We start from the raw sequence: 114,317 nt of genomic DNA, 5'->3' as shown, positions 1-114,317 counted from the left end.
TCGGGGCTGGGGCCCAGGACCGGGCCTCAGCCCCGGCCCCGGCCCCGGTCCCGGTCCCGGTCCCCGCAGCGTGAGGCGGCAGTGAAGCGCCGTGCAGGCAGTGAGCACCCGCTTTCCAGCGCTTCGTCCCCGCGCAGGGTGGCGGCGGCAGGTGAGGGGCGGTGGGGATGAAGCCGCATCCGTGGTTTTCTCCCGCGGGTGTCCCCACCCATTTGAATGCTGCCGGCTGTGCCTGTCGGTTTGTCCTGCACAGGCCCTTCCTTTGCCCTGTGATGAACGGCACGAGCCAGCTGGGTTCCCACTGAATTTTTTTCATTTCAGGGTAACAGGTCTTTCTTGCATCACTGTGAAGCCTGCCTGCTCTCGTCTGTTCCTTGGTCGAGTTGTCCCTTTAAGTTATCATCCCGCAGTTTCTTACTCAGCTGCAAAATGCCCGTGTTGTATCCATGCATGCTCGTAAGGAAATTCAATGTTAAGCAAAATCTAAACAAAGCATCGAGATGCCAAGGTTTACTTGTGGCAGGAGAGGTGCAAGGAAAATGGCATAAAATGTGCTCCCCATGAAATAATCCTCTAAAACCTGACCTGGAGAAGTTGTCCTCTGCCCAAGGTCTGTTAAAGCGTTACAGCCATGGCCTCCCTGGAACGTCATCTTTGGACACGGTATAATTAGAGCTGTAAATGAACACCAGGTTTACCAGGTATCTAGGTTACTTTTAGAAGCTTCACTTTTATGTGAATACAGAACAATGCAAATATTGTGAACTGCCTGTGGCAGTGCAGCAGGACTACCCGGCAATTTAAATGACAAATGGTAACCCAGGCGACAATTTGCATACAGAGCAGACTTTATGAATCACAAAAATAAAACACATTTTACAAAATTCATTAGACCATAGGATGTGAAAATCAATAGCTCCTTCAAATATTAATGATAAGTACTTTTCGTATTGCTCCCCCTCTTTTTTCTTGTAATATTTTATTTACCTTGCTCCAAACCCAGACCTAGGAAAGTTGAAGAGGTATGTGGAATCATAAGAGAACATTTATAAAAATAAAGTGGAGTAACTGTTTTAATTCAGAAATAAATTAATTTCCCTAGTTTCAGTCTCAAACTCAAGGTATGCAAAGTCTTTTGGATTGACTCGCCTTCTGCCTAAAAGAACCCAGAAAACTCAGAGATTAAGTCTCATTAGTAGTTTCATAACAAAGGCTATTCTGGTGTGGGATCCCACACAGACGATCTCTCACGTTTCTCTCCACATCGCATCTGACCTCAGATGCGTAGGTCAAAAGTACAGCCCATGAGATTACATTTGTGTCAATCTAGGGTGACGGTTGGACTTGATGACCTTACAGGTCTTTTCCAACCTTAATGGTTCTATGATCCTGTGAAAATTGGGACAGCACCTCCATGATCTTCAGTGTATTAAAATACACAAAGAAAGAGAATATTGCCATAAAACAAAATAATCTTTCAAAGCATCTGGATTTACAGTGGCAATAGCAAGATTACCTCCAAGCGCGCCCTGTAGTTTACAGCAGACTAGGGGAAAAGGCAGCTGCTTACTGGCACAGCATGTATCAGAGAGGAAGGGATGTTTTGACATGAGGCCAGAGTCTTAACTCCAATGGGAAGTGCAAAAGGAGCTTTAATTCCCACAAAGCACATGGGAATTCATTCTTCAACATCTCATCAAAAAACCCCCTACATCCAAGAACTTGGAATGTAACTGCCGTTCTGCATCAGCAAAATATCCACATAGTCCCATGTCTTGTCCTTGGTAATGAAGAGGGAGTGCTCCTTCCTGGGGTTTCCTCCCCAGGCTGCCAAATGTGCTGGGCTGAACCTATGGTGGAAAGGACTTGAAGCTTTTTTCCTAGAATTTGAGGGCCGGATTCAGATACCCACTTCATCATTCGTTTTCTGGAATGGAAGAAACAAAGGTACCACACATGCAAGTTAACTTACCTCAGAAAAGCACATTTGCAGCTGAAAAGGCAGCTGCAACCCAGACACTGTACCCCAACAGATTACAGAGCACCGAGGGCTTTGGTGATCTTCCCTTTCCCCAGAGAAAGAACTGTGTGCAGTCTTCTCCCTTTCTTTTCTAAAATCTGGAGTGCCTGTGACGGGTATTCACAAAAGCCAACTTCAGCCCAGCTACCTAATCTCCATAGATTCCCTGTGCAGACAGTGGAGGCAAATAAGCTCCTTCTAAAGGTAATGGGGGGTACCTAGACAAACTCCTTGTTCAGAAACAGCCTCAAGAGACTGTCTGGTGCTCAGGACACCTCAGGAAATCAGTCTGGCCAGGCTGAAGTTGGCTTTCCTGAGTGTTCCCCTTCCCCACCTCATCTCTACATTCCCTCTGTAGTCATCTTCTGCCTCTCATTTCTGTATTTATGTATTAAATGTTCTGTTCTTTTCATGTGCTCCCTCCCTCCAGCATTTTTACTCTGTAGTGTTCTGCATCACCCCCTTCCCATGAGGAAGTAAGACAGTTCAGTGTTGTATCGTTTGGGATTGTTCTCATCACTAACAAAAAGTTTTTAAAAAATCTTTCTGCAGCAAATTGAAGTTCCTGGGATGGTGCATTAACAGGAGCTGTCCCCCCATGTTACTTCTAAATGGGAAGTCTTGTCCATGCTGCCAATAACTTTCTGTACATTAAAAAAAAAAGTGAGCTTATAAAGTCATGTCATTTAATTTTGTTCAATTTTAGATGTAAGTCAATGACAGTCAAGCAAATGTAGAAGAGTAAAACTTTTTAAAAACCAAGTTCCAGTTTGTCTGTGGTGGGTGAAGAACATGCAGTGTTTCACTGCCCCCATTTTATCTTTGCATTCTTTCTGAAAATACAATCACAGCATTCACCTTTAGAGCTGTCTGCAGGAGGGAAACTCCCAGACCATCTCTTCCCATGAACAGAGATTGCTTTGTTTAAAAAACTTACATGCCATTAATTTGAGTAGTTATTTGGACTGAATTCTCAGCTGTGCCCAGGCTGATGGAAGGGAGCCACAAACGAGCTGCTTGCAGCTTTCCTATCAGTTTTCTTTCAGGGATCCTCTTAACTACAACCAATTGTATCTCATATTTTCCTCTGTGACAGTCCTCCTCGTCAGGATTGCCTTGGCTCTGGGAACTGAGTAGCCTGGATAAAGCATTATCCTAGGCAATATATGGAGCGCAGTTGGCAAAGATCATTGAACACAGCTTTGTACGACGTTTCAGCTTTTCTGAGTCTGGGGCTTTGTAAATCTCAGTGCCTTGGGGAGTCCCAACGGTGCTCGGATGGGCAGGGGTTGAAGGCCGCTCTGTGTTGTGGGCACTTTGCTGTAGGTTGGGCAGGTGTAACAAATTAAGTGTTAAAAACCATTCCAGAACGTTGAGCAAACTTGCATGACTACACCTGAATTTCTACACCCTGTTTCCTCTTTTTGAAGAAAATAAAGGGAGTCTTTGCCCTGCTGTAGACCGCTAAAGGCACAGACGTGTGCAGAGCTTCCATTCCAGGGTGGTAAATCACTGGCAGGGCTCTGCGGCTTTGCTCCCTCTTTGACCTCTCATTATGGCTGGACCCGGGTTTGGAGACTGCTTTTAGTAGATGCACTTCCAATGGTGACACAGGTAAAGATTTTGAAGTAGCAGTCGGAAAGAGAATCCCATAAAGTTACAATTTGTCAAGGTGTCCTGATCCTCCTCTTTTATCCAGCAAAGCTACCTGGGCAGAATTCGAAGATTTTTCTTTTTTTACACTTGACTGGGCATTACCAGAACAATTGTCCTCAAGTGTAGAAATCTGGGTATTTCTGTAATACATGCATAACTAGTCTGACTCCACAGCATCACAGATGGCCTTGCATGCTCAGAAGGTAGGAGTTGTCCCAAAAGTGTTGGATTTATCCCAAGTATGCAGAGATCAGCCACACATGCTGGGCCTAATACTCCCTATTTCTATTGTTTGATTAAATAACTCACTTTAGAGCTTAGTATATTAAGCAGCATAAGACAACATTAAAGTAGCTGAAATGAGCATGCAAGAAATGTAGAAGACTTAAGACAAAGCTGGAAGTCAGATTACTGGAAACTATCAAAGAAAAAATGGGAAATGAAGAATGTATTGTGATGTCCTTTGCAGAAAGGTCAACGATATAAAAGGTCTGCCTATAAACAGCCAGAAGCTATCTCCGCGTTACATAGGTTAAGATAATTTCCTACTAGAAGTCACGCATGTTAGCTTTATGCAAATTGAGACAATTCTATTAAAAAAAAAAAAAAAAAAAAAAAAAGAAGACTATGAAAGAAAGGCTGTACTCTTAAGATGATGCTTTTAGCACTGGATTCACATTGACATTTTCATCTGCCAATACCTTCAGGTGCCCTTTGGGAGTTAGCTTCCAAACTTGATTCAGATTTTATCCTTTACAGTCTGGCACCTTCATAGTGAACTCCAGGACAATATTTAAAGCTGTGAAATATAACCATTTGTCTTCATTCTCATTTACTGAGTATATGGTCAGAGATTGTCTAATGCTGTCCTATATGAATTCTCTATCTTTTATCTTTGTTGCAGTGTTCTTTCTTTACTGACTGTATTGTGTGTTTCAATTTTTTATGCAGTTTTCTATTTGCTGTTGTGAGAACCTAATTTCTTTGGGGACGTGTTGTGTGGATCTCCCCCAGTAAAAGGAAAGCAGCTCTACACCAGCTTTCCTCAGCTGAAACCTCTGGCTCTGACTCCTGGACTATCCCATGTCTTAGTCCTGAGACATGATGTGCCCAGTTCCTCTCTGAAGGTGGCCAAAGAGGTGCATTTTATTTCTTAAGTAAAGCCGTCTGGGAGGTCCCACGTGGCCAGTTTGTGACTCAGGTTCCTTCAGCAGTAGCCATACAGACCATTGCAATTTTGTGTCCATCTCCTAATTACTGAATTGTTTTGTTCTACAAAGGTATTCCAGAGCTAATGAGCAAACTGAAATTTCAAGTCTTGGTCAAGTGATAATCTAGATAGTAAAAGGCTGTGGAGAGGGGCCGTGGGGACATCCCACCACTTACCAGGAAGGTTCATTTGCCGTTTGGGGCATATAGTGCCAAAATATGAATGCAGAAGAGTGCAAGACTAAATTAGCAAGTATGTAATGAAGAGGAGGACAGAGGCATTAATTTCTGAGAACACACCCAGGACCAGAGTGTTTACTTTAGTCATAGAGACGCAGCTGGGAATTACATGTTTTAAACTTGAGGATGGAAAACAAAGTATTGCTGTAAGAGCTGCGAAAACTGAGGGAACAAAGCATCTCACATCTAACAGCAAAACCACCTGCTTTTCTTAGCTACAAGTGGGAGAAGAGGAAGTGAGTGACTAATAACTCTACTCATCCAAGGAAGCATGGGTATCAGAAACAAGAACATAGGATCTAGGGAAGTTCCCCACCTTTTTTTAACTCTCTTGAAAGCAAACAAACAATTACTTATTCATGGGCACAGACAGACTTCTTTGTTGTGTGGTGAACCTCTTCCTTTTATTCTCCAAAAGGCTATGAATCCAAATTACTTCAGGCTGGACATTTCTTCTCCTTAACAGTACCCAAAGGGTAAGCCAAAGCCCATTCATATCAAGAGAAGGCCTACAGCATGGCTGGTTGTGAGGCAAAGTTAAACAAGGGCTCACCTCTCATCCTCAGTTCTTCTCAACCTGCAGTCCAAAGAGAGGTGCTAAGGATCATGAGCTCTTAGAAAACAAGAATGACAAACAGCTATATTGTCCTCCCTGTATCAAAGAACTTGAATTGACTCTTCTGTCTTGGAGTGAACCCCAGGAAAGAAAAGAGCAACATTCAGCTCCCAGTTTGGATGCCAGTCCCTTAGCTGGGTGGTGGAAAAAGCTGCCCAAGCATCCTCGTTGGAGTCACTGGATGGTCCAAATTCTTTCTGCCAAAGTAACTTGTCCATCACAATGTGGATGGGAAGACCTTGGGGAAGATTTCCAGCTATCCACCACCAGCTGGAAATCTGGTCCATCTCTTTAAATAGCAATTTCTTGCAGGACTCTGCCTGCTGGACATGAGGACTCCTGCTCTGGGAGAAAAGAAGCTAGTGAGAACCATACAGCATCCGAGTCACAGGGTACAGCACAGGCAGGTTCCAGCGCATCCATAGGGAGAAATATTCAGTATTAGGCCCATACAGTAGCCTCTTCTCTTTGTAAAGTACACATAGAGACTTGAAGCTTTTGCCAAAAGCATCCTGTATCTTCTTTCTTTCCTTTAGCACTGAAAATTGTATCTAGCACATGACTGCAGTAAAACATGTGCTTGTTTTACTTTGCCTACCAGGCCCTTGACATACCCGTGGCTTTGATTTCGTAATGAAAAATTCATGCTTGAGTCACTAATCATGGATGTCGGGTATTGATAGAAGCCATCCAGCTAAACGCTCGTGCTGTTGTCTCCAGCTCCCATACAGCTGCTGTAACTAAAAATTCCAGCCTGGATAATTTAAGAAACAGGCACAAACCTACCCCTTAAGGAAACCCAAATGCTCTTTAGCAGAAACAAATGGTAAAACACAAACAGGAGTTTAGAGGCTGGCTTTAGCAACCCATTTTTGTCCCTGACTCCAAAAAGGCCTTTGTCTAAGCAAGACAAACCTTTATTTGGCTAAGACAAACCAACCTTTGAAGCAGCAAACTTTGTAGAAACAGCAAATCTTGTAAAAGAAATATCATAAACCCATATATTCTTCCCTTTTAGCAACAGTCTTTGATTTGCTAGAACATTTTTCTCCAGAATTGCTGTGGTTTTCAGCTTCAGGCCTTTGTAAAGTTTCTTGACCAAACTTTCTAGAATTGAAACATGTTCATGCTGATGCGGTGCTTCACCAAGCTGGGTGGTACAGTCGATATGCCAGAGGGTCAGGATGCCGTCCAGACGGACCTGGACAGGCTGCAGAGGTGGGCCCAAGTGAACCTCATGAGGTACAACAAGGCCAAGTGCAAGGTCCTGCATGTGGGTTGGAGCAACTGCCGGTATCAGTACAGGCTGGGAGAAGACAGGCTGGAGAGCAGCCCTGTGGAAAAAGTCTTGGGGGTACTGGTGGATGAGAAGCTGAGCATGAGCCAGCAGTGTGCGATTGCAGCCCAGAAGGCCAGTCGCATCCTGGGCTGCATCAGGAGAAGCGTGGCCAGCAGGTCGAGGGAGGTGATTCTGCCCCTCTGCTCTGCCCTGGTGAGACCCCACCTGCAGTGCTGCATCCCGCTCTGGAGCCCCCAGCACAAGAAGGATGTGGACCTGTTGGAGCAGGTCCAGAGGAGGGCCACGAAGATGATCAGGGGTCTGGAGCACCTCTCCTGTGAAGACGGGCTGAGAGGGTTGGGGTTGTTCAGCCTGGAGAAGAGAAGAGAAGGCTCCAGGGGGACCTTATAGCAGCCTTCCAATACCTGAAGGGGGCCTGTAAGAAGGCAGGGGAAGAACTATTCACAGGGGTTTGTAGTGATTGGACGAGGGGTAATGGTTTTAAGCTAGAAAAGGGTAGATTTAGGTTGGACATTAGTAAGAAGTCCTTTAATGTGAAGGTAGTGGATCACTGGAACAGGTTGCTCAGAGAGGTAGTGGAAGCCCCAGGAGACATTCAAGGTCAGGCTTGATGGGGCTCTGAGCAACCTGACCTAGTTAGAGACGTCCCTGCTCGTTGTAGGGAGGTTGGACTAGATGGCCTTTAGAGGCCCTTTCCAACCCAGTACATTCTGTGATTCTATGGTTCTCTGTCTGCACGGGGATTCGGAACACCTAAATGTCAGATGGGTATTTGGAAACATTTGTCTAGGGGACTCCAGAACTCACCTGCACTTCCAGAACTCCGTAAGGTTTTTCCTAGGAAATAAGTTATTTTAAATTTATTCTTTTCTGATGTATAGGTGATTTTTGTAGTGACACTGTTCCTTAGGGAGAGTATATAAACCAGCAGAGGGTCGTTTTGTGTGTGGACTTTGTTCCAAGCCCTTGGCTTTCAGGTCTGTTTTCTCTTACTCTGCTTCACTGCTCCTTGGGAAACACACCAGCACAGGCTACTCCTGTAATAGGAACTCTGAACTGGTCACACAGCTTGTAAATTGGCACATCTTATGCCTTTGGATATGCTGGAGAACATGTTGGGAACATCGGTTAAAGCATCCAGAATCTTGGTTTATGATTTACCACTGCCATATAAGGAATGCTTATCCTGAATCTATTGCCCTAAAATCACCCCTGGCAGCACCTGCAAGAAGTTTCTTATGGCATGGATGCAGGAAAGCAAAAACGCACTCTATCTCCTCACACAAGAATTGCATCTGAAATGTCTCTCTCCTCCCATTTCCAGTGATTTGCCAGATGTGTCTTCTGGCACACATTTTCTCAAGTCTTCCTTTATAAACTCATACTCAGGTCACCTTCCTCAGCAGGAATCCTTACCTGGGAGAACTTGTTATAATGCCTTTCTTCTTTGCAGCTCCCCAGTGACCCTGGAATCGAATCTGTTCTCCCTGCTCCTATGCCTACTCTGAAATGTTTAATTTCTTTACACCCAAAAGCATCTACTTTTAATTTATTCATGAGGCAGTCCTGATTGTATTTCTAACCACTTCTCTCTTCTTATGCACTAGTAGAGATTTTATATCATATTTTGCTGCCATGGCAACTTTGTTGCATTTTACTTATTTATTTATTTGAAAATTCTTTTAAAATGCATTCCTTGGATGGAGTAGCTGAAACATCACAGTTTTTGCTTTGTGCTTGGCACAGCATGGTGAAAATTAACTCGGCCTTTCCAAATGGAAGTTGCTGTTAATGATACAGCGCTCTCTGCTGCTGTGAGCACACAGAACCATTTCAAATATTAGCTCAGCTGAGCCCGTTGATTTGCTGCATAAAACTGCATTTTTTTTATTTTTTTTTTTGGCTGTGCAGCATTCATTGGGATTTCCAAGTGTTTGGTGAAGTGTGCTCACACACTCCCCAACATTTTCCTCTTCATTCACACATAAGGGAGCAAGGCATGGACACTAAAGCTACAGTTTTGTCTGTGAAGTAGGATAGATGCATGAAAGGTCAGTCCCATCTTTCTTTTCACCTTTCCTCCCAGCTCAAGTGCAGTGACATTTCATATAACATTTGTTAACACCTGGCCTAAACCACTTCAGTCTCAGCCTCCTCCATCACCTGGCACTTCCTTTTTCTTCTGTCTTTTGTGGAGTAATACGATTGCTGCATGGCCAGCAAATCGTGTACTGGACTAGGTCTTCTCTCTGCACAAAAGAGCCTTTCTTTTCATTTTCCCCACACTATTTTTGTAGTTTGTAGTTAACTGTTTTGCTACTTGATGTAACATTTCTTTAATTTTTTTAAATTTAGTTTTGATTTGTATCTCTCCAAGAACCTTCCTCACTTTATTTCTTCAGTTGGACTCATTTAATCAGTTCTGCTCTTCTTTCTGATACCATTTTTCCCTTTTTTTCTCTCTTCTCAAAGCTATAGTTTGTTCAAAGGCTACTTCTTTTCATTGGAAAAATGCAGCTATTGAGGTGATGGACCATCAAAGGGAAAAAAGGCTGGGAAGAGCAGACATTTTCCTGCTTAAAATGTGTGTGCCCTTGGTTGTGTAAAAGACTACCAAAACGATAATGAACATGAAACAGGATACATTATCATAGAATCATATCATAGACTCATAGAATGGTTTGGCTTGGAGAGAACCTCAAAGATCATTCAGTTCCAACCCACCTCCCATGGCAGGGACACCTCCCATAGACTAGGTTGCTCAAGGCTCCATCCAACTTCGTCTTGAACAGTTCCAGGGATGGAGCATCCACAACTCCCTTGGGCAACCTGATCCAGTGTCTCACCACCCTCAGGGTGAAGAACTTCTTCCTTGTATCTAGTCTGAGGAAATACATCTTGTGTTCTATCAGAAACAATACATTCGGGAATGAAAATGTGTTTGGTGGCATTATTGATGCTTGTGGCCATAGAAAGCTGGTTGCTCCATATGAGAAATAAGGGGAAAGTCACATACACATTGTCCTGTTCAATATATTTACCAATGATCTGGATGCATGAGTTGAATGCACCGTTAGCAAGTTTGCTGATGATACCAAACTGGGAGGTGCTGTTGACTCTCTTGAGAGACAAGAGGCCTTGCAGAAGGATCTGGGTAGACTGGAGCACTGGGCAATGATTAATGGGATGACATTTAACAAGAACTAATGCCAGATTCTGCACCTGGGACAGGATAATGTCAGGCACAAGTATAGACTGGGAGAGGAGTGGCTGGAGAGCAGCCCTGCAGAAAGGGCTCTGGGGGTGCTGGCCGACAGCAGGCTCCGTGTGAGTCAGCAGGTGCCCTGGCAGCCCAGAGGGCAAACCGCATCCCGGGGTGCATCACCCACGGCACGGCCAGCCGGCCTAAAGAGCTGGTTGTCCCGCTGTACTCAGCGCTGGTGCGGCCTCCCCTTGAGCACCGTGTGCAGTTCTGGGCCCCACCATTTCAGAAGGACGTGAAGGTCCTTGAACGCCTCCAGAGGAGGGCAGCAAAGCTGGTGAAAGGGCTGGGAGGCAGGTCCTGGGAGGAGCGGCTGAGGAGTCTGGGCTTCTCTGGTTTGGAGCCAAGGAGGCTGAGGGGCGACCTCATCGCTCTCTGCAGCTTCCCGAGGAGGGGACGTGGAGAGGGAGGTGCTGATCTCTTCCTCCTGGGATCCAGTGACAGGACGCATGGGAATGGCTCAAAGCTGCGCCAGGGGAGGTTTAGGCTGGACATGAGGAAGCGTTTCTTTACCGAGAGTGTGGTCAAACACTGGAACAGGCTCCCTAGAGAGGTGGTCGATGCCCCAAGCCTGTCAGTGTTTCAGAGGCCCCTGGCCAATGCCCTCAGTAACATGCCTTAGGCTTTGGTCAGCCCTGAAGTGGTCAGGCAGCTGGACTAGGTGATCGGTGTAGGTCCCTTCCAACTGAAATAGTCCATTTCATTCCCTTTCCACTAACACACTAAAAAAAAATATTGATGTTACTGGGAGAAATGGGGATGGTATTTAATTATCATAGGCACTTCACTGTGAGAAGCACACTCAGTGGCTGATACCACATTTTCCTTCATGATTATCCACCTTCTTGAAGTTGCAGTTTCACATTGACTACGTTGGTAACACTCCATCACACTGGCTCCAATTTTTAAAAGTACTTGCACTTCTCTCTCACATATGTAAATACATGGTAGTTACCCAAACCATGCAATTCTAGACATCCTAAGGCATACTAAGGTATCCATATGGGGTGGGCAGCTATGGGCCTGGACCTCTGAGAAACCCAGCTGATTTGGTAAGACTACCTTAACTTGTGAAACCAGCATGTATGCCAGAAGTTAAGTCTGGGATAAGGCTGTCTTACATATTCTGGACAGAAGCTCCTCATCATATATGCATACAATTAATACAAACACAATGCAGCATGCAGAACAGGAAAGAAAAAAGCTTACATAAGGAGCAACATTTGTGATTCTCATGTAGAAACAAGAGAGATTAAAATTCCCTTTTAATGTTAAAGTAACCTTTTACTGTAGAAAAAACAATTTTTCTCTTGGTCAGCTATTCCATTCTGTAATCTTAGATTTTTAAATATAGGAAACTTAAAAAATCCAGAGGTTTCTTGATGCCATTCTATGTTTCTTTTGATTTACAATATCAACCTGAAATAGGATTGATGTAGAATACATGTGAAAGGATTTAAGCTATGCCGAGCCTCTAAAAGCTGCCAGGCTTTAAACTACCCTGCAATAAATGAATCACTGGCTTCAGAATAAGTATTAATGGTGATGGCTTTGCAAAACAGTTTAAGAAAACACATGTATTAAAGAAGATGACTCTTAATGATGAACCTTGCTAACACAGACATGTTAATGCTACGTTAAATGGGAAACTGTGCCTGTGCAAGATAAAAATACCCAGAAAGAGCTGCCAATCATGTACCCATGAAAGGCGATGACTTTTACCCTGTTAGGAACTTTACACTTGCCAAACATTATTAGGGCAGCATTTCTTAAAATGCAAACTGTAAAACATCAGAAAGCAGTTCAATAAACAACAGCAAACTTTTCTTAGTACTAGGAATATATATATGCACATTTTCATAATCCAAATGAGAAAGCAGAACAAAATGGGAGAATATAAAGTAACAGATATTTACAGAATGAAGCCTGATTTTTATTTGGATGTAAATGAAAACCATTGTGATAATGCTGTAGATGACATTCCTCGGATTTTTTTCCTTCCCCAAAAGACCGGGTATCTACTTCATTTCAAAAGGCTGAAAAACACCATGCTGAAGGAAAAAAGAACTCTTGAGTAGATTTATAGAAGAATCTCTCAGGAGAAATTTAATTTGTTAGACTTCTTGGCTAGAAAGCTCTTTGGCTTACAGCTGTCAGAGGGAAAAAACAACAAACAGAAGGAAAACAGATGTTTTTGTTGAATCTATCACTGTACTTTGTAAAGCTACAATTTAAGTGGAAAAAACCAGACTGCAAATTGTGTCTACTGCTCCCTCCCACCTCCTTTATTATTAACGCTATGCTACTAAAATCCACCTGGGTTGTCCAAATGAGTCTTAATTGTTTAATACAGAAATGAATTTGGCATTGTGTGAATACTTAGCAGACTAATGATCAGCAGATATTCAACCAGCAACAAGAATGTTAAATATGCATACAAATTGTTGCAGGAATATTTAAAGTTGAATCCAACTGTCAGAGACTTGTTAGGTACAATAATTTTAAGTATTATCAAAGCATTTCTGAGTAGTGAAATAGCTCTAAAAATAGAAGCAACAAATGAACCCATCACATTCAATAGCTTATGAGATTAATAGTTCATCTAGAATGTCATACAAAGGCAAGAAGTTGATGGACTATGTCCAAGACACTTTAATTTCTAGCAATGCCTCTATACAGGAATCCATGTGAAACCACACTGCTCACAGACAGGACACACTTACAAACTAGGCAGACAAGTCAAAGTTTGCAAAAGCTTCAAAACAGAACAGCTCACATTTTAACAAACTGCTCCTCTAAGGTGAGCACTGAGACGAAAATTCTTGCCATGTACATTTCTCTTTTGTGTGTGATGGCTATGGTGTCCGGGATTTTGAGATTTAGCACACAGCATTGCTGAGTAAGAAAGGCAAACACTACTTATTAGTAAACTACTAGCATTACCAAAACATGGGATATTAAAATGATTATATTTTCATAAATTGATGACTTGGTCTTGGTTTTGTCTTCCTAAGCACACAGCGTAATATTTAAAGTCAAAGCTAGCGCTGTACTTTTTAAAACTTTGTTTTTCCATTCTTGTTAGATGAAAAAGAGTCAGAAGCTACCTAAAATAGCCCATTAAAAATGAGCAGGAAAATCAGAAGCAAACTGCAAGTACACTCTTCACCACACAGCACAAAAATCACGGTCACAGCTTCATATTTAATGTGGAAACACCTTAAGAATACAGTATTTTAAAAGATCCAGAAACTGGTTAAGAGTTAAAAGCCAGAACAAAAATACAGGAAATCGAAAATACATCTTTGACCTTTTTAAGCCTATATTTTAGGGTCCCACACCTGAATACACAAATTTGCTTTGTGAGGAAAGAAACTTTGGTATGGAGTTGAACTAGCCACATGAATAGCACCTGTAGCTTTCAAAATAAATAGTAATGGCTAACTAGATACCATGGCAGCAAGATAACCTCTTAAAAAAAGACTAAGAACAAGCATATGCTTGGAGTTACGCAGGAAGGCTGGACAACAGAAACTAGTGTAACTTTTTTTTAAAGTAACTTCAAAGCATTTCTGCTTTCTATATTTCTGATGCTGAAATTAGTAAGAAATCTTTCCTACAATGAGAGAGCTTCCTTTTATTTGCTAACCACTAATAATCACTCCCTTAAAAATTGCACTCTGATGCTTGAAGTACAGTATTAAATTTTTTTCTTTATGTCTGTAGACTTTTTTTTTCTCAAGTATTGTATTTTTATTCCATAGGCCCATGCTGTTAGCACTAGGTGTTACAAACAGAAACATCCCCCTACTCCAAGAGTTTCTTATTAAAAAGGTCAAAGAGAAATTTGACCTCAAAATGGAATAAGAGTGGGTTTTTTTTTTAATAAATGATACCAGAAATAACAAATGACCTTTGTAACGCGTGATACTCTCCTACAGCCATCAATAGAGTAGTTACCGGAATGTTAGTTTATGTTAACCTGTGTTTTATGGGTTTGCAACAAAGCACAATACACATTGAAAAGAATGAGTGAAACTTCAGTTTCCAGTGTATAATGAATTTTAGTAATTTAATAAATTTAAGTTTTTATTTGTGTATTCCACTGTAGTGCTGTGACAACAAATCACACCTGTGTACCAGAGCATACACCAACAGTATGATGTAACTTTACTTACACCACTGCTATATTTAGCTTTTTGAAAGAGACATAAGCATACACTATGGCCACATCAAATAATTTTCTGGGTTTTTTCTTTGATAACCTTCACTTCTTCAGTAATACTTCACTTTCAAAATTTGAGTTATTGAAAAAAAAAATCACAGAAAGTTTATACAGGAATAGCTATAAGGAATAACCTCACAGGCACTGATATGACAAACATTTATTTTAAGGGCTGAGAGGCATTAATGTTATTATCAACAAAGTTGACTGAAAAGAGTGACTAACTGTCTAAATGGGAAATGCCCACTTTTTCTTGTATGTTGAGAAAAGAAATTCAGAAAGTTATTTTTTGGCCTTGCTATGTCACAAAGTCAATCATACAAAGACCTACGCATTTAACCTAAAATCATAGTTTTGAAAGCCCTTCTATTAGAAACAAAAACATCATGCAAAACTTTGATCAATTATGCAGCTGCTTTAAAACTGTTGCAAGACCATACTGTATATATTAGCTTTTATACTGCTAATTGCACAACTAACAGCAAACTTGATTAGATTAACACAAATTTGTCTTAATTACACTGTTATATCACACTAAGGAGACAAATGCCACAAGATTGGCAAAAACATTTAATTCTGAGCACTCAAGTGGCAGGATAATTATGTGTTGTAACCCCTTCACATTTAGAAAAAAACATAATCCTGCAGTCTCACTTTACAAAAAAAAGTTCCGTAAAATATTAATTAGGAGGGGACAGCTTATACTATCTAACACAAAGTAACTTATACAACTAGTGTCAAAGGCAAACAAAAAAACTTCTAAATAAAAAGTCAAAATACACAAAGCAACAGAAGCACAAATACTGTATTAAATTCAGTAAAGATAAGAAGACAACGCACTTGTTAATAAAAAAGAAAAAAAAAAAGAAGAAAAGTTACTAAAGTTAGCAACACATTTAAAGAAAATGCAGTGAGGAAAGCTTTTTTCCTGTGACAACAGAATTTCCATTTGCAGCCTTTCCATCCATAATTTGTCTGGTACAGTACATCCATTAAAATATTCAGAATCCCACAGAACAGCTAGGCTGTTCTCTTTCAAATATAATTCTCAAGTTGGTTTTGGATGTTTTAAACAGACATTATTATGAATGAAGTAGAAGCAAGGCAACAAATGGACTTTTTATCACCTTTGAAGTTAGCACTGATGACCAATATTTTTTAAAAGTTATCATAATCTTTTTTGTCTTTTTTCCCCTCTGCTTCAAATCCATCAACCCCATCACTGTCCCTTCTCCTTTTACGATTATTATGGATATTGAAACGTTGATTCATCTGTGGTAATGGATCCATTCCTAAAACTTTGTGTATTTGCCGGAATGCAAGGAGTCTCAGTGCAAACTAGAAAAAGGGTAGAAAGAAGATGTTTCTGTTAGAAACAAATGGCAATTTTGAGTACTCTGTCAAACAATTAATGAAGAACATTAGTGTTGCATAATATCCTCCTTAACTCTCATTATCCGCTCTTCCTTCCTCCAACAAAGTCAACACAAAAAATGTGTCACATTTCCTGTTTCTGTACAAAGTACATCATCTTAGCTTAAAAATAATGTACATGTGGACTTGCTGCTGGGCTTTGCACTGAAGCAGCCAAGGCTTGCCACATGTCCCATTATATGTCAGTCATCTTTAGCAAAAGGATCAAATGAATAGGTAGGGGCAGTAACCTCTTAAGCTGCAAGCGCGAATGGTCAATACTGTAAGGGGATACAATAAATATTAAAAATTAAACTAACAGAGATTTACTTATAAAATACTAAATGTCAATGTAATTTTACATCTAATAACGTACTGTTGTAGAGTGTACATCTTTATGGATACATATATGTCTATTTAGATGGGACTGCTTCAAACTTTTCAGGAAAATATGTTAATTTTAGTGCAAAAATGAACACTATACTATTATATATCCTCTGTTGTGACATGTCCACTAGCTTAAGACTGCTAAGACTGGACTGTATTCTAAGAAAGGAAAAGTCATGTCCACTATATAGCTCAATTTTGAAAAAACAAAGCCAAAACAAAACAAAAACCACCCCAAAACCCAGCCATCAAATTTAGTTACTTCACACAAACGTTTCCTTACCTGTGCACTTGAAGTAATATCCTCTCGTTGCTGATCTGTCATTACAGCAAGCGTATCAAAAGGATCTTTTTCACAAGGGTCCAGAAGGCCAGGACCACCTACAATGGTTAAGCCAATTAGCAGATCTCTACCTTATATCAACCAGGATGACAGATTTACATTAGTTAAGTATACAGACGTGGATTAAATGCAACTTGCCTTTAAGGATGATTCCTGAAGATATACACTCAAAAACTCTTCTCAGTGCATCCCCAGGACTCTGCGGCCCAGTAGCACTGCTAATTGCTTTTTCCACAAGCAACTCCATAGCCTAGACCAACAAAAGAAAATCCAGACAATTTAGAAGATCGATTAAACTAGAAAAAAAGCTGCTATTGTTCTTCAATACAGAACTTTTGAATCCAGAACTTTGAAGAACGTTACACATCGTAGCGCACTTTCAGTTAAAATGGAAAAAAAATCAGATATTTTATAAAGATAAAAAGAAAGCTGGTGCAAGAATTACACTGAGTACTGATACTGATATGCTTCTTCTCACAACAAGTCGTTCAAAAAGTTTTGTAGAAATGTATACAGTAGTAGCTTGCTTATGCAGGTAGACAACGCATCCAGCCATTTTTTGAGAGCATGTGAAACACGGTGGGTCATCTGAATCTGTCAGCCACATGAATAAATAGCACAGAGTATATCTAATGAAATTAACAGTCTGCTACAGAAAAACAAATTTTTTCCAGAAGAGTACAGAAACTTAAAGCATTAAGAATTTAATGATCTTTTAAGGTTTAAGTGGCTACTAGTTCTTCAGTTTCGCAAAACTGAAGTTCACAGCAAGTTTTCTCCTGAATATAGGCTAACACTAACTTAGATGTCAAACAAGTGTAAAAAATCCCTTGTTGACAAACAGGTTTTCTAAAATTTATACATTATTTAATATTAGTTAAAATGGTTTAAATGATTGGCTGCATTTTAAGTAGTTTTTTCTGTGACTACTTCCATTGTTTACTTTTATTAGACACTATTTTTTTCCAGAAAAATCTATAAAAGATATTAGCAAAAGTAAAGAATAGCTCTCCTTAGTTTTCTTCCTTATTAATTGGATGTTCCAATAGTACTTTTTCGGCTAGTTTTAAGTCTCAAACAACGTGTCTCTGTTGTTTTTTGGTGTTTTTTTTTTTGGGGGGGGGTGTGATTTTGGTCCTCCCCACCGAGTTTACAGTTGTTAAAACATTGCCTTTTATTTCTGCTTTCCAGGAGTAAATGCCTATTCGGATGCATGCAAGTAACTATAGGCAGTGTTGACTGCAATCCTCCACCAAGAGTGCCCATTCTTTTCTATTTTAGCTCCATTTAACTGACAAATTTCAGTTCTGGAGTATGGTATTTCCATACTCCCACTGTATCATTCAGTATTTAGCAACATTAGTTGTTTCCAAGTACGAAGCAAAATACAGCAACAAAGAAAAAAAAAAAAAAAGGCAGATCACTTTTGCATTTATTGAAGTCTAGTTCTTTGGGGTCCTCATACAATACACTGCAGCCTACAGCTTAATCCTAGGAAAATGTGAATTATGATGCCCTGGTGTCTATGTGCATGAAAGGCTGGATTTCAAGTTCAAAAAAATCAACCTTGAATAAGAGTTCCTTCTAACTTCTAGGAACTTGAGAAAATTCTTCTAATTGTGTTTTTGGTTTTAGGTACATAAAAAAGGGTACTTCTAATGCCCATATTTATATAGGCTTCCTAATATCTTCCATTTTTATAACTACTTAGGCTCTTTTTGAAAAGCTCTATCATTTCTTTAGTTTGTAACAGCCTTCTAGCACACAGGTTAGGAGGAGTTCTTATCCAGAAAAATGTATTTCTTCAATCTATAAAATTCCACCTGTGACTGGCAGAAATTATATATATTTAAAATCACCATTTTCATTCTGCCATTGTTTTTACCAGTACGACTCTGCCAACAGGCCGAAAGAACTGCTGACTACAGAGACTTCAATGTTGATCCATGTCGCTGACAATGCATTAGGTACCAGTGGCAAATCAGGAATCACTTTTGGAGAGACTGAGACACAGTCAGGCCTGACACACTGCTTCATATCTCTCTTTCCTTCTGGATGTGCCTTAGAACAGATAATGTGAGAAATAAGAAACATTCCTTGTTCTTCATCTATGTGCCTGCTGTGTGTTGCAATAGCTTTAAAGGATGCTTTCCTAAAAGTATGCCAGGCTTTATGTTTTGGCCACTCAATATCATAGTGACATTAAGAGGGCACTTCTAGGTGCCCCACACCTACTTCTTGGGTTCTTTTAATCTATATTTGTACAGTGTATCTTTCATGAAACATAACATAGAAACTAGCACTATTTTTTTTACTTTAAATATTTAAAAACCAGAAATAACTGTTCCATGTTTTTTCCAGAAGCAATAAATACTATTAGAAGTAATTTAATAAAATTGTCTGAAAACGTAGTACAGTTGTAAAACGTTTCTCATTGAAATAAGGCCAACTGATCAAACTGTTTTGACAACGTTAGCGCTCTTCCTGCCAAAACTGAAAAGGAAGCAGCACAGTGCAACAGGATTTGGTCTGTGAAACAAAACAGTCAGAGCTAAGTTTACTTCCACATGATACATGTTTCAGAGATTTTATTTCAGACTAACTTTGTCCAGTTCAGAGACTGAACATCTGTTAATATTTGGAGCACAATTTGCACGTCTGGAGAACATCATTTAACATAGTCAGTGTAAAAGGAATGCTCCAAGAACACTTGGCTGCAAGAATTAAGAGAGGTAACCCGGTACAACCTAGAGATTTAAGTGGCACTGATTAAAACGCTAATGGCAACACATCCACAGACTGTACTGAAGTACTGTGGTGTTTCATCTTGTGGAAGGGACATATTAACGATCACAGGAATTACTGTGATTTATTGTTTCAAGTAGCCTTTCTGATATCACAGAACTATCTGGGCAGAGCTGACATTATTTTAAATAAGTTTCAGCAAACTCCAATTTAGAGTATGTGGTTAGTAAAATTAGATCCTTTGCACACAGTAAAGGAAAAAAATGCTAAAAATCTAGAATAAGAATGCTACCCACAAAGAATATAAAAGAACAAGAAAACTCCTTTTGGAAAAAAAAAAAAGAAAACTCCAGCTCCAAAGGACAAGCCCTCAGAAAATCAAATTTTTGGATGGAATCGGGATTATTTGTTAGCAAAAAAAACAACCAAACGGAACCAAAAAAACCAACCAAACGCCTACATTACTTCTTGCAAAAGTTTACGTTTACAAACTGTAGTAACGCTTCCCTATGCTTTACTTGCAGTACCATGTGTATTAAAGAGACTCGCTGAAATGAACATTACTCACCCAGCTTGGAAAATCAGACCAAGTTGGAACCCGCTGACAGAGGTCACGAAGAATACGTATGATAATCACACAGGACTGCAGACCATTAGCTCTAGCCTTGAGAGCAATACAAAATCAAATTAATTAATCCCAGCACCTATAGCAAACAGGACTCGCTGAAAGACTAAAACACCACTGTTCAATGGAAGCTCAGATACAAGATTGAAACAAATCATTCTACAACTTTATTCCATGAGCTGCCATTTACAGCAGTATTTTATACAGGGTTAGTAATTTAAGGTGGTTGAGATCAAAGTGCACAGGTTATACAAGAACAACATTTCTTGATCCCCTGTACACTTTGACCTAGGTTCACTTGTAACAATAAATACAGTATCTTTCTATATTAGAAATAAAAAGCATAAAGTAAAGATCTAAGAAATAGGTATAGAGACTGAAAGGTCAAGGGAATCTGTTTGGTTTCTTTATTGTGCCTTTGCCAGAATGCAAAGTCACTAAACCAAACAGTTGCTTCTCACCTTTCATTCCCTACACTTAATGCACTTAAAGAAATAGGAAAAAAAGTCTTAAATCTAAACATAAAGCTTTAAACACATATTCCATTATTTAAAGCAAAGTTACTCTGCAGCCTTATGGAATATATAACAAATATACAACATATGATCACCCCAAGCGAGTCAAGCTTTCAACATCGCCTTCGCAATGACCAGAAAAAAAAATCATGTCAAATGAGCAATAACTGCATAAAGCAGTTCCTCCATACTCAACCTTCTACATTTAAATTTAGAGACCAGAAAAATAGTAAATGTTATTAGCATGAACAACGCTGAGTGTTTTCACACAATTAAACATTTATATTGCAACTGAACTAATCTCTCATAAGGCTACAAGAAGAAAGTAAAATGATGTTCCGAACCTGGAACCACTTAGCGTGGCGTAGAGCAGCCAGAGCGTCAAGGCATTTTTGCCTGTCCAAGACGTCCGGTGGGTCTTTCACCATACCCGAGGTTACATCTAAAATGGATTGAATTGGCAAAATGCAGTGAGGAATGGGTGTTTGACCAGGTGAGCAAGACACTTCCTTAAAGTAGCTTCAATGTCACACATGCCATTTAAAGTTTAAACCCTTGAACGACAAATGTGTATGTTCAACAAAAGCCATTCAATTAGGATTAGGGCATCAACCCAGTATGAAGATCAAGAGCACATTATACTTTAGCTCTGAGGTTATTTTCAAATGCATTGCGGACTATGCAATGCATAGTACTTCTTTATTTAAACTAACACTGGAAAAACACATATGCCCTAAAATTAAATACTGAAGGAAGGATGGTTGGACACAGTGCACCAGCACAGAGAACACAAGACAGAAGGAACACAAAAATCCACTTGAACCAAGTAGAATTATCCAAACTTATTTTCTTATAAATTTTAATGGTCACGTGTTATTTGGGACCTATTCTTAAAAGAAAAACTAAAGGCACTACATGTTTAGTAATGATGTCATTTTTATCACGTTAAAGTTGATTTTATTTTCTTTAAAAACCTGACTAAAGGAATGTGAAATGTTCTTCAATATCACAGAGTTCCATTACTTTCTAGCACCCTCTCTCTTACTCATATGCACTCCAATATTGTTTAGGATGCAAGGAAGAATCTGAAAAGGGACTGCTTTACTTAAGATTCAGCAGGAAAGAGAAAAGCAAGCAATAGTTAAAAAAAACAAAGCAGAATGTCTGAAAGATAAAGGAAATATAGTAGATGTTGTATATTTAAATGTTCAGAAAAGGATTTAATTACCAAGCTGATTGCTTTTTTACCAAAAACAAAGAGACCAGAGGCTGTTTTGTCAGTGGTTTAATCAAGGAAAGTAGAACCACTGAAAAATGTGAAATGGTATCTTGGAGTTACTTAAAAATCGCACAGATATACTGCAGATCAGCTTTAGAAGTTCTTTGTTTCACTGATTATGATAATGGCTATTGTGACTAGTAACAAAGTATATTGGTAGCATAACTGATGGTACATAGATAAAATGAAAAAAAAAAAGCTCTCACTCGATGGCACTCATTTCACAGGAGCTGGCTGTATGCAACAATATAGTTTCCTCCAGCAAGGCATAAATTTAGGTAAGTCATAGAATAAAATTTTCTAAAAAAAATAATTGAGATTCCTGAAACACGCCTACAACAAGAAGCTTTTAGGGATGCTGCAGAAAGACAGCGCTGGAACCATCTATTTTACATAAATGTAAAATAAATAGTAGGATACTATACAGAGAGCTAAAAAGCCATGAACATGGTGGTACAACTTTCCAATCTAATAATTAAATTTAATCTGAAGTACTGCATTCAGATTTGAGCATTTTTTTACAGGATAGTCCTGTTGCTCCACACAGGGCTAAAAGCGGGAGGATTTCATAACAATAATGAAGCGGAGAAGAACATAGATATCTTCTCACACAGATATTCAAACTTATGGACTATATGTTAAAAAGCGAGGATGAAAATCTGCACTAACAAGGCAACTGAAGACATTTAAAGCAGTATTTCCTTTAAAACAAAACAAAACGAACAAAAAAACCCCCCACCAAACCCAAACCTACACAAGAGAGGTGCCAGGTAAGATAACTGATGACACAAGAACAACCTGGATATAAGAGACAAAGAGTACATTTAGAGAAAACCCACAGCAGGAAAAAAGTGGCAAAGTAAGGTTGAGAAATTAGAAATAAAAATATGGGTTGCTGGGCCTAGTAGCCTAACCAGTCAGTTATTTACATTCTAAAACTAGTATGCTAATAGGTGATACTGTGCAAATATATATATATACTGGCACAATAATTCATCCCATAATTTAAAACTCCAATTACTTCTAGCTCTGAAAATTTGGAAAATAATTTTACTAAAAAGAATTACAGTTGAAATGCACAGAAAAGAATTTTAGTGCTGGAAAAGTCAATCTAAAACATAGTACTGATAGATATCGTATGAATACCCTTGAAACTTAAAGACTCTGAAGTTGCCAAGGCACCTATTGCACTGAAAATACATTGACTAAAAAAATGTATAAGGAAGCTCTTGTAATATTTAATCTGTGGATTTTTGCATCAGTTTCACATTTCAGGATTAACCCCTTAGAGACTATTTAACTAAATTCAGATGCCTAACTTACCACCCTGCTAAGCTAAGACAAGAAACTGAATTAATTTACAAAACACAAGCACGAATTCTTACCCTATATAACTTAATACTAGCCTAAATATAAGGGGTTAATCTTAATTTAGACATGCTGTGTCCACACTACCTCTTAATTAAAAGTTAACAGGTATACCAATTTTGTTAAGTTTTATTATGTGAAATACATTTTACCCAGTCAACTATTTCAAGATGAGTGTGAACACTGCTTAGTTCTAGGAGAGCGACAAAGACAAAAAGAAAAGAAAAAAAAAACCAAAACAAAAAAACCACAAAGTAACAGTAGATGCTAGGACTATGCATCCAAACCCCCTCCTTTGTAAAGCATGGCAGGTGTGACACTGAGCTTTAGAAAACCTTGGTCAAAAATCCTTCCGATGTCTTGGCAGCAACCCCTGACAGGAATCAAGTCCCTCTGCTAGAAGGCTTTGGACCGGGGCTGTTAGCTAAGGATAAAAAAAGACACACGCGCACACATATATGCGTTTATAAGCATATACACTTCGTTTGCTGAAGGAAAGATTCCACAGCAGGGGTTAGAGCACTTTGAATATATCAGATTCGATAAACTGTCAAACGCACAATACTGTAAGGAACAGTAGCTATGCGGTTAACAATTTTATTTCACTGTATTTTTTTTTTAGCCTTTTATCATTTCATGGGATTATTAGACATCAAAGATGATTCTAGTCCACGTCAGTCTTGGTCTCATCTTTACTCGAACTGGTTCTTCCGGTAAAGCCTTCCTTACCACCTGAACTAGCTCCCCAAGCAGGCTAAAAAAATTGAAAACTCTAAACCGTTATAAGACACAGAGCATGAGAAGCTGCAGTAAGAAAAAACAAACACATACTGTTACTCTGCAGCAAGTAAGCGGCAGTCTTCATAATAAGGCCTCTGCTGCAATAATTTGCAATTCAGTCTTCTATTTGCTCTAGTATCAAACGTGAACTTTTCTGCTCATCCATTTTATACTGCTCAGTGTCTTGAAGAGAGATCTAACTTGATTTTGGTTGCCTAGAGGCAGTACTGCATTCAGCAGTGAATAAACTCACAATGATCATTTTAATTCAAGTGTGGGTCAGACAAAAATACAGATTTGTTTCCTTTAGGTAGTATAAATGAAGGGATTGATGGTAGTAATTTGAAATTTATTTTATTTTTAGTCCACATCACAGAATTTTAGGCCAGAAACCACTTAATTGAAATTCAGTATTGGGGCAGGAATCAATATTGCACTTTTGTGCAGTACATTAAGAAATAAACATGGTATTTAAGGTTAACTTAATGGTTAATCTAATTTAATAATAAAATCTTTTAAGTTAGAGTATTCTTAAATAAATATACTTTAAGTAAGTTTACTTGTAAGTAAACTTAAATAATATGTGAAGTTATATTCACCACAGACAAACCAAGAGTCATGTTACACTTAGATTGTCAAAAAAGAAGTAAAATTGGTTGGGTGTGACAGTACATGTACAAAGCCTTTATAGCTAGGAATAATATGCACAGGTTAAAAATCACGTACAAAGCAATCTTAAAGACTCTTCAGAAGTCATCCAAACCAGAGAATGCATCTTGAAATTTTTCCTTCTGATTATGTAGGACGACTTTGTTAACACAGTTTGCTTACAATGCACTAGTCACAGCTACAGGACATTTACTAATTCAATATAAAAACCTCAAGTATTTTAGAGGACATGTAATGATGAGATGAAATAAAAAAACCTCCATGGCTTATATAAATACGTATATACACAAGCACATGTATACATACAGACATAAAAATTTTTTCAACCTGCATATGGGAAGTGTTAATATAGCCTCAGATTTCCTATTTGTAGGTTTCACTGTCAAACACCAGAACCCTGTTTCCTATGATCCTGTTCAAGTATGAAAATACAGGATTAAAAGGAAACAAAAGTTAATTTTATCTGACCCGTAAACAAAAAGAACCAATGTACTGCAGACATTAATCATGCTTGTTGGCTTAAAAGCTTTTGGAGCTTTGAAAGTGTTACAGAACAGACCCTAAAGCAACACTGCTGGCACCAGAAAACTGTCGACTTCAGAAATGTAAATTGATTTACAAGCTCCACCTTCTGCTTCAGCTCAACGACAAAGCCATTTCTTACTGTAGTAGTCTGGGTTTGCCAGTTGGATAGAAGACTGATTGTAATACCAGGAGCCTAAATATACTCAAAAAGCACTCCCAAACCAAAAAGCAACCTCAGAGAGCTGGAAAAAATCGCATTGTCTTACAGTCAGAAGCACTGTTACCGTCAAAAGTATTTTAAAAGTGCATTTTAAGTGGTGCTGCTATTTGGAATGTGTAAGTGATGGTAATACTGATCCAGTTTAAAAGCAAGAACCTGTGATTTGATTTTCTAAAATCGTACAATATTTCTCTCAGGGCAAGACTGCTCTAAAAAGTCAGTTTATAGCCACTTGCTATAAAATACTTAGTTTTCCGCATAATTTTAAGAGAGGGGAAAAAAATAGTCAAGTTTGTACCTTTTCCAGAAAGCTGAGGTTGGACATAAAGTTAGAAAATTTAAAAATTAAATAAATGCATCACACAAGCATTTATTTTAACCAACTGTTCTCTAGCGAGACTGGTTGTTGAAAAACAAGGTTTTGATCAATTACATGTGCCAGCATGTTGCCTTCCAGGACCTCAATGCCATCTTAAGCAGAATAGATAAACATAAAAAACACAGGTGATAAAGATGAAACATCTTTAACAACTTCCCAACCTCCATCCCTCATGTTCTCCTCCCGAATGACTGGAGATGTCAGTGTGATAGTAACTTGCATTTTGGGTTCCACACATGAATTTAAAATTATTGCTGCTTCTGGGACTGCACACTTGATATCGTATTTCTCAGGACTTATTACCTACACATTGAGAAACAGAAATTTCTATTAGTATGTGGCCAATAAATGTATGGGAAAGAAAACGGAATTCAACATAGTCTTTTTAACAGAAAGACAGAAATGCAATGTAATTATATGAAGCAGATGCCTCTGTATTCAAAGAAACCACAGTATACACAATTAAGATAGATATATATATATACGGACTTGCATACTGTTTCCAAATCATTAACAAAAATACAGTCATCAAGCATGCAAAAGAAAAAAAAAACACCCAGAAAGGAAATTCATATACAAGTAAGTTACATAACAAGAACCTTGACTGTTTGAGAAATAGAAAAGCCTCAGTGCCAGTACAAATGACAGCTGGGTATGTTTCTCATTGGAGCACGGGAACCTTTAAAAAACACGAAGATCATAGAATCACAGAATGGTTTGGGCTGGAAGGGACCTTTAAAGGTCATCTCGTTCAACACCCCCTGCAGTGAGCAGGGACATCTTTAGCTGGATCAGGTTGCTCAGAGCCCCGTCAAGCCTGACCTTGAATGTTTCCAGGGATGGGGCTTCTGCCATCTCTCTGGACAAACTGTTCCAGTGTTTCACCACCCTCATTGTAAAAATTTCTTCCTTATGTCTAGTCTAAATCTACCACAGTGGTTGTTCTTCAAGTTCGCAGTTACAGGCTGTGTACTGCTAGGTTCATTCTATCCTTGGCTGTCACAACATGCTAAGGACAAAGGGCAAGATAAACACCAGGGAGAAAAACATGTGAGTAACTAACAAGGTGGTTATTCTGAATTGCTTCTTGCAACTAGATCTAATAATTCTAAATACCCCCAAAAGGAAGCTGTAAGCACCTCTGTCACTTCTTCCACAAACTAGAGGAACAAGTGACTTCTCCACAAAGCCAAACTAAGGTGTGCAGTTTTAACATTTTCTTCTGTTCTGTTATTTCAAACAAAAGCAAACTCAAGATTATTTTCCAATTAATCTGATCCTGCTAAAGCTTCTACCATGCCACTGATTCTGCCAAACATTTTACCAGACAGTATTGAAACTCTAATGCTGTGACAAGCATTCTATAATGATGGTGAACAGGCTTTGTTCAGCAGAGAATAGAGACTTTATTCTATACTTTCATTTCTTGTGGAAATACAGCAAATGGTTTATATGAATTCCACTGAATGGTCTAAGACTGCATGTACTTTTTTTTTTTTTAAAAAAAAGGGCCAAATTAAAAAAACCCACAATGCCACAAGACTTTGTTAACTGACTGTGGAACTACAAAGCACTGATACATACAAATTGGAAACAAGATACAAGTACTAACAGATAGGCATTAATGGAGAACTTTGACCTTCAGGCAGCACAAGCTTCCTGTAACACAGAATGAATCACCTCTATCACTGCTGGAAACTGGATAATAGTCTTTCTTCTGTTCATTTTTATCTCCCAATTAAACTAAATCTATTAAATGATGATCGACACTACACTGCTAGCACACCTAAATATTTGTATGGACACAATACACAGAAAGCAAAACATGCAGCATAGTCCCTGAATTCAGATTGAAACACTCAGAAAATGGAAAGAAACTGAACCCTGAGCTATGAAAGAAAGCACAGGGAGCCCTGCAGACATTTGACTTGAGGACACATTTTTACAGCATTTCTACAAAAATTAAAAGCCAAAAATCTGAGATCTACTTACTGCAAGTTGTTTGGGAAGACTTTCAGCAATACGACTAAGTAACGTCTTTGAAGGCTTCTCAGCACATAACAAAACAAGATTGACGTTTCTGTCTCCACGGAGTAGCAAACCTTTAGCCAAAACGCCTACCCGTAAAACTCCTTTCAAAGCTCTGTGAATTATAGTTAAAAGTTCTATTTAAAATAATATAAAAACCTTAAAACTAATCCTGAGGACAGAAAAGTGAAATAAAATAGTATTCCACATACTTTTGAGGCCATAGTGACATACACTGTATCAAAACCCAAACAGAAGAGAATCCCTGGAAGCACTGTTAACAGTGTAAGGAAAAACTTCAGAAACAAACGATGAAATTCTTAAAAAGTAATTTAAGAATACCTGTCTTTACTGCCATCTTTTTTGTCATCTCCTTCTTTGTTCTTGCTTTTTTCATGATCAGTCATGTTGTCAGAAACAAGTTTCAAAGCACGCTCAGTAATAGAAACAATTTTTTGGACTGCTTGCAGTTCCTCTTCTGTTGGATATATAGCAGCATGTTTGGTCATCACATAGCGGTCATCAGAGGAGTCAGGGCGGCGTAGAGGCTAAACAGACCAAAAAGTGTATTTCTGAAATTTGGGTACACTTCGAAGTTCACAAATGATAAGTGACCAAAAACTAAACATACAGCTAAACAACAAGAATATTCAAACCTCAAATTGCTGAAATACAACAAAACATGAACAGAAGTGTCCTTAACAATTTAGGCTGGTCACAATCAATCACGTCTGAAAAAACATTGAATGTATCAAAATTAAGCAAACTACGAAATCCCACGATCAAAAGCACGTCCTCAATGTAACTATCTATTGCCTTTCTATCAACTGGGAAATACTTGCATATTTGCTTTCATAGAATCACAGAATTCAAATAGGAAGGGACTTCAGGAGGTCATCTAGTCCAGCCTCCCATTCAAACCACGGTCAGCTTATAAGACCACATCATGTTCCTCAGGGCTTTATGCAGTTGGTTCTTAAAAACCACTGAAGATGGAGGCTGCACAACATCTGTGTGAAAAGAACTATTTTCTGTATTCCATCTGAACCTCTTTTGTCTCAGCTTAAGCTGGTTGTATCTCGCCCTCTCACGACTGTGTGATCTACTCTAGGTGGTCCTGCTTCGGCAGGGGGGTTGGACTAGACGATCTTTTCGAGGTGCCATCCAACCCCTACCATGCTGTGATTCTGTGACTGTAAAAAGCCTGGCTCCACTGTCTTTATAATGACAGGTATTAGAAGGCTCTCCCTTCTTCAGGCTCAACAAGCCCAGATCCCTCAGTTTCTCCTCACAGAGCATGTGTTCAGACCCCTGACCATCCTGGTAGCCCCACACTGAACCTGCTTGTACTGGAAAGCCCCAAACAGAATGTAGTATTGCAGTTCGGGTCTAATGAAAGCTGATCACTTCCCTTCATCTACTGATTATGCTCCTGTTAATAAAACCCAGGGTGCTGTCTGACTCCACAGCTGCCAGGGCACACTGTTGACTCATGTTAAGCTTGCTGTCTACCAAGATCCCCAGATCCCTTTCAGCATGGCTCCTAACCAGCCTGTCAGTGCAAGGGGTTATTCCCTCCCAAGTGCTGCATTAGGCATTTGTCCTTGCAGAACTCCATAAAGTTCCTGTTGGTCCATTCCTCCAGCCTGCCTAGGTCCCTTCAACGCCAGCGGCAAACCTTACCAGATTCAGATCATTGATAAGGTGCTAACGAGACAAATCCCAGGATAAACGCATGTGGTACTGCACTTGTTACTGAGCTCCAGGTAGAGTATGACTCACAGCTAACCATTATCCTCTGAGACTGATGATCCAGCCACTTTTTATCCATTCATTTATCCATAATTAGATAAACAACGTTGTATAATGCAATTAAATAAAATAAAAAGTAGTACACAAATCCAGAGTGACTTGTATTTCAGAAGAAACAATATTTGTCTTTAAGGCATCCTTTAGTCATTTCAGGGGACTTATAGTTATAGTTTCATTAGCGTATAATTTCTTCACTTTTCCAAATTCTTTATTAAGAAACACTGGACACCACTGAAGTAGCACTGAATAATTAATAGTTTTTAACTGTGCCTCCTGGTAAGCATGATCCAGTTGTTTGGTTTTTTTTCCTCAAGTTAAGAAACTCACAGCTGGTCCTTGGGGCTGAGGAGGCATTCCTGGTCTAACTCCCAGCAGGCCCAGAGGTCCTGGAGGACCATGAGGATATCCTCCATCTGGTATTCTGCGGCGGTCATCCCAGTGATGCTGTTCCTCCTCCATTCGCCTCCAGTACATGTCCTCTTCATATCGCCTGAAGTGCATCAATCAAAGTGTTCTCTTTATACAGCAGTTAACACTTGCAACCATTCTAATAAAATTCTTGTATGTCCTCACTAACTGATTTCTACTAGTCATAAGCAAATACCAGTGAACTCCAGAGGGTAACTAAAATGAACATTTATTTTGAAAGTGTGTCTGAATTTATAGCAAAATAATTCTAGTAAGGCTGCATTCCACAAAGGGGTTGAACACTAAAAATCAAAAACCCCAGAGGGATAATGACAACTTAAATTTAAAACAAGACAGTACAGTGTTCCCAAAACAAGTATTCAAAATAAGTAACTACAGAAGCAGAGTTAGTTTTAAATAATCTGACTGCAGCTTTGTCTCATTCATTGATAAAACAGAATAATTACCTCATTTCCATCCTCCAGCGTTCTTCCTCTTCTCGCCTTCTCCAGTATTCTTCTTTCTGCATCTGTTTCCTCATCTTCTCTTCTTGAATTTTCCTTGCTCGAATACTGGGCTTTACTTCTACTTGTAAGTCTGGGTTTACTTTTTTCTGGTTCAGAAAAACAATGAATTAAATGTTGTTTCTCCTCTTCCCACCTCAAGGTTACAGAGTTTTTCTGACATATTTAACACACATTACTGTTCTAAAATAAAATCAAGAGGAGTAAAATGCAGTTTTAGAACTGCATTGAATGAGCAGTTGAAGAAAAATCTGTGTCCAGTGTCCAGTATTTTAAAGGAAAGAAACAGTAACATATTACAAATAGCATGAATTCCCTCTTCACTTACATGAGAACAAAGCAATTTAAGATTAAAACATTACATGAAATACTAAGTAATTTGCTGTTCATTCTAGTAGCAGGATGACTACTCTACAGCCTGAAAAAAACATTTCATCTTAACTACAGTATGCTCCCTGATGCCCTGCTCCTGAAGGGTTCCTCATACAGGGGCATAATCATGAGTTACTGAATAAAATTTTCTTGCAATTTTTTATCTTCTTTCATCATTTTCACAATTACGCATATCCACTGTATCTTCTGTTACCACAGTAGATTCTTCCAATATAACCTTCTAATAATCAAAATGCACACTATATGTCAGTACAGATGCCTCTCCATTCATGACTAAAAAATCTGCAACGCTTCCTTCTCAAAGGTATCCACAAAGGGTTTATGTGGCTTATCCTGCCAAACACATTGAGCTCTACTATTTTGCACTATTTGAAATTCATTGTTAACAACATGAAGAACCTACTGTTGCTTGCACACATTGTACCATATTTTAATGTTGCAAGTTTGCCTGAAAACAGTGTTCAAAATGTTTAAAAATAACCAAACCAAAATACAATCGCAGTCTGCATTACTTCTTCAAAGACTATAGTCCCCAAGAAATATATTTCTCTACATTTTTTTATATGCTATTTACTCAGAGTACCTACTTTTGTCTAGTCTTTAAATGTAAGAACGTGTAACCAGTCAGCTGACATCTAGTGGATTTTCAGATAGAAGCATTAGCATTTCTACCAACCTTATACTGAAGTCTGTGACGCCTCCCTTTTAAGTGCATCTCCTTGGCATTAGGATCATTAAAACTGCATTCACAAAGTTTACAGTGAAAGCGGATCACCTTCCCTTCATCATTTCTTACCTGGAAAATAAAGTTATAACATACTGTTGGGTTTTTTTAAAAAACAAAACAAAACAACAGCTAACGTACAAATTAATCTAATTCAGTGACAATGATAACGTCTACCTGTCTCAAAACACGCTAAAAAGTTCACACAATAACTGAAAGAAGGCAAAGTAGTGACTTTCATATAGAACTTGCCAATTTTAGTATTTTTTCTGTTTAACGTCATCAGTACTGATCTGGATGATGGGCCAGAGTGCACCCTCAGCAAGTTTGCTCATGGCACAGAACTGGGAGGAGTGGCTGATACACCAGAGGGTTGTGCGGCCATCCACAGGGGCCTCAACAGGCTGGAGAACTGCGCTGACAGGAATCTCATGAAGTTCGTTAAGGCGAAGTGCAAAGTTCCATACCCAGGGAGGACCAACCCCGTGCACCCATGTGTGCTGGGGGCCACGCAGCTGGAAAGCAGCTTGGCGGACAAGGACCTGGGCGTCCTGGTGGACACCCAAGTTGAACGTGAGCCAGCACTGTGCTCTTGCAGCAAAGATAGTGACTGGCATCTGGGCTGCATTTGGCAAAGTATCGCCCGCAGGTCGAGGGAGGTGATCCTTTCCCTCTAACTGGTGAGGCCACACCTGGAGTCCTGTGTCCAGTTCTGGGCTCCCCAATACAAAAGAGACATCGACATACTGGACAGAGTCCAACAAATGGCCTGCAAAGATGATGGAGGGACTGCAACATCTCTCCTATTGACAAATGGTCCAATTGTATAGGCCCAGTTACTTTTCATAAACAATACATGCCTCAGTAACAACTGCATCCTTGAGGAAAAACTGAAAGACTGATAAGAAGGGAACATCCTGCCTCAGAAGGCCTGAAAGAGGGATGATTACCAAAGAAGTGCAAAGTCAGCAAAATCTGCGGTAACTGGGGGAAAAAGTAAATTTTCTCCCAGCAGTGGGAGATCATGACTGCCAACTCAATTGAAACCCCGTACTCACTATTTCCCACCCCTCTCTGAGCATGTGCTGTAAATTACAAGAGTGCTGTGACATTAAACAGAGACAGGCAAAGCAAGAACCAATCAAACTCAGAGCGTAAACTCCGGCAGGTTTTTCTAAGCATGTATGAAGTTAAATAGGCTGTGGCTCCTGCACCGAGTTAAGCCAGCTTTATGGAATACCACCTAGCTTCCAGCTTCGTGCAAACCTATAAATAAAGAAATACCTTGACACTATGTGCTTATTGGTTTTGCAAACGGGATGAAAGATCCCACTCTTCAGGACAACACTATGAGGACAGACTGAGAGAGCTGGGACTGTCTACCCTAGAGAAGAGAAGGCTCAGGGGTGATCTACCTGAAGGAAGGGTACAAACAGGACAGAGCCAGGCTCTTTTCAGTGCTGTCCAGTGACAGCACCAGAGGCAGTGGGCACAAACTGAAACACAGGAGGTTCCCTCTGAAACACTTTTTTACTGTGAGGTTGCCCGGGGAAGTTGTGGAGTTTTCCATCCTTGGAGATACTGTCTGGACACAGTCCTGGGCAATGGCTCTAGGTGGCCCTGCTTGAGCAGGGGGTTGGACCAAATGATGTCCGAAGGTCCCTTGCAATCTCAACTACTCTGTGATTCTGTTTCATGTTGAACAAACTTTCACTAAAACAGTGAAAAAAATAATATGTATTTTCATATCAATACCTCCTCCACATAGTCATGGCCCACTGGCTGGACATCACTCTGCAAGGCAGCAAGAGTTGTAGGAGTCACTGGTTCAGCTGCTGTGTCTGGTTTTGCTTCCTGTGTTTGTACTGTAGCAGCAGGAGTTGTTTTAACACTTTCAGCTGATTTCATTTCTTCCAGCTTACTTCCTGTTGTCTGAAGCTTATTGCCACCTACAAATCAAAAAAGTTAAATCATTAACTTTAATAAAATGAGAACATAATTACATATGATGTGCAAACTGAAGACTATTTGCAAATATCAATGTTCTGGCCAAAGCATTATCAGCCTTTTAAAATTCATTAAAACTTAAAACATATTTTACATACAATTAAAGATTTTTAAAAATAAGTTTAACAACATTCAAGTCAAAGACTTAGTTTTTAATTTTAGCAAGAAAAGCTTTTGCTTTACATAATCGAAATTTTCATTATTAATTTTCATGCTTTTTCAAAAGAGGTAGGGCTGAATGGGAACAATTTGCAAATATATTTTAATAATCTCTTTTTTGTCATCAGGATGTTTTATTTTTCTAATAGATCCAAAAAAGTACTTCAGAAAGGTATAATGTTTGTACTAACAAAGGTAGTATATATCAGTGTGGCAACTGCATCGGTCTGTCCTTCAAGAGCAGAACAGGTTATTGTGGAACAGCTGCTTCCCATCTCTAAATGTCTGTAGTGTTCATTTCAAAAGCTTCCACTGTTAGATTTCCATTGTTAGAGGGATGTTTCAGTTGCCCAGTTATCATCTGTTAACCTACTGCAAGTTGCCTTCACAGCCCAGTTTGTAAACAGAAAATAGGACCAACTGGACTATAAACTACTATACACCAGCAGCTACTACATAAGAAACCAGAGGCAGGAGGCTTTTTATGAAGATGGGAGAAGCCTCCAAGAGAGGTCACATGGAGACAACTGGGCATAAAACACCACAAATTTTGAAGCAAAACTTTTATATGCATTCTTATTTTCACCTATCAGTAATTCTCTTAAACACACCAGAGCTACTCATGCATAAAGTTAACTAAATATATTTGTATTTGCTGCACTAAGTCTTAAAAGAATTATAAAATAAGTTAGGTTTCAAAATAAAGACTGACTTCTGTACTTGCCAACAAAGTTTATTTTCGGTGTAGATATTTTCTTTACAGCTATATTAGCAGCGGTTGAAGATGTTTTGTTGTTGGACGCAGTGTTAAGTGGTGTGTTTGCTGTGGGAGTAAGAATTTTCACTGCAGAAGATGCAACAGAGGAGTTCACTGTACTGCTGCTTGTTGCTATATTTGAAGCAGAGGCAGTTGGTTTGGAAGCAGAAGTGGATGTTGAGGAAGAGGCTTGGGTAACCACATTTGGTTCAGTTGAAGGAATGGGTTTGCCAAGTTTTGTGTGCAACTTTACTACCTGTAAGAATGAAGAGAAATTCATAATATCATCTCCTTGGGATAACGATAAAAAATGATGTAACACAAACATCAACATAACTAAAAAGTTAGCTATGCTTCTTTACAAAAAGTGATCTTGGCAAAAAAAAAACAAAACAGCAAAACAACAACCAAAAGAAAAGATGGACATGTATATTCTAAGAAGCAACTGCTCACAACTCGCTGACCAATGCCCAAGCAGCGATGGGCCCCCCCAGCCAGCTCCCCCAGTTTATATACTGGGCACGATGTTCTATGGTACAGTACATCCCTTTGGCTCGTTCGGGTCGGCTGTCCTGGCCACGCTCCCTCCCAGCTTCTCGTGCACCTCCTCGCTGGCAGAGCACGGGAAACTGAAAAGTCCTCGCCTTAGGATAAGCCCTGCTTAGCAACAACTGAAACACCAGTGTGCTGTCGGCGTTGTTCTCACACTAAATCCAAAACACAGCGCTGTACCAGGTAAAAGGAAGAAACGTAACACTATCCCAGCCAAAACCAGGACACTTGTATAGTAAGAACAAGAGAAAACCTCTTACTTTCTGATGCTTGGCTCCACGGATATGAGCAGCATAAGCATCTGCTCCTGTACAAGACACATCACAAAGCTCACAGCGCAACTGATTCTGAGTTCCACGGGCAGAAGTGCTGCTGTTATTGGTGTTCTGGGAAGCTTTTAATGCTGCTTCTTTCTTTTTGTGTTTCTGGCCTTCTAAGTGTTCTTTATAAGTCTGTTTAAATTAACAATACACAATACCCACACAATAAGCTGTCTTTGTACTGCTCATTCATCATTCATGTGAATACATGTAATATAGAACATAGCATAAAGAACATGCTTTGTATAAGAATACATCCTACACTGAACATTTCTTCCTTATTACATGCTCTAAGGCAATGGCAGGCCACATCTAAGACCGAGAAATTTTCATCTCCACCAGTAGGATTCCACTTTTAGATAATACAGTATTTTCTCCTCTGACTTCTCACTTCCTCAACCAAGTATTGGTCAACAGATATTACCATTGAAAACTTGGTATGATCAGAAAACTGCAGTTTCCTGCATTCAATTACTCTTGATTCTGAATTCTCCTCAAACTACAAGACCACAGCGATCAAGTGTATCCAGAGAACTAAAAAAAAAAAATCAATTCAAAAGAAGATCGTGCATAAACAAAGCTGTGCTGAAAATGAACTGCTGAAGTTGGTATTTGTTCCTGTATCAACACTGGCGATCTAGAGAGCAGACAGGGTGGAAAATAATGACAAGTTTACCTAAATAGTAAGAACTGTTTAGCCAGACACATATACAAACACTCTGCATTAATTGGTATCTACTTTCTATGCACTTGTACCCACTTTGAAACTAACCTGGGATGCTGGAATACAACAAAGAACAAACTTTCAGGCTTACCATTCACAAAATTTATGTAATTCCATAGTTTTGAAAAAAGTATTTTCTAAGAAGTTTGCTACGTTAAAGAAGCAAATCAGATTCAAAGTTTAGAATATTTTTGAAGTCGAAAGCACAGCTGAAGATTCTCTGTACAAGCTCAGGGGACGTATCTTTTTGTCTTTCATAGGAACTCTTTCTATAATAGCACACATCTTCATTTAATTATTCCTTCAGTAGAAGTACAGAATCAGGTCTTTAAAATTTAACAAATATTCTTAAAGGGGTCAGGTTTTTAGATGAAGAAATTATGACTGAAGTGTATAGCAGAATATTACATAATACAGGTACCTGTGGTCCAGCACAGCTGATCTTACAAACATCACAGTAGTGGATCTGGGGTGGTTTGGGAGGTTGTTTTGGTTTCAGTTGCTTATTTTGGAATGGTGCCTTTTTAGTAAAGGTGGTCCCTGTCCAAGCAGCTGTCGCAGCAGCAGCAGCAGCTGCTGCCGCTGCCTGTTTCTGTTGCTGCTGCTGCTGCTGGTAATAGGACGATGCAGCTGAATACACTGCGGCTTCATAGCCAGAATAAGAGGTACCTCAAAGATCAAAATAAAACAAATGTTACATCACTGTACATCATGTATCAATTACATAATACACTAATTCAAAACATGTTGCATAATAGAGCTGGGGGGGCAAGACCAGGATATAAATTATTAATTGAGACCTTGTCAGGCAATCTAACTTTTGCTTGGTATTTCACAGTACACAAATACATAGCTACCAATTGTATCAGGAGTGTATTTGATTTTTAGACACAACTTTGCAGACATGCTGTTACGTTAGAGATATCAAAGCATCCCTAAAGAACCAGATGTACCAGGAAATATCACATGTAAGACCAAGTATGATGTAACCAGAACTTTAATAAAAGATTTATCAAAGGCCACCGAAAGTAAGCAGTCTTCCAGAACCAGATTTGCTGTTCCAAGTTTCCAAATGGCAAGGAAGACAGACATTACGTAAAGGAAGGGGAACAAAATTAAGATAAAAGACAGAATGGCTAGTGCTACTACATTCCATTTCACTAATTTAAGTTTGTTTAGCACAGAGAAGCTGCTTACCCACTAAAACCTGGCTATGCAGACATTGATTTCTAGTATCAAAGCTGATAAATCAAGGAAACTGGGCTTTCATACATTTGAGCCACTTTTCCCATAAACTTTCTACCGGTTAAACTATTTTAATCCTCTGATCAGGCTCTGCCTCAAGGAAGTCTTAAAATCCCTTTTTAAACAGAGAAAAGAATGAAATAAAAAGTTCAAGGTAGCTATAATATGCCAGTTGATTACCATCTGACTATAAAGTTAACATCTTTTCATCTTTAACTACTTTTCGGATTTCTAATGTTCGAAGGAAAGTCTTTTTTTGTGCACCCATTCTCCTCCCATTCTGGGTCACGACACCTCAAAACTTACAAGAGTTATACTGGACTGCTCCTCCTTATCTCTGTAACTGCTGTTTGATGGCAGTGGGCTCCCTTCCAATTTCTCTGGGTAATATTTGTGTGGATGTGTTTCCTTATTTTTCCTATCCCCCATCTTTTCTTTCCAAACCTTACAGTAAGTCAAAAAACACCATGCATGTAGCAATGCCAATGCTTTGTATATTCTCAGATGTAACAAAATAGGCACATACAAACATCAAAGCTCTTTTAAAGGTACAGCAAAATATCTTGCCATTATAATGATTGAACTGGTTGATACTTCTCAGTAGACTATGATGTAACTGAACATGAATTGCTAAAATTCTGAGTATTTAAAGCCTCTCCTGTAGCAACTGTAAAGACTCCAGCAACATAATATGCAAAATTCTTACCAGAGTAAGTAACCGCTGTTGTACTGTACGTTGCACTTTGAGTATAGGATGGAACAACAGTAGCTGCAGCTGCTACTGGCTGCACAGTAGAGGACACTGGATATATAGAAAATGTAGTTGTTGCTGGACTTGGGGTGGCAGGTTTTATTGCTGTCACTTGTCGTGTTTGCTGGGCTTGGGTATACTGAGTTGCTCCTTGGCTATATCCTGCTTTCGGAGCTAATTAGGATAGAAAATAAAAGTGTATAAACATTGATATGTTTCAGTTGAACGAAATGCAAACCGTATTATAGAATCATTCAGGTTGAATAATATACACACTTATAATTAAATAATAATATAATTATAGTTGAATAATAATATAATACATTGAGTGATACTTAAGAATAAGCTCGGGAATAAACAGGTAACAAATGGGTTGGTTTGTGGGGTTTTTTTTTGTTTGATTGGTTTTGGGCTTTTGTGTTGTGGTTTGTTTTGTTTTTACAGTCACGGTTATGCATTGTGTACCATGCATCACACAACTGTTTAATCATGTCACAGCTCACACTATTAAACCTCAGATTCATTTATTTAACTGTTCTGCCATGTTTTTAAATAACCTTCTCATTCAGTCGTTTCACTAAAGTACACTAAACCAAAGTACACCTAAACTTTCCTATTATTTCCAATAAAAGTAAAAAAAAATAAATAGGATTTAAGCTCTGTAGCAATCATGATACCAATAATTAAAGAACTACATACACTAAGTAACTAAAGAATTAAAAAAGTCTTTCTAATCAAGTCATCATCTGAACCCACTATTGACTATTTGAATGTACTTCAGCAAGGTTTCTAGACAAATCAACAAGAAGTACGCCTAGAAGTATGTTTTGAGTGTATTTAATAACAATCCAAACCTCAGAGATAGCTACTTATGGCAATGTCACAATAACGTTCAAGTCCTAGGTGCAGCAAATTTTTTTCTACACATTGACAGAGATTACCTGACAGAACTAAAGAAAAATCTGGGCAATGTGAAATATTCAAAAAACTATTTTCAAGGTATTAAAGAGGTGCACAGACTGTATAATGACAGTGGTTTGAATCATGCTACCCACCTGTCTGGTAGTACGATTCAGCTACTGAAGGTTGAGGCTGGGCAGCAGCAGCCACAGCCGCCGCAGTTGCTGTCGGTTGTTGATAGTACTGTTTGCTGTCATAAGCTACAGCTGGGGCAGTGGATCGAACATAAGAATAGGAATCCTAAAAATTAAAAAAAGAAAAATGAACAAATTTCTCCTTTAAGTATGTATCTGGAGTAATAAAAGTCATTAGCAAAGTCAAAGAAACAATGTATTTTCTTCTGGTCTATCGAAGTAGATTTAAAAAAAACATTTACAGATACAGTATATACAAATAAATGCCTTAAAGAAATTTAATTTATGTTTACAGATATTTCAGGACTGAAAACAACCCTGATGGTCTTTTTCAGATTTAATACAGGAATTAACCTCATGCTATTAAATCACTTTCCCTACGGAATTATTTTTGTTACTGAAAAGCAACTACTCTCACTAGTTTTTCATAATGACTGTATCAGATTACATTTCTGTAAAATATGAAGCAAAAAACTACCACAGATCTCCACAAAATGTGAATTTCTACAAACCACAATAAATTCACAAGTTTACAAACACGACTATATTGACTTTAAAAATCCCATCATTATATTTTTTAGAGCATGAAAGTGATACTTGTAAAGCTGCCTTTACGTTTTGGTGTACCAACTAGTTCATTAGGGAACGAGATCTAGTCTATAGTGGCAAGGCAAGTAGCCCATTTGACACCTCTAGAACTCAGGAGATGGCTAGTAAGCCTAGAAGGGGAGGGCCTGTAAGACACTACATGTGCATATATTCCTTCATCCTCACCATATTTATGGTAAAGTGTAAAGAGTCGATCAACTGAGGGGTAGCAAAGCATGAAATGTACTAATAGCTGAAATGTACTAATGTATAAAAATTCTTCTTATTTCCAAGAAACATAAAAATAAAATCTCTTTTCCATCCAACCTGTGTAAACTGCAATTATTATTTAGTTTAGAGGACTCTCTTTTCTGTCCAAATGCATCTAATAACTGACCTCATAATTACGAGTACAAGTGCTACTGCAAAGCCTCCTACTTTCATTAGCACATGTAACAAATTATGAAAGCTGTACAAAAGAATTGAGAGCATGTAGAAATAGTATAGTGCTTTGAAACAAATTAAAAATACTGATTAGAATCTAGATAACGCCTTGGTAAGATTAGGACTAAAAGGAAAATGCTCATTAGGATCTAGATAATGCCTTGGTAAGTTTAGGACTAAAAAGTTAAAAAATTATTACAAGAGACATACTCTTCAAACATCCAAGATGAAAACAGACAAACAGTTCCCTTTTGTAGAAGCCTGTAGCCACACGAGGTTAGGCAATGATCTCACTTGGAGATAAACACCAGTTCATTGCTTATCATAGAACCATAAAAATGGTTTGGATTGGAAGGGACCTTAAAGACCATCCAGTTCCGACCCCCCTGCCATGGCAGGGACACCTCCCACCAGACCAGGTTGCTCAAAGCCCCATCCAGCCTGGCCTTGAACACTGCCAGGGAGGGGCAGCCACAGCTTCTCTGGGCAACCTCTTCCAGTGTCTCACCACCCTCACAGGAAAGAACTTCTTCCCTACATCTAATCTAAATCCACCCTCTTTTAGTTTAAAGCCATTGCCCCTTGTCCTATCGCTACTGTAGACTTTTTAGTCCCTCTCCAGTTTATTGTGTGAACATCTAAATCTTAGCTCCTGCAGTACTTGTGCTGATATTCCTCTATATGGGCCAGGAGATTTTAGTCACTTCATATTCTATCAGGTTTTGCTACTAAGTAATTTGATTTGTAGTCAGACTGGGATTCACAGAAGAAAAAAATTATAAGTATAATCACATTTTCTTCTCCAAAGAGGCCTCCTCCTTCTAACCTATAATTTAAAAAACATACAACAGATATAAATTTTTTTTAACCCACCTGGTAATTCTGTGTAGTGACAGGAGGTGGTGGTGGTGGAGCTTCTTGTTGCCTCTGCGTGTAACCATAATCTGTAGCTGTGTGCGCTGTAGGATAGCCTCCATATGCAGCAGCTGTTGCGGCAGCTGCAACAGCTACTGGAGCAGGCCTGGCTACTGCAACCGTAGCTGCTGCTGGAGCATAGGCTGCAGTAACAGTGTGCGCAGCAACTGGTGCCTGGTGGACGGTGTAGCTAGCAACTGTAGTTGGATGGGAATAGGCTACACCCGAAGCTGGCTGCTGGCTGTATTGGAAAAAGACAGTAAGTAAGTAATTAGATTAATCCAACATACTAAGCTAATGCCTACTACACATTTCAAAATCCCAGATTTGATTAATACTTGTCTGTTCTACAAACAGACCTGAAGCAGCTCTACCTATGCATATACTTGAACGGCTTTTATCACCTCTCTTCCACTCCCATTAAAATGACTGTATCACTTTGAAATTTGAAGGTGCACGCACACCTATCATGCAGGTGATGGCTTTCTTAACAAGGAGGGGCGTTCGTGTTGGTTTTTTTTCCAAGCAATGGAACACAAGTCTTCCATTCAAAATAATACAGAAGTCTTAAAATGTCATCTTTTGATGACTGACAAATTTTTAAATGCTTTAGTAGGTCTTCAATAAAACTGATGTTCCTGTCAAATTAAGAAAAATACTGCTTTTTTGTGAGAGCTCATAAATGACCTGCACTTTTAATTAAAAGTAATAGATTTTTAAAGACTCCCAAAAAAATTAGCTCAGAACTTTTACATTTAAGGCACAGACACTTTAAATACATACCCTGACAGGGGACTTCTCCCACAAAAGTTTAGAATCATAAAAGCTGGCCCCACTCGCTAGTACAGAAGTCCACTGCCTCACGACACGAAGCATCAAAAGAACATTCAGATCAAGCAACAAGACTGCTACCAGAGCTCTGGCAATCTTCCAGGCACATGATGAGACTAATCTGCCTCTCTAAAATTTGTAGGTAGGACATTAATATGTGGCTATTTACTAAGAATGAAAAAACATTAACAATGCAAATAAAAAATTATGGCTTCAAAGGTTTAATTATTTGAACAGAAACTATTATTATTGTCCTATATTGATATGTAACTGTAAATTATGTTGTCCTATATGGATGTGTAACTGTAAATTATGATTAGAAGCTTAGAATAGTTATTCTGATTTTTAAACAAATAAAGTCAACTGGGCAAAATATCACTATCTGGAACAATGATATGAAGTGGGGATTGAGTGATTATTCTAAATTTTTTAGTACACTTCCTCCACTGTTGTTCAATAATATTTAAGAATATCTTTAGGATTTCACATCTCCATAGCACTATTAAAAGATAATTTAAAACTAGCTCCATGCCTATCAAGGAGGTAGTAACCCTTATTTTTCAGGAGAAAATAGAAATATGAAATCTCACTTGAAGCAAACATACTCAAGTTGCACAATGGAATTGCCGTATGATTATGCTCAAAACGAAAAGGAACAAGTTACAGTATTTTTTCCTGAAGTCTGCAATATTCTCTCTGACATAACTACCAGAAACAAAGCACCTTTTAACTATAGATACTACTATTTTTGCAAAAGACATTTTCATAACTCCCTTGTGTCTAGTAATTTTTATTTATTTATTTATTCTTAGAAAACCTTATTTTGTCATTTTAATTGCAGCAGAACCCATTAACTTCAATATATTAAAAAAAAAAAATCTTACAGCAGAAACAGAGAATATTTTATTACCACTGGACTTCCATACCCGGACTCCATCTTCCTCCCACCGTAGGCCCATGATTGCTTAAAAGACCACTTGCATTCCATCCAATCTTAATTCAGTTGTGAGTTGTACTCACAATTATGTTCCATTTTATTTTCAATTTCTTAGTGTAACAGTAGAAGGACGACAGAGAAAACACTTTGGTGTAGCTCGCACCACTTCTTGAAACAATTCCTCCTACCTGACGTACATAGGAAGATTCCCTGTTTTGTCAGTTTAAGGTGAGAAATCAGACTCCACCAAAAAATTTAGGAAGACTATTTTATGATGGTAAAAGTGAAGGACAGTCTGTAAGATTAGGCTGCATTATCTACATAACAAACAGTACAGAAGTGGAAAATATCCACAAATTCTGAGCTAATGATATACATCTACTAAAAACACATTAAACTGAGAAAACAGACAGCACTGTTGAACTCGGACTCTTCCAAGTGTCATGAAACCATGCTTAAATTACTATTACAAAAAACAACACAGTGCTCACAACACACTATGAAGTAACAGTACCAGTTAGTTTATCAAAGAAAATGCTTTTGTTCTCAGAATATATATGATTAAAGCTACCTGACAGTTTTCAGTATTCAGTATTATGAAGAGATTGTGAACATTATCAGCAGAACTATTAACAAGATTCTGGTATAGACAGTTTAATATCTTCTGTGCTATTTTTTGTATCAAAATTCCTTATCATGGTATAGAATTAACAGCCCAAATAATTTGATTTCTAAGGCTAATAAGTTCTATGACCATGTTTACTTTAGCAAACTTGTTCCCCTTGCTTCTGCAACATCATGCAGGGCTAGTGATCGAGTTTGCAAGACTGCAAGTAAAATATTCTCGAATTGACTGCTTCTTCCTCTTTAAAAGTCATGTTGAATTATGTTACAGAAATTCATAGTGACATCTTTTTTAAATTTATGACATCGCTTTTTCTCCCCATGGTCTTACTGAAAACCTTTCAACATTAAGATGATTGGACATTTTCATATAATTAATTTACACTAAGAGTTTTGTGCCAACTTCTTCACTGAACTTAGAAGAATTTCTGTCCTTGCTTGGAGATTAATGCCTCATCACATTTGCTGAGATAACTTATCTCCTCCTAGATTATCTTGCCAGGCTCCCTATTTCACTGTTCTTGCAGTTCATCTATGCACCTATCCTAGTATTATCTATTCTTCTTTCTTGACTACCGATGGCAAGAACTATATGCATCATTTCAGATGAAGTTTCTCCTTCAAACTGTGCTTTATTTCCAAACAGTTTAGCTTCCTCAGAGTAGCTTCTTGTAAAGCTACCTGTGTATTGACAATATTTTCCTTGCATCAAATATCACTATGTGCCATACTAATATAAATACTAAGACTCAGAACCAATCCCTAGGGAACTCCACTGCAATTATTCCTATTTGATTATCACTCTTCTAACAACCACCTTTACCAGCTCCTTCTCTACAATGCTTTTACTAATCTCTACCTTAAGTAATAATTTTCCATACTACGTCACATTAAGTATTCCAATTTAGTCACAACAAATAAGACTCCAAAAGATTTAGGCACGTGATCAAGTTATTAGAGGAACAACAAAATACAGAATGTCAGCTGAGCTACAGTAACAAACCACATTAAGTGTTCTTCACCACAACAAAGTAATTCAGTTTAGCTTATTTACCCAATGCAGCAGGAAAAAGTTGAACAAAATCACTTTGTATGTTCTATAGGTTAAGTGCAAACAAGTACTGCAGCACAGCAGACAGAGAACCTAGCTCACTGACCTGTTAATTTAGCCAGTTTTCTTTGTAGATCAATTCTTCTCTTCCCTCAAATAAATTCTAATATCCTTATCAGCATCTTTGAGTTCAAGGAATTCCAGCTCTCTTCATATGAAAAGCTACTCAGTCCAATTGGCTTTATTAACTAGGTGGAGCTTAAGAATCACAGAATAATTTAGGTTGAAAAAAAGATTTGCAGATCATCTGTTCTTAGGTTTCTCAGGGCTTTGTCCAGTCAGGTTTCAATCATCTCCAAGAATGGAGATTGCAAGACTGCTCTAGACAACCTGTTCCAGTGTTTGAGCACCCTCACTGTAAAGAATTTTTTCCTTAGTTTATAAAAGCTTCAGTTTCAAAAGCATATGACATCTAGACTAACATTTACATAAGGCAAACCCAGTTTGTGACCATTCAATTCAATGTAACTGCATATTACAATTCTTCCAGTGTTTTAATTTACTACCAAAATAAACATCATTCTTTGTTTTAAGAAGCTATGGGTGAAGGACTTGGCAGATTCAAATCATACTCTACTGTATTGCTATTACATTACCTCTTCAGCTTTTTCATTTAAAAAAAATACATTTTATTGATACCACCCCTATTTCTTCAGCTGATCATAATAATAACAGTGCTTCCCCATCAAGCTGATGGTGGGGAATTAATTTCTATTTTCTAGGAACAACACACATTCTTTGATGCTTATCTTCCAGCTCACATTTCTTTTTTCACTGCGTTTTCACTATCCCAGCCAGAGCTAGTTTACAGTCTTACATGTCGTACTCAATGCTTCTGCTCCAGGTTCTGTAGATGTATGTTTCAGTCAACTCCAGAAGGTAATTCTTCCAGACCTTACCTGATGATTTTCTTTCTCCCTACTTGCTTTAAACTGCTACATGCATATTGCCATTTCCCCATGCTCTTTGCTTCCTCCTCCCAAATAAGCTTGCTTCTTTTCACAAGTTTTACACTGCAATGTATACCTAGCCCGTCCTCATCTTCCACACCCTAAGTAACCTAAGAGTGGGAGAATTAATTCTTTATTCACAATTATTGTATTACAGTGCACAAGAAAAGTATTGTTTGTAAAAATACCTTTGACTCAAACCTTTGAATAACACCTATTCTATTCTCTACCAACAGTAATGGTGGGAAATATTAATCTTTCTGATTCATTAGTATCAGAACAAGTGCCATATATTATGAATACCACTATGGTTTAAACCTCCTAGATAAGACTGACTGCAGTGAGCTGTGACCATGTATCTTTCTCCACTTTAACCTGCAGTTCCATGTCAATCTGATTTTCCGGGGATGAGGGGCAACACTAGTTCACAATGTTGCAGAATTCATCACAGACCAAAGGCCACAGCAAAAATTGACCTTGTCCACATTGCTGTCTGGTGTATGAAACTCCTTTCATGAAGTGAAAGTATGTTTTCCCAAGGCAGGTGGGTGCTTTGTGCTGATACTTTGCAAGCTGGACATAAGACTAACAGTGCAGCTGCTTTCATGGTATTAACATTTGATATTGCTGTGTGCACTCAGAACTGTGACTCTGAAACAGTATAGTATGTAAATATCTTTTTCTCATTTGCTAAGTCTCCATTCCAAAACAATGAGGCACCAAAAGTTATGAAGATCTCCCTGCCCAATTCCCCATGACAGAATCAATTAAGCTATAGTACAGCTTTAAAAACAAAGGTGTAACTCTAGGTTGATACTTAACCAGGAGTACTTACTTACTTACTGGAGTTACTTAACATTTGTTCAAGTTATATTAAAACGTAAGCAACAAAAAGTCCACACCCTAAGAACATGTTCCCAAAACAGAAGGTGGTAACCATCTGTCCTGGTTTGGCTGGGATAGAATCCTAGGCCAGCCATTGGCAGTTTCAAGCCAGCCAGGGCAGCTGACCTGAGTTAGCTACCGGTGCAGCCCATCCTGTACTGTCACGGTCATTCTAAAGGGAGGAGGCTTACCGAGGAGAGGGGGCTCCTCCGAGGTTATTCCTGCTGGGGTTCCTCCTCTGCTTCTGCTGAGGGCTACTCTGAGGTCAGCATATTAACTCCGCTAATGACTTTCTGTTTGTACTGGTGGTGGTTTCATTGAACCTGTTGTACTTCCACCTACAGGTCCTCTCTCCTTTTTCCTGATTCCCCTCCCTGACTGGTGAGGATTCATCAGGTGACACAGCAACTGTTATGTTTAGCCCTGGGTACAGGCTAAATGTAGACACATCATGACTTCGTATTAGTTATTAAAATAACTGGACTAATTTCATAATTCTATTGGTAATTTTTATTCCCTTTGTCAAAAAACAGAGCATTCAAGCACCAATTAAAAACCTTTTCTGAACTGCACAATGATCTTCAACAAGGAAACCGCAGCAGTGTTTTTGATATAGAAAAAGAAATACGGACTTTCAAAGGGAAAAAAAAAGCCAGGAGCACACTTAAAATTACTAAGTCAGAAGCTGTCTAGGAGGCAGAAATTGATCAATAGCAACTAATGAAGTATTGGTGTTCGCTTAGCACAACATTGTTCTCCAGTTCCAAACCCACACAGGTTTGTCTTACTTAAATAGCTATAAAATGCAGGTTTGTAAATGAGCAACATTCTTTCACAAAAAAAGCCTAGACGAGAACTTGTGTTCTAACTATTAAATCTAATATAGCAGAACCCTCACTTGCCAGTTATTTTTATAAAGCACCACTGACAGGTCTGGATTTGGTGCAATATATCAGCCTAAGAATGACAGAGAATTAAAAGCAATCAAGAAACAAATACTGAATTCTTTTCTGTAGAACACTTGGCTCGTGTCCTTTTTCATTTCCAGCTATTGGCCTCTTCTAGTAAAAAAGTGTTGAGGCTTTTTTTGTAAAAAAAGTAAATTGAGAGTAGAAAGTTTTATTAATTTTTGCATGTTAACAATACCAAGAAAATACAACACTTGGATATAATGCTACCTACTTTGCCAGTAGTAACTTCAGATGACTTAAGACTGTAACATATTTTATTTTCCACATTAAAATATTTGTGGAGTAAGTCATGCTTTAAGACATTTAATAAGGTATCTGTAGTAATTATTGTCACAGGAGTACATTTTGAGGAAAATGCAGTCCATTTGCATACAAGATACATTCCACACAAAAACATATATATAGAGAACACATAAAAGGTTCCCTATAAGCCTTGCTTTTCATCACACTGATTGATTTAATTTAAAAACAAAAATTAATCCTAACTCGCACATGTAAGCCAAAGAAAAACAAAAACACTGACCTACAGTGCATCTCCGCACTAACAACCAACACACACACACATTAACGCTGCTACTATTCCAGCTCTGTTTAGGGTGCTGAACACTGATATTAAAGTCTCTTCCTAGAGGCAAAGAGCATCTTGAATTTTTTAGTTTTCTGAAGAGTGCTATTTTGATACAGAGTTAAGACTAAAACCAATTTTGTCTCCATCCAAAGCTTCCTCAGAAATTACAGCCTCTAATTTCTTGCAGGATTTTTTTCATTTAAAGAAGTGATTTACAGGCTAGCTTAGCACAGCATTTAAGCTACACTTAAAATCTACCTCCCTTTACTCAGCTGCACACAATGGACAGCTCATTGACCATACTGCTTTCTTAATTATCAAACATTGATTTTATTCAAGTCTAGTTAACAGCCATATTCACAAAGATATCACGCAAGACAAAAGAGAACTGAGCTTGAGATGTTACATGTGCATGAAAAAGTACCCAAACTGAACATTTTCCCTGTTAAAAACACAGAATCAAAGAATGGCTGAGGTTGGAAGGGACCTCTGGAGGTCATCTGGAGGTCATCTGGTGGTCCAGCTCTGCTCAAGCAGGTCCACCTAGAGCCATTGCCCAGGACTGTGTCCAGGCAGCTTTTGAGTATCTCCAAGGACGGAAACTCTGCAACTTCCCCTGGCAACCTGTGCCAGTGCTTGGTCACCCTCACAGTAAAAAAGTGTTTCCTGATGTTCAGAGGGAACCTCCTGTGTTTCAGTTTGTGCCCACTGCCTCTGGTGCTGTCACTGGGCACCACTGAAAAGAGCCTGGCTCTGTCCTGTTTGTACCCTTCCTTCAGGTAGATCACCCCTGAGCCTTCTCTTCTCTAGGGTAGACAGTCCCAGCTCTCTCAGTCTGTCCTGCTAGGAGAGATGTTGCAGTCCCTCCATCATCTTTGCAGGCCATTTGTTGGACTCTGTCCAGTATGTCGATGTCTCTTTTGTATTGGGGAGCCCAGAACTGGACACAGGACTCCAGGTGTGACCTCACCAGTTAGAGGGAAAGGATCACCTCCCTCGACCTGCGGGCGATACTTTGCCAAATGCAGCCCAGATGCCAGTCACTTTCTTTGCTGCAAGAGCACAGTGCTGGCTCACGTTCAACTTGGGTGTCCACCAGGACGCCCAGGTCCTTGTCTGCCAAGCTGCTTTCCAGCTGCGTGGCCCCCAGCACACATGGGTGCACGGGGTTGGTCCTCCCTGGGTATGGAACTTTGCACTTCGCCTTAACGAACTTCATGAGATTCCTGTCAGCGCAGTTCTCCAGCCTGTTGAGGCCCCTGTGGATGGCCGCACAACCCTCTGGTGTATCAGCCACTCCTCCCAGTTCTGTGCCATGAGCAAACTTGCTGAGGGTGCACTCTGGCCCATCATCCAGATCAGTACTGATGACGTTAAACAGAAAAAATACTAAAATTGGCAAGTTCTGTACAAAAGTAAAGAAACTTCAGTAGTATGGAAAATTGTATTAAATTCTTAAAACATTCTGTACTTCCTGCCTTAAGCTACTACTTTACTTTTCCAGACCATTAGAAAAGTACCAATAATGCAACTACACTTTAACCTACCGTTGTTGCATTTCGGTAGCAGACAAAACTTAACACATAACATAACACCCCAGAGTTAAGCCTACAACCATAAATCCATTTTGAGGTTACAAGTACAAAGGACATAACTATATGATTAACACAAAAGCTTCCCCAGTGCTCAGTTTCTAAAGACATGAACCTGCTGCAAATTTCAACTAGTTGGCAAACTTCCCTCCTAAAAATGACAAAAGCTCCTCTGATTAGTAAGGCACCTTTCCTCCCCAATTACCACCATCTCCTATGTCTCCCCATCATTAGTGCACTGCAATACCAGCATAGAGCCCATGTTAACAAACCCATAGCCTCTCACTGCCTTTCTAACATTATCGTACCTCCTTTCAGAGTGGGACCTCACTGATTTGAAAATAAGTCTACCAAAATCTTTTTATGAACAGCAGTGGCTTACTGGAGGCTTCTTGCGTCTATTAAGTAAGCTAGAACAGCATGTTTAGGATAGCACCGAAGGCTAATATTGGTTGAACAAAAGAGAATCAGCACCATGTAGCTCTATCACATTCAGCGAAGTCTCTTTTGCTAAAAATGCGTATGATTTAAGATGTAATGCAACTTAAGATAGTACGGGCCTAAAATTCAGAGAAAGCAAGCATTTGGAGTTTCTATACTATGATATAGGTACCTTCATTCTATGATAAAACTACGATTACTTTCATTACGTATGCATTTTAGAATGGGGTGCATAAGACACAATACTGTAAGATAAATAAATGGTTTTCTTAACATGTTTAAGTCTAGGAGTACTTTTTCACCTCAGAAGCCAAACATCCAACACAGTATTGTCTTTATCTCCCTATTTTCCAGCAGTACAAGTCTGAATGATGCTTAGTGATACTTTAAGCTTGGGCTAGCAGGCTGTTGTGGTTTAACCCCAGCCAGCAACTAAACACCATGCAGCCACTTGCTGCCTCCTTCCCCCTCCCAATGGAATGGAGAGGAGAACTGAAAAAAAGTAAAATGCATGGGTTGAGATAAGAACAGTTTAGTAACAAAAATAAAATACAATAATAACGATAATAAAATATCATAATAATAATTGTAACGAAAAGCAATATACGAAAGGAGAAAGAAAGAAAACCCAAGAAAAGACAAGTGATGCACAATGCAAGTGCTCGCCACCCACTGACCGATGCCCAAGCAGCGATGGGCCCCCCCAGCCAACTCCCCCAGTTTATATACTGGGCACGACGTCCTACGGTACAGAATATCCCTTTGGCTCGTTCGGGTCAGCTGTCCTGGCCACGCTCCCTCCCAGCTTCTTGTGCACCTCTTCGCTGGCAGAGCAGGGGAAACTGCAAAGTCCTCGCCTTAGGATAAGCCCTGCTTAGCAACAACTGAAACACCAGTGTGCTGTCGGCGTTGTTCTCACACTAAATCCAAAACACAGCGTTGTACCAGGTAAAAGGAAGAAACGTAAGTCTACCCCAGATGAAACCAGGATATAGGCCTGTCTCAATTACAGCCTAATGCCTCTGAAAGACTGAATACTTTTGAAACCAGTGTCTACTTGAAGAAGAGGTAACTGGGGCAGACATTGAAGACAAAAGTAAAGTTCATTAGAAGTACAGGCAAATGCAAAAAAACCCACTCCACACACAAAGAATTCTCAATAGGCAACTTATCCATTCACAGCTTTTCACCTTCGGTTGCTGTTTTGCACCAGCCTCGAATATCCTGTAACATCATGCACTGCACTTGAATTCCAAACCAGCTATAACTTCCATGTGGCTGCCTAGAAGATCGCACAGGCACGGTAGTCTGCTCTTAACCTCAACTGCTACAATTGCCTTTATCTGTGAAGGCTCGCCACACTTAATAATATTCACGCTACTTGAAGGCAATTCAAAGTTAACAAATCACTCCTAACTACCCAAGAATCTCCTATCGGTGTCCTCTCTTATTAGAGCAGGGACACAGTATGAATATCACTAAGATGAAAATCAAACACTTAAAGATTCTTTATCTTCTTAACAGAAACCAGAATCTTAACACAAGGTTAATTAAATGAGACTACCACATTTGCACACTTCTCTGTCCAAACATTTCTCAGTGCCCTGCCTCTCCACCAGCATCCCCACATTTCAATGAGCCAATTTCAGAACAAAAGCATAACTATGCCTCTCTCCAGCACTAAATCAAGAATGCTAATATTTTTACACATGAAAGACAAGCCAATATTAGGTTGTTTGTTTCAAACTGAATAGACACACAGTGGTTCAGGTGGCCTACAGAGCACACACACACAAAGAAAAGAGGACTAGTTTCACCAAATTCCACATTTATTTCAGGCTCCTAAATAGACAGATTAATAGAGCTGCTTAAGTAAGTAACAGATGAAGTTTGCATTGCATGCAGTTTTATAACCTTAGGCCCTAACACCGCCGCTAGCAGAAAGCACAAATGCAAAGGTATTGCAATACTCAGAGAAATTTCTTGTATTGGTGTTTGCATAACAGAATGTTTCTCTCATTAAGTCATGATATTATTACTAGGTAGTACACACAAAGAATTTTGAACAAGCAGGGCAGCAGAAAATTTTACACAGTGACAACACTGAAAGGAACAAGAATGCTTCTAATTCATTATTTACAGGTTTAAAGGGCACTTATCTCTTTCACTGCCTTTGATTAAACATGATATGAGTTAAGATTTCAAATGTGTTTTTTGAAAAGTAGTATTTATGAACTATTAAAGAAAGACATCTACTCCCTTTCTTATCTAATCAATTCAGGGAACTATACTGCTTACAACAGAAAATATGCTGTCGACTCCTGCACACACTACTCACGAATTTCCCAAACCCAAGATCTAACACCTGAGCTGCTACCAATCTGGCCTTTGTAACTGCTTCAAATATACGTATTTAACATTAACACTATATTCCTTGGACAAATTTTAATTCATCCTTCATGTGAAGAATGAGAGAGTATTCAAACGATCCACCATGGCCACACAAACTAGAATCACAGGAAGACACAGTGATTTCTGTGCCAATAATTGCTTCATCATCTTTTCAGTTGTTGATTTAAAGAAACTTGTTTCTTTGAACCAAATACTTCTAATATGATGCCCCTTCACTACTATTAATGCAAATCAGAATAATGTCACTTTGAGAAACTGGAATTCCAACAAGGTTTGTACTGGTCTCCAACAAGTCTAGAATTAAATACAAAAAAAGCCTTTATTACAAGTACCTTTCAAGTATCACTTAGTACAGCAGATTTTCTCCTTTGAGTCCTCTGAGTGGGAGGACCATGACTGTGGGAACGATCACATTCCATTTGCAGACACTGAAATTGTAAGGGGCCAGTTGTATTGGCTGAATCACAGAATCACAGAATGTGAGGGGTTGGAAGGGACCTTGAAAGACCATCTAGTCCAACCCCCCTGCCAGAGCAGGACCACCTACAGTAGGTCACACAGGAACGTGTCCAGGCGGGTTTTGAATGGCTCCAGAGAAGGAGACTCCACAGCCTCTCTGGGCAGCCTGTTCCAGTGCTCTGTCACCCTCACAGTGAAAAAGTTTTTCCTTATGTTAATGTGGAATGTCCTATGCTCCAGCTTGCACCCATTGCCCCTTGTCCTATCACTGGCCATCACCGAGAAGAGCCCGGCTCCACCCTCCTGACACTCGCCCTTTACATATTTCTAAACATTAACAAGGTCACCCCTCAGTCTCCTCTCCCCCAAGCTAAAGAGCCCCAGCTCCCTCAGCCTTTCATCAGAAGGGAGAGGTTCCACCCCCTTCATCATCTCTGTCGCTCTGCGCTGGACTCTTTCAAGCAGTTCTCTGTCCTTCTTGACCTGAGGGGCCCAGAACCGCACGCACTATTCCAGGTGTGGTCTCACCAGGGCAGAGGAGAGGGGCAGGAGAACCTCTCTCGACCTACTGACCACACCCCTTCTAATACACCCCAGGAAGCCATTGGCCTTCTTGGCCACGAGGGCACATTTCTGACTCACGACCACCCTGCTGTCCACCAGGACCCCCAGGTCCCTTTCCCCTGCGCTGCTCTCTAACAGCTCAGTCCCCAGCCTATATTGGTGCATGGGGTTGTTCTTTCCCAGAGGCAAGACTCTACACTTGCCCTTGGTGTATTTCATTACATTTCTCCCCACCCAGCTCTCCAGCCTGTCCAGGTCTCACTGAATGGCAGCACAGCCTTCTGGGGTGCCAGCCACTCCTCCCAGTTTCATGTCATCAGCAAACTTGCTGACAATGTGCTCTGTTCCCTCGTCCGGGTCATTGATGAATATATTGAATAGCACTGGTCCCAGTACCGACCCTTGTGGGACTCCACTAGACACAGGCTCCAACTAGACTCTGTCCCACTGACCATAACTCTCTGACTTCTTTCCTTCCACCAATTCACAATCCACCTCACTACCCGATCACCCAGACCACACTTCCTCAGTTTAGCTGCGAGGATGCTGTGGGAGACAATGTCAAATACTTTACTGAAATCAAGATAAACCACATCCACTGCACTACCATCATCTGTCCACCTGGCTACGTCTTCATAAAAGGCTTATCAGGTTGGTCAAACATGACTTCCCCTTGGTAAAGCCATGGTGACTGCTCCTAATGACCCTCTTCTTGATATGCCTAGAGACAGCGCAGGATAAGTTATTCCATCATTTTTCCAGGCATGGAGCTGAGGCTGACTGGTCTGTAGTTACTTGAGTCCTCCTTCTTGCCCTTTCTGAAGACTGGAGACATTTCCTTTCCTCCAGTCCTCAGGCACCTCTCCTGTTCCCCACGACTTGCCAAAGGTGATGGAGAGTGGTCTAGCAATGACTTCTGCCAGCTCCCTCAGCACCTGCGGGTTCATCCCATGGATTTACGGATGTCCAGATTGCTTAACTGACTGCTAACCCAGTCCTCATCAACCAAGGCAAACTCCTGCTTTAGCCTGACTTCCTCTGGGGCCACAGGGGTCTGGGGCTCCTGAGGACAGTCTCCAGCAGTATAGACAGAGGCAAAGAAGGCATTCAGTAGCTCCGCCTTCTTTGTATCCTCTGTCACCGGGGCACCCGCCTCATTCAACATTGGGCCTACATTGCCTCTGGTGTTAGCTTTGTCGGCAATGTATTTGAAGAAGCCCCTTCCGTTGTCCTTGACCTCCCTTGCAAGGCTTAACTCCAAGGAGGCTTTAGCTTTCCTAGTTGCCTCCCTACATCCTCTGACAACAGTCTTATAGTCCTCCCAAGTGGCCACTCCCTCCTTCTATGATCTATAGACTCTCTTCTTCCACTTGAGTTTGCCCATCAGTTCCCTGTTTAACCATGTGGGTCTCCTGGCTTCCTTTCTTGATTTCCTACCCACTGGGATGCTCTGATCTTGAGCCTGGAAATTGGTCCTTGAATATAAACGAAGTATCTTGGGCCCCTTTACCTTCTAATATCCGGCCCCATGGGATTTCCCCTAGCAATTGCTTGAAAAGGCCAAAGTTGGCCCTGCTGAAGTCCAGGGTTGTGATCACAATGAACGTTCACAAGTCCACAGGGCCTGATGGGATTCATCCCAGAGTACTGAAGGAGCTAATGGACGTTTTAGCAGGATCCCTCTTGATCATCTACCAAAGGTCTTGGGAGTCTGCGGAGATCCCTGCTGACTGGAAGCTAGCCAGGGTCACTCTAACGTACAAAAAGGGCACAAGGGAAGACCCAGGGAACCACAGACTTGTTAGTCTAACCTCAGTTCCTGGAAAAATTACGGAGGTCATCATACTGGGTACTGTTAAAAGGCATTTGAAGAACACGGCAATCACCAGGCACAGTCTACATTGGTTCACAAAGGGAATTAATTTCCTAGAATCATAGAATGTCCTGGGTTGGAAAGGGCCTCTAAAGGTCATCTAGTCCAACCCCCCTACAACAAGGAGGGACATCTCTAACTAGGTCAGGATGCTCACAGCGCCATCAAGCCTGACCTTGAAAGTCTCCTGGGGCTTCCACTACCTCTCTGCGCAACTTGTTCCAGTGATCCACCACCCCCATATTAAAGAACTTTTTACTGATGTCTAACTTAAATCTACCCTTTCCTGGCTTAAAATCATTACCCCTCATCCAATCACTACAAACCCCTGTGAACAGTTCTTCCCCTGCCTTCTTACAGGCCCCCTTCAGGTATTGGAAGGCCGCTATATAAGGTCCCCCTGGAGCCTTCTCTTCTCTTCTCCAGGCTGAACAACCCCAACCCTCTCAGCCTGTCTTCACAGGAGAGGTGCTCCAGACCCCTGATCATCTTCGTGGCCCTCCTCTGGACCTGCTCCAACAGGTCCACGTCCTTCTTCTGCAGGGGGCTCCAGAGCGGGATGCAGCACTGCAGGTGGGGTCTCACCAGGCCAGAGCAGAGGGGCAGAATCACCTCCCTCGACCTGCTGGCCACGCTTCTCCTGATGCAGCCCAGGATGCGACTGGCCTTCTGGGCTGCAATCGCACACTGCTGGCTCATGCTCAGCTTCTCATCCACCAGTAGCCCCAAGACTTTTTCCACAGGGCTGCTCTCCAGCCTGTCTTCTCCCAGCCTGTACTGATACCGGCAGTTGCTCCAACCCACATGCAGGACCTTGCACTTGGCCTGGTTGAACCTCATGAGGTTTGCCTGGGCCCAGCTCTCCAGCCTGTCCAGGTCCCTCTGGATGGCATCCTGTCCCTCCGGCATATCGACTGCACCACCCAGCTTGGTGTCATCAGCAAACTTGCTGAGGGTGCACTCAATCCCACTATATCATCGATGAAGATACTAAACAACACTGGTCCCAGTACAGACACCTGAAGGATGCCACTTGTCACCGTTTCCCAACTGGACATCAAGCCATTGACCACTACTCTCTGGATGCAACCATCCAGCCAATTCTTTATTCACTGAACAGTCCATCCACTGAACCTGTATCTCTCCAACACAGAGGATGTTGCGGAGGACCATCTCAAAGGCCTTACAGCAGTCCAGATACATGACATCTGTAGCTCTTCCCTTGTCCACTGATGCAGTCACTCCGTTGTAGAAAGCCACTAGGTTGGTCAGGCAGGACTTGCCCCTAGTAAAGCCATGCTGGCTGTCTTGAATCACCTCCCTGTCCGCCATGTGCCTTAGCAGAGCTTCTAGGAGGATCTGTTCCATGATCTTCCCAGGCACAGAGGTGAGTCTGACAGGTTGGTAGTTCCCAGGGTCCTCCTTTCTACCCTTCTGAAAAATGGGCGTAATGTTTCCTTTCTTCCAGTCACCTGGGACTTTGCCTGACTGCCAGGACTTTTCAAATATCATGGAGAGTGGCTTGGCAACTGCATCACCCAATTCCCTCAGGACTCTGGATGCATCTCATCAGGCCCCATGGACTTCTGTATGTTCAACTTGATATCCTTCTATGATAAGGTCACCTGCTAATGGATGAAGGGAAGGCAGTGGATGTAGTTCTGGATTTTAGTAAGGCTTTTGATACTGTCCCTCGCAGCATCCTTGTGGACAACTAGTTCAACTCCAGGATGTGCAGGTTCACAGTGTGCTGGGTGAAGAACTGGCTGGATGTCAGGGCTCAAAGGGCTGTAGCAAATGGGGCTACATTTGGCTGGTGACCAGTCACCAGTGGTGTTCCTCCAGACTCAATTATAGGGCCAGCTCTGTTCTTTGTGTTTATCAATAATCTGGATGCATGAGTTGAATGCACCGTTAGCAAGTTCGCTGATGATACCAAACTGGGAGGTGCTGTTGACTCTCTTGAGGGACAAGAGGCCTTGCAGAAGGATCTGGGTAGACTGGAGCACTGGCCAATGATTAATGGGATGACATTTAACAAGAACCAATGCCAGATTCTGCACCTGGGACAGGATAATGTCAGGCACAAGTATAGACTGGGAGAGGAGTGGCTGGAGAGCAGCCCTGCAGAAACACTGGAACAGGCTCCCTAGAGAGGTGGTCAATGCCCCAAGCCTGTCAGTGTTTCAGAGGCCCCTGGACAATGCCCTCAGTAACACGCCTTAGCTTTTGGTCAGCCCTGAAGCGGTCAGGCAGCTGGACTAGGTGATCAGTGTAGGTCCCTTCCTACTGAAATAATCTATTCTATTCTTTGAAATTGCTCAGAAACTATTTAGACTCTGTTCTTTCTGATGCAAAGTTTGGGTTTTTTTTTCTGCATGTCTCCAGCTGAAGATTTAACAATTTCATACTTTGAGATAATCCAAGAAAGGTGTGTACGCTAAAAAGAATTGCACAAATTTTTTTGCACTTAGCTGAAGTAAGTGCTGAAATCAACAGGATTCTACATATTATCATTAGCGAGTACTGACCGAGATTCCTTTAAAGTCGCAGCACAAAGTTCGCCCAATACATCAGAATTTTTGACAGCCGTTTTGTCAAGAGAAAACCCCCAAAAATGTGACTAATGTGTTTGTTATGAAAATTTCTGTTACTTGCTATAAAAGTAACAGTTACTGCTACTGCACTAGGACTTCCAAATGGCATATATCAAAGAACTAAGGTAAATTGCAAGTGTCTTGATTCACCCTCCTAAAACAACTTGCTATTTTGAGCAATTGTTTTAAAATCCATGGATTAATCCCATGGCCAGAATTTTTTAAAATTTTTTTTTGTAATTTATGAGGCTCACATATGTATTAGCTACACAGATAAACAGCCATTTGTTTATCTGTTATCCTGTTTTCTAAAAATGCAAGAATGTTATTATTTTACAAACTGTTATTTCAAATACTGGTAACAATCTTAGAGGACTTGTTGCAGTATTAAATCTTTTACTCTCTTCCTCCTCCACCATCATCGCTTTCTCAAATATACTGGAGTAGAACATACATTTTGTAGCACTCTGTAAACAAGCTACTAAGGACCTGTCAAGTCTGCTGCATGAAGATAAGCTCACCTTCAGACATTTTAAGCAACTCCTGTGTTTTCTGCTCAAAATACTAAATTTGTTCTTACGAAAAGACTGCTTTAACACTGACTGCTCTATCTCTTCACCTTCAGAAGTAGTAAATATACAAACCATTTATAAGATGTAGTGTTTTACTGATAGCAAATGAAATAGTATCTTGCACTTATGATAGCAAAGCAAAAAGCTTCTTGTGATCAGTTTTCCACTTTTTCAAGAATAATTTAGGATTAACTATGAAAACAAGTTTTGAGTTTGAACATTATTCCATGTCTTTTTAATTGCAATTCAAAAGGAAATTTCAAATGAGTTGTTTAGATTCCTAAGTCTAGAGACCACCTCAGCTCCACAAAAAAAGGAATAATAATTTAAAAAAAATTCATCTCCACTTCAAATATGGATCTCAGTTTATTATCCACTTAAAGATAATTTACAAAAAAAAAGAAAAGAAAATCCTATTCAGAAACTCCTTCGTACCCCATTATAACTCAGTTTCAAATTTCAGTATAACTGTCAAATAAAACACAAACATACTGTGAGCACCTAATCTTAAAGGAACTAGAAGACAAGCTAAGTTTAATCCTTTAACTATTAAACATTGGAGTAAATGAAATTTAATGTACTTTATGTCCATTTCCAGGAAAAAGTAGACAGAAAGAATATATTGGGAGTCATTCCAAGACCTCCACAAAACCGTATACTCTTGAAGCTTTTGTCAGGTATGGAATTTTTATTAGCTAGTTAACAGTGGCACACATATGTATTCATTAATAACCCCTCATATATTTGCTTTATTCTGGTTTTCCCATTAAGCAAGATTTAAGTGTCAAGTAATACTTTTACTACAGATTTTTGAAACGAGTAATGTAGATTAAAATCTGGACTTTAAAATGCTATTCTAAAATAAACCAAAAATGTGAAGATGTTCCTGATTGTATCTGGGTTTTGACAAATTAAGTACTTCGATTTCAGAAAATGTGAGACAATAGATGCTACCAAATACCTTGTAACACTCTGATACACCATTTAGACACACAAAAACTACAAAGACTTATGGCAGTGTGTCCGTACAAGACGTACTTACAGGTCCCCAAACTCCACTAGAAGATCTGCTTCTGGTTTTAGATATCAAACTAGGAGATCTTTTTAAAAGGTGTCTGGCCCTGAAAGAACCTTCTCTATGTCCTTAGAGACATTCATTATAACATTGCTTCAACAGAATGAAGTCCCTTGTATTTTCTGGCATTTCAGCTCTTCCCTTATCCATCCAGTCTCCCATAGGCTGGATTCTAACCTATGTAAAAAAGGATTCTGTCCTCCCACACTAACATAAGTAGGGGCAAAGGCTTGGGGAGCAAGCCCCATCTTCCCTGAAGCTGAAGGAGGAGAAAGGCCCAGGAGCGGCAGACGGTAATCGGCTGGTGATGCTGACTGCAAGTGGCCATTTTAATTTAAGGGCCTTGGGACCTGATGCTGCTGCTGATTCTCCTCCTCCTCCGCGGTGCCCAGCTCCACCTCCCCACCCTCACACCACTGGGGATACAGGGAGGCCCTTAGCAGAAGGATAAGAAAACACACCCGCGGGCAGGGTGGACAAGCAGAAAGGTCCCAGGCACAATCATCCCAGAGGAGCAGGGTGCAGAAGAGGCCCCCGCACGGGGCGGGGGATGGGTACTGTCCCGAACCCTCACCCCGAGGGGGGGGGAGATCCTGGTCAGGGACAAGGGACCGGAGGCGAAGAGGGGAGAGGGGGCTGCGGGCCCGGTCAGAGTGAGGGGCGGGGCAGGGCAGGGAGGGGTCGCGGTGGTTACCTATACTGGGCAGCAGCCCCGCTATGGGTGAATCCAAAGTAGTTGCCGGTGGCCATTTTGGCATCTTCTCCCAGCCGGCTGGGCACTGTGGCGACGATAACCAAGAGGCGGCGGCAGCGGTCGGGGCCATGACAGGAGGCCCGGCAGGAGGAGGGGGGAGGCGGAGGAGGAGGAGGAGAGGAAGAGAAGGGACAGAGAAGCAAGGGACAGATATTAGCGCCCGAGCGCCAGGTCAGACACGGCACCTCAGGACCCGCCCGCCCCGCTCCAGTCCCCTGCCCAGCGCGCGGGCCGCGTCCCCTCCCCCTCCGCGCGCACGGACACACACACCCCCCGAGCGCCGTTACTTACCATAGGTGAACGAAACTACCGGGCATATGGGAATCATGAGTCCGGGCTGGCAGCGACAGCGGCGGCTGAACTCTCAACTCTCACCCCCCTCCCTCCTCCTCCTCCTCCTCCTCCTCAGCCGCGCTCGCTCCCTTCCCCCCACCCACCCACCTACGGCGACAACGGCGGAGAGCGGCCGGCCCGACGCCGTGCGCATGCGCGGGATGTGCGAGGAAGGTGGGGAGTTGTAGTCCGTCCCTACCCCCGCCCGAAAAAGAGCGCCCTGGCGGCGCGGTGTTCTGATGTGCGCATGCGCGGGATGTGCAAAGGCTCTTGGGAGCTGTAGTCCCCCGTCCCCGAGGCCCAAGGGTGTTGCAGAGCAGGAGCGCCTGCTTGCCCCCGTCCTCCTTCCGTGATCCCCTGTTCCGCACCCGCAGCCCCACCACGTCCCTGCCCGCGGACTCGTACTGCAAAGATCGGGTCGCTTTCTTATTCTCGCCTGGAAAGGCACAACACACGGCAGTAGGCAGCTCCAGAAAGTCCAGGTGAAGTGGGTCACCACCACCCCTGCCACACTCTGGCATTTGTCCCCATGCACATACTGCACATGCCAGTATTTACGGGCTTTCCCACACAACCACATCATCAGCTGAAGCCTGGCGTACACAGCAGGTACCTAGTCAGCACTCTTGCAAGGCCATGGAGCTGGAAGGCAGCTAGTGCATGCCTGCAGTGTTCTCAGCAAGACCTCAAATTCGCCTAAGCTTGAAACGAGTTGTAGGTTCACCTGATCCCCCAGCTGTACCACCACAATCACATATGTGAAAAGAAATGTTGCTGTCATCTGACTAAAGCTGTGGGCGTGTTGTGTGACCTGTCCCCAACACACCACAGCTGACGCATGTCCACAAATTTATTCTGCAATAGTTCCCATGCACTTATTGTCCACATGAGGTAAAGCCTTACCTGTTGTTGCAGATGAGTGTTTTAGATCACTTAAAGGATTTGTGAAAGCATGGCTTAACAGAGTTCGATGGCAGGGTTCACTCTATTACTTAGCGCATGGAGGAAATACACAACAGGAAAATTGAGTTAGTATCAATCTAGAATGATTTGCACAGAGATCAGAGCTGTCAAAAGGTAAGGAAGACCCTCCCGTTGAGTCACAAGGCTCAGAATGGGCCTCCTCACTTTCTAAACTCCTTCTTGGAGTGGAATCTAGGTGCATCTAGATCCAGACTTAGTCCCAGACTTGGTCAACAGTTATGTCTAAAGGATTATATGTATTTATGGCTAATGGATTATATGTGTTTACAGCCAAAGGATTATATGTTTCCACTCAATCCTTTATATCGTTTAGCTAGGATTTCAATGTTTCAGTACACTTAGTTCCAATTCACTTACCTTTTGTCCATGCATCCAGCGTTAGTTCGCTCTGAAGTTTGAACTCTTCAGTCCACGTGTCCAGTGTTCGCTCTGAAGTTCAAATCCTGGGTTTCCTGAAGCAGACTCTCAGGCACTGGATTTTATAAAAATAAATAATTTCATAGAGTGCTATAGCAGCAGGGTCAGCTTCAGAGAGGAGTCCCAAACAAACAGAGAAATCCCTGGGCAATTACACCCCTTACAGACTCTTCACCTGCCCCTCGTGTGACAGTTCAGTCCAATAGTAATATTTGGGACTGGGGTCATCTTGTTCCTCGTTGGGTCTGAAAAAATTGTTCTGGTCTGACTTCTTCTGACTCCTTATTGCATCACTTCGCTGTCTCCAGACAGGCCATTTTCTTGTCTACTTGCACCTGCCATTGATGGTTGTAGCCCTGAATCTTCTGATTTATGCAAGTTCTGGAGGCCCTATTTTGGCTAAGTAGGTACACTTTCAGTAGATCTAAGTGGTAATTTACAGCTTGCGGCCTAAGGCTTCAGCAAATCTAGCTACTCATGCTAAGTAATAAAGCTAAGCAAACAGCAAGCTAAATCACACAACATTATAACTCCAAGTGATTCATTCTATTTGAAACTTACTAGAGCTAAATGACCCTCAACATTGAGAAGCCTCCCTGCTCAAGGAGAGAGTTGCTTCACATGCAGTCCAGTTGCTGTCCAGAGAGAATTCAAATTGGGCTCATTCAGCAATTGTCGGTAAAAGATCTCGTTGCTGGAGATCACTGCCATGCAGCCATGCTGCCTAGCAGGGACAGCCTGAAGAAGGCTCACTTAGGCTGTCATATCATATTTATGGGATAAAGTGGTTGGCTCGTAGTCAAATTGCATACCATGGGAGAGGTATGCACAAGACTCCTTGTACCCACAACTGTCTTTGCTCACCCTGCTCCTTTGTGGGTTTCCTGGAGGAGTTCTTGGCCCAGTGACACCTCAGGCCTTTACCTCCTTTGGAGCCTGTACCAAACTGCTGCTGGTTTCGTTTAAGGGGGTCGAGTGCGTCCATCACACCCATGCAGGGCCCATTCATCTGAAGTTTCTAGGCACCAGCAGTCCATCAGATTGTTCCTAAAAACCGTTGGCAGCATATTGCAGCCCGTGCAGTAACCTCCCATTCAAAGGGACTGAATTTGTGCTGGTTCCCCATGACTCTGTTCCACCCTTAGGCAATCCTTCCCTCTGAGCAGTAGATGCTTCTCAAAGCTCTGAACAAAGCAAAACTTAAATCCTTAAATACTTGCACCTCATTTGTGTACTTTGCACTATGACGTGCATTTTTCATAAATTAATCAAAACTTATAAAACAATTCTGGATTAATTAAAAAGTGATCATTTAGAAGTATTTTCTTTAAGCCACACCTACTCAAAACACACCCTCCCACAGTCCTCACAAAAGCAGGGGTTTCCCTTATCCCACAGTACCTGCAGCCATCTTAGGAAGTAAGACTTCACCAAAGACATTATTGTTCACAAAACAAATGAGAAGAGGAAAGTAATTTCTCATCTCAAGCTTACATTATTGCAGCTGTATAACTAAAGATACCAAACATTCTTGCCAATTCACTGAACATATTTTGTTCATCATTATCGTTAGTTTTGCACAGGAACTAAATATTACTGTACCTCTTGTTTGTTCTTATCCTAATCAAGCACAATAGGAAAAGGAACGAATTTCCAACCTCTGTGGTGGATGTCCATGCAAAGTGCTTTTCTGTGAAGAAAGCAGCTATAATTGCTATCACTTATAAAAATGAAAGCCCTTATCCCTAAGTTATATACAAGAGTATTTCAAGAGAGGGCTCTACACAGGTCTTCTGTAGAAGAACTTACAGGGCATGACCATGAGAACCTCAATGGACTCGGGATACACAAGTAAGAGATATCTATACTCTGTCCTCTTTATTTTTGTTAAAAATTGTTCATAATTGGACCACTGGAGCATGGTGCTTGGACAAGAATGAAATAGAAGTTTTCTTTGTTCCACTATCTTTCAAGTTTTTGCAGTTATAAACCTTCCAATATACTGATAAATATGCAGCATTCAATACATATTTCGTTAAAAATAAATTCATCTATATACAAACACACAGACATTTACACACCTTTTAACACTGTATCCCTAAAGCTGTATTTTGCCAGTGGGTAGGCCTGTAATTGTCTATTCCTTCTTCATTAACGAGATAAACTTGGTACATTTACCTTCTTTTCAAACTTTGGCTCTACAAGCTGAGCAAAAAAAAAAAAAGCTTTCTTATTCACAATACAGATTTCTGTCTTAGGTTTTATAGCTTCTTTCATTCCAGTGATTTCTAGTAGTTCTAATTCAAGTCTTTCACCCTATATCTTGTTATTTCAGCCCTGCATACATCTGAGCATAAGCTCCTGTTTGGCAGCCTGATTCATCTGCAGTTTCATCTGCAGTTTCAGATTACTTTTCTGGGTGAGTTTTGCAAATTGAATCTTCGATGCAGTATAACTTTAAAAAGATTACAACATACTTTATGAGAAGTCACACCTACTAAGTGTGACCAAAAAAAAAAAAAAAAGTCAAGAAGGTTTTCCACTTTCTTGGAAACCCCCTGCAGTGGTATTATACAAGTCTTTCCCTCAGCAGTTTCCTAATAAGAACCTGATGCTTCCTGGTGACTTCATGAACCATTACATAACATCTATTTATGTTACTACTAGCTTGCAGGATCAGATTCATAGTCTATACTTAAAAAACCTTTGTGGGTTATAAAACAAGATTGCATCTCTGTAAGACGCGGATCAGATTTACTTCAAAATGAAAGAGTAATAGATTCAGATTAGATCCTTTAGGGCATTTTGAACTTTACCATTTTCTGGATCCTTAACTGGAAGGAAAATAAATGGAGCGTTAAAGTGCAAATCACGTGGCAGAGGGAGAAAGCCAAAAAAGCTTTAGTGAAACTTTGAAAAGATTTTTTTTTTCATTTTTAAAACAAATTTTTTCTTTTTGTTTTAAAAACAAAATGAAACTTCTGCATCCCAGTTTCTATTAAGACTACAGAAGAACAGCCAAGAATTTCCAGAATGAAGATACACATTGGAACACAAAACTTTAATTTCAAATTAAATAGTACAGCTACACTTTTTGTGCAAAGTTCAATGCATCTGAAAATATCAGACAAAAATGGCAAGCTAGCATTCAGAAAAACAAATCTTTGACCTTCGTTTCAACTATATGAAAGGAGATGTCCAAAATATGCTGCAAAGAAGAAAGCACCATAACAAGCAGTGTCATGAATCCTACTATTTTACTTTAATGTCTAAGACACACATCTCTGCTGCTAAGACAGGACTGCAAAACTGTAGCTGAAAGACAATGGGGAAAACCTAAATCTTTTGTACCTTCTTTCAAAAACACCAGAAGTGAATAAACATAAACTTTTTTTTTTTTGGTAGCAGATGGAGGTAACGTTTCTTAGAGGCAACCTTACAGTTTATTAAAACCCAGACTCTCAGCTGGCCGCTGTGTGACCACCAGAGGGCAGGACAGATGCAGCTTTCATTTTCTGAAAAGGTAATTTAATACTTAGCGCTCCCTTTGTAAAACCCCTAGCTAAGAAAAAGTATAAAATCAGTATAAGGAGGCCAATGCTATCTTCTCACCTGGAAATTATTTCAGATAGCTACAGAGACAAGACATTAATCAGCTTATCAGCCTTCTTATTTTAAAGTGAAATTATATTTTTCAAGCAGTGAAGACAAATACCCGATGTTTTCACGAAGGTTTTGATTAAAGCAAACAAGTGTTACCTTTTAACAACAGGGTTTAGACATTAAACAGCGACCATAACAACAGAAGTGTTAATAAAATAAAGTAATTTATTAAACAACAAATGGAATTTATCAGTATTTAGAATACCAAATTACAACCTAAAAACCCCACCACCCAAACACAAGCATTATACAAAAATTACACATCATGTACACACTAGAAATGAACCTGTTACAGTACACAAGTAAAAATATTGCCTGGCAGTATCCCTTACTCTTTCTTCCCTCACAATAATATAATTAGCATCCATATCATAGGCTAACCATCTGTCCTGGGTTACAGTGTAAAATGTGCCAAAAGGAAAAAAAATATATTCTATTACCATCTTCAGGAGCTGTTGAGACCAGGTGGGGCGGTGCTCCCTGCCTCCCCCCTCTGGACTATCTCCTGTTACTGGGCACAACAATGCCTTATCGCCTGACCCATCGAGAACTCGCTCCTGGGCTATCTCCTGTTAATGGCCCATCAAGGAACTGCCTCACGACTCCCCATCCCATTGTGAGATGCTCCGCCCGGGGGGAAGGAGCCAAGCAGTCCATGCCAAATAAAAACTGAGATTTTGAACACCCTAGCAGCCTTCTTCCACTGGATTCCCAGAGGAGCTTTCCCCCCCACTGGAGTTCCAGAGGACAAGAGCTACCTACCTACCACTGGACCTTCGGAGGAAGACCAGACTCTTTTACCTGATCGCTGCTTCAACAGAACTACATCCATCGCTTCAGGAGGACTGCAGCCAGCATCTTATCAGACTGTTACTGCCACCCTAACAGGGTGTCAGGTTGTATTCCTGACCCTGTCAGTGTAAACCAGTGGGTTGTTTGTTTTTTCCCTGCCTTGTGTTATATATATATATACATATATATTAGTAAAGAACTGTTATTCCTATTCCCCATATCTTTGCCTGAAGGCCTGTTAATTTCAAAATTACAATAATTTGGAGGGAAGGGGGTTGCACTTTCCATTTTAAGGGAGGCTCCTGCCTTCCTCCACAGACACCTGTCTTTCAAACCAAGACACCATCCCTTCCTTGGCTAATTTCTTCATCTACTTTTAAACTAATAAGCACTGAATACTAAAACTTTAAAGAGCTGTCCCTCATTCTGCTTGCCCCAAGATGTGTTTCCTAGCAGCTCCACTACTTGTAACTAGAGGAGTCAACCACTGCAGTTAGTAATTCCTACGTGATCAGAAGCATAAGCTTGTATTTTTCAGCATTCCCATGAATTGAAGAAAACTCAGTAACAACTCAGTGTTATTCAGCAGGGACTCTTTATTGCGGTGCTGGGCAGCATGGGGGATAGCTTCTTCCATATGTGCGTGTGCAAGCGTTAGGATTCTTGCTTTATATTTACAGCTTTTATACATATTTATTACATTTCTAAGAAAAGGTAAAATTCTAATCATTTCCAGGAATTCATTAACATAATTCCCTCCCATAGTCCCGCCTCAGTCTGCCCAAGTTACGCTTCTGTTGGTGGTCCTTGGTGGTTGTTGGGGATGAAGATCTTGAGTCTTCCTCATGGTTAAACTCTTGAGCTTGTTCTGTGGCGCATGCCCTGTACCATCCTGGGACTTTTCCAATTCACAGAACCAGCTCTTGCTAGCTGCCCTCCCTGTCTCTCCTGCTCTGTGTTCCTTGAGCCCCACAGTCTGACTGGAGGATTCCACCTGGTGTCCTTCTTTTGGCTAACTTTGCTTCCTTCTTATTTCTAAAGGCTAGTTAGTTAGTCAGCAATGGATACATACATATGCACACTTCATTACAAACCGGCCTTATTCTTTATTACACCTATTCAAATGTGCATGGTAAAATTTCTCTTTGAAGCTAATACTTCAACATTCTTCCCAGCCAAAGACATGGGTGATATGAAATGAGGCAATCATGCAGTAAATAGAAGAATTTAAGTTCTTTTCAGGCAGCTACAGAAGGAAACCCTCTGATTAGGGAAGAAACCTATTACAACAATCTATATTAAGAACTCAGAAAGTGAACTATACCCCTTGGGGGGATAGATGACTCACTCAGAAGTCAACAGAAGAAATTTACCTTGCAAAAATTAAGGCTCCTTTCCCACTTTTCTAAAGACAGCATATTTTCTTAGCGTCTTCTTCTTTTTAAAGAGAATAAAATATAGTAAGGGTAGTTGAATAAAAAGATCAAACAGCCACTATACTCAACAACCAGAATAATTCCCAAAGAAACCTATCATTATTGAAAAACAGAACATGAAATCCCCAGTTGTAGCAAACACTCCCTTCCCCTCACTGACCTGTAATTTGGGAATTCAGCTGTAAAAATAAACTTGATGCTTGCTTTGGAGGAAATGCTGCAGGTGGGAGAAATCAACTCATTAAGATCCAGCAGAAAAATCTCTTTTTTTTTTTAGTCATTTTGATTTCTTTCAAGGCTGAAAGACTTGATTAAAAATGCATAAAGAAATGTTGATTTGAATGTGATGCTCCTAAAACCTTATCATGTTCCTTGTACCAGGCGTTGACCTATAAGAAAGCAAAGCAGTGAGGGATTGCAAAGACCTGAACTGCCAATACTATTCTAATATAAAAAGTCAGTAAAAGCCTTGAAAAGAATGGCTATGTTTTTTTCAAATTAATATTCCACATGTGGAGACCATCTTGTGTGGAGACCACCTTTTTTTTTGTTGTTGTTGTAGTTAAGCATTAACCCTTAAAAGATCATCTGTTCATCTTCCACAATTATATGGCTTGACACGCCTGATATTTTCACTGTGGTGATAATTACTATATTTGCACACATGTGATTTACTGTGCTTTGATTCTGTATAAACAACACAGTTTTATTTTCCAAAGGTCAGGCATATAGTAACAACTGTATATTTTTCTATTTTTGTTTTTGTTTTGCAAGATATATAACATCATGAATCAGCCAATTTCCAAGACTTAGTTAAAAGAGTCATTAACTTCCTGTTTTCCTGCTACTGAAGTGAAAAAGTGAAATACTGGCTCTCAGTATGAGGAAAGAAAGAACAGGCTTAAATAGGTAAGACAGGAAGACACAACATGTATCCACTCGTGTTCTGACAGTATGCTTGGCCTACTCAGTATGAGAGCCAGTTTACCTCAATTCATGGTAAGAGCTGTAAAGACTTCATGGATCCCTTCTAAAAACCTCTTTGCCCACCTCCCCTAAGTGTTTTTTTCAGAAACACTGATTAGGATCTGCAGCTGCTCATGATCCCCTCTCAAAACATGATGTTTATCCATCTCGCCAATGTCAATCAATGGGGATCTTTGGCATTTAAAAAAGCCCAAGGCTTTTGATTTTAAACACTTTAATAGGCGTTTGGTTTTGAAACTACAGAGGCCAATCAGGCATGACTCCATTGCACCTGTTACCAACAATAGCTTTATCTGGAAGCTAGTATTGGGACTAGAGTCCACTTTCTACTCCTGGTAGTTTGCTGGCACCTTTTACAAAAAGTGTTGTCACGGTAGCAAAAGCACAGGTCTAGAGGCAATAATGAGAAAAGGACTAAACTGAATAGGTGATGGGTACCTGAAGCGCTGGCATCCTTGCCATGCTTACAGCACAGCTACAGGACCCATCGGTGCAGTGATAAGCAAACAATAACAGGCTGTGTTAGTTTTGTGTGAAGTTGTATGGGCTATAATAACATTTTAATGTTAATAAATCTCATCATAAACTGAAACAATGTACAGGCTCAGACAGGTAACAGAGGAAGGCACAACACGAAACCACTCGTGCTCCGACAGCATGCTTGGCCTACTGCCGTTTGCAAAGGCTGCTGAAATCTTTTCATTTCACAAAGTTGGGAGCAGAGGACCCTGTCGCCACCTCCCCTCCAGAGACCGTCATTTTGGCTTATCTCAGAAGCTGTTGGGTACTTGTTGAGATGAACTAAGCCTACAGTCCCTCTTCAAGTCCTGACACAGCACATGGCACCAGCAGGGCACTCAGGGTGCAGCCTGCTCTGGTGTAAACCCGCTACAGAAATTGGCAAGCTTGTAAAGTTGTATTTTCAAGTTTGTTCGTTTTTTTTTGGGGGGGGAGGGGGGATTTTTTTGTTTGTTTGGGTTTTTTGTTTATTCGTTTGTGTGGGGGACTTTTTAAAAGCAGGTGTTTAAAACAGGAGCTGAGGCTGTGTTAACTTTCAGTCCCCAGCGCCCCAGACCCGCGCTGGACCCGGGGTGGCTGCCCAGACGGAAGCCCTAATGCCCACCTGCCCCCAGCCACAAGGCCCCGCAGGAGGAAAACGAAACCCAAGTCACCCGGTGAAAGAAAGGGGAACCGGCGCTTTCCTGGACAGAGCCCCAGGTGCCCCCCGGGGGGACTGCGGTTTCGGTATGCAAAGCCACCGCAGCAGCAACCACCTCACGGCTCTTCGCCGGGCACGGCCGCTGGCCGGGCGGCTCCTGACGGGATCGAGGAACTGCTGCGGCGTGCGAGAGAACAGACATTTACGGATTTGCCTTTTTTTTTCTTTTTTTTTTTTTTTTTAATAGTGTTCCTTTTAACCATTACCGGCCCTCCTCCCGACCCGGTCTCGCGTCCCCTCAGCTGAAGGCCCGGCCCCTGCGGCGCATCCCCTCAGCGGGAGAGCAGCGCCGACGAGTCCCAGCTCTAGGCCGCGCCGCCGGGGATCTGCCGTCAGCCCCATAGGTTTCCCATCGGAGGCCACAGTTCTGCCCCCTCGGTGCTTGGTCGTGCGTGAGACGGCCCACGCGGGAGCCGGCCCCACGCGAAGTCGATCGCTGCCTGCCGCCCACCCGCCCGCGTCACCAGCCAGGGCGGATGAGGCGGGAACGGGTAACAAAGGGACGCGTTCCCTTTAAAAGCCTTCCACCCGCCCTCTCCCACGTGCTGTGGGGCAGGGGGCGGGGATCCAGCTGTGCGTCACTTCCGTTTCTCTCGGTGTAGCGGAGCCGTGCGCGGAGTGGGACGTGAGTATTGGGGTTCCCCCCTCGCCCCCCCCCATTGAGGCCGCCGCCATTTTCTCCGACCCCCACCCCCGTCGCTGCCTGCGGGGGCCTCGGTGCCTCCCGGCTGGCGCGGGGGGGGGGGGCGGCGCGCTGGGCAGCCGTGTGGCGAGGCGTCCCCTTTTCCTCGAGTGCCCGCTGTGCCCTGCGGGAGGGATACCCCGCTGTGGAGCGGGCCTGGGGCGGGAGGAGGAGCCGCTGCCGAGGAGAAGCTGCCATGTTGGGGGGGCAACGAGGATTTTGAATGAGGGAGAAAATGGCGGCGGGGAACCGCCCGGCTCTGTTCCCCCCACGCCGGGATCTGACCCTGCCTGCTGGCGACCCCCGACCCTTTTTTTTTTTTCTGTGCTGCCTTTTTCCTCTTCCGCCGGGGGTGACCTGTGGCCCGCTTGCTGCCACCCTGCCCCGGGAGGACCTGGGCGTCCTTGCCCGCTCCCCCCTCTTCGGGCCCTCACTCCTTTCCCCTGGGGGGCAACACGAGTCGTGGAAAAGAGAAATAGGGGAGGAAAATGGCGGCTGGGATCCGCCTACCTGGTGTTCCTAGCTCGTCCTGGCTGGTCTGTCGCCTCAGACTTTCCCTTGTCCTCGCTTGGCCCATCTCATTCCGCCCTCGCTCTAGCCGGTGCTTCGGTGTCTCCGCACGCTCGGCCTGCCGTGCCAGCCTCTCAGAGGGGCACCTACCACCTCCCATTTCTTTTTCCTCCAGTTTCCGCCCCCATCTTCCTCCATATTGTCACTCCCTCATCCTGATGCGGACCCTGGGGTTATCCCCTGCTGGTGCCTGGGACCCCCCGCGTATCAGTCTTTTCTCGTTAGGCTCTCCGATTTCATGTCATGTGCTTGTTTTTGCATTGTCCCATTCCAGCTGTGTTCTGCTTCCATCCTGCAGCGTGGCTTACGTGTCCTTCCTCATACCCTGTTTCATTTTCAGATTTCAGCTATAGCTTCCATCGTTGTGCGCCAAGCTATTACGACAGAACTTACCCTCCTTTAGAACCACGTTGGTCCATTAGCATTGTTCAGTCTGTTTTTTCGTTTGCATATGTTTTTTTAACTGCCAGTTTGAAGCCACTGCTATTATTTTTTCTTTCCTGAAATACGCTTCTTTAATCTTTTCTTAGCCTCTTATTTTGCTGGGATGCTGATTTTTATGCCGAAAAAACAAATGAGCTATTTATTTGTTACAAAGAGTTTCTAGCAGCAGGCAAGATATGCCACTGCTACATCTAACCACATGTTTGCATACTAGAGAGATGTAGAAGCACACCTGGCAGCATGCATTCAAGGAAAGTTGAATGTCTGTTTGTCTTGCAAATGAGTAGAGACTAGTGACTGATGTGTGGATGCTGCAGTGGAAATGCTAATTGCAATATTATAGTTCACTGTAACTGAGGTGTTTTTCAGACTTTTGTATTATTGGTGGGAACTTTAACTTCATGTATGCAGCGTGTTGCTTGCAAATCCAGCTGGGTGAAATGGCCATGTAAGAGTATAGATAATGATAGGGCCTTAATAGTTTATATTTGTGAATGTAATATAAAGAATTCAACTGGAGGACAGTATTGTGTTGTACTTTTTACATTATGCTTTCTACCATATCTAGGGCTATATGAAACTGGTGAAAAATTGTCTTTTTATAAACAGTTCAGAAACTAAATGTTGCATTTGATGCAGTTGCAGCAAAAAGTGGAATGCATATAAGAGGGAAGAGTGTTTCAGATCACATCTACATGTATTAAAGCTTATGTGAAAAGTTAAGGAAGTCTTTAGGTGGGTTTTGAATAAGATGAGCCTTTACAAGCAGGTTTGAAGATGGCTTTCCAGCCCTAATGGGACATATTCCTTGTATAGTGTTCTCATGTTGTTTTTTTCTTCCTAGAATGCCTAAGTCAAAGGAACTTGTGTCTTCAAGCTCATCTGCCAGTGATTCAGATAGTGAAGTTGACAAAAAGGTGAACATTATATGCAGTTTATTACTACTGTATTAAGTCTTTTATTTCAGGTTGGGGTTAAGGAATTAGGCGAGCATTATGTCACAACATGCATATGATTCCATGTGATTTAACAGACATTTAACCCAAAGCACCCCATGCCCCCCACAATGACTACAACAACAACAACAACGCCTCCCAAGGTTAGGGTTTGGGTGGGTAGCGTGTGTTTTGCCTTGCAGTAAACTTTTTTCTTAAGTTGCATTTTGCTTATCTGAGGATTTTCCATATGATATATTCAACCACGAGCTTACTGGAATTCTTTGCTGCTTTGTGGGAAGTGATGGAAGGCTTCTGTATAACCTGCCCCTGGTGGCAAGAATTTGGACTTCATTTTGAGGACACCCCCCCCACCCCGTTTTGGTATCTGGATTACTTGTCCAAAATGAAAACATCCACTTGCACTGTCCTCCATGTGCCACTTGCTTATCTTGTTTGCACGTTCTTTTTCTCTGTTTCAGATTCTTACATTTACTGTAATACCGTCTACTACTTTCTCACTTAAAAGCTGAGACAACCTGCGTGTCTTTGATTAATTTTAACATATGTGGACTGTTTTAAATGTATAAATTGAGTGTTCCCACTTAGTTTTAATAGTTATTTAATTTATAAATTTGTATTGCTGTACCAGTCAGTATGAACAAAACCAGAAAAACCCAGCTTTTCAAGAAACACTAGGTGGTAACGCAGCCATCAGGTCTTTTAATGTAGTACGTGAAGAGACTTCTGTCTGCTTTACTGAATTGGTTCAAACATGACTTGGTTGCATTTTGCAAATTAGGTGTTCTCTCCAATCTTAATATAAGAGAAAATGGTAAGGCGATTTTTTTTGATAGGCAACTGTATTCCTGAAAAGATGTAGTTTAACAGTCTTCTTTAGTGGGCAGTAAGGTGGTTTCTTCTGTTATAACCTCCCATATTTGTTGGAACTGTTTGTCTTTAAAGGAAGTTATCCACAATATGGTTCTAACAGATGAGACTAATTTTTGGTATCTTTGTACTACTCTCTTTTTGTGTGTTTATTTTTTTTTTTGTTTGTTTGATGCAGGCATGGTTACTATATAACCATTAGTAGAAACAGTAACTTTGTAGCATCTGCGGCTGATCTGATTTACAGGTGATACTGTCTGAATGTTTTAAAAACATGTTTAATTTGTTATGCTATGGACAGAAGTTGGTTCCTGATTTAAAAAAAAAATACTATGATGGAGGTAATTTCCAGATCCTTTCTTCATTATCTCATCTAGGTTTTTTGTTTCTTTTTTAGAAAAGTAGTAAGCTGTCCTACAATTTGTTTCACTCAGTGGGAGGGGGAAACTTCCGTCAGACTTTGAATTTCTTGTTACAAATACTGAACCAACAGTATTACTGTGCAGAAAGAGTAGGATTTTTGAAATGTATTTTGATCTAATTCAATTCTCTTTAAAGCCAAAATATTATGGTAAGCTTTACTGGGAACAGAATTAGGCTCGTTTGAAGATTTATTTTTTTAAAATTCCATTCTAAATGTACAATATTGGATTCCTGCCTTCACAGCTAGGAAGTGATAATGTGTGATGCATAGTAGGAGTTTGTGACATCTAACGTAAACTTTTCTTTAGCTTATGGAAGGCGTTATGGTTCATGCTTTTCTTTTTTTTTATTCTTGCTCCAAGGCAAAGCGGAAAAAGCAAGCAGCTCCAGAAAAGCCTGTAAAGAAACAAAAGACTGGTGAAAGTTCGAAAGGTGCAGCTTCTTCTAAGCAAAGCAGTAACAGAGATGAGAATATGTTTCAGGTAAAATTGATGACTTTTAGAGCCTGGTTAAGCTAACATATTGCAACATATTCAGTATAAATTTTACAAGGTGATCTGAATATCTTGACAGCATAGTGCTTGGTGACATGAAGCCTTGGCCCAAGGGGACTGTGATGCTAGCATGCAGATGAGATGCTCAGAAAAAGTGTTGTCAGGTTTTAGCAGAGTGAAAGAATCTGAGTTGTAGCAATTGATCTAACCTTCATGTCTTTGCTTATGGTAACTCTGGGTAGTCATTTTGTCGATAAATACAGCACTTGCCTTGAGTATACTGTAAATATTAGATCAGGACTGTCTCTACATGGAAGTGTTTTTTGATCAGGGCTCTTGAAAGAAAGGTTCTTGGAAACCAAAGTATGGCCTCTGCATTCCTGTTTAACTAGGTCAAGGGCAACTTGGCTCCCGTATTATAAGACAGTGTCTTGGAATAAGTTTTGCTTGTTCTGTTGGTTTATGATGCAGGTTTTTCTCACTGAACATCCAGAAAGATTGTAATTTTGACATCATCCTTAGGATGAATGCACATTTTTCAGTAGCAAGATGCATTTGTGAATTTAGGGTGTTGCAGTTCCTGAGGTTAGCTGAGGCAGCGGCAGTGTGTTCTGAAAGCTGTACAAGAATATATGTAGCACAGAATTACCCGGTTTAGGGGTGAGGATCAAGACATTAAATGTCTCTGACTAGCTGTCTGGTCTTAAATTCTTAGAGACTTTGATTCTTAAGTTTGTGAACGGGTATGGGAAAAGTGCCTATAAGATGGCTTCAGCACTGAGTAAGGCAAAAGAAATTATTTTGGGCTGTAGATGTGCAAAGTAATGTGGGGAAAAAAGTATTTTCCGGAGAGAAGACCTGCTTAACTGGTAATGTAATACAGGGCAGCTATGTTTAATATATCGGTTCCTACTTTCCTTTTTACATACAGTTGTGAGGGAGAGCTTCAGTCGAAGGCAATGCCTACACTTCCCTGTCAAAGGAAGAATATAATATTTTTAGTTCTGCTATGGCTTGCTTTGAACCATGTAGGAAAAATGAGGTAGTGTCTTGTACACCTTCTGAGGTGAACTGCAGTTAGAAGTCAAAAAAACACCTATGTATAAGCTTTATGCTATGTTTGTAATAAGTTCAGAAATTCCAGCCTTGGAGAAAGCTGTTCAAATTTTTAATGCTCCCCTGATGCAAAAACCCCCAAACCCTTTCAAATAAAATCTAAACTATTTGTGTGCTCTGATTTCTGTCAGCCTTTTTGACCTAAGATAATAACAAGTTGCTAAAAACAGACAGTAGAGGACTGCAATTAGTCTGATAAGAACAGGGTTCTTCCAGTGTTGAGTATAATACAAAAAATATTTGAATATCACCTTGGCCTAAAGCGTCGGTGTTACTTAGTCTGCCTGCCTTTTAGTTTATAAACCACAAAATATTTTCTTGATTGCTTATTGTGTTATGTGAAGAATTGTGATTTTTTTTTTTTTCATGCCACATCAGCTTATGTACGTTAACCAAGATGCAGTTGTTTCAGTGCAGAAGTAGGGGTCTGATGATACTTCCCCTCTCTCCCCGTTACCCAGGAGAGCATGCTAGAAGATCTAGTGCCTGTTAATTTTTTAGGTATGGTTTTGATTGTTCTAGGACTATTTGTAGTGCTAGAATTTCTCCTTTCTGCTTTCCCATGGCAGTAAAGTGATCTCTGGTGTGCAAGTGATGTTGCAGTATAACTTATAAGTGTGGCTTCAGTTGATGGGAGTCAGGCTGTAAAGCATTCATAGGGTGGTTAGAAGTTCTGTGGTGTCCATTTTGTGTGTGGGAGTGACAGCAAATGATGTGAAGCTTGTTATTGTACACCCTTGGGGTGTTCTTAAAAGTATACAGCTTTTCTTAATACAGAGCTCATTGTGACTGCTGTATTTGGAAGGTTCAGCATTTTCATAAGATCTACATTCTGTTATTTTTCTTTGAGGCTAATGTTGGTGTAATGGTATTTTTGAAACTAATTATGAAGAGTGGTGTAAATCTAAGTATAAGAGAATTGATTTCGTATAAGAGAACAAGTGTATTTTATTTATTTATATGTTTTGCCCTTTTTAGTTTTTATAGGTAGCCTAGTATACTTTGTAAAGATTTAGGTGCAGCTAGGGTGTGGAAATTTATCTTACTCCCATTTGTGTTGTATTACTAGAGGCCCCTAAGGACAACCATTTAATGTTGAAGGATTTAGTGTTGATACATTAGATTGCTGTCTGTGGCTTAAAGCCACTGTGAGCTCTGCATCATGTGCTTTGGTTAGTTTGACAAATCCTGTTATCTACCTATGCTTGATTTGAATCAGGTTTGTTAATGCTGTCAAGATGCAGTATTAATGACTACCCAGAGTAGAACCACATCCCATGATCAGGCGTTTCACTGAGATTGTTTCTTGAAAAGTCGTCTGTCTGTGTGTCTGTCCTGTCCCGTGTCCCTGCCCCCCCCCTTTATTTTTGTTATTATTTGGATTTTTTTTTTTAAATATGGATTGTATTCACTTCTTGACTTGTGAGAAATGAGTTCTTCCATTTCCCAGTGTAATGTCTTTATCATAGGCTCCTGAAAGTAGGTAAATATATATGTTTATGATAATCTGCGAAGGTGATTGATTTAGCACATTAATTCTGAAACTTAGGTGATCATCTATGCATTTCACAATCGGTTTGCTGTGTTGCAGATCTCACTGTTCACAGGACTCTTTATTGTGCTCCATCTAATGCTATACATATAGTTATCAGCTAAGAAGGATGCTTTTTTGCTGTTTATACATACACAATGTGTATACAGTGTAATGCAGACAAACTGGAAATAGGGAAAACAGTGAAGAAGGTGATTGCTGAAACTCATACAGGAAGTTGGTTGCATAGCTGTGAAAGGAACTGAGACCTTAGATGTTAATTGAAACTACTTTAGAAGCCTATTTAAAGCTTTTAGCAGTGGCAGCTTTTGCACAGATTTCAACCTAACATTCAGAATTGAATGTGAACATTCAGCTGAAATCTAGACACTGATGTAAAATTTAATTTAATTGCAGCATTTTCACATGGAACTGTTTCCATCTAAGGTAGACTACTGACTGAGTAAATGTGAACTTTGCATTATTGCCCCTCGCCTTACTGTAGTTGAATTAAGACACTTAATCTTAAGCTTAAAATTTAAATCGTAAACCCTTTTACTGTATTTGCAGCTGTAATCAGCTATATTATATCAGGTTTTGTTTCTTAGAGCACATCTGTAATTCCTTGGCAATGCACTAATATTCTTTGATTGCCCTGGAAAAAAAAGTATTGCAGAGTACTACTACTGGAACCTGTTCTTAGAGGTGACCTTAAAAGTCACCGAAGTGTTAAAAGGTAAAACCAAGAAATGTTTGTGTAGGCAATTCAGGATATTCTTTGCCAGCAGTGCTGACAGACTTAGGCATGGTACCAAGTTTGGTCTGAGAGAACTAAGCCGCTATGACATCATACCTTATGTTTGAATGTTAAATTTGTAGTACTGTGAAAGTATTTAATAAAACAATAAAAAAATACTGTCTTATAAATTGTAATATCTTGTTCATTTTAAAGGATTCTTTGAAGGAGGAAAACTGCTTCAGGCTTACCGTATCTAAAGATGTCATAATTGCTTTAAAATCAATTTCGGAGTTAATTTAGCATGATCTGCATAAGAATAAAAATTAGGATTCTTGTTTATATCTGTTTTGTGAAGTAACAGCTTATGACTTAAACATCTATGGATGATAATAGTTGATTGGGGAGTTGTTCAACCTTTCTGGTCAGACTTAGTGCTGGGAAGATGTGTTTGGGCCCTTGTTAAATAGTAGCAAAATACAAGGAAGTTGAAAATTCAAGTTAATGTTTTATCAGGAAGGAATAGTCTATTTTAAAATTGTTTACTTTCAAATGTGTCATTTCTTCAAAAAGTGTATCTGGAAGGTGCATATGGAAGTCTAAGAATTTCTTACATCAACTTATTCAATTGTGTTTTTATTATCTAATTTCTGATTCTCAAATTCACATTATACTTTGAATTTATATGAACAAATAGTTTTTTATCAAATTTGGAAAGATCTTTAATGAGCTTAAATATATAGTGTAGCACATAGTTGTCAGTGTGTCTGCTCTGCTTCCCCCATCACAGAATCACAGAATGTGAGGGGTTGGAAGGGACCTTGAAAGACCATCTTGTCCAAATGCCCCTGCCAGAGCAGGACCACCTAGAGTAGGTCACACTGGAACATGTCCAGGTGGGTTTGGAATGTCTCCAGAGAAGGAGACTCCACAACCTCTCTGGGCAGCCTGTTCCAGTGCTCTGCCACCCTCACAGTGAAAAAGTTTTTCCTTATGTTAATGTGGAACCTCCTGTGCTCCAGCTTGCACCCGTTGCCCCTTGTCCTGGCATTGGCCGTCACTGAGAAGAGCCTGGCTCCATCCTCCTGACCCTCGCACTTTACGTATTTCTAAACATTAACGAGGTCACCCCTCAGTCTCCCCTTCCCCAAGCTGAAGAGCCCCAGCTCCCTCAGCCTTTCATCAGAAGGGAGATGTTCCACCCCCTTCATCACCTTTGTGGCTCTGCGCTGGACTCTTCCTGTCCTTCTTGACCTGAGGGGCCCAGAACTGCACACACTATTCCAGGTGTGGTCTCACCAGGGCAGAGGAGAGGGGGAGGAGAACAGCTTATGCCCCCACACCACCTGGAAAAAGACCCTGTCATTATTCAGTTAAGCCCCTGTGGTGCAGAAATAATGGAATTCCAAAGTCATGTCTTCCTGCTACATGCTGGTAAACTTAAAGGATTTGAAAAGTTTTTTGGGAGACCTGGTACAGTGAGATAGTCTTTGAACCATAGTTCCGGTGAAGTGACATGAGGACTTGGGAGCACACATGGGACAGTTGGTGCCTGACTTTCTTTTCCATCTGTATTTATTGTGTTTAAAAAAAAAAAAAAAAAAAAAAAGAAGAAAAGCCCAAACAAAAATCCTTCTAGAAATTGTGATTATCTCATGTGAATATCTAATTTGCTTTCTGTACATATGGAATGGACTAAAATTTAGATTTGGGAGTAGAATTCCCTCTTTCCCTCTCTGTTTACAACAAAGGTGGTTGTAATGGGAGCAAAATTTTATTTCAGAAAACAGTAAATTAGTGGCTTTTGTAAGAATTAAGCATGTTAAGAATATAGGTGTTTTTATTCTAGGAAAGTTACTTTTGCATGGAGCATTGAACGCTCAACTCATTTAAAGTCGTTTATCCATTTATATTGTCATTACTTATTAGCGTTCTGACTACTCTGGATTAAGCTTTTGATCTAGTTGTTTCTCTAGTGTCTAAAATAAGCTGCAGTGTGCAATATCACATGTCCGAGTCTGATAACTGCTGGGAAAAGTGAATGTTCTAATATGTAAAATACCTAAAAGACTCTTATATGTGTTTTAACAGATTGGCAAAATGAGGTATGTCAGCGTTCGTGACTTTAAAGGGAAAGTCTTAATTGATATTAGAGAATATTGGATGGATCAAGAAGGTGAAATGAAACCTGGGAGAAAAGGTATGTTCTGCTTCCTGTTAATGTGATTAGAACTTTGCCAGCAGTTTGCTGGAGAACTTTGTGTGTCAGATTTTTATACTTTTATATTTTAAATTTTTTATAATTTGTATTTTAACAAGTGGTTACTTTTATTATAGATTATGAACAAAAGCAAAGTGGGTTCGTTGGCCTGAGTCTTTTCTAAATGGATCCTCCATGATCTATGGAAAAAAAGGCATCAAATACAAGCAGATTTGGTATGGGAGTTGTAAACACAGCCATACTCCCCCCAGTTGATTAACTTCATCAACACAATTTCTTTCTGTGATTAAAATTTGATCTCTTATTTAAAAATTCACTGAAAAGATTTAACTCGTTTGTGATAAGGTGCTCATTTCTTTAGAACAATTATGCCCTTCAATTTGTCAAGTATTAGATTAAAATAATTAAAACATATAATGTGGCTGATATTGGAAAAAATACATCAAGATTTTAGATGGAGCAAAAATGCCTCAAATGTTCAAGTTTTGGTACTGTGCTTCTAATATGCAGCACAGCATAAGCTGTTGTACCTTTAATTGCCACCCCCATACTTGCCTTCACTGAACCATTTTCAGAGCTTTGCCACCTGCAAGATGAGGGTGCGAGGACAGTTGCAGTAGTGGTGCTTTGCTTAATGACAGTTACTGTTGGTAGAAAAGCCTGCTTTTAATTGGTTTTCATATTGCAGCAAGAAAAGGTAGGTATGAAATGTTCTGCCCTTGAGATTGAAGACATTTCATGTACAATCAGTGTAAGATTTGTTACATTCTTCTGGTGTGTCCAGGAGCAACTCAACGAATAGACATTTGAAAAACTTGAGAAGTGTTTTCAACGTTCCTAAGTAACCACTGAGAATAGGTTTGTATGAACAGGTGTATTGGTACTGTACAGGAAAATTTCTTGTTTTGTATTTGTTGTTGCTACTTGACAAAAAAGATTACTTTTAACTTCTAAGGACCACGTTTTGAGCTGGAAGTCAAAAGTATATGCAGTTTGAGTGGCAGACTACAATGACAGTTGATGGGTAGGCCAAGAAACAAAAATTATATGATGTAGATGGAAATGTTTATCAGTGTGGCAAAAGGGTATGAATTTTATTGATATAAAATTATTATTAATCTGATACAGTATGTGAGTCCAATGTTCCATTGATGCACTTATAAGCCGCTATCCTAGAAACAACACAAGCAGTTGAAATTGTGTAATAAAAACCAGAAAAAAATCCATCAGTTTAAATTCTTCTGTCAAGTTGTTTCAAATAGCAGGTGTGAGCTGCATGCAGTTCATCTGCTCTGTGGTTCAGGGACATCTTGATGATGTTTGGTCCCCCAATAAAGGTTAGCACACCTGACCTAACTGTTTTCAAAAGAAACCTGTCCTCTAAAGACCAGTGGAAAACTGCCTAGAATTGCTCCGTGTGGACTGCTTGCTGCTCAAAATTATGGTGGTGCTCTGATAAGACAGTGTTGGTAGAAAAAAAAAAAAAGGTGATGAACCCCAAAAATAGAATTCAAAGTTTCACCTGTTTTCAGGTCCTGCTCAACCTACAGGGAGAAAACAATGAAGGAAGCCTGGTCACTGAGGGGGGAGAGTGGGGGTAAATAGTAGAAGAGCCAGGCTGGAGAGAGTATGAGAGGTAGGCCTGTGAGTCTGTGCTTGCGTGGAGTTGGTATAGAGAGATTGTAGGGGAAGAATGAGGAGACTAAAGCACAGAGGAAACATGCACCTGGGCTCAGCCTTGAGGAGTTTAAAACTGAGGAGATGGGTTCTGGGGCACTGAAAGATTGATGATTGAATGTCACTAGAAACTATAGTGAACTTGAAGTGAAAAACAACTTCTATGTTGGTTTGTGAGTGCTAGGGAGTGCAACAGTCCTTCCAAAATGTTACTTTTAGTATGTGTTATTTACAGTGCTTTAAGAAACTGGAGGAAAAAAACCCCCAGAATTATGGTACTTCAGAAGAGCATAGAAGTTCAGTCACAGAGGTATGGCTTTTAGGAGCCAACAGGAATATGAATTATTTTCTACGTCTCAGCCAGGGCTTTTATGCTATCTGCTGTCAAGGCCAAAGCTGTATTTCACTTCCTGTGTTTAGCCTAATACTTGTGAATTGATTTGTTACACTGTAATACTTTGTAATTTAAACTTGTCCAGAGAGAAGCTAAAGTCTAAAATTAAACCAAAGTGTTCCAAATGAATAGTTTCACTTTGTAATCGAGATGGTTGTTGAAGTAGATCAAGAATTCATTAGTTATGACATAGAGTTTGTGTATGAAACCAGCCTTGAGAGTAATAATGCAAGATCATGCACCACAATTTTCTGTGCTAAGTGTTTATTTTTAATGCATTTCAGGTATTTCTTTAAATCCAGAACAGTGGAACCAGCTGAAGGAACAGATTTCTGATATTGATGATGCAGTAAGAAAACTGTAAAGACAAAGCCATACAGAAACTTTTTTGGTTTAGTTGTTCTAAGCGGTCTTTATACATTGGCTTTTGTTTTCTAAAATATTGTTTTCCAAGCTATTGTATATTTGGATTGCAAAACAATTTGTAAGATGAATACTTTTTTTATGTGCATTAAAAGTGTATTCTGGGTGAGGCTATTTGTGTATACTTTACTAAAAGAAAATGTGTTGCTTTCACCTCACAGTGTAAAATAAACAAATCAAATAATATGTAAAGCATACTTGTTTATGGCCTTTTGATTGAAGCTGTTTGCTGGTGAGGCCACCTAATAGCTTTAGTCTTTGTTTTAGTTTCAGTTTAGTTAACAGTTAATATGAATTTGTTTTCTGAGGAGATGTCTTAAAACGTCTCCATTTAATTTTTTCTTTTATTTCATTCTCTTTGGTATTGCCGTGACAGCTTTCTGCTTTAAGACTTGATACAAACAGTGAATACTTGGTAAAACACATTTTTTGTGGATAATTTTAAATACTGTATTTGCTAATTTACCCTATTTATTCAGATGTAAACAGTCCTGAGTATATAGGCTTTTTTGCATTACTTGCATGAAGTGTTATGCTAAACAGTAACACTTGAACACAAGCCACATGCTATTTCTTCCCATTTTTCTATAGCTTGCTTGACTTAGAAAATACAATTAGCCTTTTTTTCTTGGACCCTAGATCTTAGAATGTGATGCATAAACTTTTACAGTAATAGACATATACCTCACAGTCAGATAGTATTTAAAAGCTCCAAATGTGGTTATTAGTTAAGCACCCTTTTCAAGCTTTGCATTAAATTCATTCTTGAACACATACTAACTAGTTATTCTGTAGAAAAGAACAGTTAACTTTTGTTTGTTTGAGAGTATTGAGTAAACAACAATGCTTGGACTAGGCTGTAACACAGGTTAAACAGTCAAACAGGGTCACACTGCCTGCCCAAACCACTTAACGTGGTTTACTTTGTGTGGCTTACATTTGAACAGCTGTTTTATCTTTTGTACAGAAGATACTTGGCGCTTACAGTGGAGCGCTGGTACGTAGTGGATTGTGACTAGCGAACTTCACTTGTCAACCGTTGTACTATTCTGGTAGGAAAAGCTTCTGCCCAGTGGAAGTTCTATTAGACTAGATGCTGCCCCAGTTGAAGGGCTTCTTGTTAGGTGTCACAAACAATGGAATGAAGGGAGAATATGATGTTTGAGTAGAACTTAGAGAGATAAGGGACACACCAGTATGGAAGTTAATGGCAAAAGATCAACGTTAGCTGACACATAACTACAGTGAAGAAATGTACGTTAGTGGAATTGGAGAAGAGTTCATTTTCTGACTTAATTCCTTAATCAAAGGAAGAAGATGAAACTACTTCATGAAAATTGGTATTTCAAGACTAGGTGGTGAATGTACAACTTAATTGGTTCAGCTATAATTTTCCCATTTGATGTTAAACTTAATCTAGTTCTTAAATTTTGTATAGATAAACAGGATTTACTGTTTGTTTAATTTTGGAATGTCTCAATATAATTGTTTGTATGGAAGTGCCATACACAGATTGTTCATGTGCTGCAGTGTTTATAATTTAATACAAATAGGTATTGAAGGGTGACTTCATCAAATTATATATTATTTAATTTAAATACTATGTCAGATACCTCCACCTGCTTTTTAACTTACCCGTTGTTGACATACTACAGATAATGTTAAAATCTGGTTTTGTATAGTTGGGAAATCTGACTTTTTAAAAACTGCTTGAGGGTGAATAAAAGGGTGAAGAGCTCTTCTGTGGGGACAGATGCATTTTTGGGCACAACATTCTTTTTTGAGTGACTCTTAAAGGCATGTAGGGATATTTGGACCAAAGAGAATAAATAAGAAATATCTGCTAAAATTTCACAGATGAGAGTGAATTAAATAAATTGCTTTAGATCACTGTTGACAGGTTCTAGGTGGTTTTTTATTTGCAGTATGTATATTATTTTTTTTCTTTGAATCTGAAATTTTGCAACAGGATTTCACCCATTTTACCTCAAAACTTTCATGTGGCTACTTTGAAGTGCATGATTATGTTAGAGGGAACATTATCCTCGCTTAGCTTACTGTGGCAGTGGGTCATTGGATGGCAGCTGTGTAGCAGAATACAATATAATTGTGTTCAGGAAGGTGGAGAATTGAATTAATTTATTTGGGAGGAGTAAGTGGAAAAGTTTTAATATAGTGATTAATTCTGTTGTGGAAACTGATGGTAGAGGTGTTCAAAGAAACTAGTATTTGTTAAACAAGAGCTATTAGTTCCTGTTACAGATAACCCCCTTGCTGAATTTGTGGTGATGATTACTGGAGCTGTTTATCCCATTTTACTTGATAAAACTTGAGGCAGTTTGCTTTTTCTTAGGTTGTGTGTTTAAAAATAGTTTTCCATCTGCCAGTTATATTTCTGCCTGTAATGATACAATACCATATACTTTACCTGAGCCAGTCTTAACATCTGTGTGCATGTCCTACAAGAAAGGTAGCTGAATCGACCAGTCAGTTTGACAAATGATCTCGGAATGGGGTGAGTTGAATTGTGAGGGAATTCATTGCACCTCAGATGACTGATGTGCTTGTTACTTGATAAAAAGCTTAACATATTCAATGTTATTTTGACACAAATAGTCGGTAGTGATTTGTCATATAATTGTCTACGGCTATAGTTTTTCTAATTTGAGAAGAAAATTCAGGGGTTTTTTTGAATAAAGATTATTTTCTTGCAGTCAAAATGATAGCGTACATGTAGATGTGTCCATGGAAGAAAATTGTGCAAGTATGGAAAGGCTGTGTAATACGAGATAAAAACACTGCTCCCTTTCCCACTGAAGTGGCAAAAGAAAGAGGCATTTGATTCTTGTTGTTTATGCAGGGCATAGTAGCAATATGTTTTATAAATTGAACCTACTGTGGCGCTTAGGAGGAAAAATGCATCACAGTTAGAGCTGCCAAAGTACCATATGTGTGATAAATCAAACTGTCATGTACGATGTTGCTCTTATGTAGAGATGTTCATATTGAAATTAAACAAATGCAGACTAAGTTTGATATTTCTGTTAAAGGAAATGCCCAAGTTACGTACTTATGTGATCTGTTAGCAAAAAAATTGACTATTGTAATTCTGGTAACTCAAATGTCATATTGTTAACTATGTGGAATGTTTCATGTTTTGCTCTGGTGGTATCTGCTGCAGAGAGGCCACTGGAAATATGAGCCCTCCAATTGTAATTACCTTAATGTTCAAATAAAAAAGCAGTTAAACGGCATATGTGTAATAACAATTTGAAGACTTCGAAATAAATGAAGACTTCTGTTGACATAGTGTTATTTTTAATAGAAATTTAGCTGCACTAAAACTTATTTTTTCTTAAATTCTTACAGAAACTGCTGTTTGCTTCTTGCAACTGTTGTGATTTGGAAATTTGAAAACTTGATCATCTTATACTTCGTCCATGTTTGCGGGTGGGAGATTGTGTAGTCTGGAGGGATAGAAGTTTTTCACTATGATAGAACAAGTGTTGTGTAAATACGGAAGCAGCAGGTATAAATGTGCTTTCAAACATCAAACACAAGGAAGGTGCTTGATAAGTCACTACTGTTAAGAAAATAGCTGCTTGTCTTTTTCAGTGGAGTTTCCTTTTGATCTAACAATAAATGTAACCACAGATGATCTGGAAAAGAGCTCCTCACCCAATTATTTATTATCATTGTTCGTGTTAGATCAGTGTAGGCTTCTTTAGGAAGGATATTTGTTTATCACGTACTTACTGTGACTGTTTTGTAGGGAGTGGATTAACTGATAGTAGCCTTGAGCTGAACAGATTTCTCTTCAAGTAATTTTGATTAATTCAATAGTTTATAGCCACAGAAGCAGAAATGGCTGTGGCTCCAAGAGAAGAAACAGAATTTGGGGTTGATGAAGGTCATAATTTCCTACTATTTCCCATTTACTGCCATCCACTTACTAATAGGTTTCATCTTTGACTATAGCTCTGGTGGTTGTGTGTGGGAGAGCAACGTGATAGGCAGTGTTTTGTGTGCTTTGAGCAACGAGTTTGATGTGCTTTAGATGCGTATGGCCGCAAAGCCTTGCTATTAGCAGTCTGCTATATTAATGAAGGGCACAATTGACTTTTTTTAGAGCTTTTGTGTATTTACTCTATTGAAGTCAGATTTGGATGGATATTTAGCTTTATTAATTAAACATTCTATTTTGTATGGTTTTGTCTTCAAGAGGGTTGAGATTAGATATAGTCGAGAAATTTTATAGTTGTGTAATTGATATATAGTTTAGATAATTTTCAGTTCTATTTTGCATCTCTTTACACTTCTGCTTGAGTTATTGCTAGTACACTTGCATAGGCATCGTCGATCAGTACGGCATTTAGGATAAGAGTCCTGGTGCAAGGTATGGTGATACTGTTCTGTTGCCCAGCAGATCTTTTTTTCATTATGGATCTTTTGAATGCAACATGTATGGAAGGTACAAAGAAATGGAATAAAATAACACATATCACTGCTTTTCACATTAAAAGTGTGCAAGATCTGAATTGAAAACCTTCCTATAAAACACTTTGACAACTGTGTGTGTAATATTTCAGAGAACTGAGATTTTTTTTTCTGGGTAAAGCTCAATAGTTATTTTTTCATTACTGTTAAATTTCCTCTTAACAAATATTCAGACAAATCTTTGTGTAAATGGCTACTAAATGCAAGTTCTGAGCTGGCAGCAATACTTGAGTAACAACTCAGTATAGGTTAGCGTAGTGTCTGTGTGTGCTGGTAGGTTTGTAAATGGTACCGTGACGGATGCAAGTGAGGGAGCAGTACTTTGGTTCAGGCATCACCGAGAAGCAGGCCCGACCGATACCAGCCCTGCCGTGCAAACTGCTAGAGGCCGCCTCTTCTCAGGGACCAAGGAGTCTAGGCCATGTCTTATCGGGAGATAACGGCACCAGCCAGAGCTGGGACCAGACCGAACTGAAACCCCCACAACTGCGCAAGCACCAAGACGGGGTTTGACTGCAAGTCTATCTCTTTACGCTATAAATGCCTGTAGCCTCCCGAGCCCACGGAGCTCTCCTGTACGGCAGTGGGCTGCTCAGCGGTGATTTCCCCTTGAGCAGGAACGCCTCTTCAGGGTACCCCTCGAGACCCTTTACTTCGGCATCTGGTATCTACAGCAAGGTAAACGGCATTTTACACTCGACCAAAAAGTATATTCTATGTTAGTGACACCTATATAGATCCAGCCGTAGCTTAATTATTAGAAGTTTAGTAGAGTGTTTCACCATCATCTAAGTAATTGTTTAAATCACCATTTAAATCACTGTCAAATCACTGTTTAATCACCATTCAATTATTGCTTAATCACCATTTAATTTCCATTCAATCATCAATGAACTATCGTTTGATCATAGTTTAATAATTAATAAAGCTCTTTTAGTTAACCCCATAATGATGACTTCTCTTAATAAATCTCGTGTGACAAGTACTAAGTCTCAATCTATGTACTTGGATTTCTTGGATGTTGTAGAGTAGAAGGGTCATTGCAACTATTTGTAGAACTGGAAATCCACATGTATGTGGCCTAGAATAACACCGCGTTACTGGGTTGGAACCCTTCACTCTGAAAGAGTTTCTAAACCTCGTAGATACTTTCTCAGTCTTTTAGAGGTCAATCTCCTCTGTGTTTTATGGAGGACTCTTGTGAAAAGAATAAAGTCAGCTCAGAGAGAGTATTGGGTTATGATGGCAAATAGTTGAGAGTAGAGCTTGTTTGAGTGCTGTGTGCTGCTGGCTGCCAGTAGTGCCAAGGCACTTGCAGCACTTAGAAATGAAACACCTGTCAGAGTGCTTTCCTTTGCTTCTTGACACATGAACCTTCAGTCAATACTTTGACTTTGGTGGGACAGGGATTTGAGTTATTGTTTTCAAAGTAATGAGAGTTGAAATTAAAATGTCTTAAATAACACCCTCTTATTCTGTTAATGATGAGGCTGGGGATATTAGTGAACAGTTCTCTACAACCCTCAGGAAAAACATTCCTGTGTCAATTCTATTTGATGACTTAATTGGCCAATGTTTTGCAGATATATTTTTGTCTTGGTATGACTGCTTTGAGCAATATGTTAAAACAAGACAATGTTCGTTGTTCAGGTTATTTACAATGACATATGTGTTTACTGTTGGTAAGAATTTTGTTTCAGCCTGTAAGAAAGTTGTCAGAGCAATGAGATGAAAACCAGCATAAGTCATGTGGCCCACATAGTGCATCTCTTGCCTCATGGCTTCACTATTTCAGAGAACACTGAGCATTTACTGCTGTAAAATATATGAATATTTGCAAAATTTGTGAAGATGGATTACTGCTTCTTGGCTTGTCCTCTGATGAGGTGAGCTCTGCTCATATCCATTCTTCTAGTACTGAAATACGTTTTTTTTTTTTTTTTTTTGTGATGTGAAGTGTGAATTCATCTCTCTACTACATACAGGTTTTCCTGAATGATCAGCAATCTTGCTGTGGTCTTACCTTGTGTAATTTTCCCTAAACTATCTATCACCCCTCTCAGCTTCTCAGTACCAGTGGGCCTACTTCCTGGAATGCTGGTAGCAGCAGTAATGGCACCTGTGAGATCTTGCTCTTTGCTTTGTTACCTGCTATGTACAGCACTTCTTGGCACCTGGAAAAGGAGAATAGCCTTCCTTCAACAAAGTCTGCTCTGAAATCAGGCAAGGTACTCTTGCAAAGTACAGCAACAGTCTCTTTGGACTCTTCTTGGTGGAAAAAAAATAATGCAAGAACAGCTGTATGAAGTGTATCTCTAGTCCAATAATTTGTTTCCAGATGAAAATGTGTCTTCTGTCCCTAGAAAATGGCACAACTCAATTTCCAGCATGAGGAAGGCTGACTTGCTCGTCTCTGGATTATCTGTTTTACTCCTGTACCAGGTACGACGCAGGATCAACCTATGCTCTTCTACCACCAAATACTGTTCCAACAACCAATAATTTGGGAAAATTTCAGACCAGCTTTGCATAAGTCTGAAGAGAAGGAACCTTTCACAATTTAGTCAGCATGTGAATATGTACAAAGCTTTCCAGTCTCATCTTCAAGGGCCTGATGTTTAAGTTATACTGGAAAATTTAAATGCACTTTGTAAGGAAGGGGTCAGTTCTTGATTTTGAATACATCAGGAGGCAAATGCAGTGTGGGAGGTGGGTATGGGCAGTGATGCGCACTTCTTGGAGGTGAATCTATTTAGAATTCCCAGTTTTCTGGCAGTTAAAATGAGAGGAGCTGCAGTCTGGGGCCAAAATGAGATCCACATGAATGTGTTTGCAGAACTTATAAAGAGGTTCATCCTTGTACAGCTTTATTGGATTTGTAGCTTATAGGTCTCCCAACAAAAAGCTCCCTGTCCAGACAAGACATTGTCAATCTTTGCCCTGGCCAGGTTTCAGTCTCCTCGTTGGCTATCTCTGGGGTGTCTCAAGATCTGGCTGCTTCTGTGTGTGTTCTTTGTATATGGGTCATTTAAGACACTTCAACTCAGAAAGTCTTCTCCCTGCTCAGACAAGGATCAGCAGAGAACTTCCTGACACAGCTGGTGATGGAGCCAGCTAGGGAAGGCACTCCGCTGGCCCAGTTGTTTGTGAACAGAGAAGGACTTGTGGGTGATGTGGAGGCCGTCTTGGGCATAGCATCATGAGATGATAGAGTTTTTGATTCTTGAAGAACTGCTGCCTTGGACTCCCAGAGGGCAGGCTTTGGCTGGTTTAGGGGCCTGGTTGACAGAGTCCCATGGGAGGCAGTCCTGATGGGCAGAGGAGTCCAGGAAGACTGGACATCCTTCGAGAAGGAAATAAAGACACAGGAGCAGGCCATCTCCCCATGTGCTGAAAGATGAGTGGGCAGGGCATAAGGTTGGCCTGGCTGAACAGAGAGCTCTGACTGGAGCTCAGGAAAAAAAAAAAAAGAGAGTTTATGACCTTTAGAAGAAGGAGCAGGCCACTCAGGAGGACTACAAGGATGTCATGAGGTTATACAGGGAGAGAATTAGAAGGGTCGAAGCCCAACTAGAACTTACCTGGCTACTGCTGTAAAAGACAATAGAAAATGTTTGTATAAAAACATCAGCAACAAAAGGAGGGCTAAGGAGAATCCCCATCATTTATTGGATATCAGGGGCATCATAGTGACAAAGGAACTGAAAAATCAAAAAGGCTGAGGTACTTAATGCCTTCTTTACCTCAGCCTTTAATAGTTGTTCTCTGGGTACCTAGCCAGAGATAGGGAAGGGAAGCAGAATGAAGCCCCCATAATCCAAGGGGAAGTGGTTAGCAACCTGATACATCTCTTAGACACACACAAGTCTATGGGGACAGATGAGATCCACCCAAGGGTACTGAGGGAGCTGGTGGAAGTGCTCACCAAGCCACTTTCAATCATTTGCCAGCAGTCCCAGCTAACTGGAAAGGTCCCAGTTGACTGAAGGTTAGCGAATGTGACGCCTATCTACAAGATGGGCTGGAAGGAGGATCCTTCCAGTATCTTAAGTACAGACCTATCAGTCTGACCTCAGTGCCGGAGAAGGTTATGGAGCAGATCGTATTGAGTGCCATCACACAGCATGTACAGGACAGCCAACCCATCAGGCCCAGTCAGCATGGGTTTATGAAAGGCAGGTCCTGCTTGACCAACCTAGTCTCCTTCTACGACAAGGCAACCTGCTTAGTGGATGAGGGAAAGGCTGTGGATGTTGTCTACCTAGATGTTGGTAAAGCCTTTGACGTTGTTTCCCGCAGCATTCTTCTGGAGAAACTGGCTGCTCATGGCTTGGACAGGCATAACAAGTAACAAGCAATAGGACAAGAGGAAATGGCCTCAAGTTGCACCAGGGGAGGTTTAGGTTGGACATTAGGAAAAATTTCTTCATGGAAAGGGTTGTCAAGCACTGGAAACAGGCTGCCTGGGGAAGTGGTGAAGTCACTACCTGGAGGTATTTAGAAGATATGTAGATGTAGTGCTTAGGGATCTGGTTTAGTGGTGGACTTGGCAGTGTTAGGTTAATGGTTGGACTCGATCTTAAGGACTTTTCCAACTTAAATGATTATCAAATTCTATGATTCTCTCTCTGCAGTGCTAGGATGCAATTTTTTTTTGTTTGTTTGTTTGAATGGTGCACATCTGGGAGGGACATGTCACTTCTAGCTGAAGCCTCTTGCCTCCAAAGGGTGAGAAATGATGCTGGGCACGCACAAATAGCTTTAAGACCTGCACAGACGTGTATGAGTGCAGCCAGCCACTAGATGTCAGCATTATTTTAAATATTAGCAGTTGAGTTGTCAGGGCCTTTCTTGCTCAAAATGTGCTCATGTGAAGTTGACTACTGTCAACATGAGTCTTGGTGACTAGTACCAAGGGGCTACAGGCTTTTGTATTTGTGAAATGCTCAGTGAAACCCATGTTGCTAGCACCATACCAGGGTGAACTTTCCTAATAATTTCCCACATTTTAGTCTTCATGAAAAAAACATTGTTACCTTCTAAAACAGCTAAGAATAAAGTGAGATTTAACAATAACACCTCTGAAGCTCATTTGCGCTTGTATTCAAGCGTTCATTGACCTATCAGAGAGGTGAGGGAGGCAACTCCCTGCCAGCAGAAGTGCTTTTGCATCATGGAGCCCCTCAGCAAAGCTGAAGAGCTTTTGTGTGCAGATTAGGTCTGCATCTAGGCGGAAGTTGTCTAAACCAGTTGTGTCTCACTGATTGAGAAAAGGTAGTCCTGTTTCTCTCTTCGTTATAGAATCACAGAATGTTAGGGGTTGGAAGGGACCTTGAAAGGTCATCCAACCCCCCCTGCCAGAGCAGAGCCACCTAGAGTAGGTCACACAGGAACGCGTCCAGGTGGGTTTTGAATGTCTCCAGAGAAGGAGACTCCACAGCCTCTCTGAGCAGCCTGTTCCAGTGCTCTGTCACCCTCACAGTGAAAAAGTTTTTCCTTATGCTAATGTATGTAACCTCCTATGCTCCAGCTTGCATCCGTTGCCCTTTGTCCTGTCATTGGCCATCACCGAGAAGAGCCTGGCTCCATCCTCCTGACACTCACCCTTTACGTATTTATAAACATTTATGAGGTCATTAGTCTTCATGGGGCTAATTTGACAGAAAAATAATCCATTAGCAACAAGCAAGTAGTTTTCTTTTGGGGAGAGGATGATCACTCTCTCATGAGACGAGTGCCTGTGTCAGCACCAAGGGCGAGACCATGCAGTTGAGGGCAGGAAGGAAGAAAGGCAGAGGGGCAACACTTTTTGACAAATGTGAGTCATTAGGTTTTTCCCAATTTCTGTTTGCTGCCTTTGCCCAGGAGGCACAATATCTACCTTTCCTGTATGACTTGATTTCACAGAATCACAGAAGCAAAGAACGATGGGAGTTGGAAGAGACCTCTGGAGATCATCTAGTCCAACACCCCTGCTAAAGCAGGTTGACCTAGAGCAGGTTGCATAGGATTGCATCCAGAGGAGTTTTGAATATCTGCAGGGAAGGAGACCCCAACCTCCCTGGGCAGCCTGTTCCAGTGCTCTGTCACCCTCAATGTAAAGAAGTTTTTCCTCATGTTGAGGCAGAACTCCCTGTGATCCAGTTTGTGCCTGTTGCCCCTTGTCCTGTCACTGGGCACCACTGAAAAGATCCTGGCCCCATCCTCTTGACACACACTGTTTAGATACTTGTAAGTGTGATAAGGTCCCCTCTCAGTCTTCTATTCTGCAGGCTAAAGAGCCCCAGGTCTCTCAGCCTTTCCTCACAGGAGAGATGCTCCAGACCCCTAATCACCTTAGTAGCCCTCTGCTGGACTCTCTTCAGTAGTTCCCTGTCCCTCTTGAACTGGGGGGCGCAGAACTGGACACAAAACTCCAGATGTGGCATCACCAGGACAGAGCAGAGGTGGAGGAGAACCTCCCTCAACCTGCTGGCCACACTGTCCTTAATGCATCCCAGGATACCTTTGGCCTTCTTGGCCACAAGGGGACATTGCTACCAGAAGGCTATCAGGTTGGTCAGGCATGATTGGTTAATCCATGCTGATTGCTCCCGATAATACTCTTTTCCTCCACCTTTTTAGAGATAACAGCCAGAACGCACTTTCCAGGGACGGAGGTGAGGCCAACTAGCCTGTAGTTACCCGGGTCCTCCTTCTTGCCCTTTTTGAAGACTGGAGTGACAGTGGCTTTCCTCCAGTCCTCAGGCACCTCTCCTGTTCACCATGACCTGTCAAAGATGATGGAGAGCAGCTTAGCAATAACATCTGCCAGCTCCCTCAGCACTTGCCGGTGCATCCCATCGGGGCTCATGGACTTTTGAGTGTCCAGTCCAGCTAAGAGATCCCTAACCCAATCCTCCTCAACCAAGCGGCAGTCTTCCTTCCTCCAGACTTCTCCTGCCTCCAAGGTCTACGATTCCTGAGGACCAGCCTTAGCAGTAAAGACTGAGGCAAAGAAGGCATTCAGTAACTCTGCCTTCTCCATGCCCTCTGTCACCAGGGCACCTGTCTTGTTCAGAAGGGAGCCCGCATTTTTCCTGGTCTTCCTTTTGCTACTGATATATTTGAAGAATCCCTTCTTACTGTCTTTGATGTCCCTAGCCAGACTTAATTCCAAGCAGTCCTTAGCCTTCCACATTGCATCCCTGCATACTCTGATGATATTGTTATATTCCTCCCAAGTGACCAGTCCATTTTTCCACATGCTGTAAACTTCCTTCTTCCCTTTGAGTGTTTCCAGGAGCTCCTCGCTCATCCAAGCAGGCCTTCTGCCTTCTTTGCTTGATTTCTTCCTCATAGGTATGCATCAGTTTGGGGCTTGGAGGAAGTGGTGCTTGAATAGCAAACAGCTCTCTTGGGCCCCCTACCTTCTAGAACCCTAGCCCACGGTATCCCTCCAAGTAGGTCTCTGAAGTTGCTAAAGTTAGCTCTCCTGAATTCCATGGTTGCAATCCTACTGATTGACCTGTTTCTTCCATGTAGAATCCTCAACTCCACCATCTTGTGGTCACTACAGCCAAGGCTACCCTCAACGTTCACATCCTCAACCAGTCCTTCTTTGTTTGTTAGTGTGAGATCCAGCAGCACAGTTCTCCTTGTTGGTTCCTCCACCATCTGAGTCAAAAAGTTATCATCAATGTTTTTCAGGAACGTCTTGGACTGTGGGTGCTTGGCTGTGTTGTTTTCCCAGCAAATATCAGGGTAGTTGAAGTCACCCATGAGGACCAGGGCCTGTGATTTTTACAACTCCTCTTGCTCCTCTTGCTTTTCATGGCTATTGCTTCCTGTTTCTGCTTTATCAAAGATGGTGGGTAGAGCTCAATAGGTGTCTTCTGCAATTCTCTACTCTGTGCCAGCTTTCTTGTCCTCAAGAAAGGACTAATCCATTGTTTCACTAATCCATCTCTTCAGATTCACATCACTCTTAAACATTTCCTTTTCCTGTATTTCCCACAGTAAGTAATGGGTAAAAGTTCAATTAACTCTTTCAGTATTTCTAGCCTTGCACCATTTCTTCATTGTGTTTTCTTGTGCAATCATTTGGTTTGCATTGGCAGATCTCTTTACAGAATCCTCCTGGAGAAACAAGCTGCTCATGGTTTGGACAGGCATATGCTTTCCTGGGTGAAAAACTGGCTGGATGGCTGTGCCCAAAGATTTCTGGTGAATGAAGTTAAATCCAGTTGGCAGCTGGTCATAAGAGGTGTTCCCCAGGGCTCAGTACTGGGGCCAGTTCTGTTTAATATCTTTATCGATGATCTGGATGAAGGGATGGAGTGCACCTTCAGTCACTTTGCAGGCAACACCAAGTTGAGTGGAAGTGTTGTTCTACTTGAGGGCAGGAAGGCTCCACAGAGGGACCTGGACAGGCTGGATCGATGGACTGAGGCCAATGCAATGAGGTTCAACAAGGCCAAGTGCTGGGTCCTGCCCTTGGGTCACAACAGCCCCAGGCAGCGCTACGGGCTTGGGGATGAGTGGCTGGAAAGCTGCCCGGCGGAAAAGGACCTGGGGTGCTGGCCGACAGCCAGCTGGACATGAGCCAGCAGTGTGCCCAGGTGGCCAAGGAGGCCAACAGCATCCTGGCCTGTATCAGAAGTGGTGTGGCCAGCAGGAGTAGGGAGCTGATCGTGCCCCTGTACTCGGCTCTGGTGAGGCCCCACCTCGAATGCTGTGTGCAGTTTTGGGCCCCTCACTACAAGAAAGATATTGAGGTGCTGGAGCGTGTCCAGAGAAGGGCAACAAAACTGGTGAAGTGTCTGGAGGACAGGTCTTATGAAGAGCGGCTGAGGGAAGTGGGCTTGTTTCATCTGGAGAAGAGGAAGCTGAGGGTAGATGTTATGGCTCTCTACAACTACCTGAAAGGAGGTTGCAGCAGAGTGGGGGTTGGTCTCTTCTCCCAAGTAACAAGCAGTAGGACAAGAGGAAATGGCCTCGAGTTGTGCCAGGGGAAGTTTAGATTGGATATTAGGAAAAATTTCTTCATGGAAAGGGTTGTCAAGTGTTGGGAAGCGGTGAGTCACCATCCCCAGAGGTATTCAGAAGACACGTAGATGTAGTGCTTAGGGATTTGCTTTAGTGGTGGACTTGGCAGTGTGAGGTTAACGGTTGGACTCAATGATCTTAAGGTTCTTTTCCAACTTAAATGATTCTACGATTCTATGACATTAGGAGTTTGAGAGGACTTAAGAGTCGAGTGGAACAGATGGCAGAGGGCCTGCGACTGTAAATTCATTAGGACAAGGGCTCTCTGGCAAGGAAGTGAATGCAACATCAGTGCTCAACAACTAATAAAGAATAACATGATAATAGCTCATCTCAGGGTCTGCTTCATGTCAGCACTGAAACCACCTCTGCTAACTTGCAAAGGATGTATAAACTCCCATTTTCTTCTTTTTTGGTATATAGTTATGGTTCCCATGCTGCATAGTTACTACACAGTCCATCATTTTAAGTGCTTTGTAACATTTTGTATTTTATGTGGGCTTTAGAACGCTTCTGCTAGGCAGATCTTTTGCTGAACTATTTTATCTATTACCATCATTCACTCAGGGTAAATCCCGCTTGAGTTTCTGGAGGAAGGAAAGAAGTTAGCCCCTGTGGCTCATGAATCCCTTTGTCTAAAATGTATCCAACACGAAGAGGTTTTGAATTGTGATTGAATCCTATACTCCCTGAAGCCCTTGTATGTTTTGCAAAATTGTTATGTTTGGTAGAATCCAGTAAATACCAGACATATACTTTATTCTGAGTTGGGAATTTCATATCCTTCTGGAACAAAATACTTTATTTCCCACATGTTTTGACTACATTATATTGGCGCCATTCATGTCACTCCACTTAAAATTGTGTCAGCATTCTCATTATAAGTTGTTTTTCAGAGGTTATAACTTGGATGTAAAAATTTGCTTCCACTTAGAAACTTGGTCTCAACACAGAAGTAATTACAAAAAAATAAATACAGATTTTTCCACATAATTTATGTTCTTGTTTTGGGGGACATATGGAGAAGAAAAAAACTAGCACTGCAAAATGGCAAAGTGTGCATTATAATTTCTCCTTCTTTGACCAATGGAATGGTGGGAAAATTCAGAATTTTTCAATCTTGTTAAGCTGTAGTAAATTGAAATATCTTTTTTAGTTTTATAGGTTTGTTAGGTAGAAAGATGGAGAGAAATAGTTCTGAATACATATAACAAGACGCATCTAATTCCTACACCTGTGGGTCTGCAGGTAGAATCCCTTCAGCATTTTTCAAAAGCTGGGAGGACTGGACATGTTGAAAGTCCCCACCCCTACTCTGAACTTTAAATCCATCAATTTTAAAGTGCCTCAGCCACTGATTTTATTACAGCTCTTGTGTGTCTCAGAAGTTATAATGCATGTGCCTTTCCCTGAGGTGCAGGAAGACATTATATAGAACCAGGGTAAGGTATAACTAATCAACTCTATTTTTTGTGGTAGGTGCATGTGGATAAGCTGCCTGGGGGGAGCAGATAGAAAGGAGTCGCACGGGCCTTCTCTCTGGGTGAGTTGCAGACAGAAGATACTGTTTGTAAGGCTTCAAAGTACATCTATTTTGCTAGTGATAACTGGCTTACTGAAGTTCCAGTGATTCTTAGGTTTTATAGGATCGAAGACGGGAAAAAAGAGCAAAAGGATTGTTTGGATTTGTTGAAAAAGCCCTGCAACAGTTAAATCAATGTAGCTCTTGCCATGTATACTTACAGAAAACTTCAGGAGAAAAGCTGGTTATAAAATACAATGAGGAAGCCATGTGAATATTTCCTATGAGAGAAGTAAGAAGGAGTGTTTCTTTAATAAATCTAATGCTAAAGTTATTTTTTACTATGCGAGGGGAGTCTAGGAGCAAACTCTAGCTGCCTATTAAGTTAATAAGGGTTATGTCAAGGATGCATTTCAACAAGTATTCTGTGTAGTTAGGAGTTTCAGCAGTGGTAATTGCTGAGGTTAACTGGGCAAATACCTTTACTGACCAACAGAGATTTTAGGCTGAAAAAAGATGTCTGTCTTATTACAGTGAAATGTGGAAAAATAAAGCAGGGTCTCCTCACATTTAAAACCCAATGACTGTAGAGTGTTTTATGCTTTCCGGCTTGTACTGAATGTAGGGAGATAAAGGGAGACCTGGCATTCAGTGTGATGTCTCAGACAATATTGGATCTTTCTTTCCAGGTTTCTAAACGTAAGGAAATGCAAAAAATTAATATCTTCTAAAATTGCCAAACTGAAAAATGCACAACCCCCCCCAAAATGATGAAGTTAAGCCTCAACCTGAAGGAAAATCAGATAACGTCTGTGAAACAAAAAGCTGCAAGTTCAAGATTGCGAATAATAGTGGGTGGATCTGGAGCAACCGGTGTGTAGATGTGCCTGCCTTCCACCCCATTGAGTTCTGGATTCACTGCGTACACTTGTGTAATTTGTTACACCAAGGTAGTTTCTTTGGACTGAAGCAAGATATGGGATTAACTGATAAATACCTCATGAGTGTCCCAGTCCAGCAAATACACTGGCAAATAACTCTGTACAGCAGGACCAGCCACCTGCTTTGTCAGGGTCTTAATGAGAAGAGATGGGGAAATCAGATCAGAGTGAGGATCAGTGATGTGGCTTTGCTCCTGATGACAAGAGGCTTTATCTGTTATTGCAAATGGTCAAGGGAAATGGTCCTTCTCCTTTGCTTGGCACTGGTGAAGCTTAGGTTGAGTGTTGGGTCCAGTGCTGAGCCCCCCAGTGTGAGAGAGATGGACTTACTGAAGTGAGTCCAATGAAGGGCCACAAAGATGGTGAAGGGACTGGAGCATCTGTCCCACGAGGAGAGGCTGAGAGGTCTGGGTCTGCTCAGCCTGGAGCAGAGAAGGCTTGAGGTGGGATTATCAATAGATACAATCCCTGATGAAGGGGAGTAAAGAAGATAGAGCCAGACTCCTCTTAGAGAAAGGACAAGAGGCAATGGACACAAATTTCAAATACTGGAAATTTTATTTAAACATACAAAAACTTTTTTATTCCAAGGGCAATCCAGCTCTGGAACAGGTTTTCCAGAGAATTTGTGGAGTCTTAATCCTCGGAGATATTCAACACCCAGCTGGGCATGACCCTGGTCAACCTGCTCTATTTGCCCTCTTTGAGGAGGGAGATTGGACTAGATGATATCCAGAGGTCCCTCCCAACCGCATCCTTTCTGTGAAGTATTGACTCATTGAGAAGTAGATCACAGAGCTGGGACTAGACAAGCTGCTTACGAAAGGTTTGCCACATATAAATTTCTACTAAATATTTAGTTTCCACCAACAGTGTTTTGAATCAGGACAATGAACCAGCCTGACTCTTACCATCACAACAATGAAGGGAGTGAAAGCCAGGCTCAGAAACCATGGAGAGTCAAGGATCCCCAGTGTCATACTGTCAGTAGTTTTGCAAGTTTGGCCTTGAAATAGAATGTTCACAATGGAGGCTATTGTACCCAGCTTAAAAGGACAGTTTTGCTGGCTGCATTACAAATAGTTTTTCTTTAGAAATGCATTTTACAGAGCTCAGTACAAAAAAGTTTTTCTGTTAAAACCAAATCCACAAGAAATTTATTCTAGAATAGAATTTGACTATAAATGTATGTCCATGAAGAGTCAAGTCCTTGTCTGGGGAATCAGATAGTAGAACAGAGTTCATGAATATGTCAGCTATGATTCAGGCCTCGCTTTGTTCACAAGAGAAGGTTATGGTGAGCTGAGGTTGATCCTAAGCTGATCTGCTGGGGAGCAGACTGAGCTTTTAATGGAGGCAAAGAGGTAGCTGGTAATGAGAAAAAGAAAAAACTAGTGAGTGGAGCATATTGCCTTCTGAGTAAAACGATAGGGAGCATGAAAGTCTGGACTTCAGTGCAGACAAATCTGGGATATAAGCCTTGACTGATTGACCGAGTTGAAGAGGAGGCATGTCTTAGGGGGAGAGATAACTAGGGCCCAGCTGCAGGGAGGAGAGGAGACAGAGATGAAAACACGCTTAAGTGCAGTCTCTTAGGCTTTAATTTTGCAAACTGATCTGTTCAGGCAAACCCTTACGCCCACGCAAAAGCCCTGTTGAAGATAATGGGAGTTTGTGCAGGCTCACATGCATCAGCTTGCAGGAATGGGGCCCTGAGTCCTCAGGAGAAGTTTATATCGAGTGCAAGTAACACAAGAAATATTTGGAAATGGCACATCTCAGCAGTTCCTGATTTTGAACCAGCAATCGAGAGAGAGAGAGAGAGAGCTGGTCTTATGGAGCATCCAGGAAGATAGAGCTGCATTTATTTTGTTGTGCTGTCAGTGCTTCTGTTATAACCCCCAGTGGAACTGACATTCAATATAATTTCCCTTCCCCTGCCCCCACCTCTGCCGATATCTTTCAGGCTAAAATTTGACAGATAAGTGTTCAGCCTGGGATGCTGATGTCTTTTGAAATATGAATGCGATTGGTTTAGACACTCGGCTTTGCAGGGAATCTGGAAGGGAAAAAATATCAACTGGTTTTGCTTTACAAAATAATATTGGATGCTAGAAAATCTGGGTGATGTGGAGAATGTTGTTAAGTTTGTCATTAAGCTAAACTAGATTCTTCCTTGCCACAGATCCTCTCAGGACATTTGTGACTTATTTTAGAAACATCATGGACTTCGTTACTTTGCTATCCTCATACTGCATATTTTGACCTCACTGATAACTTCTAATGAGTAATTTCGATTAAAGGACCTTCATAGATTACATTTTACTGTGACTGTGTTACCTAGTGGACCCTGGCTGTTCTGAATGCCTTGTTAGGCTCAGTTGCAAAGGCCTAATGTGACAAGGTGATGACTGAGAGATCTTTATTACAATTTGATTGCTTTCAGAATAAGGCTAGTATTTGAGTATCATCATCATTGAGGGCACTAACTCAGCTCTAGGTAGTCCATCTAATCCTGAAGGATCTGCAGGGGACAGCCATTCCCACTGGCTGTTTCATGATCACAGCTTTCCCAATGTTTCTATGGAAGATGCTCTAACCTCCTGTCTTAGCTAAAATCCGTCTTGTCTGTGCCTAAGAGCATAAAAATTCTTCCAATATTTCAAAGACTCAGTTAGATCTTAAATATTTACCTTTCAAGCCTACGTACTGTCTGTCTGGGTTTCATCCTGAATATATGTTTACTGTAATGAATGGTAGTTCCTACCTATTTCTTTTTGCCGCAAACCGAGGAGCTTACTAGTTTAATTCAAAGGCAGATGCTCTTGGACATCTAAATAGATCCATGGTGTTGCTGCACCTGCGTGAGGCCCCAGCAAAGACCTCCAGTCTGTGGGGAGATGGCTGAGGAGGTTTACAATTAAGAAATCTAGATGGTGGTGGATAAATGAAACAGAGGATTGCTGTTCTCTCAAGTCCCACAATACAAGAACTAGGTGGCACTGAGTGAAGCTAGTTAGAGAGAGTTTTGAGACAGGAAAAGGAAAGCACTTCGGGAGCCTACTGCCACAGGGGGTGGTGGAGGCAGGTTCAAAAAGGTGTGAGAAAGGCACATCCGTAAAGGCAATCTGAAAAAAACAAGGAGGAATATACTCACTAACATCCCTGGTTCTGGGTACTGGGGAAGAATAGGGGAACAAACAGCAGAGAGTACTGCACTTATGAGGCCATGCCCCAAACAGTGTGCTCTTTACCACTACTAGATACGTAATACTGGACTAAATTGACCATTGGTCTGACTTGAGAGGGCAGTTTTATAACAGAATCAGGGCTGTTAGAGATCCTGCCTCATATCTTCTCTCATTAATAAAGCAGAGAGGCAAGATCCTTGTGTATAAGAATCATGGAATCATTTAAGTTGGAAAAGACCCTTAAGATAGAGTCCATCCATAAACCTAGCACTACCAAGTCCACCACTAAACCATGTCCGTAAGTGCCATGTATTTTAAATACCGCTAGGGATAGTGACTCAACCGCTTCCTTGGGCATCCTGTTCCAATGCTTCACAATCTTTTCAGAGAAGAAGACCCACTCTTCTGCTGACATCTAACAGGTCAGACGTATGCAGTGAGAGAACTGAAGCACAGTTTCCTTCTGAGAGGCTGTGAAAGCACATGAACTTGCAGAACAGCAGATAGCACCAGAAACGTGGCTTCTTGCATTAGTTTCTAGTTTTGTAAGATATAGATACACAGCTGGCAAAGCTGATGCAATTCTTTCCAAATGTGGTCAGTATGATGGCAACAGAGATTAATTTGGCCCTGGTTATCTTTTCTTAGCTTATTGAAATATAATTCTAAAATATTTTCTTTCAGCTTTTAATAATATTTTCCTTATTTTTGGAAGATCTGCAACTTAAGCAACATATGACTGATTGCATATAAACCTGCTGTAGCTGGAGAGCAATGTCTTAAACAAATATTATCAAACAAGCATCAAAATCTATCCTAAACACGTAGAGGGAATAATGTTTAGATGTATATTTGCCTTTCTGTTGCTTTGCTTAAAGCCAGTTTCAGGCTAACTCTCTTTTCATTTGTCTGAGTGTGTGTTTGACTTTTTTCAGTCTGCTTCCTCTGCAGAGCTGATCCACAGATCCCGTGGAATTTAATCACTGCTAATTTCTGTGTCCAATAAGTTTATTAGCTGTGTACTAATCTGATCCTTGGGGATCTTTTGTGTTCATTTTTAATATTGAGTATAGAGCAGTCACTTCATCTCTTCAGTTACACAAGGTACCTAATTAAATAACCTGTGTCCCGGAGTGCCACAGTAAAAAGCAGGGATTTAAGTATAAAGTTCTGTCTCTACCCATTATGATTTTTATGGTGCAGCTTGTAATCCTACAGTCTACATTTACATTGCTGTTAGTGCAATTTACTGACAGCCGGGAAAATAAAGGAGAAATATTTTCTAGCGATAGAAGGAAAGGAAAAATGCCTTTTAGGGTGTAATGGGTGGGAAGTTGCCATGGCCTCTTAGGGCAACTTCATCTATTCTGTGTTTTCACATGTATCATAAACGTCTCCATATTTCTTGCTGCATTGAGCTGGTGGACACAGAAATATTTCCCAGCCATGACCTAGAGACAGAGCAAAGCTGCTGTATGGCAGTGCCCAAACGTCTCTGCTTATCGCCTTATCATCGGGTTCCTGTCCTCACCTATTCTTGCTATCTCTTGTGCTATCTTTGTATCTTGACCTCTCATTCTTTCCTTTTCTTAGCTCACTGCATTTGATGTGATACATATTCTCACTCATCTTCTTCACCTCTTCTGTGTTCTCTGACCTCGTCTCTGCCTGTTTGGGGGTGCTGGTCCCAAAGCATTGTGCCTGCAGTTGCAGGATCAACAGTGGGCTCCCAGGCTGCGTGGGTGACCCAGAAATCCTGTGCACAGACAAGTAAAGGTTGATGATCTAAGTCTATAGAGCTGAAACTAGTTTTTTTCTTTTTTTAAATTCTGGGGCATGGGATGTGTAGTATTAAGATTATTTCAGTGTGCATCTGCCCATCTATATAGCTGGAGAGGCTGAACGCAGGGGAGGAAAGAGCAGGAACTTGGACCTGGACATGGTGTAGAGAGTGAGATCATCCCTTTTGGTAATGGTGTAGGCATAGCTAGACTTTATCTGATCATGAAACAACATCCTGAAGTTCAACCAGTTTAAGGAATATGAAGGAGGTGTAATCTGAATTTGTTATGGTGTATTTTGTATAGCTAAAGGAATAAAAGCCTTTAGAAGGAACACAGTAACCAGGAAAGCAAAGTCTTGACTGTTTATAGCTGACTGAAGTTGTCAGTTTCTGTTGTCCGCACAAAAAATGTGCATCTGGACATCTCACAGTCTTTTATCATGTATTTATGCTTGTGAAATACAAAAAGGCAGAGAAATACTAGTGCGTTTTCTTTTACTCCCTCTTATGCACAGTTGGTAACTGACCTCCAACACGCCTTAGATGTGTGGGAACTTGCTCGTGGACTCAAGTGGGGATGAGAAAGAAAACAGCTGTTCTTTCAGGCAGATTACTTTTGTGTAATACTAGCCACATAACACCATCTACCCTGTTTTAAAAGGATGGTCTTAGGTCGGTGAGATGCTTCACAGAGGCTAAAAAACTAATCTTCAACTCCCTTATCACAGAACTTTAAGGAACTTTTTTACTCAAATGCCTCTGGCGCTTGCTGGGAAACCAGCTTCCAATTCACTTTCTGGTTTGAAAATTACAACCCTAATTTGCTGTTACATTTGGTAAAGTGACGGGCTCATGTATAATTAGTTTTGCTTTTTCACCTGCTAGGTGTGCGCTATTTAGATCTGGTTCCATTGCAAACAGGAATCAGGAATAGTCTTCAGCAGCTTTTTCTTAATGTCTAGAGTTTGTAATCCAGTGAAAGGACGTATCCTTCTACTTACTGCTCTGCAAAGAAGGGCAATTATTTTTCTTATTTTTTTTTCCAAAGTAAAAGTTGATGGCATCAGAGCTGCTTTTTGCTAAAAGTGAGTCTCCAATTGCTTGTTTTCCTGTGGATGCTCATAATATTATTCCTTCAAATAAACCACCAAAGTCAGCATATAGGACTGCTGCACTGAATTCTAAATTAAATCCCACCACTCGTACCTGATTCCTCACCATCTAAATGACTCGAACACTGCGTTGCTGCAACAGCTCCTCAATGATCCGAGCTGTTTGTTCAACTTCTGGCAACAAGTGTTATGTTACTTACTTTGAAAATAGGTCCTGTTTCAGCCTATTGTTTTACATAAACAAAGAACCAAAAATCTGCTGCAGTTCCAGGGGGAAAGGCCAAAGCTAGTGTCTGATCAGCTATTCCGATCAAACAGTCTTGAAACAAGAACTTGTTTTCTCAGTTGCAGCAGTTTTTAACGTAATCTCTATGGGCTACATGAATCTTCAGGAGTCAGTGACTGATGGTGTCTCATGTGGGTTATTGTTTTATTTTCTCTGGACTTCATTGCTGCTTTGGGCACAGTAAACCAGGCTCTTTGGAAAAGTGTCTGCAAGGGTACAAGGTTGTCTGAAATGTTGCTCAAGTGGCTTTCAGCTTTCTTTAGCCAAGGTTATACTGAACTTTAACTGTATCCAGACTATGTTAGGGTTTTTTTCCCAGCTGATAAGACTCCAAGTTGATTTTTATTTTGGAATCTGAGACCTAACTGGAGGTTAAATTTATGCAAACACCTTTCTTTGGTTCATATTTATAAGATAAAATATTATGGTTTCTGAAATGATGGCTGTATGGTGCCTGTCAGTGGTGTGGAGGTAATTAGCTGTGTGGCACATATCTCATTGCTTAGAGAGTACTAGTGCTAGAAAATATGACAGAGTAACTACTCACTGATGGGAGTCAGAAGTCCTGGAAGATGTTTTTTTCTTTGTAATACCTTTCATACTCTACCAAACTTCCTTCAGAACATGGTTTTATTCTACCTGTTTAATATGCATTTCTGAGAGACTACAGCTCTTTGATCTCTTGACACTGTGCTTGCTCTAACTTTTAGGCCCAGCATGTGAACTACCTACATATATGAACCTGCAACAAAATGTACATTGTTCCCATGTAGAAGCTAACACTGTTAAGAGAGGAGAATCATCATTAGACCACAGTTACTGTAATGGAAATACTAAGTAATCTGAGTTGTCAAAAGAATGTAGTTACTAAACTTACTGCAGACTCACATCACTGTTGCTGAGAGCATTTGCTTGGCTCTCCTTAGTCTGTGGCATTGCCTTGTAGACAGGATAGGAGTTAGTGCTTTGGAATTGCATTGCATTCCCATGGAAGGAACCCAGACAAGTTTAATTTCTGAACTTCTTCCTTTTATTCCTGAGACAAGGTTTCAGCATCTTTCCTGGTTCTCCTTCTTGGAAAACCAGGCTCTTGGGTTATGTTTGGCCCAGGGAACAAAGAGGCACTTTTGAAATCTGACGTGCCTCAGTCACATCTCAGCTCTGCACTGATGTGAGACCCAAAGTTTGTGGCCAAAATCCAGACAATCCAGGCACATCTTTAGTCTCAATGACCAAGAAATCAAAAAACTAACACATGCTTCAGTGCACCCTTCACTGCTTACTCCTGCATAGGTTACCACACTTGCCTGTGAGGGACAGATCAGTTAGCAATGCATGCACAGCAACCCTGGCTGACAGTAGCCCACCAGCCTGCCAGATGCACACAGTGAAAGCATTGCCAACAACTATCATAAGTTTGCAGACACACTTGCAGATGCACTGACACATGGCAGATATTTTATCATATTATTATGTGTCGTCAGTAACTTTTTATTCCCTTTTAAGATGCAGTGTCTATCACATATCTGTTCCATGATAACTGTTTCTGTGGTGGAAGCAGTGTGCAAGCTGTGCCCAACAGTGTCCTGTGGGCTCATCAAGATCAATGAATTAGTTCATAATGGAAACAGGGATCATTTCTGCATTAATATATCAACTTGGGCATGTCTGTGCTTGAAATTCAGCAGGAACACAACCTGTACCGATGCACAGGTGAGTGTAAGAGGGGCTCAGCAAGGCTGAGCTCCAACTGCATTTGATGTGGCACTAATACTGTGCCCTCTGCAGGGAGGGCTATTCTGTGGTGGTGGCAGTGATCCCAGAGTGTGCAGAGATACAGCAACAGGTGACCTGAAACCCCCCAACACCTCTAAGCCACGCAAATAAATTTCACAGTTGAGATTGTGGGTGCAGTGTTCAGCTTGCTTTCCTTTACTTCCCCTTCCCTTTCCTGATGAATGATGGTGAGGGGAGAAGGGTCCTTCTTCATTTCTCCAAATACATTGAAAGATGAAACTAGAGCAGTTGATGAAATATCTTTTTGCTGGGACACTTTCCTGTAGGAAAGGTCAAGCAGTTCAACAGCTCTCTCACCACGTCCTTCTGCTGTTCCCTCTTCAGTGCCTCCTGCCAGTGGGGAGGAGGAGGAAGGGAGTGCAAAAGAAGCAAAGATGAAGGAATGGTATTTGTGAGAAGAATTTAGAAGCACAAGGATCTTGCCTGGAAATCCTCAGCTTCACAAATCTTTCCCCTGCCCTCTCTTCAGAGTGCCAGGCAGTTCCCACTGTGTACCCTGTCTGTAGGCAGCTGAAGGATTTTCTGAAAGAGGAGACACAGCCTGGCTTGACTCACATTAGGGAAAGTCAGTTTTAGGGGTGGGGTGAGGCATCTGCTTCTCCTCCAGATTTATGGCTGCAGTGGAAGATCCTGTCATCCCTCTCTCTGCACGTGTGTCTCCAGTCACTTCTCCATTGTTGTTATTTCCAAGTGTTGACTGATTTAATCTGTCCTCTAATGCAGCGTGCAGGCTGGGGCTCCTCCAGGTGTGTGCTCCAACTCTACAAGATGTCCACTGGCCATGGAAGGCCCAGCGCCTGCAGACCTAGACGCGTTTAAGAAGAGCCTGCCAAAAAGTATGTTGTTCAGTGTTGTTGGAGTGTTTATGTTCTATTTTTTTTCAAGAATTCCTGCCAAATAGCAAGATAGCGGTAAATAGCATATGTGATGTGTTTATTACTGATATGAAGAGGGCCAAACAGATGGAGAGCTGAGTCTTGAATTCTGGCTACTGCACAGGTTGTGGAGGGGGAGGTTGTTTCTTAGCTACAACTGCAGGTGGGAGCCTTACAGATGGTTCCTTTGTTCTGGCATCTCCCTCAGTCCAAACTCAGAAAGTGTGAATTTTGCTGGAACTGGGATGTTGCACTAGCACAACTCTTGTGTATCTGGATATAATTACAGCTGACTGCAATTTTGGATTAATGCAGGGCTCACCACCCCATGAAGCTTATGTCACTGTCCTGTAACTTGCCAGCTAAAGCAGTTAAACTCACAGTGAAAACCAACCTCTTGTGAACCCTTTACTCAGTTCTGCTACAGTGTAATTGTTTGCTCCAATACAGCTAATCACCACCTGAGCAAGATGCCTTTGCCCTTCATTAGTTTTTCAAGCCCCAGAGCTTCATCCTGTGCTCATTGGCACTGGAGGGCTACCAGCACATCTCACACAGCTCAATGGCCAACTTCAACTTGTGTGAGGGAGGTCAGAGCCAGACTCTGAGTGCCTTGTAACTCAGGTCAGCTTTGAGAATACACCCACAGAAAGCCACTATGTCCCCTGAAAGACAATTTATTAGCTATCCCATGGCAGAGAACTTGCTACTCATTTTTGTGCTTAATGAAATGGCTACAGCTCCTAAGACATTTTTGAGAAATTTGCCACTCTCTACACAGTCCATCCAAGTTCATAATTAATTTTTACTTTATAATACTATTTCCACTTCAATTTGTCTGCCACTTTCTGTTAAAGGTCAGTCCCACCACCCAGGTAAGTGTTTAGCCAAGGCTGAGCCTAGGCATGCCAAGACAACTCAGGTGCAGAGCAGGCTGAAGTAAGGATGCTTCTGAGTCCCTTCACTTTTTCTACCTTTGTCATGCAGCAAAGAACAAATAAAAGGAGGGAGTTTGGGAACTTCACAGAATGCATGAACTGTTAAGACCCTGTTAACAAAATATGACAGAAATGCATTGTGCAAAGCAAAAAGCTTTTTCTTGCAATCTGTGCCAAATGGCTAGTACATAGATATAATAAGGCAAAGCTGAGATTTAGGAGATGCTAATCCATTGCCCTGAATTTTATGTAACAGTTAAATTCTTAACTCAGCTTTGAATGTTCACTATAGTGTGCTGCAAAACCCTGGCTGATGGTTCTGCTTTTGTTTTTAGCGAAATCGAATAATACATAAACTAAATTATCTCGATCTATCTAAGGTTGCTCAATAATCTGCAGGAGGCGCTTTAGTGTATCAAAAGATGAAGCAGATTAGAGGCAGAGTTAGGCTTTTAAATGTCCTTAAAAGTAAGAGCCAAAGTGTCTGATTATATGGGAAGTGTTGAGACTCAACCTCACTGGAAGTCAGACTCATAATAGCAAGAATTTCTAATTTATGTGTGTATTTATATAGTCACACACAGGCACGTGTACTTGAAGAAGGCTTGGCTGAGCAGAGAAGGCTGTGCTGCGTAAGCAGGGCATTATAACATTATAACCTGCTGATTTCCCTCTGGCTGGGATGGGAGACAAGGGCTCCTCTGCGCTTATGGGTGTCATTCTGGAGGCTGCCTTCCCACTGATAACATCAGTTTTCCTCCTGGATGAACCGCCTCTGAACCAAGCAGCACTCTGTCAGCTGCAAGTGACTGCTGGGAAAACGAGTCTTCGTGCTGGCTAGCAGGCACAGGCTTTTTCTCCAGCAAAACAGAGCATTTCAGAGGAAATTACTGCACATAGCATAGGAGAAAATATTTTTCCCATCATTCTGGAATGTATCTAGAGCAGGGAAACAACACTTAGGATATGAAAAAAGGGGAAATAACAACATGGGGCTGTCTGCAATACAGTAAGGGAAACAAAAAACACCAGGAGAGGCATCCTGAAGTATGCTTCCTGCATGTATTGAATGCTTTAAAACATGATGTTTTTCCTTTCAAAAACAGTGAACACACTGGCACTACAATCCCATATTTTTTTGAGTTGGGTGATACATTCCAGTCTTTGTAGGACACTTTGCTTCAGCTGAGATGGCATTTAGCTGTGGTTGCTATGACAAACAGAAGAATTGGAATGTAGTATGCTTGGACGAATATGCAACCAAGTTTTGTGAGAAAAATATCTATAAAAATGATTCAGATACTGCATTGCCATCTATTGCATGTTCAGTGGTCCATGGTACTGAAAATAAACAACGTTTGTAAACATTTCATGGGTCATTATAAAAACACACTGCATTTTACTTTGTAACTTTATAGGATGTTTTTCAGCTTGTGTTTCTTTACAAAGAGAGCTTTCTTTATTAATTATTTATTTTCTCTTAGTGTGGAAAGTGGTTTCAGGCTCACCAAGGATGAGAATACAATATTTGATTAATATTCTTTATTATTGTATCTTGTTTCTCCAAGATGAAAAATGTACTCTTATTCCCAGAACTTGGTTAGAATAGCAAACTAATCTCTGCAGGGTAACCCTGAGTCAAGCATCTTCTTTCATATGCTCAGTCATCGGTCAAAAGGAGGGGACAAAAACAGGACACACAGTGGGGCATATGGCATTAATGAGGTTTCTGAGGACAACTCATTATTCTATTATTCTTAGTAATAATATTTTTATTTCTTTATGTCTAGAGGCCTCAAGCTAGACGGTGGGCTGAGGGCACAGTAGGCACATTCCTTACATGAAATAAAAGACAGTCCCTGTCTGAGGAATTTTTGACTGCAGGAAGGAGAAAACATTCAGGGAAGAAGATTTAAGTATCCAGAAAAAGACTCAGAGGTCTGGAACTGTTGACCATAAGTGCCTAAGAACAAAGTTCTTAGCTTATTTTTGCATGTGAAATCTTTTAATGATGAAGTAGTGATCTGGTTTTCAGCAGAGACTGTCAGTTACTGTTTGACTCTAGAAATTTTGCTGCTGTTTCTGTGAGCAATTAGGGATGAACAGCAGCAGCGCAGACCATTGCTTTTCATGAACAGTGCAGGTCAGGGAGATGTTATGACTGTAACCCTTCATAGGTAGCATGGCTGGATGACATGCTGTAAAACCAGAGTGGGGCAGCATTTCACACAGTTCCTCATGCGGCAGTTTAGTGTGTAATGGGTTATCTCAGCAACAGGAAACACTGAAGAAATGTTATGTGGCATTTTTACAGTGAGAAAAAGTAAAGGAAAATTATAGACACTTCATTCCTCCAACATTTTTGGCATGTCACTAGTCACACTGAGAATTGTACTAATAAGGTTGGTTGATAGTCCAACTGTTTATAGCATGAGATAATGCTCTTTTACCATGATTTACCATCACAGGCAATGTCTCCTAATTATTGACCTCAGCAATGTATTAACATAGACATTGCTTCTAATTAGGATTTGAGGTATGATATGAGGCCCTGTGTATGACACATGAAGATGTTTTCAGTATTCATTTGTGTATGGCAGAACCAGACATCTCACTATATCTGTCCAGATCATTTACACCTGACCTCCATGGTGAGCTGTAAACCTGCTGCTAACCATGAGAGGTGCTCTCCGAAGGGAAGGAATGTAGGACAAAACAATTGAAACTGCAGCCATTTCAGTGTCCACCTCTTCCACATGGAAAAAGCCAGTGGATGCAGCAAAGACAGTTTAAGTCCATGGTATTTACTTGTGTTCTACGGGAAGTGTAGGCAAGCAAACCGTTACTGCTATGATCAATAGTAGCAACCACGATTGATATCTCAAATGATGGGAAGACTAAGCAAATGAAGGCTATGTAAGTGGAAGAGATAGAAAAGGAGAGAAAAGCATCCTCGGAAAAATACACAAAGTAATATAGCAGTCAGGGGAGGAAAAACAACTGCTGAAGTAAGCAAAACCATTACCAGCTTCAAGCAGAAGTCTCAAAAAAACTATGGAAAGTGAGCAGAGCAAAGAACCTGTGAACACTTTGGGTACATGAACTTAAGAGTAGTATCTGCAGCAAGCCCTGCATTCTCCAGCTTCCCAAGACCTGCCCAGATCATGAGATTGCACATCACTGTCCAGTTTTGCATGGTTGTGTGTGTATCCAAGGCAGCTGGCTTGTTAGATGGTCTGTTTTAATCTTGACTGCACTTACAGCTTTGGCAATCTCATGCCCATTATTTTGAAGGTTCCTAGCGCAGGCATTTGAGATATTGCCAAGGTGCCGTCTGAAATCACTGCTGCTCCTCAGAAAGAGAAGCAGTGATATTTGGTGATAGTGCAAGACCTGTTTTCAATTGTAAAACCTAGATATGATCCCACCCTGCAAACCAAACATTATTATTAATTTGTGTCAGAGTCCACCACATGCCAGGCATTTTATAGACAAACGAGAAATGATAAAATTTTGTGCATGGTTAGACAGAGAAGCAGACAGCTGCAGGGGTGGGACAATAACAACAGGTTATTTTAGTGTAAAGTTAGCACAAGCCTCTTAAAGCAGAAATATTGAAGCAAATTTTCTAAAACTACTTGGAAAAACATGCAGAGGTAGTGGCTGAAGAGATAGATAAAGGAGCTTGGGAAGATGGGAAGGCTTACAGACTGGAGAGTGTTTGGGATTGGTTTAAGTACTATGTATGCAAGAAGGATAGGACCAGAAATATAAGTATCATGAGAAAGCAGATGATCAGCTTTTTTGTGTTTGGTTCTGTAGGCCTGGGAGGTAAGCACCTTGTCTAAATGTGGGTACATATTGGTGTTTCCAGCTACACTAACAGGGTACACCATTCAGGCTTTTACACTTCTCTGCAAGCATTCAGCCATTTGGGGTCACATCTTACAGGACATTTGATCAAATTCCAACCTAGCCTAAGCTAAATTGGAATTGTAAATACAGACAAATGAGGTTTGGAAGCTCTCGTCCACAGCACTTCTCTAATGGAAACAATATCTTATGTGAAACAGTGGTCTTACATGATTCACTTACTTATCCCCACCCTTAGAAAAAATATATTTTGGATGCCTCTCTTTTAACCTGACTTTAATTTTCACGAAAACATGTCTTATAGCTTTGGAGACAATATTGGTATGTTCTGTACAGAAATTTTACTAGCTGCTTCTTTTTTTTTTTTCCTTTGGCATCAACTTGAAAGAATTGTTAGAAGATGATGCCTGCTGGAAACATTTATCCATTTCATTTTAAGAATGTGAGTAATTGTGTGGTGTATGTCATGCATATTAAATGTTTCACTATGAAAACAAATTTTACTCATTATTGCTTCTTATGACATTCCAATATGTTCTTTTAAAATATGCTTTGCTTTCTGCCATCTACCCAGTTCTGGAATTAGGATGCGGGACTGATCCAATACTTTGTACAAATCTCAATGGTTTTAAGATTAGGCTTTGCAAAAATGCATTCCACTAGCTCTCTAGCCTGGAACCAACAACAAAATAACTATGTGGTGGCAGGAAAGGACACAGCCCATTGGAAGTTTTGAATCGCGTGATCTAGTGATGGAAAAGTGTTAAGTCTATTCCCTGGCAGACAGGTTGTCAGTGTAAGGAGCAGTTTAATCCAAAGGCATGTCATAGTGGCATTAGACTGGTGGAGCTACCAATTTTTACAGAACTTCTTTTTTCATTGAAACCTTAGATTTTTTTAGTCCCTGTGCAGGTCTTGTTCTGAGCATAAGCAAGTACGCCTAGGACAGCAGAAAGGCTATACAAAGTTATAGTTCAAAGTCTATACGGTGTGATAGTTCAGAGGTCCCAAATGCAGAGTGACAGGCAAAAAGCATCCTTACAGATGCTGTGTCATTCAGGAATCATAGAAACAGTGGTGGGGAAAAAAATCTATGGATGTTCTGTAACCCAAAGATCTAGTCCAGCCTCCTGTTTAGATCAGGACTATTGCCAACACTAAATCTTATTTCTATGTATCTGTTTAATCTCTGTGGATGGAGAATCCACTGGAGGGTAACTAGCAAAGTAGCAATGAGAGAAACTGCTGGACATGAGGAAAAGCACATAACCAAGCCAACCTGGGATTAAAATAATAAAACGACAGTGGGTGAAATTTGTAGACAAAAGGTGTGAAAGGAATCACTGGGAGCTCGTTTAGTTGAATAATGTTGAAAGATGGTAAAAGCAGAGTGGAGCTGCTGACTAAGGCCAAAATTAAAATCAAGGGTATAAAATAAGCAAAGCTAGGACCGAAGGGGAAAGTTTAAGGCATGGCGGGTCATTTATTTAAGAGACAGAAACTCAGGCAAAGCAAAGCAGCAGATTAGGGCTGTGCAGGGACATCCTCATCGTTCAGACCTGTGCATGATCACTGCAGTCTGGAGCAGGACAATCAACTGTTCGTTTTCACTATGTGTTGTACATCTGCCCTGACTGAGCAGCCAAGGGACCCAGGGTGATTACCCTGGA

At 40.7% G+C, this 114,317-nt stretch overlaps 2 protein-coding genes and 1 non-coding gene across 4 annotated transcripts; 1 reads left to right on the top strand and 2 right to left on the bottom strand.

Annotated features, from left to right (window-relative positions):
- Window positions 1–15,656: 15,656 nt before the first annotated feature.
- ZFR (zinc finger RNA binding protein) lies at window positions 15,657–60,765 on the bottom strand. Of its 2 annotated transcripts, none has more exons than XM_086479034.1 (20): window positions 60,729–60,765; window positions 60,378–60,462; window positions 41,180–41,462; window positions 39,236–39,380; window positions 38,136–38,354; window positions 36,606–36,853; window positions 35,401–35,592; window positions 34,544–34,844; window positions 33,421–33,614; window positions 31,618–31,737; window positions 30,492–30,637; window positions 29,944–30,106; window positions 28,147–28,352; window positions 27,769–27,919; window positions 25,938–26,079; window positions 20,901–20,998; window positions 19,985–20,080; window positions 16,810–16,921; window positions 16,612–16,709; window positions 15,657–15,866 (listed from the first exon to the last, which is right to left on the bottom strand). In XM_086479034.1, exons 1-20 carry the CDS (start codon window positions 60,763–60,765, stop codon window positions 15,687–15,689), a joined length of 3,216 nt encoding a protein of 1,071 aa, XP_086335160.1. In that variant the 3' UTR covers window positions 15,657–15,686. The 2 variants fall into 2 exon arrangements, with proteins under 2 accessions (XP_086335160.1, XP_086335161.1); XM_086479035.1 differs by having other exon boundaries at window positions 34,556–34,844.
- Window positions 43,679–43,814, bottom strand: LOC147413340 (small nucleolar RNA SNORA66). The gene has a single exon (XR_015184084.1). It is a non-coding gene; the product is annotated as a small nucleolar RNA SNORA66 (small nucleolar RNA).
- Window positions 60,766–70,855: 10,090 nt separating the features above from the next.
- On the top strand, window positions 70,856–82,992 carry SUB1 (SUB1 regulator of transcription). The gene is made up of 5 exons (XM_086479507.1): window positions 70,856–70,893; window positions 72,809–72,881; window positions 74,576–74,695; window positions 80,182–80,290; window positions 82,667–82,992. The coding sequence occupies exons 2-5, from the start codon at window positions 72,810–72,812 to the stop codon at window positions 82,744–82,746; spliced, it is 381 nt and encodes a 126-aa protein (XP_086335633.1). The 5' UTR covers window positions 70,856–70,893; window position 72,809; the 3' UTR covers window positions 82,747–82,992.
- Window positions 82,993–114,317: the final 31,325 nt, after the last annotated feature.

The sequence above is a fragment of the Leptosomus discolor genome, chromosome Z, assembly GCF_034619465.1.
Source record: "Leptosomus discolor isolate bLepDis1 chromosome Z, bLepDis1.hap2, whole genome shotgun sequence".
NCBI classification, from domain to species: Eukaryota; Metazoa; Chordata; class Aves; order Leptosomiformes; family Leptosomidae; genus Leptosomus; species Leptosomus discolor.
The sequence above is the reverse complement of the archived record's forward strand: the minus strand, read 5'-3'. Positions and strand labels throughout refer to the sequence as shown.

What these genes read in the sequence shown, in the direction of transcription:
- ZFR (XM_086479034.1), bottom strand. Translation starts at nt 60,765, where the DNA reads ATGATTCCCATATGCCCGGTAGTTTCGTTCACCTATG. An exon ending in TGAATCGTACTACCAGACAG is followed by an intron (nt 38,355 to 39,235) that starts GTGGGTAGCATG and finishes TATCCTAATTAG; the next exon opens with CTCCGAAAGCAGGATATAGC. An exon ending in ATATTACTTCAAGTGCACAG is followed by an intron (nt 15,867 to 16,611) that starts GTAAGGAAACGT and finishes CCCTTTTTCTAG; the next exon opens with TTTGCACTGAGACTCCTTGC.
- SUB1 (XM_086479507.1), top strand. Translation starts at nt 72,810, where the DNA reads ATGCCTAAGTCAAAGGAACTTGTGTCTTCAAGCTCATCTGCCAGTGAT. An exon ending in GAGATGAGAATATGTTTCAG is followed by an intron (nt 74,696 to 80,181) that starts GTAAAATTGATG and finishes GTGTTTTAACAG; the next exon opens with ATTGGCAAAATGAGGTATGT. An exon ending in AATGAAACCTGGGAGAAAAG is followed by an intron (nt 80,291 to 82,666) that starts GTATGTTCTGCT and finishes AATGCATTTCAG; the next exon opens with GTATTTCTTTAAATCCAGAA.